Below are 132,225 nucleotides of genomic sequence, written 5' to 3' on the forward strand. Positions count from 1 at the left end.
TCAGTAGATTTTATCGAGTTTATTTGACACGCTCAGTATCTGATACGTTTGCTTGATCTATGGTATATATAACATCTGATCTGTGATTTTAATTAACCCTCTGTCAAAGTGTACAGTGAACTATGGGAGTTACCCTCCGCCAATAAGCAATCACGCCAGCATTCTTCACTGACCATCAATAGCTTCTAAGTTATATCATTTATTATTTATTTATTTATTTATTTAAAGGTTTACCAACAGTTATTACAATGAATCTTATGTAGTTTATACTAAAATTAAATACATGCTTAATGTATAACTTATTACAGGTAAACACAACATGCAAATATTGAAACTAATTAAGTCTATAAATAGCTGACACATTTGATCACCTTATTTCTATTGAAAAAGGAGCAAAGCGCAACCTTGAAGTTATCTGCTTAAATCTAGGCATCTAAATATGGAATTAAAACTAAAGAACTAAATAAACTATAAAATAAAATTAACTAGTGAACAAATTTCGAATTTTGGTCGGGGAATCAAAGTGATCATCAATTGTTTAGTTGTAAACTTTATTGTTTTTTTTTTCATGTTCTTATTTACTGTTTTTTTTTTTATTTAAGTTTCATGACGCATCAGATTTATCTGTAATGTCATTGAAATATGTTTTCAAATAAAATAAAAAAAAAATATTGCTATAAAATCCAACATATTGAGGATAGTATGTACAGTGAGCTGCAAAATGGCATGGAGAAATAATGAATAAATTCATTGATAAATTCGCCATGCGCTTTTGCAGCGGATAGTACATCACATCTGATGAGGCCGGTTAGCACATCACCATCAATCATATTAACAATGAGAGCAGTATGAACTTTCGAAATAGCCGTGTAAGACGTAGGAAAGGTAATGGAGACCAGTTTTGCAATCGTTCGTTTCGTTACTGGCCATGGTATTAGTTATGGGATGCAAGAGTCTAAAAGCTCGGCTATACATGCGCGTTTTGATAGCGTAGGCGGAGCGGTAGCGGAGCGTCAGCGGAGCGCAACGATAGCGGTGCGCCGGACGAACGCTGGCGTTGCGCAGCGGACGCCGGCGGGAACTAACGAGCGCGGATTGCGAGCGGAATGCGCGCGGATTGCGAGCGGAACGCCAGCGTTCCGCGGGTTCCGCCGGCGCACCGCTATCATTGCGCTCCGCTAACGCTACGTTATCAAAACGCTTTATGTGTGGCGGAGGCTTAAAGTAGCTTTTTGCATGCTTCAAACCTGTAGGCTGTAGAGGTTTCAAAAATGCGGTAAATAATGCTTTGCCACTAGGTAAGTCAACTTTTACTTTAAATCCTTTGAATTATAACTGGTCTGGTTTAGCAGATTTCATTGCATATTGACTTAAAGCGGTAAACGTGTACGACTTTCGATCCAGAGGTCGCGGGTTAGAACCCCGGCTCGTACCAATGTGTTTTTCGGAACTTATGTGCGAAATGTCATTTGATATTTGCCAGCCGCTTTTCGGTGAAGGAAAACCTTGTGAGGAAACCGGACTAATTCCAACAAGGCCTAGTTACAGTAGTTACCCTTCGGGTTGGGAGGTCAGATGGTCAGGTGCCTACGTCAAACTTTGGGATTCGTTGTCAAAGCGGACCCCAGGCTCCCATGAGCCGTGGCAAATGCCGCGATAACGCAAGGAGGATGATGATTGACTTAAAGTTAAAATTGGACTAACCTTGGGATGTATCAATTATGAATTTTTGGAGGGAAGGGTAAAACTACATACATAAGGTACAGCGGGCCAAATCTCGACTGGGGGACAAATGTAACTAGTCCATTTTTTCCATGTTTTACAGAGTGTCCACCGGTTACATATGGTAGGCGTGTTCAGTGAATACATGTAAAACTCAACAGCATAGTCTAATAAAAATAATGGAAAAAATTAATCAGTTACAATTGTCCCCCAGTCGAGTTTACCCCGCTGTACCTTAGTCCAAAACGCACATGGTCATCAAGTTGCAAGTACAGCTAATATGAAAGGGAAAGCGCTTACTCCAATTATTCGAAGGAAGCCAGTACTGCCAAACTGGTGTAAATTGACAGCGTTGAACAAAACTTTTTTAACAAAAAATAAAACCGCCTTCAAAAATAAGCGCGTTACAAAACACGGAGAAACTAAAAAGCAAAAAATAATAAACCTTTGAATTCAGATTTCTTATCGTATTGCAATAATATAAACAAATCAATTATTTTTGTAGTCGGTACCAGACTTGTTCGTCGCCTTGCTATTGCCTGTTTGCCCCACCCAACCATACACAGGCTGGCCCCGACTCCAAAAATAATTGATTTGTTTATAATTTGGATGTTTAGATTATTGCAATACGATAAGAAATCTGAATTCAAAGGTAATTATTTTTTGCTTTTTAGTTTCTCCGTGTTTTGTAACGCGCTTATTTTTGAAGGCGGTTTTATTTTTTGTTAAAAAAGTTTATTTATTTGTTGATTTTTAGTGGTTCCTATTGATATTATATGTAACAGTCCGAATATATGTACACTAGTGAAAGAATTATCCTTTAACTCCTAACCACTGAGGAGTTGACCTTCCATCATCAGCTCAGCCACATAAAATTATTACCATCAGGCGTAAATACTGGTGTACCTTTGAAAAATACACTAAAAACATTACATGTGCCTATAACATTTGAAGTGTTCCCTCGATTTCTCCAGGATCCCATCATCAGACCCTGACTTGGTGCCAATGGGACCATCTCGGGGTTATACCCGTTCGATCAAAAAAAAAATTTTGAAAATCGGTCCACAATTCTCGAAGATATCGAGTAACATACATACAAAAAAATAAAAACATTCAGTCGAATTGAGAACCTCCTCCTTCTTTGAAGTCGGTTAAAAATAGGTAGAATTTTATCTCGTTCACCGCTCCGCGCAAGAAGACAGGCAGTCTATATCTACTAGCCAAGCCATATCATGACGATTCTAATAGTTAGCATTGCATCGATTGCACATTATAAGCACGATGGCTATGCCTCCTAATTTGGGCTAAACAATTGGCTTCCTTCGACGTTTGGCTATGATATCCGGCGATAGACGCATAATATAATAGACATTTGTTTTGAATTTGCATACGAGTGTAACTGGTTATATGATGAATATTCATACATTTTTTGATTTATCTTTTCACGGCCTAAAATAATGCTTCAAAGTAATTCCTTATTATTTTATAATTCCTTATTTTCTTGCACAGATTTAGAACCATCATCATCATATCAGCCCTTTATCGCCCACTGCTGAGCATAAGCTCTTCCAAATTCCAATACGACACTTCTCCCGGTCGTAAGTCAATCTTAGTCAGTACCCAGAGGTGCATAGGGCTTCCAAAAGATCCTTCTATCTTTAGTCAAGTGCAACGTCGGTATCCGTTCCTACTGGTTAACTATGTCATAATGTAACAATGCAGGCTAGATTGCAATTTTCCAGGCATTTAGCGGAGGTGTCATCTATAAACTATGCTAGGAACTAGAGCAACGAGATAATATTCTGCCTACGTTGTGTAGTCCCGTACACAAGTGCTTCGGACGTTCTACTTTTTAGCGAGAGCTGTTTTAAATATTATTTATTTTCATATAAAAATGTTTAATGAAATTTTAAATAAGCAAATCTTTTGTGAAACGTTCCACTTCGTGAGCTACCATAAGGATGATATTTGCTTATATTTTTATGCAAGTAATCAGTCAAAACGTCCTTACGACAAGCGACAAAATGGGACATTTTGCTGGTATATGACTCAACTGGAGAAAAGTTGAGAGCAGGTTGAAGTTAGGCTGCCTTTGTGCTACGATAGAGATAAATGAATGAACATGCGAAATGTGTACGACGTGTTTAATGTACTATTTTGTTGCCTTAGATATTTATCTTTTACCGCATTTTCGTGCTCGCCTGTACCGCGGATGTCATTGTTACGGCAAACATTATATGTCAGTTGCGTAACGTTATAGTATTCATGCGTTTATCGTATTAGGTGCGATGCATCATCTAAACTTACTTGTCAGATGTCAGATATGAGTCAGAATGGATCTGTTTTCTACTTAGAAAGGGCTTAGGGCTTAGGGCTAAATATACCTGGGTACTTACCCAGGTATATTTAGCCCTATGGGGTAACTAGTAGGAAGAGGTAGGGCATAGCGAATAATATTCCGCTTTGTGTAGTAGGGCACAGCACAGCGGATATCGTCTCGCTCGAATCTAGAGCAGAGCCCAACTGGGGTAGTACCTCCGCCTTACAGAAGACCGCAGCCAAATAGCACTAGACTCATAGTGTTGTGTTCCTGTCGGTGAGTAAGGCTGCCAGAGCTCAACGAGGGTGCGGTCAGCTGATGACGGGAGGACTTACGGAACTAACTTGTTCCGTCTATTGTCCTTTGAGTCGTCGGCAACTCGAACCCTCCTTGGAATTTGTGCACTCCTTTTTGCTGTGTACTTAACACAGCAAAAGGGAGTGTACAAGTTTCTAGTGGGGTGGCAGCGCGCAAGTGGCACTGTTTGGGTTGCAGGCGTCCATAGGTTGCGGTGACCGCTTTACATCAGGCGGGCCGTATGCTTGTTTGCCACCGACGTAGTATTTAAAAAAAAAACTTTGGCCTTTAGGTATAATTCGGGCCAGAATACGTAGCCAAATGCACAAACGTTCAAGATAATATCGCATACGTAGCTATCTCTATCACTATGCGTATTGGCACGACAGAGTCGGATTGCATTTCTGCCAGCGTCTAGCGTCGACGATTCCCATCCGGCTACGGCGGCTGGTTTTAATATGTTTTCAAGTTTTGCACTATCCGTTTGCGCGGTTCATATTTTTTATTTTCTTAATATTTTTCTAAATTACTTTGACTTGAAAGGTAGGGCAATCATAATTACAAGTCGATGATATTTCGTACTAAGGGCAGTAACATATTTACATAATTATATAAGAAACTAAAACTAAACTTAAAAGCTAGCTAATGTCTAAAATAGGCCCTTGAGGCATTGTACCAAGGATACTAGGGACATTTCCTCGCTGTATCGCAATGCTGATAGTGCTGATACGTTGTGCGAGGAAGTCGCCAGCTCTTATTTAACTTTTGGAGTCCGTATTACTCGTATTATTTCGAAAATACATAAACAAGGCGGTCACAGTTTGGTGCAAACTAGATTAGGGCGGCCCAGAAGTAAGCAATAGTTTTTATCACGAAAAACTATTAAAATTAGTAGCCACTAACATACGGGCACAACCAGCATACGTAAAACAATGTTAATTGTCACAATTACACTTCCTAAATGAGAGGGGAAGCCGGTAATTACAATTACGAGTTCGTAAACATACTAAAATGTGGCATTCCTTTATATAAAGCTCCTTAGTGTAACTGCCCGCCGCGCCGCAAAAAATCTGCGTTGCGGTGCCGCACCGCGGGTTTTTGCGGTGCGTCGACGCACCGCGAGTTCTGGCGTCGCGGTGCCGCGCCGCAGATTTCCTGCCGCAAAAACTGGCGGCGCGGCACCGCAACGCAGAATTTTTGCGGTGCGTCGCCGCAACGCGCCCATGTGGCCAGGCCCTAAGGGCTGAATATTGGGTCGCTCGGAGCGGAGCGTTCGACAGACGAGCGTGTGCCCAACCTATGCATCAACTCAGGACACTTGTATGAGCTTCAATTGTTTGACATGTACGCCGCACGCCCCGCCCCGCTGCACACCCAATATGAGCGTTTACTCAGACTTAGGCTCAGTGAATACAAAGCATACGGACCCTTCAGACATGGAAAACCACATACCTATTAGGGACCGGCCACATCTAAGAGACGCATGTCCTGAGGTGCGGAACGGACGTCCGCGCCACGCCGCCTGAATGTAATTCAAAAAACGTCTCCTCAGTACATTTTGTACAGGAAGGACGTAAGACGCGCCCCAGGCGGCGTGGCGGTGGCGTAGCGCGCGCCGCGCCGCCTGGGGGCGCGTCTTACGTCCTTCCTGTACAAAATGTACTGAGGAGACGTTTTTTGAATTACATTCAGGCGGCGTGGCGCGGACGTCCGTTCCGCACCTCAGGACATGCGTCTCTTCGAGACGTCCGTTGCGTTGCGCGCCCCGAGACACGCGACGCTTAAGTGGGAACGCTGCCTTAATACTCTATCTATACTTTTAGGGTAGTTCTAATATTTGTTGGTTAGCTGACAAAATACAAAAGCGTATCACTGAGCGACTTGTCTTTATAGCTTACTTATTTGGTAATTTGGTCGTGTATTGTTTTCATTTACTCTTGTTTGGCTTAAGGAGCCTTTTGAAGGTAGATTTTGTTTACATTTATTTATTTACCTAAAGATACGCCCCTTTTCATAAAAAAGTTACTGAACTGATTAGTTAAAAAGTGTATTGTCTCTTTCTGTCAAGTTGACTTATGTATTTGTGAGAAAGAGACACAACACTTTTTAACTAATCAGGAAGTAACTTTTTTATGAATAAGGGGACAGACTATAAACAAAGGTAGAATTAGTTGCTGCCGAAAAATAGATAATAATTTATTCTGCATAAGGAAATCAGAAAATATGCTCATTTAGTAGGTACATATTAATAATTGAATCTTTATGACTTAAGTTCTAATTCATTGATTATACAGGACATTGAATTGCAACAATGCATTCCTTGCAAGTATGACTTTAATAAGTTCATTACCATAATATTCAAGAATTTTATTGTAATTGTAATTTTCTTAAGAAATATCTTTTGTGCTTTTAATTGTTCATTATTTTTCATCAGACGGCCCCTCAATGATGAGGAGTGTGACGTCATGGCCATCTATTGAAGACAGACAGACAGACAGAGTCGCACAGTAAGGGTTCCTTTAGTACCTATGTGGTGTGGATCCCTAAAAAGTTCCTCCATTTGCTCATATGTCAAGCACATGGCCTATTGCAGTTATTATTTATATTTATATTTCCTTAAAGGGATAAGTTCGCCTTTGTACTAGTGATAAGCTCTTTTTCTTGTGTGTTGTATTTTTTTTTCTGGTACAATAAAGTGTTTTACTACTACTACTTAAGTCAACTGGACACTACATAGATACATAAACTCACAATGGCATTCATAAAAAGTAAAAAATAAAAATACTAACTGAAGTGTCAAATAGGTTCACAATATTAATATATTTTTTATCAGTACATACAATAAATTTGATACTAATAATAAATATTATTTCTACTCACATACTCCTTTGGCATACTACGGTGGACCCAGACTGAGCTGGACGCCCTGGATCGGAGGGTCCGTTCACTGCTTACCACACATCGTATGTTACACCCGCGCTCGTCTGTTATGAGATTGTACATCCCACGGAAGTGCGGAGGTCGAGGCTTCCTAAACGCCAAAGATCTCCACAACCGTGAGGTGTACAATCTCAGGAATTACTTCCTTAACAACGAGTGTGGGATGCATCGTGATGTGGTGGCAGTTGACGGAAACCTCACGCCGCTCTCCTTGGCGAAAGAGAACTGGCGCAAACCTGTGGTACTAAGTACTGCGGACCGCAAGGCGATATGGGAGAGCAAGCAGCTACACGGGCGGTTCTACAAGGCCCTCACGGGACCCGATGTAGACCTGCTCGCATCGGTGAACTGGTTACGATTCGGGGACCTCTTCGGAGAAACCGAGGGTTTTGCCTGTGCAATTGCGGACGAAGTTATGATGACGAACAACTACCGGAAATATATCCTGAAGGACGGTACGGTCGACATTTGTCGGGCATGCCGCCGTCCCGGAGAGTCACTCAGGCATATCATTTCCGGTTGTTCTCATCTTGCTAACGGCGAGTACTTGCACAGACATAATCTCGTAGCCAGGATTATTCACCAGCAACTTGCTCTTCAATACGGCCTTGTGGACCGCGAAGTACCGTACTACAAGTACTTACCTGCGCCAGTTCTTGAAAATGGTCGTGCCACGCTCTATTGGGATCGATCTATTATCACTGACAGGACTATTGTAGCCAATAAGCCTGACATTGTGATAATAGATCGACTGCAACGCCGGGCAGTGCTCGTTGACATCACCATCCCCCATGATGAGAATCTCGTGAAAGCCGAGAAGGACAAGTCCAGTAAGTACCTAGACTTGGCTCACGAGATAACCGCCATGTGGGATGTTGATTCAACGATCATTGTTCCGATAGTCGTTTCAGCGAACGGTCTCATAGCGAAGAGTCTCGACCAACATCTTAAGAGACTCTCGCTAGGTGGCTGGATCAAGGGCCAGATGCAGAAGGCGGTGATCTTGGACACGGCGCGGATAGTCCGACGGTTCCTCTCTCTGCAGCCCTAACCACCGGCAGCTTGGGCCCTGCCCCGCTGCTGGCGGCACCCTAGGTTAGGTTTTTTATAATGTGTTTATATGTTTTTTTTATATTGTTTTGTATGTGTTTTTGTATTTTACTTTTATATCCATATTATAAACAGCCTAGCCTAAGATAGAAAATAAATACTGGGAATATTATTTTATACCTATCAAAATGGGAACTACCCTAAAATTCCAAAATAAGTTAAAAACTATGGAACAAGCTTAATGAGTCTTTAAAGTTCAGAGCAGATGTCAAGCTGCACTTTTTTCTCTAAACCAGTTGGGACAAGAGACAGGTGTTTTCAGCCAGGTGCAGTTTTAATTATTAAAAAGTGTGGCTTACCAATACCAACTACAGATGATAGGGTTATGGGTTTTCACACTATCAATTTTGATATGATTTTAATGGGGATATAAGTAGTGAAATCGTGCAAAGTGAACTATGATTTAGACGTACCAGCATCAGCTGCCTGTCTAAAACGAAATAATAATAATGATGGGAAAGACATACAAATAATAATATAAATAACTGTTTTTTTACGCTTACATTTATGTTTGCAACATTGATTGCATAGTATGGTTTGTAATCATGTGTTTTCTACACAGATTTTGTTCTGGATTTTATTAATTATCATGAATCATGAATCACACATTGCTATTTTTATCCCAAAGTGTGGTACCACTTTAGGGGAAACAAAAAAAAATATACCACCTTGTAGTTTTTACTTCTTAGCTTCAGATGACATATGGCATAGCTGGTATGAGTATTTTTAGCATGTAAGTGAATATTTTTATTTATATCTCTGTGTAACATGATAACATGCTTTTTTTAAGTAGTTACAAGAATTTAAGCACAATTTGTAAATATAAAAATAGTTTTCTGAGGACTGTGGACATTTAGAGTAAAATAATAATTACGTATTGAAATCATCTTTTTGATGTGCTACCACGCTGGTATAATTAATCACTTAACTGAACTAGATAGTGGCTTTTATCTATATTAATATATTTGAACCAACATATTAGTCCCAGTATCGTTCTAGATTATTCTAATCGCGAAACTAGGGTAGGGTGTGTTTATTAGTCACTTGCACTAACAATATTAAAAGTCCGCCCCTAGGGACACCCCTGCCACCCCAATGATAGAAAATATTACGCACCTACCCCACATGGAGTACCGAAAATGCCCCAATTTATGTAATAAATTACTTCCAAACCTACCACAAGGTCAGCTCTGAATTCTATTTTCAAATAAGGGTAACCGAAGAACCGCCACAAACATCGTGTGGGGCCGAAATGAATACTCAAAGAAAAATCGATAACATTCGCGGATAGTGATTTAAATATTACGTTCGTCTAGCGGAGGCATCGCACTGCAAGTTTACTACAGCCTTCCAAGCATTGTCATTCATAAAATGCTAAATTTACGTTCGTAATCAAATAATCGATCACCCGTGACGTCCACACGCCCGTGTTTACGTTTCTTTATATAGCTCGTATGGACACGGACACCGATCAAAAGCTCATCGATGCAGTAAATTATCGTCGTTTAAAAATAGTACCACGCCTGCTTGGCTAACTGTGTAATTATTTATTTGTTTTGCTAAGGAAAGCTCGAACGATGAACTCTACGTACCTCATTTTGACGCTCGATCCTTTGTAGGGACCAATCCGTATACACTAATGCACAGCACGCAACAATTGTTCACTTAAAAACTGCATATTTCCACAGGCACAACAGAACATTTCCCTATTATCGACTAATGCACACGTCCGGGATACTACATTGGGTAGCCATTTTTGTCAAAAAATAATTTTTTACTTTTACGTCCCGTCCCCGATCCCCATTTCGGAAAGAGGAGAGCGAGAGGACGCTAGAACCGTACCGACACGACGAAGGAATAAAAATAAATGGATCATTGAACCGGCGACTGCCGGTGCAAACTCGGTCCGAACTAGGCTACGTCACTGAGTTTTGCCTGCAAAAGGACTAAACTTTGAACTTTACCGATACATTCCCAAGCAAAAAAGGTTGTGGGATTATGCTTTTACGTACAGTTCGGACCTGTCATCCGAACTTTCGTCCTTATGTGGCGCGACTACCATTCTTGGGCGTATAATACACGACAGTGCAAGGACCAATCACCAAAGCGTATCCATTTTCTGAAATGATACTACTAGTGCTATCTGTTGGCAAAGTATAAAAAAGTCCTTGAATGAGTCACGAATATTTGCACTGGCAATTCTTTCGCTAAAAACTGTTCGAATAATGAATTGTTGTTATGTTTAGAAACCCACTAAGCAGTTAAAAATTCAAAGAAAACTAACAATAAAAGTAACTTTTTAAGGTTTTTCTACATGGATAGCTTTATTAACGAGTTTTGATAAAAAATATTACGCATTTTGAACTTTAGAGCGGCAACACTCATTGTTACCTGTGACAGCAGCAAACACTCCTTATGGCCGCTGTACACACATGGCCAACAGTTCCACCAACCCCCTTGGCCATGTGTGTAGAGGGCTACTTGGCCGTAAGTTGGCAGTTGGCGCTTGCGCTTGCCGGCCAACCGATTCGTGTCGGTTTTTTGTCCACACATCAAAGGATCTTGGCGCCAATGGCCAACTGCGTTTACACGTTGGCGCTTCATTCAGTTGGTCGTCAGCCGTCAGAGAGGACAGTAGTGATATATTTACGAAAATAATAAGTTTATCTATGCCAATAATAGTGTAGATTTTAGGAAATAAAATAACCTTGCAAATGTTTAATGTATTTCCTAAAAAAGATAAATGTTCTTATCAGAATATTCAAAAAATTGTTAATATTGCAAATAATTTAATTTTACTACGGGGTTATTATTTTTTAATATTTTTTTTCTGACAACGTCTATGACCAAGAATTTCCTAGATTTTTTCATTCCACGTCCATCTTTCATGAAGAGCCAATGCCAAGTGATTGGTTCGCCAATGTGTAAACAGCGGCTCTTATCTTGGCCAAGGGGTTTCACAAAGGGCTGGTGGAACCGTTGGCCATGTGTGTACAGGGGCCATGACAGTTTGTTTTCGGAGAAAATTCAGCCTGTTTCTCTTTTCATAAACAGTTCCTTTTTCGAAAATTTCAAGAGAATGGTGGGCGCAATGCCTGTTAATTTGATACCAAAATTTTGCAACGGTACCATGGATAGCCGGAATGGTACCGAGGAAGGCGAGTCTCAAGTCAGAATCGGTAGTCGTGTAAAGTGTAATGACGACTTCGCTACAGTAAAATATATTGGAGAAGTGCAAGGATACAAAGGAATTTGGTACGGAGTGGAATGGGATGATCCTGCGAGAGGAAAACATGACGGTTCTGTGGATGATATTCAGTATTTTAAGACCTCGAAGCCTGGTGCTGGGTCTTTTATACGCCCTAACAAAATTGCACCAACAATTACCTGTGCTGATGCCATCAAGAAGTATTATGGAGATCGAGAGGTACGCAGCAAATGGAATATAAGTTTTTTTCTTATTTAGCCTTATATGTAAAAATTGTTTTTATTGAGACAATCTTGTGGACAAATTAGGTCATACACCCACACAAGTGACTTAGCTTAGTCATAAACTCAAGGTAAACAAAGCACTACAATAATATTGTCGAAATAGGTCAAAACTGGTAGAGAGGACATATATAGTTGATCAGGATGCCAAAAAGTTTGACCGAAGTCTTAAATCAATGTTAACCGACTTAGCTTGCTACAGCATTGATGAATTTGTTGAACTGTGCACTAATCGTTAGGTACCTACTCACTTTATCTCATGTAACAAATTCAATAATTGTATTATTTTTAATATATCTTAATAATTGACATTAATGTTAACTTAGACTATGCTGTACCACTATTTATTTGTCTAAATATGTAGGTAACCTTGAATTTATAATAATGAATTGAAAACTTTTTTGACGTGTAAAACATTGACTTTTATCAATAAATGTCTTGTATCTTGTAGGTTCTTACTTATATGTATGTAACTTAAGATAGTAAAGTGACAGTGTAGTTCACAGTTGCTGCAGATGACCTTAAAAACAAGTTTGTTTACACCTGATTAAAACTCTGTCTGTGATCAAGTATAAATCTCCAATATTTTGCCTATTTGACTTAAGATTTGTCTAAGTTGATGTTTGTTCCAATGTGCTACCTATGAAAACAGATATTTTTAACAACTAGCTTTTGCCCGCGGCTTCGCTCGCGTTAGAAAGAGACAAAAATAGCCTATGTCACTCTCCATCCCTTCAACTGCCTCTACTTATAAAATCTAGTCAATTTGTTGCTCCATTTTGCCGTGAAAGACGGACAAACAAACAGTCACACACACTTTCCCGTTTATAATATTAGTATGGATACAAGTGTGAAAAAAAGAAAATTGAAAGTTAGTTGTGTTAAACAAAAACAGGACCAACAGTAGTATTGTAAATCAAGTCCTGTTGTGTCTGCAGTGCCAATGACCACAAAGTGTTATGGAGGATGTTATCCAAACCAAAAGTTTTGTATTCAGTATTCATTCAGTATCAATTTAATCAGGAAAACCAAAAGGTTGTTGGGTCAATGAAATCAAAAACATAGCGGGGACAGACTGGATGGAAAAGGCACAAAAAAGAAGTGATTAGAAGCAGCTGGAGGAGGCCTACACCCGAACAGGGGATGTCTTAACTTTGTATATGTAAAGTCGCCGTCAATAGAACTTGTGAACAATGTAAACAAACCTTGTAGTCAAAATGTCTTTAATTTAATTCTAACTCATCAGATACTGGCTGAATCCATGTGTTATTTAATCAATTCATATCACATTATGTTCCTCAACCTTTAAAGCAATAAAATTGTGCTAGAATATTGATATTTTATAGAATGGTTTGTTTACATTGTTGACAGTTTCTATTGACGGCGATTTTATTAACTATTTATAGATTGTATTTGTAGATTGTTTAAGTGTTGTTGTGTTAGTGTAGCTATAAATCTGGTGGTGGCAGAATAACAGCGTCCGTTGCTGGCAGTCCTCGTGGCCGCTGCGCCTCGAGGCCCTCTGGCACAGACATTAGCTGAGCCACCTACCTTTTCAATTAGTTTGTAAGCATGCCTGTGTACTTTTATAATGTACCTGTGTTCAAACTTTTGAATAAACGTCTTTATTATTATTATTATTATAAGTCATGGAAAAAGGCTATATTATGTTATCCATTTAATCATCTTATTCAATCTTTTATTTTTTAAATTATTATCGGGATTACTCATGGCTACAGTACAGACTAGCTGCAGATGTGGCCTATGATAAACCCTCCTGACTAGTCAACAATTTGGCAACAACATTTTTCTGTAAATGTTCAAAAGGTTCATGTCATTGAAATTACAAACAATAAACAATTTTTTTCAGGATGAGACTGTGGCGGCTCACCGTCGCACAGTGATCAATGAGTGGAAGAGGGAGATGGGTGCTCCGTTCATCGAAATGGTGGGCTTTGAGAAGATCCATCAGAAGCAGTAAGATTTACCACTTGAATTATTTATTTTAGTCAGTGATTTAAAAGTAGGTTGATAAAGAGTTCTGCAGTTGTAGCACACTAGTTTGATAAACTTTATCGCCTTGGTGCATCCCTATTGCACATACAAATGGTGTGAAAAGGACAGCCTGATGTGATAGCGTTTATCGCACTACCATGCTTGCCTGCCTGGTTTATTTGTGTCTCCATTTGATGTAGATTATCATTCTCATTATCATATTACTCGCTAAAAGCTTGCTATAAAATAAAATTAAAAATCCTATTTATTCTAACTGCATTATAACAATTTTTTTACATTAAATTTGATTTAATTAGCTGACTAATTGATTTAATTAAAAGCTTGCTATAGCCAATAACTATTCCTAAAATCTGAGACTGGATCCAGCTTTGTACTCAGTGGCGGCGACAGTCTAATGCCAGGTCACATATCCCGGGTAGAGTCACATGGTCAAGTTCTAGGCTCAGCCCACACAAGACCCCAACCCCATGGATCAACCCCGCTACTGTCACAAATACATTCTGCTTTCAAAGAACCGGCTTTCTGAAAGCTTTGAAAAGAAAGAAACTCAATACTGCATGAAAGATGGATCAAAAAGCCCTCTCTAAGGACCGTCCCTTGTTATTGCAGAAAATTCGATCGCCTAGTGGAAGTGTGCGTGCGTGACCGCAGCGTATCCCGTGCGGGCGATGTTGCCGCTCTGTGCCCGAATACGCGTTCGCTCGACGTGTCTCGCAATCTGTTCAGCAACTGGCGTGAAGTTATACAACTGAGCGCGCAGTTGCCAGATCTCAGGGAGTTGGATGTCAGGTAAGAGCGCACACGGAGGCGACAGTTGCATGGCGACATTTTTTGTTTCTGTCTTGGACGCATGTAGTAACGACAGAGACAAAAAATGTCGCCGTGCAACTGTCGCCTCCGTGTGCGCCCAGGGTAAGATACTTGAGTATTGTATGCTCGCGACGTTGCCATTCCATATAGTTCAGCGAGCGAAAATTCTCCAGGTCTTAATATGAATCAGTAGAGTATCATTGGGCAACGTTGCCGTTCTGTGCCCAAACACGCGTTCGCTCGACGTGTCTCGCAATCTGTTCAGCAACTGGCGTGAGGTTATACAGCTGAGCACGCAGATCTAAGAGAGTTGGATGTCAGGATAGGATAGGATTGGAGATATACTTGTGTATTGTATTGCGACGTTGCCGCTTCGTACAGCGAGAATCCTCCAGGTCTCAAGAATCATCTGAATATCAAACCTCTGGGTTTAAAATAAAAAACACTCTAGAAATCGACGGTGAAGTTAAAATCGATTACAAAGATATGTATCACTTTTTCACCTTATTGCATTGTAATAAGGTGAAAAAGTTATACATATCTTTGTAATCGACCTGTACTTAGGAGTTCTTGTTACTTCACCGTCGAAATGCCAATCCTTATAAGAGACTCTGGTATCTTTAAAATGCAGCAATTAATATGGTACTTTCATTCAAAGGAACTCATTCCTCTCATTGTTATATGACGTGACATGGTTTAATCCAACATTACAATGAATTAGTTAAACCATTTCTCTTACAGTAAAAACCGCATGGCCATCGACTTACCCGAAGAAACCCTCGATCAGCTCTCCATCCACCTGTCCAACCTGGAGAAACTCAACCTGTCCGTCTGTGACTACGACTGGTCTGACATCCTCGCTCTATCGCACCTCACTCCGAAGATCCATGAGATCATAGCCGCTTACAACCGGGTCAAAACCATATCACCACCAACGGTGACACTCCGGACACTAACAATTCTAAAACTGGATGGGAACCCGATAGATTCGTGGTATGAAGTGATGAATCTTGGTTGGTTGAAGAATTTAAAGGTGCTGAGTCTGAATGACTGTCAGATTGAGGAGATCAGGTTCAATGATAATCCGGGAAACGCGAAGGTGGATGTGTTTGAGAATTTGGAGGTGCTGTTTTTAAACAGGAATAAGATTAATGATGTAAGTGTCAAGTTTTCTTCTTGAACAGCTGGGTCTAAACAGGGCGAGGCAATGTGGTCGCACGGCAAATGTTCAATGTGACGTGCCTCGACCGAAGCAGGTGGGTCGCTCGGTCGCATTGCCTCACTCTGCGTGGACGCACCTATTATTATTTTTTTTATTTTTTTGAACTACCAGACATTCGCCAATTTCGCCATCACTTAAATCAGTTTTGCAGGAATTTTCTCTGATAAAGTTTTTAATAAACGAAAAAACTACATAGATGGCTTTCTTTTTTTTTCTGTTTGAAATGAGACAGTCTCAGGAATCTCAGGATAAACTATAATTTTCTCGTGTATTCTCGAGACATTGTATATCTGAAACTTTAACCAACTCTGCCAACCATGCTTGCACCTACTATTATACGAATCCTTTAGAAGATTAAGGTATAGAGAGAGAGAGAGAGAGAGAGAGAGAGAGAGATGGTGCTGCCATCTGTCCAACTGTGAAGAATTCAAAAGATTTTGATTACTAAAACTAAAATTACTTAGACTATCTATATTCCTTTCCGTAACAAATGTTTCTTTTATTACTTCCAGTGGCGGTCAGTAAGCGAGCTAGACAAACTGAATCACCTCCGTAAACTATACTTCTTGAAGAACCCAATACAGGCTATCGAAGACTATGACACCGGATCTCAACTGATTATGGCGAAAATTGGCATACTACAGGTATTGGCATTATTATTTTCTTGGTTTGCAAGGGCAAATTTGTTATTCAACCTCACGTGCCAATATTGATACCTGAGCAAGCAAACGGTTCCAATATTGGAATTCCAGAATGTGCTTAAACAAATTTTGGCACTGAGTGATTGTAGATATAATGCAACTTTGTCATTCGTTTTTGAAGTATCAAGAGAGTCTTGATTTTCTGTGACTTACCAGTTGGTGTGGTGAAAATTCGAAAACGGATAGCTTAATTGCATTTATCCACAAGAGTACAAAGTAATTTCATACAAATTTTAACTTGATGTCCAAAGCTGGCTGCAGGAATTCACGTATATAAATGATGATTTTGAATCATAAATGTTAGATAAATTGATGGATTTGATGAATTTTGACGTTTTACAGTTAATATTTTCATAGTGTTGGTGTGGTGAAAAATTTTGTGTTTCTCTCGGTGCCAAATTTTGTTTAACCTACGTGCCTTGAAACCCTCGCAGCGCTCAAGATTCCACATTATGAAATATTGGAATCTTTCGCTTACTCGAGTATCAATTTTGGCACGTGTGGTTAAACAACAACTTTGGCCCGGACCCTTGTAAAACAAATAACTATTGAAATAATGTATGGATTTATTTGTCAATAGTGAGTTTACAAAATGATCTTAAAATTATGTACAATATGTAACTTCTGCAGATGTAACATTGTGCCTGCAGACTAGCGTACAAATTTCATTTGTTTTTGCTAACCTAATCCTACGCATATTTTCGTTTTTTTTTTCAATTACATTCTATTTTCGTATTTTCAGGAATTGAACGGGTCTCAAATAACCCGCGAGCTCCGCCGCGGCGCAGAATACGACTACATGAAACGGTATGGAGCAGAATGGAAACGCGCGCAAACGGATCTGACACTTCGGACAGCCTTCGATATCGACCACTGCCGGTTCCAGGAGCTTGTTATGAGTAAGTATAAATATAAATAAATGGTAATTTTCATCAAATACAAGGATTTAGTACAATAAACCACCATTTGTAATATATACCGAGGCGCACATCTGGTTATCAGTAAAAATCGAAATTAATGAATCGATGAAATCGGGCGGAAATCCACGATAGTCAAAATCAAGAATATATATATATATATATATATATATATATATATATATATATATATATATATATATTTAATTGCATGTAAAAATACGCAAGCAAGTATAGCTGGTTACACATTAGAAAAGTACAGTCTGGTACGACCGTCTGTTACAGCTTTAAAAGTAGCCTTAGCTTTTAGCTTATTTACAGAAACTTCCTTTTGTTTCCAGAATACGGCATTCCAGACGACAGCCTTCTCGTACAGCAACCAAAAACCTCCACGCTCACCTCACAACTCCTAGAAATCACACTCGAAGACGAAAACGGAAAACGCCTCAAAAAGAAATTCCCTAACACTATGGCCGTTCAGAAACTGGTCACACTCGCGCAAAGACTTTTCGCGAAGGGCAACACTGGCAGACCAAAACTCTATCTACTCGATGACCAGATGAAAGGGGCCGAAATATGCCTTGACAACTGCATGAAAGATTTGGCTTATTATTCTGTGAAAAATGGAGACAATATTATGGTTAAATTCAGATAAATTCTGTATTTTTAATCCTGGCAACCCTTGATTGGCGCATTTATTTATTTAGCGGCTTTGTAAATAACATTATGTCCAAATTGTACCTGTATTTATTGCTAATGTTTTCACAAATAAATATCCTTATTGTATTTTTATTGTTGTGTTTAAATTTTGAAGGATTTAGGGTATAGTAAGGTTTCGATTTGATCTTTTTTACTGTTTGGTGTATTCAATTGGGAGCAGGAAGGCGGCGATGGCGATTGCGTTAGCACTTGAATACCTCACTATCCCTTTACGCTCGGAGTTCAACAAGGACTGGTTTTATTGATTTGCTTCGTTAAGGATTCAATGAACGAACGCCCTCACCGTAAATATGTCATTTTGCTCCCATGTGATGACACAAACTACTATTAGTTCGAATGCGGCGGGTGGTTACTCGTCCTACTATAATGCATAATTATTATTCTAATAATGTAATAATATGTTAGTCATGAAATTCAGCCAACTAGATTTTTTAAACAAAAGTTACATTGACCTAGGCGTGTGCGCCGATTAAAAAATGATCGGCGGCGGCGTTTGTCAAAAAATCGGCGGCGGCGGCGTATTTTCGGCGTGAATTCGGCGTGACCTTGATTTCATGTTTCTTATATAAAATTCATTTATTTGTTTTTATTCTTGAAAATTTGATCAATACAGGTGTACTACGTACACTTATATATAAAATATTAGTTAAATAACACATTTAAGTAAACACGGGATAGGAAAAAACATTTTCGAGTATACCCAAATAGTTACCCTTTGCTGGCACAAAACCTTTTTTGATCAATGTTGGGTTCCATCAAAGAATGCCTTCTCTAAGTGATCATGAATCTACAAACGTCTCTTTCTTTATGATGAGCTTAGTGATGAAATTAAAGAAGAACTTTGTGCCAAACGCGATTGTCGGCATAGCTGTATCAAACTCATTTGGAAATGCCTTTTGCTTATTTGGCCACCCTTTGACTTGCCCGCCGGTGCTCAAAGATGTGCCATGTAAACTAATAAACTAGAAATCGTTTTGTTGGTTACTTATTTTCAATTCGTAATCTTTTTGGTACAGTACAGAAGGAGTAGTATAAAACGGACTTGAATTGATGAATGCCAACCTTCCGAGCAGGCCAAGGTGCAAGACGTGGGTTTCGTCATAAAACCAAACTAAAATGGAGTTGGGAGTGGGGCCCATGTTGCTAGACAAAGCGATGGCAGGTGGACTAATATTTTAACAGAATGGTGTCGGCTTACAAATGTAAGAAGCGCTTGACATCCGTTGGCTCGCTGGGTGGACGACATCCGGAAAATTGCGGGTCATAACTGGATAAGAGTAGGAAAGCTGAATTTACATCGGTGACCTCTCAAAAAGCATACAACTTCAGCAAAATTCCAATGATACCGTCGTTATCTGTGTCGAGGAAAAAAAGAGCTTTACACGCTTAACTATGCTGGAAACGAACGTCCGGCATATAGGTCTCGGCATTTTGAGTTGGACACAGACAGTTTATTAGAAAACGCGGTTCTGTTTTTTGCGTCTTGGAACCACTGAATAATTTTCCATGTGCTATACGATACGTGCAGGACATGTTTGCACCTGATCGGTGGGCTAAAGTAGCAACTGAATGGTTACCACAGCTTCGCCGGGGAAAGGCAGACCAAAAATAGAGATATCACTCGGACGGCGGTAGCAGGCATCAAACCGTGAAGAGTGGACGAAGGAAGAGGAGGCATTTACCCAGCAGTGGGACACATTAGGCTACTTAAAAAAACACGATTCTATCAAATGAAGTTTGACACTTGCCAGTGATTGGAACCACAGAGAATGGAATGAAAAGCTTCATTTCCTGCAGAACCAGATCAGCAACGAAATTACCTCTAGGATCATGCAAATTGAAGCAAACCTGGGTTACCTGGGGGCGTAAGGCGCAAAAAACTATCGCCTCCTATTCAATCTGCTGATTTACAGTCTTACACACAGCGGCTATAAGCAATTTGCCGACGCGGTGGGCACGTGGGTATTTTGGAACGGACAATATTTCGAGGAGCCATGAAATCTTGAATGGATTCAAAGGTGATCTAGATGAAAAGATAGCAGAAGATCCAACAGGGAAAGTTCTTGGCTCTCTAGATGTGGTATTCTCGTAGTGCTGTAAACAATTGGTATCAAGTCGTATGCCAGATCAAAGTCGTCACGATCATAGATCTTCCCCCATATCCGGTTTTTCGCATCTTTCTTAGTGCTTAATACAGAATATTTTAATAAAAGTAAATTATGTGTATTGGAAATTGCATAAAAAGTCCAAAAATGTAATCAAATACTAAGTTTGTGCAATTTATTAACCACGAAGGTCACGCCGATTTCACGCCGATTAATAATCGGCGGCGGCGGCGTGGCCAAAATTACCGGCGGCGGCGGCGCGCCGGCGCGGCGCACACGTCTACATTGACCACGTTTTGAGTGAAAGGCAAGAAAGGACAATATTTCGCACGACTCTTTGACGTTCTGGCCAAATTGACAATTACGAGTAGATCGTCCAGGAGATTGATATTTTGATTTCAAACTCAAATTGCTCAAAATATGTTTAATATATTTTTATTGCCTTGAAAGTCTTGAAACGTACCTACATTATTCTTCATTGATGATAAACTGATTGTAGTGACGTTGTTTCTTTATATTATTAATTATTATACAAATAATGGAAACAGCTGTAACCTCGGACTTGCCCTTCGATTACGACCATTACTACAATTTTATTTACACGTTAATAAACTCATTCAGTTTATCCCGGACTTTACCAGTGAGCGAACCAGACCCGCAACGAAAACAAACCCATTTTGATACTGGCCACATTCACCTCGATCGCCATTGGTAACGGTTCTGTCAACAAAACTTTTGTTTACAAATTACAAATGGCCACTGGCGAGAAATTCAAAGTAACGCTGCCATAAGATGTGAGAGTATTAATTTAGTTTAATATTAGTTTTCAGTGATGGGTAATTGTTGGGCGTGTGTTTGCCGCCGCCGGAGCGTGCGTAGACGTATAGTGTTAATATTAATAGGTTTAGACAACGCGGGAAAGACTAAAACTGTGAACAATTTGGCAGGCGAGAACGATGAAAAGGTTCTGCCGACCGTAGGTTTTAAAGCTGTTAATTTGATTCATAAGGATACGCCTGTGACTATTTATGATTTGGGAGGAGGGCCGCATTTCAGGCAAATATGGTCGCAGTATTACAGCGAGGTGCATGGGGTTATATTTGTTATCGACTCGAGTGATTTTTCTCGGTTGGATGAGTGTCGCGCTGTGTTGGAAGAAGTGTTATCGCATGATAAAATATCGGGTGAGTTGGTGGAACTAATTATTAATTAAATTCGCATATTGGCGATAAGGTACGCTGTTGCGGTGTAAAGTTATGGCGTGGATAATTTGATGGATTGTGAGCCGTTAATAATTTAAATGCATCGATGAGGTAGGACACGACAATGACATCATGATGGACTATTTTAATAAAAAAATAATATTACTATCTCTAAATTCTCTATACCAACTTTGATAATATAATTGATATACTACTTTTGATATCACCATGAAATACAAGTATACATAACTTATTTATCCGTAAGTACGCGTAGTCTTAGATCGCGTGGTGTTTTTTTCCGCACTTAGTGCGTAGAACTAGTTTAGTTTTTGTCAGCTTGAAACTTCAAAGGGCCATAATGTACTGAAAAACATTGTATGATACATTTGCGCAAAGCGAATTCATTTTTATTTAAGACACTCCCTTTGGTTGTGTTTTAGTTCATCACCACTCATTTCGAATTTCCTCCTTTCTGCATGAGTACTGTAATGTACCTACTATTAAAGTTTTAACAAGTGTTTAAGCAGGTATATACATGCATACTATGAATATATGTATAATAACTAAATTTGCTTCAAATTTAGCATTATTAATGAGAAATGCCTTATAGCATTAAGTCCGCCTTGTGTACAATTGTATTTTCTTTGTGCAATAAAGATTAAATAAATAAATAAATAAATTAATTGCCATGTGCGGGTTGCTAAATTTTCCAAACACATCTGATATTAGTATAATAAAATTAGAGCATTCAATTTAGGTAACATAATAATATGCTAAATATATTGTTGAGAAGATTGATTCTATGGCAGTTGACTCTACTAACTTTGGATTGGACAACTCTTAACATAAGTTTGATAACCAAATTTACTTGAACCTTACTTTGCCACCAGGTTCTTTTTATATTAAGTACCTACTTCTGTAAATACATTTTTAATGGAATAATATTGTTTGAGTAGTAGAAAAGCCTAAAAGTGCCATACCTATCTACAACTTGACAAATTCATTGCTTTTCTTTGATTGGTGTTAGGTTAAATTACCAGCATCTGATAACTGGCTAGCTGGCTACCATAGACTAAACCACAGCCACATTATGCTAAAAATAAAAATACCATCAAAGTTTATTTTTAATTCTAGGTGGCCAGTTACTGAGATTCTCTTCAAAATAATTAAGTACCTCTATAGGGCTTATATCATAAGTATATTATGTATAATCATTAAGTTCTTATTTCTTTGCTTTCTCTCTCTCAGATTCATTATTTTTCTCACATTAATTGCTTAAGGTTAAGCCACACAACTGCTCCAAAAACGGCAAGTGTACAGAATTGCAGTTATGTACCGTAAGCTACAACATGTAGGGCATATAATAAAATTCCCACGCGTTACTGGGATTTCGCGCGTACAGCGTGTATTTTTTTTCATTTAACTCACGCTAGGTAATTAGCTCACGCGGCTAGCGTGCTATGTAGTCATGCCTCGTCCGAGTCATGCGCGCGTTTTGCTCGGCCGAGCAACTTGCCTCAGTCGAGGCACGTCTACATTAGACGTTTGCCGAGTGAGCACATTGCCTGGCGGCGTGCCTCGCTCTGAGCTATTAAATAAAATAAAAACACGCTGTACGCGCGAAATCCCAGTAACACGTGGTAATTTTATTATATGCCCTATAAGTCGTCGCTTACGGTATATCACTGCAATTCTGTACTGTTCCGTTTTTTAACCCCCGACTGTTATAAGCGTGTCTGTCTTCCGTCTATCTGTTATTTCTGTCCGTCTGTCTGTGGATTCTACGTAGCTATTTTAAACAGTGGTGTGGTTAAATCTTAAAACTGTGCGTTTCATAGTTACACTTCCACAGGAAAACCAATACTAGTGCTGGCCAACAAGCAGGACAAATCTGGCGCGCTGGACGATATAGATGTCGTCGAGAAATTGAACATAGAACCGCTTGTTAACAAGTAAGTTCGTTTTACCTATCTATGGAGTATGGACAACGGCACACCTCGGACAATGGTGATCAAATATATGAAAGAGGCCCGTTCCTACGCACACAGTCTAAGCTCGTGTAGGTGAACGGGTACCATGCTTGTGTTAGTGAGATTCAGATCGACTGGTCGCGTCCTTGACAAACCGTAATTGTGAGGTAACCGAGAACGGGGCGGTACTTTCAGCGGGGAGCTTGAGTGGCCTTACTGTACGTTAGGTAACATATCATAGCCTTTATTTCCACGACTTAAAACTTAATCTATAAATAGTTAATATATATACAAGGTTAAGACATGACCCTGTTCGGGTATAGGCCATACGATAGATACTACTCTTTATTATACTGTGAAGAAGTTTAGCCAAAATTGCAATTTATGGCAGAAAATGCCAATAGGAGAGTTCGCAATCGGAGCGAGGCACGTTACGAGGCAATTTCCTCGCGCGGCAAGCGCTATTACGTTATGAAGCGCGCGGCGGGTCCACTCAAAACGAGACACGCTGCGGGGCAATGTCTTCCGGCGGCTAACGTCCAATTTAGACATGCCTCGGCCGAGGCAGGTTGCTAGTTGGCAAAATACACGCACTATTTGGACCCGTCACGGGTTTCATAACTTAGATAGGTAGCGCTAATATTCATATTTAACAATTTTAACACAAACATAAAGAATAAAGTTTCTAAATACACCGTGTTTTTTTTGTTTTCCGTTAAATTCGACACACAGTTAGTTTCATCATCAAGAACCACTTTTTGTTACTGTATGTCACTTTTTGTTAAATTCGAAAAAAAAATTTTTTTTTTTCGTTTCTATACATAATAGTTATTTGTTATACAAGGGGGCAAAGTTGTATTTTAACGCCGAGTGTGGAATTGAAAAACGAGCAAGTGAAAGGATTCTATAGTTGAACCACGAGCGAAGCGAGTGGTTCGAGAATAGAATCCCGAACTTGCGAGTTTTTTTAACACACGAGAAGTAATAGTTATTTGTTATACAAGGGGGCAAAGTTGTATTTTAACGCCGAGTGTGGAATTGAAAAACGAGCAAGTGAAAGGATTCTATAGTTGAACCACGAGCGAAGCGAGTGGTTCGAGAATAGAATCCTGAACTTGCGAGTTTTTTAACACACGAGAAGTAAAATACATTTGCACCCGAGTGTAACACAAAACTTTTCCCCTCACTATAGCGAGGAAACTACAACGCAAAAATGCGTTTATCACTGCTTCCAGTAGTTCCACAGGTGGTAAATCATCTTTTTTACTAGATTCACCTACTTTTATCAATTTCAAAACAGTTAATTTGACTTTATTCAAGGTCAAATTACTTTACCCACTAGTGGATAAAATGCGTTTTTACCCGCTGGTATTAAAGGACAAAACACGTGTTTCCGAGCTAGTGAGGGGAAAAATACATTTGCACCCGAGTGTAACACAAAACTTTTCCCCTCACTATAGCGAGGAAACTACAACGCAAAAAATGCGTTTATCACTGCTTCCAGTAGTTCCACAGGTGGTAAATCATCTTTATTACTAGATTCACCTACTTTTATCAATTTTAAAGCAGTTAATTTGACTTTATTCAAGGTCAAATTACTTTACCCACTAGTGGATAAAATGCGTTTTTACCCGCTGGTATTAAAGGACAAAACACGTGTTTCCGAGCTAGTGAGGGGAAAATGGATTAATTAGTGTGAGAGGACCTTAATCATAACATTAAAAGTCATTGTCAAGTGTTTTCGGTACATGTCAAAACAAATACCATAATAGTAAAAAAAAAGCCAAAACAGCAAAACAAACAACATTAGGAAGTGGTAAGGGATGCCACACACGTGTTCAGTAATTTAAATTATTTTTATTAATAATTCGATAACCGTAAGAGTTAAGAGGCTAATTTCTTAGCCACTTGACAGTCCAGCCCGCGCGACCATATTCCGGTCAACCGTCCGGGTTTTTAAGCGACGCGCGCAGCGCGCTGCGCATTCACAACTTTTTACAAAAACGTCTGTATCTTCTAAACTACACAAGGTATAGTTAAAAAAAAATACTTCGGTATAAATGAACGTACAGTACTTGAAATAAAATTATAGAGAAATTGATTGTATTTGAACAGAGTGTAGAGGTTCTAAAGCCACCCTATGTCAAGAGATGGCAGTCAATGCAACTTGACTACATACTTTGACAAAAATCCTCTATTAATTCTCTTTGGTAATATAATGTGTAGGTCAGACGTTGTAAGCCTATCTAATACCCGCATGCTTGGGCTTGTAAGTCTTCGGTCTATCGGAATAGGGGCAATGTCAATGTCACAACGGAATATAAAGATGATGGAGGTGACATTGAGTTTTTTATGAAACACGACGCTAAATATTTGAAAATGCCTACTTATCATATAGTAGGTCCTGTACCTGTATCCATACTAATATTATAAATGGGAAAGTGTGTGTGTCCGTTTATTTGTCCATCTTTCACGGCAAAACGGAGCGACGAATTGACGTGATTTTTTAAGTGGAGATAGTTGAAGGGATAGAGAGTGACATAGGCTAGGTACTATTTGTCTCTTTTTAACGCGAGCGAAGCCGCGGGCAAAAGCTAGTTCCTTATAAATCTTATAATGTACTATCAGCTGCAAAGGTGCATGGAAAAATTATGAATTAATTTATTGATAAATTCGCCAAGCACTTTTGCAGCAGATAGTACTTACTATTGCAAATCTTATACTATTAAACGAGCAATTCTTGTATATTTATTTATTTATTTATTTATTTATTTATCTATTTATTTATTTATACCGACGATCTCGGAAACCGCTCTAACGATTTCGCTGAAATTTGTTATGTGGGGGTTTTAGTGGGTGAAAAATCGATCTAACATATCCTTAGGTCCCGGAAAACGCGAATTTTCGAGTTTTCACGCGTTTTTCTTCGCGCGCCATCTCGTGTGGAGTAGTTGTACTGTTGAGACAGAAGTCTTTCGGTCGATGTAAGTATTATTTACTTCAAAGACTAGATGGCGACACAGGTCAAGGCTAACACGAATAGAAAAATACACTGAGCTTTTGTGACGTAACGCGCGCCATCTCGTGTGGAGTAGCTGTGTTGTTAAGACTGAGAGTTCTTTCGATTGATCGATGTAGGTACTATTTATTTTCGAACTAGATGGCGACACAGGTCAAGGATACGAAACAGAACCGAGCGAAGCTCGGTCGCCCAGATATTATAAGTAATAAGTATCGTATGATTCGTCTGTGAATTGTTACGTCAAAAAGAAAGCTTTAAAAAATGTAACCAAAGAAAACTTATGTATAGGATACACAAGTAAACCCTTAAATTTTAAATAGCGTTTATGAGATACGACGTGAAAACCGATTCGAAATATCGAAACCAATGCACCCTGCATTGGGGTAATTTCGAAAGTCGAAGTCGAGTCGTTTCTAAAGTAAAAATCACCATTATTTCCTTGATATCAAAATTCCGCTTTCGAAATTACCCGAGCATTTCTGTGCTTCAAAATTACCCCAATGCACCCTAGAAGATCAGGGAACAATAGCGTAGTCACCTATATACTCTGGCACAGCCACATTGTCAGTAGAAAAAGCTGCCAGATTTAAAAAAGTTGACTCGAAGAGTGGACTATTTCCATAGATTTCATAGGCATTTCTACTAACGAGTCGGGTGTGTTTCAGTATAAACAGAATATTGTTTTTTTTTGTCGTCTGTTTTTAATCTGTTTTTTTTACTTACTTTGTTGGCGCGACGACCCAAAGTGAGTCTTGGCCTCCAACACAAGAGCACGCCACTTTACGCGGTCCAGAGCGACCTCTCGCCAGCCCTCGTTGACGCCGAGTTCACGGAGATCTGCCTCCACGGAGATCTCTATCTGCCCAACGATATTTAGGATGGCCAGCAAGACGGCGTCCAGTTGGACAACCCAGATGGCCCTCTTGACTGCCCGATCCTCACCCATTTTTTACTACTTATGTGCTATACCTATTATTTTCATTTTTTAGTTTCACAGTGCCTTGGTTTTATTGTTATGATAGTAACTTATTTGAATAATAAATAAATAAGTATAAATAATAACAAAACACTTTTTTTCAGATACCGATGCCCAACTTTAGTAGAATCTTACACTGCCGAAACGGAAACGAAAAAGAAAAAGCCCAAAATCGACCCAGGGCTAAAGAAGGGCTATCATTGGCTACTGAACTATATCGTCCGGCGTTACGGAGACATCAACCTTCGCGTACAGACAGACATACATGCAGAGTTGGAGAGACGACGGCTGCAGAGTAAAGCTAGTCAAACTTTTACTGCTGACAGCGAAAACACACCAACTGGTACGTTTTGGAGTAAAAAATGGTCATATAGGTGGCAAACGAGTAGACGGATTTCTTAATGATAAGCGATTACTGATAGCCTATGGATATCTGTAATACCAAAGTCACATCTTGGACACTGGCGATCAAATATATGAAAGAGGCGCGTTCCTAGCACACAGTCTAAGTTCGTGTAGGTGAACGCGTACTATGCTTGTATGAGTGAAATATGACAGGTCGACTGTTCGCGTTTTTGACAGGCGGTAACTGTAAGGTAACCGAGAGGGTGGGCGGCGTCAGAGGGGAGCGGGAGTGGCCATACTGTACGATAGTACTCATTATTATACTATACTAAAGGTTTATTCTCTTTCACAGGTTTCGAAAATCCAAACTTCAATATAGAGACGAAAGACTCCGAACCAGGTCTCATAGTGGTCAAACCGATCTCTAAAACGGACAGTGTGGACACAACAGTTACCATAGAAAGTGTCGACAAACCAAAATTGTCGCCACTGTTTGGACGAGCTAGTTCAGAAGCGATGCCTGTCGCAAGGTATGTAATAATATAGACACGTTTTACAGGATGGTAACATGAGTTACCAATGGTAATAATAGTTACTAATGGAAACTAAGCGTATGTAAGCTCATAAAATAGGATTAAGACGACACAACTGTTACCATAGAGAGTGTCGACAAACCGAAATCGTCGCCACTGTTTGGTAGAGCTAGTTTGGCAAAGTATTTATATATAAGTATGCGATTGTTTTCAAATACACCATGAAGACGAATTTATCAATTTGTATTTTTTTGAGAAAAATCTTGTACGTTTCGGTCCAGATTCTGAGCGCATAAGGATAAATTCCCAAAACAATCTCATTATAGTGAGAATTGTAGTATTACTTGAATGAGTTGAATGTCATCCATACTAATATTATAAATGGGAAAGTGTGTGTGTGTGTGTGTGTGTGTGTGTGTGTCTGTTAGTTTGTCTGTCTTTCACGGCAAAACGGAGCGATAAATCGACGTGATTTTTTTAGGTGGAGATAGTTGAAAGGATGGAGAGTGACATAGGCTACTGTGATAGGCTAGTAGACATTCCTACACGTTGATCACGTAGACAACGTAGTAGTGATTGAATACAGATAAAACGCCTGTCCATACGATAAGGGATTGCCTCTCAGCACGTAGGTTAACCATATATAAACCACAACCATAATGTATCTGGAGAGTATTAGGAGATAAGTGGAAGATAGTACACCTTCTGAGCAACTACTATCTACAGCGTTTACTTCAACCACCTCCCAGACACTCTGCCTATTTCATGGCGACCGTGACCGTTTTTGTTTCTTTCTAACGCGAGCGAAGCCGCGGGCAAAAGCTAGTTATAAAGATAAACGAGTTATCAAGTGGTATTTTTATTTACAGAGTGGAATTGGAGCCACGAGCGGAGTTCAGAAAACTGTCTCCTATCGCTCGCAACAGGAGCGGCGTCAACCACATCGACTTTATGAATAGACCACATTCTAGTCCAACGAAGAAAATGAAGGTACATACATACATACAATCACGCCTGTATCCCATGAAGGTGTAGACAGAGCACATGAAACTACTCAAGTTTCAGTGCCACTTTTGGCTAAATAAGGGGTTGACAGAAAACGAAACTGTGACATTGCAGTGACAGGTTGCCAGCCTCTCGCCTACGCCACAATTTAACCCATATCCCACAGTCGCCTTCTACGACACCCACGGGAAAAAAAGGGGGTGGTGAAATTCTTAACCCGTCACCACACGGGTAACAAAGCACATGAAGGTACAGCTTGTCAAAAATAAAGTGGAGATTAAAAAGTGTCAAAATCGTCGTCTCATCCCTTTCTAACCAATATGTGTGACAAAACGAGACGACACGACGATGTTTCCACTTATTAATTTCTACTCTTACCAGGCTGATGGTTAACGGTTAACCCGAAGTTAGAAGGAATTTGACAGTGGACAGCCCACTAACTTAAGAATTAAGCGGGTGGTGCAAGTAGCCCTTTGTTATTGTTTTTTTAAGGGGTTGACAACACCCAATTGCGTAAAATTGATGTTACTTGCGCAGTTTTTTAAGACAAACTATTAGTCTTAGTAAGGCAAGTAAATTATATGTTATTATTCATTATATTTTAAAGAACATAGCCGTACTCGATACACGATTGAATGAAATCGGCTCGATAGAAAAAAATTGCAAAGGTAGGTCTCGAGTTCGTTATTAAACGGTTGTGTGTTCAATTATTCACTTAGTTGTCTTTAGTTAATATTATAATAACAAATATATACATATCTAAAACACTAACGAAACATTTTGCACAAATAATGCACCTTTCTATTTTATTTTAATATTTTTCCGCACTTTTCGTACCCATCCGCCCTCTTTTAGTGACATCGCGCTCTCACTTACTCCCATACGATTAGACAGTGTACGCTAGCGTCAAGGCCATTGGGTGCTGTCAGCGTCTTAACTTATGTTTGTTTTCAGTCAGAGCCGTTGAGTAACAACTCATCTCTACAATCGGAAGACAAAACCTTTCGAGAACCAGAAAGACCTCGCCGAGTCATCAGAGAAGGAGAGATTATGAGAAGAGAGATATTACTTGCTGACAGAGGTATGTCTTACACACGCACACACACGCACGCACGCACGCACGCACGCACGCACGCACGCAGTCACGCACGCACGCACGCACGCACGCACGCACGCACGCACGCAACGCACGCACGCACGCACCCACGCACCCACGCACCACGCACGCACGCACGCACGCACGCACGCACGCACGCACGCACGCACGCACGCACGCACGCACGCACGCACGCACGCACGCACGCACGACAGCACGCACGGCACGCACGCACGCACGCACGCACGCACGCACGCACGCACGCACACACACACACACACACACACACACACACACACACACACGCACACGCACACGCACACACACACACACACACACACACACACACACACACACACACCCAGGGTACGTAGCCGAATGGCACAAACGCTCACGAAACGCTCACGCTCTATCGCTCTTGTGCCAATGCACGACAGATCCAGACTACCTTTCGCGGCGTTTCGTTTTCGTTTCGCGTCGCAGAAATGCCATTCGTCTACGGCACCAGGCACGCACGCACGCACTCACGCACGGCACGCACGCACGCTTAGTGCACTCACAATTAGTGATGTGCCGTTCCTGGGAACATTCCCTGAGTGGGGTAAAATTCGTCTACACACAATATACACTACAGTAGATTCACTACCATACACATATATACACAACAACATATTAGACCACACAATATTTCAGAACGAAACGTTGAGTTGAGAAATTCGTATATGCCTATAGAAGGGCCCTTGATGATGCTTCAAGAAATTCCAACAAAAGTTCCGATAAAATACCCTTCTAAAGCCATTGCAATGACTATTATATTATGAGTTTAAAATAAGCTAGAACCGAAAGCCGAGCGAAGTCAGAAAAGATATCACAATTTTATTTTTCCAACACCCTAACTATTATTGTTTTAGATTGCAACAAAACGGCATCCTCTGATGTGACGCCACTGCGGGATGTGGCCACACTGCCGGCGGGCGGGCGGCCCGCGTCCGCCTCGCAGCTCGTGCGGCGACAACTAGAGGTGTCCGCGCACAGGCGTCGCCTTAGTTTACGCTGTAAGTACAATAGGCTACTAGACTCATATCGTATTGGGTTGTCTTCAATAAATATTTGTCATAAAACAACAATATTTATAGATTTTGGGTATTAAAAGTGTATAATGAACAGAGATCGGATTTTTGTGCGTCATCTCATACTAAAAGTCATTAAAATGACGTAAGTCACTAAGAATGTCGCAAATCCGTCCGATCTCTGATAATGAATGACGTATTTTCGAATAAAAATGTGTGTAATCTTTTATTTATTTTGGCCACCGAAAACGCTGTCAGCGATGTAGTGACGTCGTCGAATTCAAACCTTACTGCTTGTCAGAACAATCACTGACATATTGAACTTTATGCCTTCACACTTAAAAAGTCAGAAAATGTTGTTTTAGAATAGAATGACCCGATGCACAGATAATCTATAGATTAACATTGACTGTGTTGTTTTCGCCTGATTACGTAAAAGTATATTTTAAAAACATTTTTTTGCTGTTTTTTAGTTATAATAAAATATGGTAATATTTTATTTCGGTTATCTGTTTGTTTGTCCGTCTTCGGAGTGACGAATTGACGTGATTTTGTAAGTGGAGATAGTTGAAAGGATGGAGGGTGACATAGACTACTTTTTATCTCTTTCTAACGCGAGCGAAGCCGCGGGCAAAAGATAGTTGTTCATAAACTCCATGATCGCGTGCGTTGAACGCCGCGTTAATCACAAACAGCCACTCGCACACTAGTTACACAACAAAACGGCATCCTCTGATGTGATGCCACTGCGGGATGTGGCCACACTGCCGGCGGGCGGGCGGCCGCCCGCCTCTTACTCTCACGCGATTAATGCAGCTTTCAATTCTGCATTAATCGCGTGCGTTCAATTTGAACAAAATATCCATGAGCCTCTGTTGCGTTGAGTCACTTGGGTCTGTGAGGCATTAACAGTGGCAAATGGCATCAAAATCACTTTAAAATGGAAACAATTAAATACAAAAAAATCAGTAATTCTGCTCTATACACGGTGCTCGTGAGCGTTGCGAGAGATTTTAACCACGCATTTCTGAGGCCAAGGGAAAGAACTAATTTTTAAAAATAGATGAGAATTTTTTTTTAAATGTATTTTCACATAAAAAGTAAATTTCATTCACAAAACTGACACTTAAAGTTAGTTTTAACTTTTTTTTTCTAAAAACCTCAGTTTTGAATCACTTTTTGACATCTAACAATTAGGATAGTAACTATTCTTTATACTGGTATCAACGCCTTTTGTACTGAGTAACAATAAGAATATATATGTTTTTCAATTTATAATAACTCTGAAACCATGCAAAATCCAGAAAAGTATGTATGACATTTTAGTTTTAAAATGTGATCAGAAATATGCTGTTGAAATCAATCGCAATGCTCACGAGCACCGTGTATCTACTTTTATCAAAGGAAATTGTACTTAGTTTACGGGTGAAATGGTATATTTTTTCCAGATGTACGTAATAAAACGAGTCCAGAACGCGTGTCCATGTTGGTGTACGAACCGAAACAGAGACACCTTGACAAGGGAGACTTTCAACACGCCACCAACTGACGCAGGTATCCATATTTACTAACATTATAAATGGGAAAATGTGTTCGTCCCTCTTTCACGGTAAAACGGAGCGACGAATTTACGTGATGTTTAAGTGGAGATAGTTGAAGGGATGGCACTTCCCTAAAATGGGCTCGCCCTTGTGCACGCTATGCAGCGTCGACTCAGGACACTTGCATGAGCTTCAATTGTTTGATATGCACGCCGCACGCCCCGTCCCGCTGCACGCCCAATATGAGCGTGCACTCAGGCCGCACCCTTATGTTTTTGAGCCAAAATGAGAGGAGTGATGTGCAAGTTGCGGAAACTTTCCAAAAAAATCTTAAATTTCTTGAAAAATTCACGAAACTTTCACGAAAAATAAAGGGAATATAAATTTATGAAATCAAAAGTTTCCATACATATAATTGTCCATACTTTGTATGGAAAGTTTCGGAAGTTTTCCTATGTGAAAATTTTAGAATTTTGGAAACTTTCCGCTGGCACAGCAGTAGAGAGGAGTAAGGTTTTTAATACAAAAAATCTAAAAGAAATTGTATTGTAATTGTTAACCCCCGACGCAAAAACGATGGGGTGTTATAAGTTTGACGTGTCTGTCTGCCTGTCTGTGTGTGTGTCTGTCCTTGGCATCGTAGCTTTCGAACGGACGAACCAAATTAGATTTTTTTGTTTGAAAGCTGAATTAGTCGGGAGTATTCTTAGCCATGTTTAATGATAATTGACTCATTATATCAGGGTGTTTTCAAAATTAAAATTTTGTTTTACAGGTAGTACAAAGTTCAGCAGCAACGGGACCAGTGATTGACGATTATTTTAATGTTTAAAGGTTGTATGTATATCTTTTGTCTTTAAGCAGACGTTCCTTGTTTAGTTTAAATAAATTTAAACGATTATTATAAAGGAAAAACACATATTTTGATTTATTTCAGTTAGGATTTAACTTTTAGAATTTCATTTTTGTGCCATGATTTTGGCAGAAAGTAAATCGCATTTGAGTTATAATGGTTGATTTATTGATTTACGTCAAAATTGTTCATTTAAGTATCTAAAAGATAATTCTTCTACATCTACTAAGCGACTTATGTGCCCCGACTTGTAAGGAGCATAGCTTGAAAAGATTGGGTACTTTTTCCGGAACATTTTGAAGTTTCGCTATTTGATGAACAGTGAAATTTATAAATGGAAGCCAAAGGTTTGTAAAAACAGGGTTATAGCTTTTGGGATTAGATTATATATTATTAGATTGTAAATGAGTAGGTATCTTGAGAGTTGTGAGGAATTGAAAGGGCGAAGTTCTTTAAGTCATAAACTTAGCTATATGTTTCATTTCTTAGTACTTCAATATAAAAAAATATCGGGGATCCGTTTATACGACATGGAATTTAGAAAAAATTAAATAAAATGGACCTACTGCTTTTTACCTTTGTATACAAAATTATTGCTACAATTTTTGGGAATAGGTAGAGAAATTTTAACCTATGTCATGTAAGTAAAACATCAATATATACTTTTTTTAATGTTTACTAATAACACATATAATATTTTCTAAACTGGCGCGCCATTATTTTTTGTCAACTATTATATGATTCACTTGATTAAAATGTATACAGAGGTAGCGGGAAAAACTTTTCCTTCGTATTTTTCCGGAAAAATTTCGTATTTGTCATGCTAATTCAAACAGTTTCAGTACGTCTTGTACATACTGAGACTCACTGAAATAGTATGACACGTTCGTACGTGTCCGTAAAAATACGATGCAAAATCTTTTCGCACATCTGTAAATGTTTTAATATGTAGTAGATAGGTATCACAAAATATGAGTAGCTATCATATTTTTATACTAGTCTTTTCTAGTTAAATACTAGTGCCATATTGTGATTTAAAACTTACTATAGCTTGTAAAGTAGTTTTATATTGTAGATTTCTCGTTGATTGTAATAATTATATCAGTAGTTAATTTGATTTTCACTACAAATATAGTGTAATCTGCATTAAGTACTTGGGTATTTTTTCACTTACGAAATAGTTTTTTCAGTACAGATGGTGTTTTTTTTACGCACTAGTGCGAGAAGTGGTTCATTATATGGCAGGTCGAAACTTCGGAGGTCCATCTGTACTGAAAAACGTCGTTCGATACACGTGCGAAAAGGGAATTCGTAACTCGTGTCGATTTAAAACACTCCCTTCGGTCGTGTTTTAATTTATCGCCACTCGTTTCGAACTTCCTCTTTTTCGCACTTGTATCGAAATGTACTATTTCTGTACAGATGGTGTTTTTTATACGCACTAGTGTGAGAAGTGGTTCATTATATGCCAGGTCAAAACTTCGGAGGCTCATCTGTACTGAAAAACGTCGTACGATACACGTGCGAAAAGGAAATTCGTAACTCGTGTCGATTTAAAACACTCCCTTCGGTCGTGTTTTAATTTAGCGCCACTCGTTTCAAACTTCCTTTTTTACGCACTTGTATCGTAATGTACTATTTTATCAGTACCTACACATGGTGCTATTTTATCGCACTAGTACAAAAAGTAGTTCATTATGTGCTTATTTCGATAGAGCCATACAGTGGAAACTGGATAAGTGGAACCTGGGTAAGTGGAAAACCTCTTTAAGTGGGCCCAAGTTCTCGGTCCCAGTCCCTTAGGAGCGAATTACCTCTATAAGTGGAATTTTGGGACCTCTATAAGCGGAATCCATTTTTTCGTAAATTTCTTATTTTTACCTCTGCAACTGGAAGCAGTCGTCTCCGAAACCTCTATGAGTGGAAAAGCTTGGCGGTTTAAATTTTGTATTTTTAATAAACCGCTACAAGGAGGGTAGTTTATTTCGTTAACATTATGGTTTGTGTTTTAACTATATATTTTGTATGAGATTATTACACATCGTTCAGTTTGGTTTTAGCTGCGGTGCGGTGCCGCTGCCTTGCTGTTAGATAAGCGATGCCTAAGCACACAATCAAGTGTTTATCTCTTTGGGATAAATTAAAAAAAATCGGATTTTTTTCATTAAAGTACAATCGGTATAGTTTGAAGTCAGGATCACATTCCTATTTTTTGTTAATTTATATCTACATGCATATTAAATAAAATATACATATTTATTTGACCATATACGTGACCTCTATAAGCGACATTACTAGCATCGACAACCTCTATTAGCGAGAGCCTCTGTAAGTGAGAAAACATTTTATTTGAACCTGGTTAAGTGGAAAACTGGATAAATGGAAAACCTGGATAAGCGGAACTAAACAGCCGGTCCCTTGCGATTCCACTTATACAGTTTCCACTATACCTAATGAAAAACGTCGTAAGATACAACTGCGAAAAGGAAATTCGTACCTCGTGTCGATTTAAAACACCGACACTCGTTCGGAACTTCTTTTCCGCACTCGTATAGTAATGTAACTATTTTAAACTACTTACGATACACATGTAAACATTATAAGTGCCAGGGTATATCTCGTAGCATGGTAAGACGGAGAACCATGGAGTCGATATTAACATTAAATTTAATCTATACTCATACTCATTCTCCTGTGTATAATTTGTCACAAAATGCTTTTATGGGTTTTCAACCAACATAGAACCCGCTTCACACCAGAAAATATGGAAAAAGTCGCCATTGTATACAGCGCGTAAACCTAATAAGGGCGATAAATGAAACCAGGCATATAATTCAATAAAAATAAATTGTTATCATTAATTAAGAAGTGTTTTTGAGTTACTCTTAATTTTCACCCCATAATGAATTTTTGAAAAAAATCCCAGCAGCAATGTACTGTAAACGTGGTTGCGATGACAATCAATGACAACTGTCAACGAGCGTTTAACGCGAGTGTTTTTGCATTACGTTGCGGGCCGAATTAATTTGTATGGATAAAAAAAATATTTCAATTTTAAGTAAAAATTATCTAATTCCATTTTTTATGTCCTATACTCACCACCGTTAAGTGGTTCGCCCGTATTAGGTTTACACCCTGTATTCATTTTACAATTTTGAAATGGATAATACACCCGTCATACCTTGTCAGGATTTTGAAGAACTTGTGTCTACGTGTTCTATTCTATGGATATTACAAACTAGAAGCTTAGATAATATTATGTTTTGTTTGCGTGTTTTTTTATATAATTATAGTGTTCAATTCCAAATTATATTTATTTCGTTTTTTAATCAACTTTTGGTATGAGTATGTGAGTATGAGCAGGTATGAGTATGAGTTGACTTTTATGTTAAAATCGACTCCATAGATCTCTAACGTCTTACCATGCTACGAGATATCGGAACCCTGATAAGTACATAATTGAAAAATTGGTATTTCGAGCGATGTGATAAATTCAAAGACCTAAAGGGAATACTTTCGATGTTGCACAAAACATACAAAATGTTGTATAAAATTATTGACACCAATTATCGAATTTAAAATATTGAAAATGTTAAATAGTCGTACGTATTTACGTGAGTATGTTTTATGGTAATGACGACCGGTCTAGCGCAGCCGGTAGTGACCCTGCCTGCTACGCCGCGGTCCCGGGTTCGAATCCCGGTAAGGGCATTCATTTGTGTGATGAGCACAGATATTTGTTCCTGAGTCATGAATGTCTTCTATGTATATAAGTATTTATATATTATATATATCGTTGTCTGAGTACCCACAACACAAGCCTTCTTGAGCTTACCGTGGGACTCAGTCAATCTGTGTAAGAATGTCCTTATAATATTTATTTATTTATTTATTATTTATTTATAGAAGAATGGCATACTGCAGACTCTTAACTAGCATATTTTTTATATTCGCGCGATATGTTTAAAGTTAGTATAATAGTTATTGTAATTATCACAATTTATAAACTTGAATATTATACCTACTCTTGTTTCATTTACCTACACATTAAGATATACATACTTAATATCATATTAATGATTTAATGGGAAAGTTAATTATATATAACCACAAAATTAAAACTTTGAAAAAACCCCCGACCGCGACATAGCGGACCGAGTTTCATGAAACATGGCTAAGAACATTCCCGACTAAGGGCCAGTTGCATCAACCACATTTGACAGACACATCATCGTCACGCAGCAGAGGTCTATGGAACTTCCCATACAATAAAATTTAACGAGCGCTTTAACGGTGTCAGACGGTTTGGTGCAACCGACTCTAACTCTTCTAAAGTGGAAAAAATGTTTTATTAATGTATTCATTTTTATTATTGTTTTTAGTTTATCTTTGTTATCTAAATCTAAATAAGTTTAAACCCCAAGTATTAATAGGCGCTGATCGATCCGGACACCATACTCACTTTAGTTTAGGTATATATTTAGGTATTTTTGAATTCATGTCCTTTCTCTTATATCGTAAAATGGAACGCAAATCTATTAGCGACAGTACGTAGGGTAGTTTCTTCGAATTAATTTGACATTTATAAAAGCCAGTTGAAGGTAGATCGATTTGATGGCTGCTCATTGCCCTGTGCGCAAGCTCGTTCGTCGCGAAAATCAAAAACTCGCTAAAATTGTCGATTGAGGTGATCAAGGCCCTCCCCGCGACGTCTCCAGCACCAGCCCGCCATCGAGGAGAGTCGGTACCGACCAGCTGTTCGCCGAGCGGAGACAGGGTGAGTTGGCCTTTCGATTTGATTCGCTTTCACTGGCATAGATCGTTAGATTTTCTCAACTACAATTTCCCTACTCGAGGGCGATTGTACATTTGTTCCTTCGACCGTGGATCCTCCTAAAACTGAGAACAGCTAACCTGTCTCGGGGCCAGGAGTGACGTAGAACCAGTTTCGTTTCGTCAAAACTGTCGCTAATTTCGTTTCGTTACCAAAATATCCCTAGTTTCGTTTCGCTCATATTCATACATAGATACATCGCAAAATTACATAAGTACTTAATCTTGGCAATCGATCACTTCGCTTTCGTACCTACCTAGCTTCCAAAGTCCGACAATAAGTAATCATTCATTTCAACTGCTTTAGACATAACTACCTCAAAACAGGAACTTTCTGGATACTAAGTTATTTCAAATTTCGATTTTCGAACGATCAAAATTGATGATGCAATCATATTATACGACCAAATAAAGTAGGTGTTAAATTTGTTGTCATAACCCGTTAAAATAGGATACTTCGTAATTTGGTCGGATAACACTGAACCGCGTGCTATTTTTGTGATTACGTAATAATTACCAACCTACATAGTGTTGAATTGGGACTTTAAGAATAGCGATAATTACATTTAGTTATTGTTATTTTGTAAAGTGGATAATACATAATAGTTAGACAAATATAATTTACATAATAGTACGAAAACATAAGATAAATTAGTAATATTGTTTACCACGTATTTAGTCTATACATATATCGTGCATTATTATTGAATAATGACCACAGATAGATGTCCATTATTATTCACATAGGCAAATCACATAGTTTTTAATCCTAATCAATTAACTACTTTCTGCTAAATATTAATTACGTTACGTACGTACAAGCCCACAAAGTATTCGCGGACTTCACTCCTATCCATTAGGGTCTATTTTCCAACGGCAGCACATATCACTGCGAACCGAACTGCTTGTTTTTCTAATTGAAATAATTTACCTAACTAGTGTTTTTGTCTTCCCTTTATTAAACTCATTTAAAAATAATACGTTAGTTTAGGCACTCATCGTTATAAATAATTACTTATCAATTGAAAGAAATATTTTTCTGTAATAGTGTCGTGGTTGGTGGACCTTACACCATAGTAAATAAGGTTGAAAATTGTTTGTACTACAAGTTGTTTTATATGTCGAATAGGTTACATTTACATTAGATTAACGTGGTTATTACATATTTGAAGTGACAATGTCTAAGGCACTCGCACGTCGTAATTTGCAATTAAAACGTGAAATATCGATCAAACGGATCGATGAATGTTTAGCGGCCGGATTACAGGCTAAGGTGGATTCCTCGCGATTACCGTTGTTTATGTCTAGATTTAGCAAAATAGACGGCTATTGTTCTAGTTTTGAAACCCACCACATAAAACTCATTTCGGAAATAACAGATGCGAACGAGTTAGAACAGGAGGATGTCGTGCGTCAAGAATTTGACGACAAATATTTTCAAATAATTGAAATTCACACTTCGTTGTCCTCCACGACCACTACCGAGGGCGAGACAAATAGAACCGATTTGTCCGTCAAGTTGCCTCGCCTGAATCTTGTCCACTTCGATGGCAATATTAAATCATGGGGAACATTTTACGATATGTTTAACACAATGGTACATCAAAACAAACGACTGTCAAATATTGAGCGGTTCTCAATTTTGATGACACTTCTTTCGGGTGAACCATTGCAATTGTTAAAAGGTTTTCTTTTATCGGATAGCAATTATTTAGATGCCTACGCGGCCTTGATCGATCGATACAACAACAAACGAAAATTAGCTTTTCGTCATTGGGAGGAAATTCAGAACGCTTCGTTGAAATCTAATTCTCCCAGTGAATTACGTCGACTGGTAGACACCTTCAAAGAAAACATCGCGGTTTTGAAAAACTTAAGATTTCCCGTCAACGATTGGGACTTCCCATTGTTCTATTTGTTGATCAATAAATTGGACCAGGACACCCGCCGTTGTTTTGAGTTGCAGAACGACAGCAAGGATGTACCTTCTTTCGAGTCGTTGTTGGAATATGTGAATAAGGCCGGTCAAGCTTTGGAACTCGCCTCGCTCACAGAGAGTGTCGCCGCTTGGCCGCCGCGCGCGCCCGCCGCCGCGCCCGGGCGCCCCGCGCGCGCGCCCGCCGCGCCGCGCGCCGCCGCCTGGCGCGCGACACAGGAACGTACTCCTGCGGCCGCCGTCTATAAAACGTTAGTGGCCACTAGCGCCGCTCCGATTGAACCGTGTTGTGCGTTGTGCAAGTCGAATCATGATCTTGCTAAATGCATTGAATATCGGAACAAGACTCCTCACGAGCGTTTTTCTGTTGTCAAGGACAATCGGCTCTGCGTCAACTGCTTACGCTCGGGACACGTAGTCAAAACTTGCCCATCGAAATCTCGTTGTTTGAAATGTAACGTCGCCCACCACACTACTATTCATTTCGATGTCGATGGTGGTAAGCCCAAGGTCAGTGTCGGCTCCTCGGCCGCCACTAGCCCTGGCGCCGCGACTTGCTCGTCGTCTTCGCTTCTCGATACCCCGACGCAGGTGCCTGATAAACAGGTGACCATGATTGCGTCTGGTTCAGCACCTGTGGGTCAAATTTCGCTTTTTGCCACAGCATACGTGGAGGTACTCGATAATTTCGGTAGTTATCAAAAAATTCGTCTTGTCATAGACAATTGCAGTCAGCCCAATCTCATCACGCGACGTTGCGCCCAGCGACTTGGACTTCCGATTCGACATAAATACTCCTCGATCGAGGGTGTATGTGAGGTGTCAACATTGTCGACCTCCTATACCACTCTTAATATTCGCAGCATGAAGTCTGACTTCGAAATGTGCATCGAAGCCATTGTCGCACCCAAAATCTGCAGCGATCAGCCTGCAGTAAAAATTGACATCGACCGTTTGCCATGCGTCAACGCATTCGATCTCGCCGACTCTAACTTTGACAAACCTGGGGGTATCGACATCTTAGTGGGAGTAGATGTTTTTTGTAAAATCTTCATGGGTAACCGCCACGAATGTGATAACGGACCCACAATCTTTGAGACCAAACTTGGTTGGGTAGTCATGGGAAGCGCTCCTTCCGCCACTCCCCATTCGCAAACTTCGTTGTTTTGCTCAATCGAATCGCTCGATTCCCAAATTCGAAAATTTTGGGAGATAGAAAGTCTTCCGAAGGCTTCGCCTTTAACTGACGATGAAGTCATGTGCGAGAAAATATTCGCCTCTACTCATACACGTGACCCGAACGGACGATATATCGTGAACTTACCGTTCCGAAACGTCGATCCGCATTTTGGTGACTCGCGCGCTCTTGCCGAGCGCCGCCTAAACTCTCTCGAAAAGAGACTCTCTCGTGAACCGGAACTTCGGACAGAATACAATAACTTTATGCGTGATTATCTCGATGCTGGACATATGGACCCGGTCGCACCTCGATCGGATGGCCGAGCTTACCACTTGGCACATTTCTGCGTGCTTAAGCCCAGCAGCTCCACTACCAAATTGCGGGTAGTTTTCGACGCTACTGCTCAGCCTGCTGGAGGTCCCTCGTTGAATGATCAGTTGCTGGTTGGATCGAAACTGCAATCTGATCTCGTTTCGATATTACTTCGTTTTCGTTTGCATGCGGTTGTCTTCACAGCCGACATACGTCAAATGTATCGACAAATCTTAGTCTCTCTTAGTGATCGAGACTTTCAACGCATTTTGTTCAGGTTCTCACTCGACGAACCTATACAAGAATTTCGCTTAAATACCGTGACATACGGTATGTCTTCATCTAGCTTTCTCGCAATTCGTGCATTGATCCAATTAGCCATCGACGAAGGCAAAGAATATCCTCGTGCAGCTGAAGTCCTTAAACGGGACATTTACGTCGACGACGTAGTGACAGGCGCTGAATCTGTCGAATCAGCGCTCGACCTTCAGTCTCAGGTCATAAAGATCTTAGAGAGGGGATGTTTTGAACTCCGTAAGTGGTCGAGTAACTGTCCCCGTCTGCTCGAGAGTCTCGACCCAGCCCATTGTCATAATAAGACGCTCTCTTTCGATTCGGAACCGACATCTCCTGTTAAGGTGCTCGGTATGGAGTGGAACCCGTCCACAGACGCGTTCACCTTCACTGTCAATCCGCTTCATGAAAAGTGCACCAAAAGAAACATTCTTTCAGAATTGGCGCGCATATTTGACCCTCTTGGGTTTCTTACACCCTTGACACTCTCGTTTAAACGCATAATACAAGATCTTTGGACTCTTGGTCTGGATTGGGACGTGGTAGCACCCCCCGACATCAACCAAAGCTGGCTTCGTTATCGTACAGATCTCGAGTTATTGTCGTCTCTCGAGATACCTCGATTCATCCTATCGACGAAGTCCTGCAGTGTTCAACTGCATGGCTTCTGTGACGCTTCTGAAGCAGGATATTTAGCGGTCATTTACTTTCGCATCGAGCACGGTGATGGTAGCATCACCACCCATTTGATAATGTCACGCTGCAAAGTCTCGCCTTTGAAACGCACCTCTATTCCTCGACTGGAACTTTGCGCTGCAGTTTTGCTGACAGACCTCGTTGTACACGTAAAGGAGATCTACGACAGAGACATCAAATTTGAAGACGTATTCTGTTGGTCAGATTCTACCGTAACACTCTCTTGGTTACGCTCGCCATCGCATCGTTGGAAGACTTACGTCAGTAATCGCGTAAGCCACATACAGGACAAAATACCGGCTGGTCATTGGCGCCATGTCACGTCAGAAACCAATCCTGCCGATTGTGCCTCTCGCGGAGTAACCGTCCGAGAACTTGTAAACCACCCTTTATGGTGGACAGGCCCCGCTTGGTTAGCACTTGACAGTAGCTGTTGGCCAAAGCCACCATCAACCATCGAATCGCAATCGGATCTATCGGAAGAACGAAGTGTTCTCAAGCAGACCACACTGTTCATTGCTGTCAATCAGCTTGACGATTTCTTATCCAGACATTCAAGTCTGAATAAAACTAAGCGCGTCGTCGCTTACATTCTTCGTTTCGTAAATAACTGTCGCTCCCCTGACAGTAGACGTTTCGGCCCGCTTGTTCAATCGGAACTCGACGGTGCTCTTACACATCTAGTAAAACTAACTCAAGAAAAGTCATTTTCTGACGAGTTTAATGCCTTAAAAACAGGTAAAAAATTGCCCAAGCAATTCAAAAACTAAGCGTCTTTATCGATAGGTCAGGCTTGTTGAGGGTGGGCGGTAGACTGGTTCACTCCGAACTTGATTATGATTGCAAGCACCCCTTACTTCTCCCCAGCCAGGACCGTATGACGCACCTCGTTGTCGACCAAGTACACAATGATAATCAACATCCGGGGTTACGCACACTCCATTTCCTGATCGCACAAAATTTTTGGATCCTCGCATCTAAACGTGTAATTAGTTCTCGCCTATCGAAATGTATAAAATGCTTTCGCGCTAATCCAAAACCTTTGGTGCCTCGCATGGCAGATCTCCCTAAGACTCGAATTTCGCAAGTAAAGCCTTTCTCGTGTATAGGTGTCGACTTCGCGGGTCCCTTTCCCACGTACATTAAACGTTATCGTGGAGCCAGGCCCTTTAAAACACACGTATGTTTATTCATATGTTTCGCGACTAAGGCCTCTCATATCGAACTTGTTATAGGACTAACCACAGAAGCCTTTCTCGCTGCCTTGCGTCGATTTATCGCTCGTCGTGGCCGTTGCCAGCGCATACATTGTGACCGGGGTACGAATTTCGTAGGAGCTTATAACGCATTGCTGCCACTCATGCAAGAGGCGGTTTCTCGTGAGAATATCGAATTCTCTTTCAATCCACCAGCCGCATCCCATTTCGGCGGCCTGTGGGAATCTAATATTAAATCATTTAAAACACATCTCGCTCGCGTTGTAGGAAACCAAATCTTAACTTACGAAGAATTTCTGACGGTGGCAGCTCAAATCGAGTCAACGCTCAACTCACGGCCACTCTGTGAGATGAGCTCTGATCCTAATGACATGTCCGTGCTAACGCCGGGACATTTTCTCACCTTAGAGCCCTTGACTTCGCTCGTAGACACTTCAACCATCGAAACGAATATGTCCATCTCAAATCGCTGGCAGCTAGTACAGAAACTTCACCGCGATTTTTGGAAGCGATGGCATTTAGAGTACTTGCATACGTTGAATCAACGCGCGAAATGGCATTCAGATATTGATGAGCCCAAGCTCGGTGCATTAGTATTAATTAAAGATGAACAACTGAAACCGCTTCATTGGTCACTTGGTCGTATAGTATCGTTGCATCCGGGCAAGGACGGAACCTCCCGCGTAGCCACACTTCGGTCACAGTCAGGTTTAATACAACGACCTCTGGTAAAGGTCTGCCCTTTACCCATAGACTAGCTTATTCTTAAAATACTTCGTATTTGGTGGGCGGAATGATCGATCCGGACACCATACTCACTTTAGTTTAGGTATATATTTAGGTATTTTTGAATTCATGTCCTTTCTCTTATATCGTAAAATGGAACGCAAATCTATTAGCGACAGTACGTAGGGTAGTTTCTTCGAATTAATTTGACATTTATAAAAGCCAGTTGAAGGTAGATCGATTTGATGGCTGCTCATTGCCCTGTGCGCAAGCTCGTTCATCGCGAAAATCAAAAACTCGCTAAAATTGTCGATTGAGGTGATCAAGGCCCTCCCCGCGACGTCTCCAGCACCAGCCCGCCATCGAGGAGAGTCGGTACCGACCAGCTGTTCGCCGAGCGGAGACAGGGTGAGTTGGCCTTTCGATTTGATTCGCTTTCACTGGCATAGATCGTTAGATTTTCTCAACTACAATTTCCCTACTCGAGGGCGATTGTACAGGCGCCATTACTCTCTCCACCAATTTTTAATAATATGTTCATTAAGAAACGATTATTTGTCAAGTGATATTATAATTTAATGATTGTTTAAGAGTTTTTTCTCCTCACTAGCTCGGAAACACGTGTTTTGTCCTTTAATACCAGCGGGTAAAAACGCATTTTATCCACTAGTGGGTAAAGTAATTTGACCTTGAATAAAGTCAAATTAACTGCTTTAAAATTGATAAAAGTAGGTGAATCTAGTAATAAAGATGATTTACCACCTGTGGAACTACTGGAAGCAGTGATAAACGCATTTTTTGCGTTGTAGTTTCCTCGCCATAGTGAGGGGAAAAGTTTTGTGTTACACTCGGGTGCAAATGTATTTTACTTCTCGTGTGTTAAAAAACTCGCAAGTTCAGGATTCTAATCTCGAACCACTCGCTTCGCTCGTGGTTCAACTATAGAATCCTTTCACTAGCTCGTTTATCAATTGCACACTCGGCGTTAAAATACAACTTTGCCCCCTTGTATAACAAATAACTATTACTGATGAGGTTGTTTTGCGGTATATATACGGAGAGTGAGCCGAAATCAACACTGGGAAGACATCTGCTAACCAGGTATGTGTATTCAATATCTAGTGAGAATTATATGAAGTGTGTTTTGTGCCAAAAAAGTAAATATCAAGAAAAGTTGAGGAGTGTATTTTCACTAGGGTTTATTTCTTTATGTCAACTGTAGTTTTTTTCTATGTTTTCATAGAAAAAGAGAACCCTGTTGACAATCCATACTAATATTATAAATGGGGAAGTGTGTGTGACTATTTGTTTGTCCGTCCTTCACGGCAAAACGGAGGGACGAATTGTCGTGATTTTTTAAGTGGAGATAGTTGAAGGGACGGACAGTGACATAGGCTACTTTTTGTCTCTTTCTAACGCGAGCGAAGCCGCGGGCAAAAGCTAGTAGGTACACTGGTACATAAATAAGCCCTTTTGAAAAGACACTGCATTTATATCCAAGTTAATTTTACAACAATGTTATTTAAACTTTTTTGAAATTATAACCTTTGAAATGTTATTTGATTTAACTAGTTCAAAATTCGAAATATACTGACTACTGATCCGAATCTAGTTCTGTAGGTAGGTACTCAACACATTGGTCGTTTAATAACATTTAATTCAATTATTCCTCTTCTTCAACCTAGCGTTTTCCCGGCCTAGCGCCAGGGTCCGCTTTCCTGCTCAATCTTCTCCACCCGATCTTCGGCATCCTGAGGCGTTAGATTGTTCTCTCGCATGTCATCCTTAATCCAATTATTAAATGTAATAATTTCCAGCCATGAAGCTCCTCCTTATCCTGCTGCCCGCGTTGGCACATGCCCGCTTCAACATCCGCATCGACGTCGCAACTCGCGAGAGTGACGTCAATGTCAACCTGCTTGGAGAAGACGACCACATCATCGATGATGCTGAGACCAAGGAGTTCAGGCTGACCGACTATTCGCTCAAGTCCGCTTGCTCGCAGTAAGTTACATGTTTTACATGTGTAAGGTTTTTTTTCTGACTCACTTTAGCCTATATCAACATCGAAAACCTCAAGAGATATCAAAGATTGCTCGGAGAAGATGACCACATCATCGATGATGACGAGACCAGGGAGTTCAGGCTGACCGACTATTCGCTCAAGTCCGCTTGCTCGCAGTAAGTTACATGTTTTACAAATGTAGGGTTTTTTCTGCCCTACTTTGACCTACCAGCGTGACGTCTGTCTATCAGCGTTGACGTAGCAACTCTCGAGAGTGATGTCAACGTTAACCTGCTCTGAGAAGATGACCACATCATCGATGATGCTGAGACCAGGGAGTTCAGGCTGACCGACTATTCGCTCAAGTCCGCTTTCTCGCAGTAAGTTACATGTTTTACATCTGTTGCTCGCAGTAAGTTACATGTTTTACATCTGTAAGGTTTTTTCTGCCCTACTCTGACCTACCAGCGTGACGTCTGTCTACCAGCGTTGTCGTAGCAACTCTCGAGAGTGATGTCAACGTCAACCTGCTCGGAGAAGATGACCACATCATCGATGATGCAGAGACCAGGGAGTTCAGGCTGACCGACTATTCGCTCAAGTCCGCTTGCTCGCAGTAAGTTACATGTTTTACATGTGTAAGGTTTTTTCTGACCGAATTTGACCTACCAGCGTGAAAACCTCAAGAGACATCAAGCGTTGCTCGGAGAAGATGACACATCATCGATGGTGATGTCAACGTTAACCTGCTCGGAGATGACCGACTATCATCGATGATGATGAGACTATTCGCTGAAGTCCGCTTGCTCGCAGTAAGTTACATGTTTTACATGTGTAGGGTTTTTTTTCTCAGCACAAGGGTTTTTTTCGGAGCGGAGCATTCGACGGGGCGGGCGAGCGTGTCGACTCAGGTGCCGTAGCCGAATGGCATTTCTGCGACGCGAAACGAAAACGAAACGCCGCGAAAAATAGTCTGGCCATGTCGCGGCAATACGCAAGAGCGATAGAGATATCTACGAGCGTTTCGTTTCGTGAGCGTTTGTGCCATTCGGCTACGTACTCTGGACACTTGTATGAGCTTCAATTATTTGATATGCACGCCGCACGCCCCGCCCCGCTGCACGCCCAATATAAGCGTGCACTCAGACTACACTTTGTCAAGTCAGCTTGCTCGAAATAAGTTACATGTTTTACCTATGTAGGGTTTTTGTCTGATCCACTCTAACGTAACCACGTCTGATGAACGTCAACATAGTCGGGAGAGTGATGTCAGCGTCAACTTATTGTGTAAACATGATCATTGGCCCATTTCTCAAAACTGAAAGTTACAAGTTACAATTTACAACTCATATTACAAGCGGTAGTCCCTATCTTCCTTTTATAAGAAAGAGACTACCAACTTGTCATAACTTATCATATTAGACATTGACTACCACTTGTAAATTGTAACTTGTAGCTTCGAGACCCCATAACATATGTCTGTGGCCTGTTTCTCAAAGCTAAAAGTTACAAGTGGAAGTCTGTTTTCAAATTGTCTTTAACAGCAACTACCTATAATTTATAATTTGTAGCTTTGAGAAATGAGCCACTGATCGTTGCTACAACTTGACATCTTTGCGTCCGCTACCATCCACAGATAAGATAATTGATTTTTGACTTTCAACAGTCGAATATAAACATTACAAACTAGAAAGGGACATCAACGATTCTACTTACGACCTCGTATGACCGCCGATCTTCGGTCTGTAAGTTCCTTTCTGTATGGCAGTATACCTTACTGAACGCTTGCAGCATCGACCCTGAGCGTTCGGAGGAGCTTGCTACTAATCTTGGAGATCAACAATTTCTAAGAATATCAAAGTATTCGAGGAAAGCCGTCTCAATACTTTAGATGCCAAACGCCAGCAATGCAAAGACAGACCGAAGCCCTTCTACGTATATACATACAATACCTCTGGCCAACTCTATTGTAGCACTTGCCAAAGAGTCATTAAGACCAAGTTTGGCCTGGTCAGCCATGCTTAATCCATAGTTGCTTAGGTCGCGGTCGATAAATGGGAAAGTGTGTGTGTCTGTTTGTTTTTCCGTCTTTCACGGCAAAAAGGAGCGACGAATTGACGTGATTTTTTTAATGGAGATAGTTGAAGGGATGGAGAGTGACATAGGCTACTTTTGTCTCTTTCTAACGCGAGCGAAGCCGCGGGTAAAAGCTAGTTATTAATATTATTCTGTTGTACAGGTACTACGGGCCATGGCCCACGGATGTGTACATACACTCCCCACCCCGTGGAGCGATCTGTACCAGCGGTACGGCTGGGCGCAGGTCCACAGAAAACTAAAGCCGGTTAAGGCTACTATCCTCGGTACGTATAGTCTCTGTTGTACAGTACTACGGGCCATGGCCCACGGACGTGTACATACACTCCCCAACCCCGTGGAGCGATCTGTACCAGCGGTACGGCTGGGCGCAGGTCCACAGGAGGCTGAAGCCGGTCAAGGCTACTATCCTCGGTACGTATAGTCTCTGTTGTACAGTAATACGGGCCATGGCCCACGGATGTGTACATACGCTCCCCGACCCCGTGGAGCGATCTGTACCAGCGGTACGGCTGGGCGCAGGTCCACAGGAAACTAAAGCCGGTTAAGGCTACTATCCTCGGTCCGTATATAATCTACATAATTATCCGTAAGGTAGAGCGACGAATTGACGTATTTTTTTAAGTGGAGATAATTGAAAGGATGAAGAGTGACAAAGGCTACTTTTTATCTCTTTCTGACCCCCAACTTCCCTAAAATGAGGAGGTGAAAGTTTATATGGAGCTTTCCGCAATCTTCGAATTTAACGCGAGCGAAGTCGCGGGCAAAAGCTAGTTTACTACTTCCTTTGTCATGTAAACTCTGTACTTTTTTTTTTAAACGTGACCTTGACGTTTAAAACAATGGATCGAATTTCTCCCACACGTATTCCTTAGTTACACTCATGATCAAGTGAAACATTTGACATAGGTATGTTAACACTTTCGCTACCAAGAACCCGACTGTCGGGCACACCGCTCGTAGAAGCGTAGCCGATTACATGGGTTTCCCCGTATGTAGCGAAAATGTCGTAGCGCCGCGTAGAGCCCGGTTTCGAAAGTGTTAAGTCATCCAGAAGTTCAGAGGCATTATAATAATCTGCTTGAAAAGTTGTCATACAAAAAGTTGCTTATCGTTACGCCGTGGCTTGCGTGGGCGACGGTCGCGCGATGGTCGCGCGACGGCGATGCGACGCATACGAAATCAAACCTTATCGATATGGAAGTATGAGACGCGACGGCGACGGTCGCGCGACCGTCGCCCACGCAAGACACGGCGTTAGCATACGGGGGGTTAAACTATTTTGCTCCCCCTCGAAAAAATCTAGATCAAGCGCTGCTAAAAAGTTTAAAGTTTAAAGCCGTGGAACGAAATGTGCCATTATTTATAAACAAAGTTGACAAGCAAACCACAGGTAATGATATTATTGAATATATTCAGGAGGAAACAGGGGTGGTCGTGGACCTTAAGAAATTAAAAACTTCAAAAACTGGGAGGCTGTTTAATTTTGCATATATTTCCTTTTTTCGCACTTGTAACGTAATTTATTATATTACCCAGGTATCCACAGCCAGCCAGAGATAATTGCAACCCAGCGCTTCAGGAACAATGTCACCAGACGCGTCGACTACAAAGCCGAACTTAGCCAAAAAGTCAGCAACACTGTCTCAAACAGCTGGAATATCCAACACAATATCAATGTGGGGCAACTATCGAAGTGGAATTCAAAATCCCTATTGGATCGGTAAATATACATTTTATTCTTTGTTGGCTGGGTTAAGAATTTTACCACCTTTCTTCCCGTGGTGTCATAGAAGTCGACTGTGGGATATGGGTTAAATTGTGGCGTAGGCGAGAGGCTGGCAACCTGTCAATGCAATGTCACAATTTCGTTTTCTTTCAATCTTTTTTTGCTAAGAGTGGCACTGAAACTCGAGTACGACCTACCCCTTTATGGGATACAGGCGTGATTGTAATTCTTTGTTTACTTATATTTCCGACCAATTTGGATAAAATATTTCCTAGTCGTCACACCATCTCCTTTTCGGTCTGACCTACCCCTGTTATAAGTCCGTAGGTAACAGGTGTTGTCTCATTTGCATCCAAATTGGTAGGAAAGTGCAAGCGACACGGTTGAGTGGAGGAAAGGAGGGGAGGCCTTTGCCCAGCGGTGGGACACGAAAGTAGGCTAAAGAAAAAAAACTTATTTCGGTATCTTCGGTATACTTTAACTTAATAGGCGAGATGACTAAAAAAACTAATTAGTCTGTCAGATTATCAAAGAATTTTACACGTATTTTTTCTTTTTTCTCGTAAACGAAAAATGCCGACGGTACAGTGCGTTGAAGTTTCACGTGACGTCACGCCTAGGTACCATCTTTACTTAGAAGTGACGTCACAAGACCCCACTCCACAACTTTGATGCTTTATATCTTTGTATTTTTTCATTAATTAGAAAAAACGAAAAATATGTGTCCAGTATTTTTGGACGATCTAACTGACGGACTAAGCAGAATGCCATTTTTTATGTAGTCGTCAGCCCTAATTGTACCTAATCCAATCATATTGTTTTTCCAGGTCGGCGGAACAACTTCATTCTCCTACGCCCACCAATGGGGCAAGAGCGGCAGTAACTCCGAGGAAATTACTCTTTCAGCCAGCGCTGGCATTACGATTCCCGTCGAGCCAGGTGAATCAGTCGAAGCCGTCATGACCGCGTCCCGAGGCACCATGGAGATAGAAGTAGTCTACGAAGCCACAGTGTACGGCGACGTGGCGGTTAACTACGAGGACACCTGGAACGGGCATTACTTCTGGAGATACGACGTGAACGCCGTCATGGCGAGCGGTGGTCTTCCCCGCACGCTGCAGGTCACGGAGACACTCAAGGTCGGTTTTTACACCGACGTCGAGATTGAGGTGCACGAGAAGAATGGGAAGCGTAAGCTGATGGCGAATATCACGGTTTAATTGTTTTTGATGTTGTGAGACAAATAAAATGAATTTATTTATTCGATTTTGTTCGTGTATATTTTAACTAAGGTGCCATTTTAAGTTTCTTATCTGAAACAAAAAAAAAAATGAACATGAAGGAAATGAATGGAATGAAAGATATAAAAAATAAATTAATAGTTTAAAAAACACTATAAAACACGCTTTTATAAATGCACGTAAAAGCAAAAAATAAATTATGGATCGTTCAAGTTGTCTCTATTTGTGAGCTGAAGTTTAAAAACTATGTGCTTTTAATTATAATATTTGATTGTAAAAGCGTGGGGCGCTGGAACAGGAAAGACTTTTTGTATAACTTGCTGATAAATCAAATTATGCTATGTTACGGGAAGGAGGTTACACAGATTGACGCGCTAACTGGAGTTGCAGCATGACTAGTAGATTCTACATTAAACAGTCAAATCAATTAAAAGTCAGTGTTCAAAGTAGGTACCATCAGTTTGTCGAACTCAGACAAAATATGCGCTAGTAGCGAGGAGAGTCGACAGTCACCGACACTTAGAACGCCGCTTTTTTCCGGTAATCAAAGTACAAAAGGGGAAAGTGTCTACAGTGACAGGATGCAGAGTTCTTGTTCGTGGACGAGATATCTTTGGTTCTCTTTGGTAACCCTTAGGCGGCATATGTAAACGTTATGTTCTTATGCAACTTCATTCGCCAGGAAGTTCGGATTAGTATCTGTTTACAAGAAAGTCTTTCCTGTTCCAGCGCCCCACGCTTTTACAATCAAATATTATAATTAAAAGCACATAGTTTTTAAACTTCAGCTCACAAATAGAGACAACTTGAACGATCCATAATTTATTTTTTGCTTTTACGTGCATTTATAAAAGCGTGTTTTATAGTGTTTTTTAAACTATTAATTTATTTTAGACTTTTTAGTATTTAATAATGAAATACTTTTAACATTTATACATAAATTTATTTCAAGTAGGCGGATTTTACATGCCATTTGTGGCTTAACGTGTACTTATTGCTAATTGCTACTTAATAATAACTAGCGGCTACCTTCTTATTACGGTATTATCATAAAAATGTTTATACCTAGTAAGTTATCCGTAAAAGATAGACAATATAGACATGTGCCATCGCGGACTTTTTTAAAGACATTAGAGAGACATACTTTCGCCATACATTGTTTTGAAGCTCTCAGATAGTGGGATTTTGTTTGACTCGATTAGAAAATATTGTCACATTTCAACTAATTCAAACAAAATTTAAGTATTTCTTTTTTGCCGAGCCCCCCTTTATCACAGGAAAACCATTACCCAATTTATTTTAAATACAACGTTGATCTTTCTTTTATGCGGGGGGCTTCGCCCCCCGAGCCCCCCTTTGTTTGCTCTTAAAGGTCACAAGAAAACGCTAACCCAACTTATTTTAAATACTACGTTAATCTTTCTTTTATGCGGGGGGCTTCGCCCCCCGAGCCCCCCTTTTCGTTACTCTTAAGGGTAAAAAGAAAACCCTAACCTAACTTATTTTAAATACTACGTTGATCTTTCTTTTATGCGGGGGGGCTTCGCCCCCCGAGCCCCCCTTTTCGTTACTCTTAAGGGTCACAAGAAAACCCTAACCCAACTTATTTTAAATACTACGTTGATCTTTCTTTTATGCGGGGGGCTTCGCCCCCCGAGCCCCCCTTTTCTTTACTCTTAAGGGTCACAAAAAAACCCTAAACCAACTTATTTTAAATACAACGTTTATCTTTCTTTTATGCGGGGGCTTCGCCCCCCGAGCCCCCCTTTGTTTGCTATTAAAGGTCACAAGAAAACGCTAACCCAACTTATCTTAAATACTACGTTGATCTTTCTTTCATGCGGGGGCTTCGCCCCCCGAGCCCCCCTTTGTTTACTCTTAAAGGTCACAAGAAAACGCTAACCCAACTTATTCTAAATACTACGTTGATCTTTCTTTCATGCGGGGGGCTTCGCCCCCCAAACCGCCTTTTCTTTACTCTTAAGGATCACAAGAAAACCTTAACCCAACTTATTTTAAATACAACGTTGATCTTTCTTCCATGCGGGGGCTTCGCCCCCCGAGCCCCCCTTTGTTTGCTCTTAAAGGTCACAAGAAAACGCTAACCCAACTTATTTTAAATACAACGTAGATCTTTCTTTTATGCGGGGGGCTTCGCCCCCCGAGCCCCCCTTTGTTTGCTCTTAAAGGTCACAAGAAAACGCTTACCCAACTTATTTTAAATACTACGTTAATCTTTCTTTTATGCGGAGGGCTTCGCCCCCCGAGCCCCCCTTTGTTTGCTCTTAAAGGTCACAAGAAAACGCTAACCCAACTTATCTTAAATACTACGTTGATCTTTCTTTCATGCGGGGGGCTTCGCCCCCCGAGCCCCCCTTTGTTTGCTCTTAAAGGTCACAAGAAAACGCTAACCCAACTTATTTTAAATACTACGTTGATCTTCCTTTTATGCGGGGGGCTTCGCCCCCCGAGCCCCCCTTTTCGTTACTCTTAAGGGTCACAAGAAAACCCTAACCCAACTTATTTTAAATACTACGTTGATCTTTCTTTTATGCGGGGGGCTTCGCCCCCCGAACCCCCCTTTTCGTTACCCTTAAGGGTCACAAGAAAACCCTAAACCAACTTATTTTAAATACAACGTTGATCTTTCTTTCATGCGGGGGGCTTCGCCCCCCGAGCCCCCCTTTGTTTGCTCTTAAAGGTCACAAGAAAACGCTAACCCAACTTATCTTAAATACTACGTTGATCTTTCTTTCATGCGGGGGCTTCGCCCCCGAGCCCCCTTTGTTTGCTCTTAAAGGTCACAAGAAAACGCTAACCCAACTTATTCTAAATACTACGTTGATCTTTCTTTCATGCGGGGGCTTCGCCCCCGAGCCCCCTTTCTTTGCTCTTAAGGATCACAAGAAAACCTTAACCCAACTTATTTTAAATACAACGTTGATCTTTCTTTCATGCGGGGGCTTCGCCCCCGAGCCCCCTTTGTTTGCTCTTAAAGGTCACAAGAAAACGCTAACCCAACTTATTCTAAATACTACGTTGATCTTTCTTTCATGCGGGGGGCTTCGCCCCCCGAGCCCCCCTTTCTTTACTCTTAAGGATCACAAGAAAACGCTAACCCAACTTATTTTAAATACTACGTTGATCTTTCTTTCATGCTTCCCCCTTTTCTGTTCTTATCTTCCGGCACCATCATCAGGCCTTGAAACCTAATCGTAGTCATAGTTCATTACAAGACTTTTCTAAGAAGCCCAAAACAGCTATGATACGATGTTCCATCATGTAGTTCCAGTTCATATCTTCCGGCTCCATCATCAGACCTTGAAACCTAATCGTAGTCAAAGTTCATTACAAGACTTTCCTAAGAAGCCCAAAAATAGCTATGATACGATGTTCCATCATGTAGTTCCAGTTCATATCTTCCGGCTCCATCATCAGACCTTGAAACCTAATCGTAGTCAAAGTTCATTACAAGACTTTTCTAAGAAACCAAAAAACAGCTATGATACGATGTTCCATCATGTAGTTCCAGTTCATATCTTTCGGCTTCATCATCAGACCTTGAAACCTAATTGTAGTCAAAGTTCATTACAAGAATTTTCTAAGAGACTCAAAAACGGCTATGATACGATGTTCCATCATGTAGTTCCAGTTCATATCTTCCGACTCCATCATCAGATCAGCTCAACAGTACCATATTATTGTATTGTCATCGGAACTACATATAGCTGCCAATTTTCATTACGCTACGACTCCTGGAAGATGGTTAAATTAGCTTCCTTAGATTCCATTACATACATAGTTACATACACGACGACCTAATAAAAGCGTGTTAATGAAACGAATTAAATTAAGGAATGAATGAACTAATGGAATGAAGAAAAAATGAATTAATGAAGTTAATGAATTAATAAAATTAATGATTTAATTAAATTAATGACACTAACGAAATTAATGAAATAAATGATACACGTGCAAAAGCAAATCTAGAGGGAATTTGTAACTCGTGACGATTAAAAGAGAAATTAGAGATCTTGTACGAAGCCACACTGTACGGCGACGTGGTAGTTAATTACGAGGACACCTGGAAACGGGCATTACTTCTGGAGATACGATGTGAACGCCGTCATGGCGAGCGGCGGTCTTCCCCGCAAATCCTTTCTTAGTGCTCCTCTACACCTTATAAGGAACCAATGTGCCAAATTTGGGATCTCTAATGACCAGCGATTTTGGCTGTGCGTTGATATGTCAGTGTCAGTTTCTTCTTTTATACATTTAGATGGGCTACTTGACCCTTTTTTAAAGTCTGTCTTATATGATTAATTACTGACCAATAGCCGAAAAAAATACCATCCATATATATAAAAGCTAGTATATATATATATATATATACTAGCTTTTATATATATGGATGGTATTTTTTTCGGCTATTGGTCCCGGCCCGACAAATATAGCAGAAGAGTTTAAAAAAAGTATGGATATCATTGTGTTCGTCATTTATTCCACTTTTTTAGTGTATAGTTTCTTTAGATGTCTGTTGGCTGTAGGCTTTTTTACGGTGTTTAGTACTAGGTTAGTGCCCAAACTTTTATCGTGCTTACAGCGAGATGAGTGAAAAACCGTGAGTTCATGAAACTTGAGACCAGCATAGACACCGCGTAGCGAGTTTTATGAATGCAATTGCTACTGTAGATGAAACCATGATTATGTAAGACGATACTCTATACAAAAGAAAATTAATGGAGTGACAACGTCATGGTGAAAAGGCGCCTAGAACAACCTCGGTCACAAAATGCACGAAAAAAGATAAAGGCTACGGTATTCTAGGGTTGTGACGAAATTCTAACGATTTACATAAAAGAAGGGTAGACCACGGTAAATAGCAGATACTACGCAATATTTTTTGTCCAGTTACATCTTAGCAGCTTAAAAACTTAGCAGAGGCACAAGGGCATCTCCGCGACAATTTCCCCGTTCACGCTGCTTCATTTTACAAGGTTGCCATGACGAAATGTGTCTTCAAAAAAATTCGGCACCTACCTTATATTCGAGACGTGACCCCAAGTGATTATTATTTGTTCTAAAAACTTAAGGTAGACTGAAGTAGAAAAATAAATCTTCGGTTGACGAAGTGACCCGTGCGGTTTAGGCCGATTTTGAGGACAAAAATCTTTATTATTTTTATTAGGTGATGGAAAAGCTTTTAAAGAGATTTGAAAAGTGCTTTGTGACAGAGGAAGACTATATTAAAAAATAAAAATAAAATTGTAAAGATATGTAAGCCCTTTCTTTGTTAGGCCGGAAACTTTTAGACCGCACCTCGTATATAGAATCCTCGTGTAGAATTGAACTGTAGGCTATTCTCCTTATACTGATCAACATTTGTTCAGTGACTTTTAAAAATTATGAAGTCTTTAAATTTTTAATTTTTCATACAAAATAAATATTAGCTTCAATGTACGCCATTATTGTTGTCATTGACGTTGTCTGTCACACTTTAGACTTAACAGAATTCGCAATACATTACCTCTTAGAAAAAACTTTCAAGGGTGATAAAAATCAAAATACAAGTTATTTTTTAAAGTCGCCGAACAAATGTTGATCAGTATAAGGAGAATAGCCTAGAGTTCAATTTTTCGCCTTTGTTACAGGCCCCACTCTGTATATATATATGGAATATAATAAAAGTATTCTTATTGAAACGTTTACAAAAAATAAGATTTTCATTGTCAAATTAGATTTTCATTTGGATCCGTAGGTTTCTTTGTAGGTACATCTGTCCGCGATTATTTCGATTAAGGTAAAGCGGGGCAATTCTCGACTGGGGGGCCATTGTAACTGATCTTTTTGCTGTACGGTCAGCCAAGAACCTTACACTGCTTTTTGGCTGACTGTACCTTACACATATTACTATTTTTTTAAAAGAAATTCTTGCAATGATTGTAGAATTGTTACATAGCGACCACAGCGTAGGTAGTAGGTATGTATGTATTTTACCTATATAAATATTTATACTGGGGAAACTTCATACAACCCACATAACCAGTATCTCGAAGCTATGGTCGGTAGGGTAAAAAGTACTTCCTTGCATTATCGCTTACAATTTAAATTCATGAACAAAATTGCATTCATAAACTCATTTTATTTTTGCAACAAATTAAACATCAAAAACAATTAAAACGTGATATCCGCCATCAGCTTACGCCTGCCATTCTTCTGGCGCACCTCAATCTCGACGTCGGCGTAAAAACCGACTTTGAGTGTCTCGGTGACCTGCAGCGTGCGGGGAAGACCGCCGCTCGCCATGACGGCATTCACGTCGTATCTCCAGAAGTAATGCCCGTTCCAGGTGTCCTCGTAGTTAACTGCCACGTCGCCGTCCACTGTGGCTTCGTAGACTACTTCTATTTCCATGGTGCCTCGGGACGCGGTCATGATGGCTTCTACTGTCTCCTCAGGCTCGACGGGAATTGTTACACCCGCGCTCGCCGTGAGAGTAATCGACTGAGAGTCACTGCCACTCTTGCCCCATTGGTGGGTGTAAGAGAATGAGGTTTTCCCGCCAACCTAAAAAAATAGAAAAGGATTAGGTACAGTTAACCTAAAACAGTGATGTCATGGCTAAATAAAAGATATTTATTTAGCCATTTTAGACAACTTCAGTAATTTAAAAATCAGTGTCCCAGGCTCTAAATCCAATACGTACGTCCCACCCACCCTATGCAGCGTCAACTCAGGACACTCGTGTGAGCTTCAATTCTTTGACTTGACATACATGCCCCGCTGCATGCGCAATATGAATGTGCACTCAGGCACAGTATAATAAAGAGTACTATCGTACAGTATGGCCACTCCCACTCCCCGCTGAATGTGCCACCCACCTCTCCTCTACCTCACAGTTACCGCCTGTCAAAAACGCGAACAGTCGACCTGTCATATTTCACTCATACAAGCATGGTACGCGTTCACCTAAACGAGCTTAGAACGTGTGCTAGGAACGCGCCTCTTTCATACATTTGATGGCCAGTGTCCGAGGTGTGACTCAGCAGGGCTTACACCTTTGAGTAATTATGTTAACTAGAGAGGGCACCTCAACTTGATTTTGTGTAACAACACTTAGAGCCGATCGGCACAAACGCGCTTAGTCTGTGCCGAACGGCTGGCGGGTAGATTGACGTATCGCAATGAAAAATGTTTCGCCTAAATAGTTAATGCCGTCATGTGTAGTGAGGTACTGTACAAACTGCTCAGGAAAATCTAACGAAAGCCAGGGAGTGACTTTTCATACGTAGGTTTACTGCATTTTTGTTTAAACACGCTTACTTTTTAAAAAATGTATTAATATAAACTCATGCCGAAGCGCCATGTTGCGGCGGCCATGTTTCGTTGAAACCAAAGAGTAAAAAATGCAACAAAAGCAGACGTGACAATATCGCAAGTTAGTTCAAGTTTCCTATCATACATTAAATTATATATATTTATCGACGCAAAAAAGGTTATTTAATTATTATTGTCAGAATTGCAGTTTTCCGACATGTCGGTCTATAACAGATTCTCAATACGCGTGTCGAATTTCATGTGAGTATGTAAATGTAAGTGCAGTACAGTACCTAACCTGCCTGAATGAATTTGGGTAGGTAGACGGTCAAGCAAATTATGAGTATAAAACCGCGCGAAATTCAAATTTTCTATGGGACGATAAACCCGCGCCCATACATACATGGATTTGGATGTAGATAAAGTTATGTATGCGACTACACATAATTAGGCATTAAAACACTCATGATATCTTATTAACACAACAAAAACAACACTCATGTTTTAATGCCTACCATTATGCAAATGTCACATAAATAACTAATATCCAGTTGCGGCCACGTGTACACATGTACGCTCAGTCCGTATGCAGGAAATTGGGCTGAATGAACGCACCAGCGATCGACAGCCCGCCTGTATCCGGCCAGGCGTCCCTACACTACATCTACATCTACATCTACATGCAGCTTTATATGTGGGCATTTAAAAAAATTGGGACTCACAGAGTTTGATAAAAAAAAGTTAAATCGCTGTCAGTTTTGCAACGATAATTAAGCATGGCATTTCAATAAAAACATCGTTTTTGTTTTAATTATGTAAATTATACTAAGCTATAATCTAAAGTCAGAACGTGAAAAAAGTTTAGTTTTAAATACAGATTTCAAGCTTGATTGTCGTTACAAAACTAACAGCGATTTATGTTTTTTGTTAACAACTCACGCTAATTGAGAGTCATAAATTAAAGAAAGGCACGTATTTAACCGGGCGACTAAATAACCATAGAAATGGGTATCAAAAATAATAGTTTGGCGACTAAAATGTGGCCTCAAATTATTTCAGTATGAGGTAGCATTTTAATGTCATTACGGCTGCGGTTTATTCAGACGCGAGTACCAACTATTTATTTGGCAACTGAATTATTATATTGGAAACAATTTAAGAGATACAGTTTAATAGGAAAACGGCTATCTATTAATATAAAATATACAATTCTTTTAAAATATTTATATAGCAAATTAACATAAAAAGTACATTTAAAATTTATACATCGGCACTCATCACCTGAGCTGTCAGTTTAATAAAAAAAAAGGATTCTTATAAAATATAATGGTCAACAAAATATTGTACTTATGGGTAAGAAATTAGGTGTTTGGGAGTGCTGGCAACTTCGTCTCTATACAATGAATTTAACTTTTCATGACGTTTACTCTATCGATTCTAAGGCCGGTCTTACGCAGTCTTAACGTCACTCTGAAAAATTCATTTTTTTGCCAGGAAAACCTTACTCAGAATATGCCTTGGCATAAATCGTTCCGCAGATTTTATAATATCGAATCTTATGCTGGCATAATGTTAATGTGCAAAATAATCTTCTAAATTAAGAGTTCTTCCGTAGATTTTTGTTTGCATAATATTTAGGCAGTAAAAAGTTGTCCATCTTCTTCCTATTTCTGTTTTAATAGCGAGTCTTGTGTGTTGGGGATGCAAGATACCTAACACTCCTCCTCGCTGCGCTCGTCGTCGTACCTAACGGTGCCTCTGGGACTGTATTTCATTTCCTTTTTGCTATCGTTGTTTTGTTCATAAAAAGAACCTAAGAATTATGCCATAGCATATTTGGTAGGACTTTATATTCTACTAAAAAACCTAACCCTAACCCACTTTCCTGCTAGCAGAAAATAATTCTGCTCCTGTACCTCTAAATTATACTATACGATTATCACGGTTTTTTTTTAATACCATGTCGGTGGTAAACAAGCATACGACCGGCCTGATGGAAAGTGGTCACCGTAACCTATGGACGCCTGCAACTCAAGGGGTATCATATGCGCGTTACCGACCCATTAGAAGCTTATACACTCCTTTTCGCTGTGTACTTGTTATAAAATGATTTGGTACGCGTTACCTTATAGAGATATTTAAATACTACTCGTGGTTTACGGGTCGCAAATACGATGTTTGAATAAAAGAGAATAAACATTTATTCGTGAACACAGACAAGACAAAATACACATAATAACAACAAGACAGAAAGGAATGAAGTGCCACGAAATGGCTTCATCTCCGCGTGTTGCTGGTAACTTCCAGCGCTGATCTTCCGATGAGACTATCGGTACGTAGCAACCTTCAACCCGTTTTCATAAAGAAACGATTTTATATGTGTTTTAAAAAAACATACTTCCCATTAATTTTTTTTAGTTGCCTCCGCAATTTAAATACTACTTTAAACGATGAGCTAAGTATAATTATTTAGGTGCTAACATCTATATGACTACAAATATTAAAAATCTTACGCTTTACAATACTAGGTGCCAATTATTATTTTAGTCGCCAAAGTATTTTTTAATGTTCCTCGGCAATATTTTTGTCGCTTGAAATTTGCTGCCGTTTTTTCAATAATAATGATGCTTAATATTTGAGGCTCATATATTTTTTTTGTCGCCACAATATTAAAACACAGCCAAATTATATTATTGTATGCCCGACTTAACTTCCCGTTTAATATTTTAGTTGCCCGGTTAATTATATGCCTTAAAGAAATGCCCATGTAAACCCATGTCACTTCTATACTACGACTTCTAATCTATGCACTCTATGCAGGGCTCATCATCGCGACCGAAAGGTCGTAAGCGCCGAGTAAAATCGTAGCGCTTGCGACGTTACGGAAGCGGGCCATTGGTTCACACCCCGCCCCCTCGCCCCGCCTTCAGCTTACAAGCTGTGACACGTTCGTTGTTTGCTATAGCTCCTCTATACGAAGTAATAATTACTCAATGGCTTACACGAACAATAAATCGTATATTTACTAGGGAATGCTCCCGGGAATTCCCGGTACCAAAAGTACCAAAATCCCGGGATTTTTGAACTCTTTGGGTACCGGTACTGATGTTATAAAATCCCGGTTCTTCGGTACTTTTCGGTATTGAAAAATGGACAAAGATTACAAACTAAAACGCATTTAATCACTTCAAAAATGTGAACGTAAACTACGGAATATCCATTGAATGCTGTACAAATGTAATGAAAATAGTTTCAAACGCGTTAGACTCGTCCCGCTCGGTATTCATCGGCTATGATCGGGACCTCGGCGTCGGTTATACTTAGAGGGTAAATCAAACTAACTTTGCTAATGTTAGAATTAGTTGAGGTCTGTAATGATTTCTTACACTTGTCGTCCAGGTTTCGAAAGTATGCTTAGAACGCAGTCTGGTATATTATAATTTTGGTCCTAATAGGCGACCGGAATAAAATTACCGGAAAAAAACAATAGCCACCAAATTCTACAAAACTCTTTACTCCGAATCTCCCACACACCCACACCCACAGCCTGTGCCTGATTTAGAAGAAAGCTTCCAACATCAACATCGCATTTGTCGATTACTCTACTTAAAGCTTTCGACAGTCTTCATCACAATTCCATTTTCACAGCTTTACGCTATAGATCCCAGTTACATTCAGCTCATAACCACCATTTATAAAAATAGTACAGCCGCCATAAAACTACAGTCCTCAGGTTCCTCATTTTCTATTCAAAAAGGAGTCAAGCAAGGAGATCCGTTATCGCCAAAACTGTTTACCAGCACACTTGAACAAGTCTTCCAGAAGCTTATGCCAAGTTGGGAAGTTCGGGGCCTTATCGTCGGGAATAGAAGGCTAATCTTCGATTTGCCGACGACATTGTTCTGTTCTCCTCAACTGCCTCCGAACTACGATCAATGCTTCAAGACCTCAGTGACGCAAGCCTCGAGGTTGAAAATAGTCGACGTAGTTCGAAAAGCGGCAAAGCTGAAGTGGGACTGGGCCGGTCATGTCTGCCGAATGCCGAATGAGCTATGGGCCAAGATTACCACAGATTACCAGAGTGGCAGCCCAGGCCAAAACGGGGACCCGGCAGACCACGTATGCCATGGCGGAACAAGTTGGACTCCTTTATGAAAGAATGGCCGAGGACTGCACAAAACCGGGTGGAATGGGAAAAAGCGGGGCAAGCCTTTGCCCAGCAGTGGGACATCGCAGGCTCTTAATAATAATAAAACATAATAAGATGTTTGTTACACCATACTCTTGAACGTAGCCTCCCGAACATGGTCGCCGCTTGGCCAATACGTATCCAACAATCTCTGCATCAAGCGAGATATTGTTGGATACGGTCGACCTAAGGTAGCAAACCTTATCGACGACTTCCATTTTATGTTTTATTCATAAATACAACTAATTTTACAACAAATGTACTAGTAAACCCCCAGTACCGAAAAGTACCGAAGAACCGGGATTTCCCGGTTCTTTCCCAGTACCGGAAATCTCAGTCCCGGTTCTGGGACTGGTACCGGTTCTGCATTCCCTAATATTTACCGAGCCAATAGGGATTTTGAATTCCACTTCGATGTCCTGTCCGATTTTGATCTCGTGTTGCATATTCCAGCTGTTTGAAACAGTGTTGGAAACTGACTGGCTGAGCTCGGCCTTGTAGTCAACTCGTTTGGTGACATTGTTCCTGAAGCGCTGATTTGCAATTATCTCCGGCTGGCTGTGGATCCCTGTAAATGCATAATAGATTGTAACGTGCGAGAAAAAATTGCGACAGCAAAGCTTCAACTAAATAAAATATACAACTAAACAGGGTTTTTGATGGTTTAGCAACGCCGGATCTATATTTTTTTGAAGGGGAGCAAAATAGTTTAAACCTTTGTATGTTTAGACACGGATCCGTGGGAGGAATTTGAATCCATTGTTTTAAATGTCTAGGTCTGTTTCTCAGTTTTAGACGGTCATTTAAACGTTATTTAAGAATTTTACACATCGCGAGGAAGTCAGACTAATCCCAATAAGGCTTAGTTACCTTTGCGGGTTGGGAGGTTTCCATGAGCCGGGGCGAATGCCGGAATTATAACGCAAAGGAGGATGATGAAGAATTTATATAGATATAATAGACGTACCGAGGATAGTAGCCTTAACCGGCTTTAGTTTCCTGTGGACCTGCGCCCAGCCGTACCGCTGGTACAGATCGCTCCACGGGGTCGGGGAGTGTATGTACACATCCGTGGGCCATGGCCCGTAGTACTTGTAGAACAGAATAATATTAATAATGAAATAATGCCATACATATAGGACCTTATAAAAAGAAGATTGGCGGTCATTGTAGAATCGTGATGTTCCTTTCTAGTTTGTAATGTTCGACTATTTAATGTTGTCTGTGGTGTCGCACGACAAGACGTGGAGTTGTAGCAACGATCAGTGGCTCATTTCTCAAAGCTGCAAGTTAAATACAAATTACAAGTGGTAGTAGAATAGAATAGAAAAGTTTATTGCAGAAACCATCATACAGCACCACATACATTTGAACAAAGAAGATTCGCTGTCTAATATGAAAAGTTGTAAAGAGACTTCCCTTTGTAACTTGATACTTTTAGCTTTGAAAAAACGGGCTACAACTGGTCATTTCTCAAAATTTTGCCACCCCCACCTGTCAGTACGTTTATGTTAGAACTTTTTTTTTAGTATACAATATCTTCATAAATAAATTATCAATACATATTAAAAGACAGTTTTTACATAGAGGCCTGATGCTTTGAAATCGATTTATTTTATATTAATGAAATTAATAATTGTAACTAAGTTTTGTCGTTCACCTTCCGTGTCCCAACGCGGAGTACTCATGTTTCGAGTTGTTAAAAGTACACAAATTATTAACTTTACTTACCTTTATTGCTGTATTTTATTTGCATATATCCTTAACTTTTAAAACTAGACTATCTGATAATAATATTACACTTATGTTCCAAGTTATTTAGCTTTAAAGTTTGTCCACGGCCGTTTTTGTCGTTGACCTGTCGAGACAAACTCGCAAGCACTGTGCGATCCCTAATCCACCTCTGCCGCCCCACCCCGCATGAATCGAAGCCGCCAGTATCGGCCATCACCTGCAAGCAACGGCACGTGCTCACTACGCCTTGATTAGAAAATAGAAAATTTTAATTACCTCGAACGGGAGTTTGTAACGGGTAAGTAGTCGTTATTCTGTCAATCATAATTTGGTTATTGTTTGAGATACTGCATTAACTGTAACATATGTTTCGTATTTTGTTGCTTAATTTTTAGGCACCTAAACATTTAGTTCGTTCGGCAAATACTTTTTGAGTTTTGGCGAAATAACTGGCATTTTGTCGGTCACCTGTGCATCGTTCACCTGGCTAAAATAGGCAAGTGAACGACATTTTGGGACAGGGTGACGACAATAATGATAAATTTACCAATCGTAATAATACTTTTTTACACCTTCAATATTTGTTTTGTGCGTTAAATGAGAAAAGTATTACTGTTATATCGGTTTAGGCTGCATTTCTCAAAGGATTGTTGCTTTTTTGCGGTGTGTGTCCTTCACCTGTGCGATAAAGCCAGGTGAACGACTCAGTGACAGGAAACCGACACGTCGATCACTTGTCATAAGCCAGATGAACCATTACGAGGGGCGATCGACGGAGATATCGAGTAACAAACATAAAAAAAAAAATAATAATAAAATACTGACGAATTGAGAACCCCCTTCCTTGAGATTTGGGCGGCGGTTAAAAACTATTATAATGCTGATGGGCAGGTGAATGACGTCCATATCAGGTGAATGACCACCAAACTACAGGTGATCGACTACGGACGCAGGTTAGCGACGCTTGTCGTTAACTTGTCAAATGTGTCATACAAATTTGTACTAATTTGTCGTTAACCTGCTGCTGTTGTCGATAACCTGTGTATATTTATCCTTCACCTGATCATGATGTCGTTCACCTGAATTTCAATCGATCATAACTTCTAAAATAACTAATTGATATCGGTGCCTTTGACATTTTTGAAATGTTTGAGACGCATTCAAACGATCCCTACAATTTTTTTTTTTAAAATGCGACATTTAAAAAAAAACAAATCTTTCACCTGTCGGTGCCAAAATTTTGAGAAATGGCCAACTCTATGATATGGTCAACGCAAGTTGACGCTGGCGTCACTCTCTAAGGTACGTAGCCGAATGGCACAAACGCTCACGAAACGAAACGCTCGTAGATATCTATCTCCATCGCTCTCGGCAGCGTTTCGATTTCGTTTCGCGTTGTAGAAATGCCATTCGGCTAAAATATGAAATTTTCATTTTTTTTTATTCTCACGAAATTTACAAATAGTTTTTCTACGATAAATGGTCACATTTTTATTTATTGAAATAAAATCTGATAATATCATCAGCAAAATATGTCATTTGATATTTGCCAGTTGCTTTTCGGTGAAGGAAAACATCGTGAGGAAACCGGACTAATCCCAATAAGCCCTGGTTACCCTCCGGGTTGGAAGGTCAGATGGCAGTCGCTTTCGTAAAACTAGTGCCTATGCCAAATCTTGGGATTAGTTGTCAAAGCGGACCCGAGGCTCCCATGAGCCGCGGCAAATGCCGGGATAACGCAAGGAGGAAAAAAAATATCATCAGCTAAAAAAAAAAAAAACGTTAAAATCCGTTCAGTACTTTTTGAACTAAATATACGCATTGCAAATGAACCGCGCGGGTTTGAAAGAAGTCTCGTACCGCTATACACGCAAGACTGATTTTTTATTTTGGTCACAACTTACTATATTACTATTCAGAATCAATGTGTTTAGTATTTATATACATTATTAGTATTTTATTCCGAGTTTATGGGTTATATTGTGGCGTAGGCGAGAGGCTGGCAACCTGTCACTGCAATGTCACAGTTTCGTTTTCTTTCAACCCCTTATTTGCCAAGAGTGGCACTGAAGCTTTAGTGGTTTCATGTGTTCTGCTTACCCCTTTATGGGATATAGGCGTGATTGTATGTATGTATTCCGAGTTTAGGTATATTTAGATAACCCCCGTAAACTTTGATGGTCATAATTTTTATTTTAATACGTAAAAGAACTTAAATGCACATAACATAACATTTGTATTAATAACAATTGTCCTTTCCGAGGACTCCAGAGATAATTTTCGACTTCTGTAGGGGGTTACAGAAATATCTATGTATAAAATAACTTATTTTCTGCTTCTCGTCTACTTAGTCTACGTTTCGAGATGGTTTGCTTGTTATACGACAAGGAGCGTATGTTTTGTATTGCTGACGAAGTTGGTGGGATGCTGGTTATTAATTTTGGTTGGAAACAGTTCCTTGCGCACCAAGTTCACCGATAAATGTGGAGTCTGCGGATCATATATAGGCCGCAGGTGAACTTTTCAAGCTTGGCCATTATTCCTCCAGGAAGACACTGTTATGTTAGTATGACAACCAACAAGGCTTGTTCCAGAAAATGTAGCCTGTTGATTTTATTAGTGTGGTGATTTTTTTTTCTAAACAATTTACTTTCTCATAGAAAATTTGCTCTGCTATTTCAGGGTAAACCATAGGAACGTAACCGGAAGAAGCTGATAGCCACATTGTACCTCGCGCAAAAGTTATGGCGGAACAGGGACTCACGCGTATCATCAGATCTTCCGATACAAATGTCTTGGTATTTAAATAAAAACTACTGGAGTCTGAAGTACGGGTGAAGGATAGACGCAAAGTCAGTGGCCAGATTCGGGTTTGGACCTAGCTTAGAGCCCGAAAGATCTTTGCCTCATGAAGAGGCCTCGAGTGAGTTCAGGGTGGTAACGGGTACTAGTGTGCCATGCCCTTTGTTGTTTGAGTTTATCTCGCAGTTTGTAGCCGTGGAGGCTTTCAAGATGTTACTTGCGAGATCGGACGTGATGTAAATGGAGGCAGGAATGTCAGCAAAATGACACTTTACGAGTGCCTAAGCCGCCAAACCATACCGAAAAACAGGCCTGAGTCCATGCTTGCTCACTAAAATATGTGTTAAGAACGGTCCCAATTTGGCATTTAAGCATGGGATCTATGGAGCTAATTATATTGGGAAATTTCCAAGTCTTATCTAGTATATTTTCTTAATATTTTAAATGAGAATAACCTGCCAGAGTATAAGTTATAAAATAGTCAACACTTTGGATCCTGGAAGACCGACTGCTCTTCGTGGTTTTCACGTCTTTACGTCTGACACCACCTCTTTTTTCAATACAAAAGAAAAATATCATCTTTTAAAACATTGTTTGCACATCCTGAAGTTATACCAGCTTTGATAGAAACATGGCAGTAACTACAAAGTCTTCCTGGAGGAATAATCGCCATGCTTGAAAAGTTCACCTGAACTTGGTGAGCAAGAAACTGTTTACCACCAAAAATAAATTAGTAACCAACATCGGCAGCACTTGCGCTCCGTGTCGTATAACAACGCCCCATATTCTGGATATTACTTCTGTGCCTATGCCATCATCCTGGGGTTGGAAGACGTACAATCATAGTTGGGTACTGCAGTGGTCTGAAAACAGGGAGATATGGTATGAATGGGAATACTTGGACAATTGCGGTTGTGAAACAGGCTGCGAAACAATACGCTGTACGTGTTGTGGGTCTACTCTGCGCAATGCAAATAATGCAATGTAACATTTGCACAGGCAGCTGCCAAAATAAAAAGTATTTTTCAAAAATGATATTATAATAGTACATTACGATACAAGTGCGTAAAAAAGGAAGTTCGAAACGAGTGGCGATAAATTAAAACACGACCGAAGGGAGTGTTTTAAATCGACACGAGTTACGAATTTCCTATTCGCACGTGTATCGTACGACGTTTTTCAGTACAGATGAGCCTCCGAAGTTTCGACCTGGCACATAATGAACCACTTCTCGCACTAGTGCGTAAAAAAGACACCATCTGTACTGAAAATTAATATTTATTCATTATTTCCTTGTATTTTGATATTATTTTGAATGACTCTTTTATCTTTCAGTGTAACCTAGACGAGAAGTAAAAAATAAGCTTTTTATTAATATATGTTTCCGTAGCCCCCTACAGAAGTTGTCGGAGATTATCTCTAGCCTTGAAAAGGAGAAGTGATGCAAATGTTATGTGTAGGTACCTATTTAAGGTCTTTTACGTATTAAAATAAAAATTATGACCATCAACGTTTACGGGGGTTATCTAAATATACCTAAACTCGGAATAAAAAACTAATAATGTATATAAATACTAAAAACCTATATTCCGAATAGTAATATAGTAAGTGGTGACCAAAATAAATAATCAGTCTTGCGTGTATAACGGTACAAGACTTCTTTCAAACCCGCGCGCTTCATTTGCAATGTGTATAGATCAATAAGTACTGAACGGATTTTAACGTTTTTTGTTTTATTTTGCAGATGATATTATCAGATTTTATTTCAATAAATAAAAATGTGACCATATCGTAGAAAAACTATTTGTAAATTTCGTGAGAATAAACAAAAATGAAAATTTCATATTTTTCTTATTATTTGGCCGCCATCTTTAATTTTTTAAATGATTTTAATTTTTATATGAATAAATGTTTTAATACAAACTGATAGCCACCCCAACCATTAAAATCGGTGCAGCCGTTAGGATTCCAAATTTGTTTACATCACGTGCAAAAACGTCTTTCAAATCCGCGCGCTCCATTTGAAATGGGTATAGTTCAAAAACTACTCAACGAATTTTCATGATTTTTATTTTATTATGTAGATAATATTATCAGGTTTAATTTATATATATACAAATGTGACCATATCATAGAAAATTTATTGGTAAATTTCACGAGAATGAAAAAAAAAGTTTGAAAATTTCATATTTTTCTTATTATTCGGCCGCCATATTATTTTTTTTATGACTTAATTTTTTAAATTAATAAACGCTTCAATACAAACTGATAGACACCCCAACCATCAAAATCGGTGCAGCCGTTGTGATTCTATAAATTTTTAAAAATATGAGGCCGCCATTTTGGAAAATGTCCGCCATCTTGAATTCTAGTGGATGAAAATCGTGTTTCCTCGGATGAAATCATTTGTATTGGTCCCTAGTATCACTGTGCAAAGTGGCTTGCTTTCTGCATAAAATGCAGCTTTTGACCATAATTTCGCCGTAAGCCCTATGACGATTTTTACGGAAAAGTACGAACATGTCATGCTATTTCAGTCAGTCTCAGTACGAGACGTAAAGAAAGAAAAAATTTCTGCACTGAATCTGTACGTCGATGTTGATCAGATGCTCAGATCAGATGAGTACGCTTAAGTTTCAGAAAAAACCTTACACATGTAATACATGTAACTTACTGCGAGCAAGCCGACTTGAGCGAATAGTCGGTCAGCCTGAACTCCCTGGTCTCAGCATCATCGATGATGTGGTCGTCTTCTCCGAGCAAGTTGACGTTGACGTCACTCTCGCGAGTTGCGACGTCGATGCGGATGTTGAAGCGGGCATGTGCCAACGCGGGCAGCAGGATAAGGAGGAGCTTCATGGCTGGAAATTATTACATTTAATAATTGGATTAAGGATGACGTGCGAGAAAACAATCTCACACCTCAGGATGCCGAGGACCGGGTGGAGAAGACTGAGCAGGAAAGCGGACCCTGGCGCTAGGCCGGGAAAAGGCTAGGTTGAAGAAGAAGAATAATTGAATTACTTAAACGTTATTAAACGGTCAATATCTCCCTGTGTTGTGTACTGAGCTAGGTTCAGATCAGCAGTTAGTATATTTCGAATTTTGAACTAGTTAAATTAAAATTGCCTGTGTGGTGACGGGTTAAGAATTTCACCACCCCCTTTCTTCCCGTGGGTGTCGTAGAAGGCGACTATGGGATATGGGTTAAATTGTGGCGTAGGCGAGAGGCTGGCAACCTGTCACTGCAATGTCACAGTTTTGTTTTCTTTCAACCCCTTATTTGCCAAGAGTGGCACTGAAGCTTTAGTAGTTTCATGTGTTCTGCCTACCCCTTTATGGGATACAGGCGTGGTTGTATGTATGTATGTGTAAATTAAAATAATATTTGAAAGATTTTAGAGTCAAGTTGATAACAAAGTGCTTTCAAATAACTTCGACCTTAAGAATAACAAATAAAATTGTTCTAAAATTAATTTTAATATATATGCAGAGTGCCTTTTCAAAAGGGCTTATTTACACAGATAAATTATATAGATAATGTCAACAGGAGTATTACAACTAGGGAACAAATCAAATTATTTTATTGAGTATTTTTTGATTTGTTATTTTTCCAAGTAGTCACACTACTATATATAAATTATAAATAGAAATAGATATCATACACGAAAGAAAAAACGGCAAGGCCCACTGGTGGCCGAGCCGGGAATCGAACCCGGGTCTTCAGCTTACGCGGCTAACGTCTTTCGCGGCGTCGGCCACCAGTGGGCCTTGCCGTTTTTTCTTTCGTGTATGATATCTATTTCAATTTATAACAGGAGTATTATTAAAAAAATATAGAAAAAATAATTTCTGTTGACATAGAGAAATAAATCTTTTTATAAAATACACTCCTTGACTTATCTTGATATTTTTGGCACAAAACACACTTCATATAATTTTCACTAAATGATGAATATACCACATACCTGGTTGGCAGATGTCTTCCCAGTAATAATTTCGACTCACTCTCCGTATATATACCGTAAAACAACCTCATTAGGAAAAACTCTTAAACAATCATTAAAATATAATATCACTTGACAAATAATCGTTTCTTAATGAACATGTTATTCTGAATTGGTGGAGAGAGTAATGGGGGCCTATTAATACTTTAAACTTGCTTAGATTTAGATAACAAAGAAAGTTAAATAAACCTCTTCCTCATTTAATCATGAGCAATGGATGTTTTCTATGTATGTAAGTATTTAAAGTGTGGACACGAAAAAATCTGGTCGGACATGAAATGGTTTCGCTTGCTTGGGTTTCAATTTTAGCACATGCGTTTAAACAACAACTTTGCCCCCTTGTAAAACAAATAACTATTATTTCTTGGCTTATATGTTTTGCTATATGTTTTTGCTTGGCTTATATGTTTTCTTGGCTTATATCATCCTGCAAAAAACTTATTCATAAAATATAACATCTTAACCGTACCCAGTCTTTACGTGTTAGAACTGGCTAAGTATGTTAGGAGTCATATAAACCACTTTCACACCAACGCTTATGCGCACGGCTCCATCACGCGACGGCAGCATGACCTGAGTCTGCCACACACACGACTTGCTAAAAGTAAAAAATGCCTTAACTCTATTGTTCCAAGGATCTATAATAAAATCCCTCCGGAAATTAAGCAGGCCCCCAGTTTTGCGTCATTTGTGCGACAAATGAAAACAAGACTGAGTGGAGATGCACTGTACTCTATTGAGGAATTCTTTATGTAAATAGTATTTATACCTAAATTATAATAATCAAGCAATCAAGCATTAATTGAATAACATATTTGTACCTATTTGAAGTGTAAAATACGATTAATACCTGTTGACGTATAAAATGTACATTTTATGAATAAATCATTGTATTGAATTGAATTGAATTGAATTGCTTATAGACTGCTAATGAAAAAAAAAACACTATATTGTCAACATGTGTGTATTTTGATTTATTATTACCGAGATTACCGAGATTGCCGGATACTGAAAAGGAAAGAATACAAATGAGACACACACACACACACATGACCAAACTAACAATTAACTGTTTGTTTAAAATCTAGTTAGATTAAGTAGGTTGCTTAGTATTGCACTGTGATAGTGTAAACCACCTAATAACTCCCAGTATATGTTACTATTGGTGGGAACTTGTAATTGGCTTTTTGTAACCTAATTAAGTTAACCTTTCTGTATTAATAGCTGTTGGTTCTCCGAACAATAATAAATAAAATAAATAAATAATAAATAAATGTCACGTAAATAAGTTAAAAATCATTCTTAAAAACAGTTTATTTCGTGAATAATGTTGACTTTGTCTCGTTGCAACATTGTTTAGGAGCAGGGTACAGTCAACAACACAGCTGTGAGCACAAAATATGTATATAAAACTTTATTGCCTGTACATTAAGGTGTGTACTGTGTATATATATTTTTGGCACTTTGTCTATATTCACAGTCTTGTTCACTGTAGCTACCTGCTCAATACTCATACCTAGCCTAAGTCACAATCGGAGGTTTTTTTTTATACCACGCCGGTGGCAAACAGGTATACGGGCCGCCTGATGGAAAGCGGTCACCGTAACCTATGGACGCCTCCAACTCAAGGGGTGTCACATGCGCGTTGCCGACCCATTAGAAACTTGTACACTCCTTTTTTGAAGAACCCCATACTGTAGTTCATCGGGAATACCTCGACAGGTTCGCTTTCTATACAAAAAACAACATCCAACTCATTACATGATGTAACTGAATAAAAATCATTCGTAGCGGCAACGATTCTCACTTCAACTTCGAAAGAGACTAAGGCCCAGTTGCATCAACATTTGACAGACACATCATCGTCACGCAGCAGGCGTCTATGGAACTTCCCATACAATTAACGAATGCTTTAACGCTGACAGACGGTTTGGAGCAACCGACCCTAGTGTCTTCGACTTCTTGTGGGAGAACGCCGTCTTCGGAACGTCGGAGGTAAATTGCAAATTAATTATACAAGATTAAGTAGCGTTTTACTATTTATTTACTCTGTGGCCAACTTACTATATTTAGAGTCCCTTCATTTGTGACATACAATAGTATTGCTTGCTGGGAGTGAACAGGCACATCTTTTTCATGCTCTGGTATCCAAGACCACCACCCTGTAAAATAATGTATAAATAGTTAGGCTCCTTAGGTCCAATACTAATCGTTATTAAAATATTCACCAGTATGAAATACACACGCTGTATAACAGGAGAAATAGACAAATAAAAACAAACAAATATTATAGGATATAGTCTAAGATCCGTACTAAGCTCGATCTTCACCGACGTGTTAACCAGATGAAAATAATATTTTATAAAATAAAATAAGTTTCTGAACATGTCTTAATATGGCAACCTCAATAAAAATGGTCAAGATTATTTTTTAATTTTTTTGAAAAATATTTTTTTTTATTAATTTCACCGACGTGTTTACCAAATGAAACAAACTCCAGTAGAAAGTGTACTCTATACACAATATGCAGCACCTCAGTTGCTTACCTTTTTTTGATCCCTAATACCTGGCAGCCGCTGTCAAACAGGTAAGTTGGTGGTAGTAGTTGCACCCTTTTGTTAACCAATCCGGGCTAGTCTTAAAATGAAGCTTACTTAATTACAAATAAAGTAGTATAAGGTTGCCTGAGAAAAATTGGTCATAAATCCTAGTTGCCAGGCTTTTAAGTTGAAAAATTCGGAGCGAGCAAAAATCCAAGACAGAGAGAGGTCGGTACTCATCGTGATAGATCGGATGTCGGAAGGATTTCAATAGAAAAAATCCAAGATGGCGCCTGTAATGTATGGGATATCGGTCCGACATCCGATATCGGATCGGATAATGTGAAAACGCACTTTCGGTTATAGAGTTATTAAAAAAATAAAGATAATTACTGAACACGTGTGTATATATTTATTTCATTTCATATTTATTTATTCCAATCAATCGGCACTGACAGATTAACCTTACGTGCTAATTGGCATTATAATTATATTACTGTGTCTAACATGCATTAATGACTATTAATAAGTTACAAATGATACATCAATAATTAATTAACAATATCAAATTTAAATACAATTAAAATATACCAATTAAATATTAAAACAATGTGTGGTCGTCTTTACCAATTCCTAATGTTATTTTTTTGCGGATTTAACTAAAAGTGAATAAGAATCATTCCTTTTAACCCCGGCTCGTACTAATGAATGATTTGAGTTTATCGGAACTTATGTGCGAAATGTCTTCGATGAATGTTTTCGGTGAAAAAAAAACATCGCGAGGACACCAGACTAATTCCAATAAGGCTTAGTTACCCTTCGGGTTGGAAGGTCAGATGGCAGTCGCTTTCGTAAAAACTACTTCACTCTCTCACAATTAGTGGGTGTGTGGTATCCTTTTCTATCACGATGAGTAAGTACGCGCAACTTCTCTTTGTCTTGGATTTTTGCTCGCTCCGAATTTTTCAACAAAAGCCTGGCAACTAGGATTTATGACCAATTTTTCTCGGGCAACCTTATACTACTTTATTTGTAATTAAGTAAGCCTCATTTTAAGACTAGCCCGGATTGGTTAACAAAAGGGTGCAACTACTACCACCAACTTACCTGTTTGACAGCGGCTGCCGGGTATTAGGGACCAAAAAAAGGTAAGCAACTGAGGTGCTGCATAATGTGTATAGAGTACACTTTCTACTGGAGTTTGTTTCATTTGGTAAACACGTCGGTGAAATTAGTTAAAAATATTAATTTTTCAAAGATTAAAAAAAAAAAATCTTGACCATTTTTATTGAGGTTGCCATAGTAAGACATGTTCAGAAACTTATTTTATTTCATAAAATATTATTTTCATCTGGTTAACACGTCGGTGAAGATCGAGCTTAGTACGGATCCTCTACTAATATTCTTACACAGATTGACTAAGCCACGGTAACGAGTGATTGACAAAATGAAACATCGATAAATCAGTTATCGATATCATACTTACTAATTAAAATATAAAATAACATTTCTAGTTCCCGTAATTGCCTACCCAAGAAAGTAAATAATCAAAATCAGTGACAAATCGCCACATGATCTTTATTTTTTACGTATTTTATATTTTCGTTCTCATTTCCATAGGTATATTTATTTGTTTAAGTCAAAAATGTAATACGATATGTACCTAAAAAAAAGAATTTACCAACAAGATAGTAATTATATAAGGTGTTACCAAATTAGTCACGGATATTTTTACGGCTTCATAGTACTTCGCTCCTGGAGCATATTTAGGTAAGTATGAAACATCATAGGTTTAAAATATGTTAATAAAATAATTAAAATTTTAATGAGTAATACATTGTTAACGTGACATGAGAATCAGAATATCTTTTAACTGAATTGTTCTGAATGGTCAATTCTTTTTGATAACTAGTATATTTGACGAAAATTCCCGAAAAGAAAGGGGGGCTTCTTTCCATTTTAGCAGTTTTGCTCCTGTAGCTTCTTAAGGAAACTTGACATCGATAACAGACTTGTCGATAATTAATTTTGTGAATTACTCGTTTTTGCCACGAAAATTCATTCATTCACTCATTTCTGGTTCTTACGTTCAAAGTCTCCGATGTTGCACCGTCGACATCCTACAAAAGGAATAAAAATAAATTAGACGCGGTTCTTCTGAGTCCGAGCGATTTTTTTGTAAATAATGATAAATAATTGTAGCAACTATCTACAAACTGACACGAAAACTTCATAGGGCCAGTTGCATCAAAAATCAAAATCAAAATAATTTATTCAGCAAATAGGCCACAGGGGTACTTTTACACGTCACATGTACATATTTAGAAAATATTTAAAATTGAATTGAAATTACAATTGATACTATTATATACTAATTCTAAGTTCTAACTAAAGTTAACTCTATACAATTAATTAGAAATGTAGAAGGTCTCTAAATGTCGAATTACAACCCATCAACCACATTTGACAGACACATCATCGTCACGCAGCAGACGTCTATGGAACTTCCCATACAATAAAATTTAACGAATGCTTTAACGGCGACAGTCGGTTTGGTGCAACTGAGCCTTAGGCTGAGACCGGTACGATATTGCTGACAATATTATTTCTGTACCAGCGGTTTATTTTCGCAATTTAAAAAACCTATATTTTCGAATCAACCAATATAAAAAAAATATTAAAAAAAAAGGACCAAAAAGGAGATGGTGCGACGACCTGGAAAATTTTTATCCCAACTGGTGGGGAAATGCAAGTGATAGGGTCGAGTGGAGGAAGAGAGGGGAGGCCTTTGCCCAGCAGTGGGACACTAACGCAGGCTAGAAAAAAAAAAATTAAAAAAAAACAACGCCCGGAAAGAAAGCGTTCTCTTTCAGCAAAAAAGTTAACAGTAATTTAACAGTGGAAATATGTCAAAAAAAATCCGCTTTGAGGCTTACAACCCGAAGCCACCTTAATATATGACCGGAAATAAGAACATATATTTTTACTATTTTAAATGGTCGCAAACTAGCCTACGATGGAGTTAGCTCGCTCAGAACCTCAGAAGATGCCTGTTTAAGTGTTCACCCTAGATTTAAAGGCCGATTTGATTAAATATTTCCATCATATCAAGATTTCCCTTTCATAATTACCCAAGCATTTCTGTGCTTTGAAATTACCTCAATGCACCCTACATACATAGATTATTCCTGGTTCTTACGCTCAAAGTCTCCGGTGGTGCACCTCCATCTTCATCCTACAGAAGAAAAAAAAAAAGTCGCGGTTCTTCTGCGTGTGACTGTTTTTTTTGTACATACACGGTGTAACATGAGGAAACCGAATAATTTTATTATTTTGTATTTTTCATCATATTACTTCTAGTAAAATGTCATATAAACTTTTCTGAATGCGCCTACTTTTAGATTTATTTCAATAATTTAAAACAAATAACAATTACTTATTATTTCTCAGAACAAAACGCTATTTTGTGATGGCTATAATGACGTTATCGGATATAATCTAAATATCGTCGTTGATAGATATCAAAAACTAACTTTGACTCATTTCAAAAAGTATTTTTTTTAGAAAAAAATTGTAATTTTTTATTTCATAACTCAGTTTTGTGACAGTTTTAGGAATAACATTAAATTTTTATCTTAAAATACATAAAATAAAATAAAAAATACTCAAAACATTTTTTTGTGGCGAAATGTGCTTCACGTCATATAATATTTTATCTTTATTTTGCCCTTAGAAATGCGTAGTTAAAATATGTCGGTTTCCTCATGTCACACCGTGTATAGATCAATAATTATGGGAACTATAACATATCACTTACTATTTTCAAAAGGATCGAGTGTATAGAGTGTTACTGTCAAAGTAACATCTGTAGTCATAGTCACATTGCATAGACTGCCATCTCTCGACACAGGCTTAAAATTTTTGAACCTCAGTTTTAACAATTTGGCCCATATTCTTTACTTGATATGTGTTAAAATGTGAAATATTAATATTAGCGCCATCTAGACGAGAGTGTCCCAAAGGTGTAACGTCATCTAGGCCACCATACATTTTACTTTACGGTTCCGAGCGGAGGTATTTTTTTTAGACTTTATCTGTCTATACGGAGTTACATGTCTTTGCTATTTTAAGTTTTAACCCTTAAATGCATGACCTTGACATTGATTTGTTCAAATTTGAATTTTGAGAAGTTGTCAATAGAACCAAAAATATATGATGCATATATACATCACTATGTATTTAAGGGTTAAATGACTCCACCGATGGAGGGCCAGATTAAAAAAAACTTTTGTGGTTCTTATTTGGCCCGCGGTTTGTACAGTCAACCAATTTGAATCCTAGGCCACTGTAGAACCTTTGCACAGTAAACGTCAATCTGACTTCTTATGGCAAATAGAACATGGTTTAAATGAGACAGGGTTCTAGAGTGGCCTAAGATTCAAATTGGTTGACCGTACATGAAAGAATATACCTACATTTACCGGAGATGCACCATCATTTTGAGCAGCCTTTAAAGTTTCCTGTGAAGGAATTAACATTAATATATAAAAAAATATCTGAGCATATAAATGAACCAGCAATTCTTAGCGTTTGTGAATGGTAACTGACAAAGTGGGAAGTTTTACTAAACACACCCACAAATAAATTAACAACTAAAATATACCTCATTTACAACTTTTATATACAATTCCAATATAAAAGTCGTTATCGTGATGTAGAAACTGAAATGCTTGTTACAGTGCCATCTAGTGTGATATTACTGATCTTTGCGAAACTCGGTGACGAGTGAAGGTGACGATGTGATTTAATAATACGAGATAGTCCACGTGCGATAAGCTTATAATCAGAACTTGGCATTTTTTTAAATATAGGCATTGAAATCAAATCATAGCAAAATATTGAAAATAAAAGTTTTTTTTTAGAATCCACACTAATATAAATATTATAAATGGGAAAGTGTGTGTCTGTTTGTTTGTCCGTCTTCACGGCTAAACGGAGCAAGGAATTGACGTGATTTTTTAAGTGGAGATAGTTGAAGGGATGGAGAATGACATAGGCTACTTCTTGTCTCTTTCTAACGCGAGCGAAGCTGCGGGCAAAAGTTAGTATAATATATATCTTACCTGAGACGCTACGTAGGCTAGCTGAAAATAATTATGAAGGCTATTAAAATTAATTCAAATTTGAAGGCTCAAGTTAAATATGGTAATTCAATCTGATTTTAACTATTATTTATTGACAAATTGATACACAACAGCTTCACGTTAGTATATCTATCCCCAGAGAGGGAGGGGGGGACGGAGCAGGCGTTTAGTTACCACAAAATTACTGACAAAAGGTGGAATTTAAATTACCTACACATAATTATCGTCGTTAAGTATTAATACTTCGTTTCTTTTAAGATTAGAATTATCTGTCAAACGGGTAAACAAAGAAGCAGTGGTCGTAGACCTTCTTTCTTCGATTTCGGCCGATACCACTGATTTCTTGGAACTTATAACTTATAATACTATGTACATAAGTTCCAAGAAATCAGTGGTATCGGCCGAAATCGAAGAAGGAACGTTTGACAGATAATTCTAATCTTAAAAGAAACGAAGTATAATTTAGTTATAAAAAATAATAGGCTGTTTGCAATTAAGTAATTATATACAAACCATCTGTAATAAAAATATATTTTTAGAAATATGGCAGGCAATTATGGTCGCGCGATAAATGATAAAACATCTGGCCGTCCCTATCGCACTTACTAATAGTGCGATAGGGACGGCCTGATATTTTATCGTCTATCGCGCGACCATGCTACCCGTGCAGGTGTGAATATGATATATAAGTACATATTTTCTAAAATATCTGAAGTATATAAAAAAAAATCTTAATTTTATTTTATAGTGTTAACGTACTTGGAAAGCTTCGTCCTTTAGCTTATTTGGAACCTGTAATAATACGAAATTAGCTTAATATTTTAAATTATGGTTTGAATATTTTTTCATCATTTACATTTTAATTCATTTTTTAAAGATGAAAATGTCACCTTGCTCATCCGGTTGTGGAATGAGCTCCCTGTCCAGGTATTCCCGATGAACTACAGTAGGGGGTTCTTCAAAAAAGGAGTGTACAAGTTTCTAATGGGTCGGCAACGCGCATGTGATACCCCTTGAGTTGCAGGCGTCCATAGGTTACGGTGACCGCTTTCCATCAGGCGGGCCGTATACTTGTTTGCCACCGACGTGGTATTAAAAAAATAACACCCTGTATAAGTTAACTTTACCTACCTGCGCACTTAGCTTTTTCACCGGCCCAGATAACTGAAGACACAAATAAGAATGTAAGCAACAAATCAATAAAAAATAGTTATTTGAAATTATAATACAAAATTACATAGATACAAAAATGTTCACCACACCAACACGAACAAAATACTGAATATAAAACATCTAACTAAATCAAATCTTTGAATCTAATCAATATTTATGATTCAAAATCATTATTTACACGTAAATTATACCAGCCAGCTCAAGACACCAAGTTAAAATTTGTATGAAATTACTTTGCATTCTTGTGGATAAAATACAATTTTGCTATCTGTTTTCGAATAACAAAGTAAGCCTTTACCAGTTGGTGTGGTGAAAAATATTATTCTGCACTCCTGCTTGCTGTTGGAAAGTAAACTTTTGCACTACTGTTCTGAACTTGAGAATAATAAAAAGTTATATTATAATACTGTTTCGAATTGTGTTTTATATACAATGGTCTTTTCGTTAGAATTTTAGATTTTATGAAATATAAATATGTACATACATACCTTCAGCGTACTTGCGAGCTAAAAAAAAAGGTTTATATTACCAACAGTAAGTATCCAACTGTTGTTGAATGTTTTAATGTAATATAAAATAAATTTAATTTGTCGATTCACAAAAAAATAAAAACAGATAAATTGATACATAACTGTTAAAACTTTATAAACTATGTAAAATGTATAAATTGCGCGTAAAAAATGTGAATTGTTATTTTAATTTATAGAGATAAGTTGAATTGATTGTATAAATATTAAAAATACCCTTACCGATCTTATTTGATTGTTGTAGTAATTGTAAATGTTCTCTTGTTTATCAATGCTAGCCTGAAAACAAAGTTAATATTTAAAATTGTTTTAATTTTATTTATTTACTGTGAAAATTATCAAAACCAGGCTAACGCTAAAAACAATGTCTACTTTTTACAAAATCTATCTAAATAAAATTAAATATCATTTAGTCATTTATAAAATAAAATTGGAGTAAAAAACTAAAAACTAAATTTATTCCACTGAAAGGGTATATTCAATGCATACTTACGTGATCATACTGTAATTTTATAATGTATATAATATAATTTACATGATAACATGTCATACGTGTAGGTAACATGGCCACACGTGTAGTTAAATATTACCTAACATGACAAAATATGTCGCGACAAACGAAATGTCTTATTTTTCAGCTAGAACTAAAACTGGATTATTAGCAGTATATTTTGAAGTTCTTCTGGTATTATTAGTTTTTAAATTTTAGTAAGTTATTAAGCACTTTATCCTTACTTATTTCATAATGCTGTTATAACTTAGCTCTATAAACATGCCAGTATTGTGAAACTAGGTACTTTTATTGGCAAATTTTTGCTTAATTTTTCCCATTTTTTATAAATTTTATACATTACCGACTGTCCATTGACCTAAAATTGTGAAAAATAGAAATGTTATATTATGTAGTACGTAGGTACATATACTTATACATATATTACCTCGAAATCTATACTATTGGACAAGTTTAGTATGATATATGGATGACATTTCTGCCCCCTTACAAATGTAGGTAAATATTCCCAAATATGAAATTGAAAAATGCATTACATCCATCGTCATGTTATTTTGATTTATTAAAGATTATGAAATAAAAAATAGTGCTTTAAGTGTCAGAAAAAAATTATGATTTACCCGTCCTCCAGGTGGTCCATAATAATTGTTCTGTAAATAAAATATAAATTTGACTTAGAAATCATTAAAAGTCATTGTTCATACAAACCTGAATTGTGTCGCTTAACTTCAAACCTGGGTAAATCCATTCTGCTTTAAGGTTGAATATATAAAAAATATAATATGATCTTAAAGATAATATACCTTTTAGCAGAATGGATTTACCCAGTTTTCAAGTTAAGCGACACAGTTAGTTCATACAAACATTCAATATACATAGACGGCTAGTGATAAATTCATTTTTCGTCTCGACCTCTTTATTAATTACTAGCGTTTGCCCGCAGCTTCACTCACGTTAAATTCGAAAATTTCGGAATGATCCATACAAACTTCCACCCCCCCCTTCTAGGCAGGCATCGTTTTGCATCTAAAATTTTTTGAAAAGAATACTTTTTATACATATAGGTATTATTAAAATAATTTAATGAAAATGCCAACTGCATATTTGCTCTACTTTTGCCAAATTTCCGATCCATGATAATATGAAAACGCTTTTACCACGTTGATCTGATCATGTCGTTGACGGTCGTAGTCGTCACCCTGAAAAAAAAATGAAATGATGAGGCTTTTTTTAACAGCCATTAAATAGTTATTTGTTATACAGTGGAATTGAAAAACGAGCAAGTGAAAGAATTCTATAGTTGAACCACGAGCGAAGCGAGTGGTTCGAGAATAGAATCCTGAACTTGCGAGTTTTTTTAACACACGAGAAGTAAAATACATTTGCACCAGAGTGTAACACAAAACTTTTCCCCTCACTATAGCGAGGAAACTACAACGCAAAAAATGCGTTTATCACTGCTTCCAGTAGTTCCACAGGTGGTAAATCATCTTTATTACTAGATTCACCTACTTTTATTAACTTTGTTAGCAGTTAATTTGACTTTATTCAAGGTCAAATTACTTTACCCACTAGTGGATAAAATGCGTTTTTACCCGCTGGTATTAAAGGACAAAACACATGTTTCCGAGCTAGTGAGGGGAAAAAAAAATTGTCAACCGGCTGGCTAATTCAAAGCTACACTATAACAACATCAAGATATTGGTCGTACTTTTCGATGTCTAATACCTATTCTAAACGTTTAAAATTGAGAATAAATGATATAATTTTTACGACAGAGTTTGGAGTGAAAAAGGCATTTTGGTTAAAAAGTCTAAGAAAGTAAAAAAAATAATTAAAAGTCTTAGAATGACCATAGCAATGGAGTAATGAAATAAATAAATTATACTACCGTATCAATCTGCAATATGAAAATTCGTATCAAAATCACAAAATCAATATTCTAGCCCAATATTTTTTTTTACTGTCATAGGTTATTGAATTTAGTAATAAAAAATACTAAAACTTACTCCAATGAAAAGACCCTGTAATTAAAAAAGTTTTATGAAAATGATAAATTAAAATAATAAAAATATCATTTAATAATATCATAGACATGTCGTCCGCTTATACTTTTTACATTAGACATGAATCAATTATTAGAAGGATATGTACATTCCTTTCCTATGTATTGGTACAATGGAAAGAGACACGATTTTTCATAGTTATTTTTAATTTATTAATACTAATTAACTATTCCAGATTTCTTTAAACATACGAGTGTAATATTCTTTTAAAGAGATAATGCTGCACGAAATTTGTTTGAAAAGTTACGACATCTGTTTATAATAATACATAGTGTGTGTAAAAAAAGAGGCTTAGAATAATACTTTACGTACCAACTAAAAAAATAAATACATAATATAATTAGTTTTAATGACTACAGCTAGTTAGTATACACAATACAGTTTAAAAAAATACGTAATTTGGTACCTTCTTTTTGTCTTTGTTTTTCTGTGAGTAATTAAAACAATGCGTTTAGTTATTTTTTAATCTTGTTTATGCTCTAAATTTATTAAATACGTGCAAAATTTAAGCTCATGCTGTGTAACTACTATTATGGACAAAGAAGAGACATATATTAAAAAAAAAATCTATTGCATATCATCATATAAATTATTATTAAAACCTGACCCGAAAATGACTACACGCCATGTTGCGGAATTTCATAAGAACTATTTTCTTCATACTAAAGTGAACTGTCGCCGTATACATCAGAATAACAGCGCCCTCCTGACAATAGTCATATATTTCTGGTCAGGTTTTAAGTTAAAATATGTATACAGAGTGGGCCTGTAACAAAGGCGAAGAATTGAACTGTAGGCTATTCTCCTTATACTGATCAACATTTGTTCAGTGACTTTTAAAAATTATGAAGTCTTTAAATTTTTAATTTTTCATACAAAATAAATATTAGCTTCAATGTACGCCATTATTGTTGTCATTGGCGTTGTCTGTCACACTTTAGACTTAACAGAATTCGCAATACATTACCTCTTAGAATAAACTTTCAAGGGTGATAAAAATCAAAATACAAGTTAAATTTTAAAGTCGCCGAACAAAATGTTGATCAGTATAAGGAGAATAGCCTAGAGTTCAATTCTTCGCCTTTGTTACAGGCCCCACTCTGTATAAGTAGGTAACTAATAAATAATTATAAATGTGATAAAAAGATCACTGACCTTGCCACTTAGTTTGTTATAATAATTGTTAACTTGATTGTACGTGTTATCCTAAAAAAATGTATTTAGATGATATAAAATATGTAATAGAATTTTAATATTACAGTTTTCAATAATTAGATAATTACGTACTTAGGCGATAAAAAGCCCCAAGATAAAACTACCACCACGTAACCCAAGTAAAATATTTTTATCAAATTTTTTCTTACCGTCTGAAAAATAAAAGTAAAGGATTATTTCGCTGTCGATATTTGATTGAGTGTGACTCTCTGAGTTTTTAACACGAGTAGAGGATTTTTGCTGTGGATGTCTCATAATATAAATATTGTCAAATAACAAATTTAGAAAATGACAATTAATCAAGTAAAAAGGAAATATGAATATTAAAAACATGTCCCATGTTTAAAAAATCACGTAATGGGCAGAAAGTTCTTTGTATGTTTATATTTAATATATTTGGTACGTACATTGTAATACTGTAAACAGAAAAAAAAACTTGAGTTAAGGCATAATTAATTAATATATTTAAAAATTTATTGCACAACAGACAAACTTAATGTACAAAAGGCAAAATTAATGCCATGAGGCATTCTCTACTAGTCAACATTAGGGCAAAGCAGAGAAGATTGTAGGCGGTGCATTGGAAACAAAAGATCAGAACTTAAAAATCTAGGTCTAAAAATTGATTACATATAACAATCCTTAATAGTAACTACACACATATTTACATCGAATATTGCAAAAATACATATAAATAATAAACAATTATAATTTAATAATATATACATATACTCATATAATTAATCGTAGGTTTCGTGTAATCAAAATATTCAATTATTATGCATTTTAATAGGATTTCTGTATCCATTATCTTTAGATATATTCTGATAAGGTAAATAAAGTATCGTGTATAAAGATTGAGAAAAAATTATGTTCATCAAAATACGTACCCGCTAAAAATAAAATGTGACGTGTTAATTCGAAAACAACTATGTATGATTGTAGTAGAAAGAAGAATTATCTAGAAAAAAATATTTATTTTATTTTATTTACAAACATGTTCTAATAGCATAACATGAATAACAACTAATAATAATAAGAGGTATAGGGGTTTTTATTATTTTGTTGTTAAATATACTTCGACTGAATTCAATAATAATAGGTTATTACTAAAATAAATGTATTGATTTATTATTCATATTTGCTACTTTGTTAAACAAAGTCAATGAAATGTATTATTATTCTACACCATCAGCATTACGGTTTTAGAAAATATCTTACAAGGTGTTCATATTTTTCCGAAAATATGTACATAAATAATGTACCTTAATTGGCTGAAATTAACACAGATTATTTATTAATTATTATTTATTCTATTTTATGTTTATTCTAATGTATAAATCTATGGGTCATTGACCTAAAATAAAATGTTTATTCTTTCTTGTTTATTCTAATGTATAAATCTATGGGTCATTGGCCTAAAATAAAATGTTTTATTGATTGATTGATCGATAAAAGTATTAAATACATTATTTTCTGTTGCTTGTTACAAAGTACATCAACCTAAATGGTAAGGTGTAGGCCCCTAGACTAAAGTAACTATAATTCGAAACGAAAAAAAAATACTAACGGCTCTGAGTTTGTGATAATTATAAGTATTCGATTGATGACCAATGCGATCCTGTAAATAAAAGTGTAACTTTGATTATTTTAATAATATATTAAGTTTAATCAAAAACTATTTCACCACAGCAACACGAACAGAATACTGACTATAAAACATTAAACTAAATCAAATCCATCAATTTATTCTATATTTATAATTCTACCAGTCAGCTTAAGACATCAAGTTTAAATTTGTATGAAATTGATTGCACTCTTGTGGATAAAATTTAATTTTGCTATCTGTTTTCAAATAGCAAAGAGAGCCTTCACCAGTTGGGTGAGGTGAAATTTTTTGTTTCGTGGAATAAGAATGAAATTTGCATTTTAGCTCTAGAGCGTGATTATTAAAGAAATTAAGAAAATGAAAAGTGTACAGTACTCACGTTAACGAACTGCAATAAAAATGCATTAAAATCTTATAACGAGAATTTTCTTTACTACACGTAATAGGCCCATGATTATCACAATTATCAGGGGCCCATTTCTCAAAACTGAAAGTCACAAGTTATAAGCGGAAGTCTCTTTCCAATTTGTCATATTAGACATTGACTACCGCTTGTAAATTGTAGCTTCGAGAAATGGGCCCCAGTTCGTCTAATGGCAATGGTCTATGAAACTGTCATTTTTTACTTCTAAAACTTTTTTAAAATCAAACTGATAGTCAGAATACTGAAACTTCTTTTTACTGATAGTAAGTGGGCCCCTTAAGCTTATCTCGCTGGTGAAATACTACATACATACATACAGTCACGCCTGTATTCCATAAAGGGGTAGACGGAGCACATGAAACTTCTTAAGTTTCAGTGTCACTTTTGCCAATTAAGGGGTTGAAAGAAAATGAAATTGTGTCATTGAGACACATTGTAAGATGATGATGACGATGATGAGGGATGTTTGATGACTTCAGCCGCTATAGTTAAGTCGCCGGCTCAAACAAAAATAAATTCCATATTGTTCTTCACTTTATCTTTAGTTTATGATATTGGTTTTTATTCATGACTAATAGCTAATTATCGAGAGTTGACAACACATTTAAAAAAAGGAATACCTGCGGTCCATTCACTACTGTTTGCTAAAATGTAGATAATAATAATATATATTTTAAATAGAATCTTCTGCTAAGGCAATTGTATGTTTACAGTTAAATTATTAATGGGATCGATCATTTGGTTAATTGCAACCAGTAATTCGGAGAAGAAGTGTGTGTGTGAAGTGTGTGTGTGAAGTGTGTGTGTGTGTAGTGTAGTGTATAATTTTATTGTAATAATGTTAATAAGGTTTTTATCGTATTTTATTCTATGTATACCTGTGCTTTTTTAGATCTCCATATTTTTTGTTTCAATACTTTTGTATGTTGCCTTCCGTGATTTTTCTCACTTAATGGTCTCACCGGAAGACCAGCGCTGGAAGTCGCCAGCAATATGCTGGGGTGAGGTCATTTCGTGGCTCTTCATATTTTATCTGTATGTCTAGAAAATTGTTTATTGTCTGTGTGCCTACGAATAAACCATTATTCTATTCTATTCTAAGTAGTGCATCGTTAGGTTAACTGCCGGCCGAGCTAAATTAGCAATCGTTGCCCCAACGTGGCGACTGAAACGCAGTCTGTCTCTATCATGCCATTAAAGAAGAGCGATAGAGAGAGCTAGTTACGAAATGCTTACGAAGCGTAAGCGGCTGTGACGTTGGCTAGCTATCATATAGCACAGATATATTTTTACTGAGCTATGTACAGACATGACTCAGGAAAAAATATCTGTGCTATAGAAAATCTAGATACTCGTATATTTAAATTTAATAAAGTATTTGTATATTATTTTATCGTTTTCTGAGTCACAAGTTGTGACTCACAACAACTCAAGGCATTTTGAGCTTACCGTGAGACTCAATCAATTTGTGTAAGATAAGGATGTTCCATAATATTTACTTATTTTATATATAATGTAAGGAGATACATACCGGTGTTTCATACTGCTGAAAATAAAGTGAATTGGATGCACATAAACAAGAATGATAAATTGATAATCGTTGAATTTTTATTCTTAGTACTCACCAATCAGCAGAAATATACAAGACACATCGTCTTTTATTGCTTTTGTATAAGTTTTTGGCAAAAATATAATTCTGATTCAGTTTTTAACTTTGTACTTTGCCGTTAAATATTTATTATTTTAATATTTAAATTATAAAACAGAAAACTAATTAACTCACTATAACATTATTAACAGTATTCTGTAATAAAATGAATTATTAAAATTACTTATGTATTTTTTCGTAATTTTTGTATGTTTATTAAAAATAATAATTATAAAATGATTATGGTATTTAAAAATCAAGTATAAAATTATCCTTACCGTCTAGAAATCAAAGAAAAAAGTTAATTAGGTTGATCTACACCGTGTTTCACTTAACACTAAAAACCTGAAAACAGTTTGTTCAGAATCGAGAGTAGAATCGATTGAGCTATATCTTGATGGGGGTAATATTTTTATTTAAATTAGTATTATTAGTTATTTTTTACGTGCCCATTCTATTGTACTCGTAATGCAACATTGTGTATATCGCATTGCTAGAGGTTGTTTACCTTTTTTCTGTATTTAGGGGTATTAATACTGGCCGGTTACTTGGACGATTATTTTTTCCGCTACTAGTTTGACGTTGTTTGTCAGTTTAATCTTAATGTTTATCATAAGTCATAACAAATTGAACTCGTACCTAATTACAACCTTGTCATTTTGAATATTGAGTTTATTGGCTTGCGATTACCTGTCCAATTTGAAGTTTACTGTGACAAAGCTTTAAAGTGTTTTACAGTGACATCTTAGCTGTCTATTGGTAAACCTTATGTCGTTCCAGTAACGTACACAAATAAATAGTCTTATGGTTTATGATGGTAGTTAGCAATTATTTTATTGAGTGTAGAGCTAAAAGTCAAGTAGAGCTGTACAGAAAATTAAAAATTCAATTAAAAAAAAAGTAACGATCAGATTAAAAGATGAATACTCTAGATGAGTTTAAAAAAATAAAAATCAGTTGGGGTGTCTGAGGTTTTGAGTGATACCGAAACACCGTGTATATACGCGAGCATCTGAATAATTTAATAATATTTCCTACAATACATATTAATTTAAATATAAAAATAGGCGCAAAATGTTTTAAGTGAAACATATTTTGAACTTACATTAAAAAACTGTAATGTGAATAAATCCTAACGAGGTTACAGTCCGTCTGTGTATTTTAACAATACATTTTATAATAATCACTTTTGTATATTTTTGTAGTTGTCAGAATTTCGAGTCATCTGTGTGTTCCCTTCAGTTAATGTTATGTAATTGTTTAATTTTAACTACCAGGTAAAAACATTTTTTATCCGCAAATCAAAAAACTACCACCAGTACTGTGCTGCTACTTGATAGAGCTACTTGATAGACAATCAAATTAGTGTTAATAAGAAATATAATTTTACGTACCAACTGAAAAAGAAAGTAATTTATTATACAGATTTTCAGTACAACAGTGGGCCTATATGTTCGGTTTTGTTATGTTGGAGATAAATTAATACAAAATACAAATAATTAATAAATAAACGATTATAAGTAAATTGTCTAACTTCTTTATAATATTAGTACTTACCTTCTTTTTGTCGGCCTAAATATAAAAAAATAAAGCGTCAAATAGGTATTAGTTAGAAGTAAAATAATTATGTTTATACGAGATAATAAAGATTTGAATGAAACATAAAATAAACATTAAGTAGATATCTATTCAACACTTGTAACCGGATAAAAACAAGCAAATTTAAAACTATTGCTGTTCCATTATATTTCAGTGATTTTATAATATAAATAATATAAGTAATAAGTAATTTACTTACGTTTAATGGTACTCCCAATCTTTTCAATATCCCTTTTGCGCCTCCCTAAAAAATAAATTTATTAAAATGTTATGCAAAGTGGAAGATTCTTCTGATAGCACTATGAGGGATAACAGGATCACATGATCATCAAAATGTCAAAAGTATCAAAAGTGTATTATTTATTATTTCATTGCATAAAAAAGTACTCACTTTTTTAGCGACGTCCTTGTCTAACGCCTAAAACAAAAAGGTTACTTTTATATTTATTTATTTATTTAATTCAGACATGAAATGGTCCAGCAAATGTGTTAGTTTAGTCGCTATCTATGTTAGTAACGAAACCGAATAAGTAATATTTAATAATTAAAAGTAACTTCGTCCTCTGACTCATTGCCCATAACAGCGGACAATCTAGCTTATTTGCTTAGAATGTTTTTATTTATTTTAGTATAATTTACATAATTATTTTTATGAACTTTATTAAACGAAGAATAAATATTAATCAAATAATTTATTTTACTCTTTTGATCAGATAATTTATTTTATAAGTAATTAATATCCTTCTAATATATTTTTATATAGTTTTACTTTGGCATTAAAGTTTATTTTTTTTAATAATTATTATAAACAATCCACTTACAACCTGAAACAGAAAATGATTTATCAATTAAAACGCGGATATCATAATTATGTAGTATATTTAGGTTTTCTGAAGCTTTCAAAATTGAATAATTCACTTTTCAAACCTCTACGTTCGTGGTCCAATTTCGCCACATTTCGCTTGCTTGTTTATCAATAAAGAGCGGATTTCAGGTAGCGATTAAAATATTAATATGGATATGACTCGCATAATTTATTATTTTTTCTACACACAAAAAAAATGTATCGGACATAAAAATAAAACCCTTTTTGGATGCTTTTGTGAATATTGGGCAAAGATTATGACGATACTCAATAAAAATATGTTTGTTAATTTTTTTATATTTCATTTATTTAAGTTCTTCTTTTTTATATTTTGTCTGCGCATTGCAATAATGAAAATAATTCGCTTCCTTTATTCAAACTCCTTTATTTAGAATAGGTAAAATATTTTCCTTTAAATGTAGTTTGTTCCAAAAATAACATTAATTTAATCTAATTATTCAGCGAACTTTGCGGTGTGCGATGTAATAATAATAGATAAAAAAAAATAGATTGTAAGACCTTATTATAAACCACATGACATGTATTAAAATTAAATTGCGCTAGTCATATCCATATTAAAAATCGCTACCTGAGATCCACTCTCTATTTATCAATGTTAAATAAATAAAATAAAAAAAACTTTGCCTCCTTGTAAAACAAAAAACTATTTTTTTACTTACGTCCAGCTTTAATAAAGTATATTTACGTTGTAATTAAAAGGGTTAAAACTTATGTTGTGTTCTTAAAAGGTTACATTTACTATAGTAATATTATTATATTATAAATTAAATTAAATTAAACTATAAATGAAATATAAAAATATACATATTATGCTTAAGCTTACTTTTAAGCCATGGAAGAGTTTTTTTGCGAGCTAAAACAGAAAAATATTTTATATTCGTTTCTAAAAGTAATTTTGTGGTATTTTAATTAGTTAAAATATACAGCATATGATATACGACAGTAAAAAAAGATTTAATTGCGCTTAAAAAAATAGAAAATATCAAAACAAAATTGAATTTCTTTTGTTTGACGTTTATTACATATTCATTATTATTCATATTGTGCTTTCTTAAAAATAAACTATAATAGTTTATTTATTATTTATTCCTGTGTTATTTTACCTTGTCTAACCTAACAATGTAAAAACAAAATGTATATTTACCGCTGCAACTTTTTTTGTGTGTTCTGGCTGTAATGATACAATTGAATTAAAATACATGCAACTTTTCTTTCAATCTTTATTTCATAAGTCTGACATAATTATATACAATTAAACGAGTTAACCGTGACGTCACTCAAGCCGATTTCATATTAATTCCATATTAGCCAATCGTTTGAATTTCGTTTTGACAATTCTTTAAAAGAAGCTGATTTGACTAGAAGGAAAGTAAACTATTGTAATAATGTGTCGACATACTGAACTTTGGCCAAAATCCTCTATAACTCTTCTCCTTCATTCCATTAAAGCATAAAATGAAACTAATTATTTAACTTACACTCTTTCCCCCTAAGACAAAGGACGACTCTAAAAAAACATAAGCGTATTAGATTCTAATTAACGTTTAAAATCATGATATTTAAATAAGTAGGTATGTACACAGCGTAAGTATAAGCCCGTAGAAGTTTTAAGTACGTCTGGTTCAAATTTTAATATATGCACGTGAAAAATCTCTAGATTCGATAAAAATCGGATTAATTAGTTACACGAATGATGTTTCATAAAACAAAAAAAAAACTTCTGACATTAAACTAACCTACCCATGTCGTATCTAGAGCTAGATGAGCTAGATAATTTTAGTCCGAACCGGGCAATGAATATTTGTATATGGCGTTATTTATAAACGCTTTATAAACCTAATTTTAGCTAATAATCGTTTGTCATTAGTGATTAAAATACGTCAGTTAAACTACAGTTAAATTCTTATTTCGTTCTTATATTTTTCCAAAGGATATAAAATGATTCAGTAAGATTTGACGACAGTAACTTGGAAAACTTGATTTGAAGAAAATCAGAAGTTAGTTATGAATACTTACGACTATCTAAAAGAAAATAATTCGGGTAAATATAACAAATATTTAAGATATTGAAGGCTACTAAGAGATCGTTGTGTCATGATCACACGTCCAAAACATATTTTTATATCGTATGGCACTCATCGTCACTGAATTATAATAGTAAAATAAAATGTTCAATAACATTAAAGTGCTTCTTCTGAAAAGATATTAAGACGATACGGTAGGGGTCAATTCTCCATACAAACGCTCTCGACTATTTCCTCACTGGTTTTTGAAGATAGATCAATGATTTTTTCAACACAGATTGTTATTATTTTTATCTGTGTCGGACCGTTTTGATTTTTTTGATATTCTGCTTTTTAAAGATTCTAGAGCCAATCAAAAATTTCCAAAAACGACCTTTTTCATTGTGGCGCAAAAAAAGGTGTGATACTCAAGATTGGTAACAATTAACCAAAAAAGCTAAACGGTCCGACATAGATTATTTCATTGTTATTCAGATTCTTAAATTTCGTTCAGATTGATTAAGTTTTGAAGGAAGATTTTTTGAAATATCTTTTGACTGAAATGTTCTTAATGGACAATTTTTTTCGATAAATCTAGTTAATAACACTTGTATATTTAACTAAAATTCCCAAGTTGAAAGGGGTGCCATTTTAGCATTTTCGCTACCGTATCCTCTTAATGCAATTATCACAGTAGACTGTAATGTTCTGGAAAAATATGCCAGAAATTGGTTTTCGCCCATCTTCTCGGATGGATATCAGTAAAACTGGCATGTACCTCTGACTTTATGACGTCATAGCTCCTACCTTCACCATTTCTGAGTTTGTCATGTACGGCTTACTATTATAACAATTGCTATTAAAATAAGCAGTAATAAAACAAAACAGATAAATTAGTAAAAATGCAAGAAAGTGAGTCGATGTGGCTAGGAGGTACCTATGGGTTTGGTTACCAAGTGGACTCCAGGTTCCTAACATAATAAATCAAAAAATTAGATCATCGAAGATTAAAACTATATTTTATAAATACCTCGTCTAGAGCCCTGCACATTCCTCCAGACTGAAAATTAATAAATTAATAGTTAATTAGTTAGTTTGACGACCGGTCTGGCCTAGCGCGTAGTGACCCTGCCTGCTACGCCGCGGTCCCGGGTTCGAATCCCGGTAAGGGCATTCATTTGTGTGATGAGCCCAGATATTTGTTCTTGAGTCATGGATGTTTTTTATGTAAGTATATAAGTATTTGTATATTATACATATCGTTGTCTGAGTATTTACCTACAACACAAGCCTTCTTGAGCTTACCGTAGGACTCAGTCAGTGTGTAAGAATGTGCTATAATATTTATTTGTTTATTTTATTTTACCTGTAACTGTATTTTTTATGTATAAGGCAGTAAACTATTGTAATTCATATTCCTAAATAATAGACGAATTTTACATTTCAATTAAATAAACAAAACTCTTACTTACTACGTAGATAGCGTTTTTTTATTTAATTGAAAGTAGAGTAAAGTAGCGTATTTATGCCGGTCACTGTAGAAGTATTTACGTGAGGGACTTACAAGTGTGAGTGGCATTGGCATTTGAGCATTGACGCACACTAACACAGCTAACACACACAACAACTTTCTATACATGGTGGTTGTCAAATGCCGGGATATCGCACGAATAATCACCTCTATTTATATTTTAATTGCTTTTTGCCATAATAAATCAATTTTATGCATACGTTTACCTATTTGATTAAGCTAAGGCACTAATGAGATAATTAAGAAATTTCATGCGTTGTGTGTTTTTTTAATAGAAGCATGTAATTTTAAAAAGCTTTTGATATGGTGTTCTTACGTATTATAATGAATTTGTAGAAAAGCCGTGTTTCCAAAAGGGGGTGCCCCTTAACTATGCCAATCATTGATTCGCAAAATATGAATTCGTAACTGACTTGGCAGAACGTGATTGTTGATAACATTGAATAGGCATAATATTAAAAATAATACTTCTCGCGCATGGCAAAGACTGCATACTCGAAATATCTATGATATTAACTAGAATATAATTGTCCTAAAATTAATTACTACCGATGAAACGGATTATATCGCGTATTAATTAATTTACAATACATCCCGACGTTCGAACACTTTACAGCGTTCGTGGTCAACGGGTGACTAACCGAACGGGTGCGTAACCGAAAACAATATATATTATAAGTTAGGTTAGGTTATAGCTCCCGGGCCAGTGGGATCCATAATGGATTCTCCCTGGGTCATAAAAAAAAAGGGCGTGTCGGGCCACGCTCAGTGTAGGGTTCCGTAGTTTTCCGTATTTTTCTCAAAAACTACTGAACCTATCAAGTTCAAAACAATTTTCCAAGAAAGTCTTTATAAAGTTCTACTTTTATGATTTTTTTCATATTTTTTAAACATATGGTTCAAAAGTTAGAGGGGGGGGCACTTTTTTTCCTTTAGGAGCGATTACTTCCGAAAATATTAATATTATCAAAAAACGATCTTAGTAAACCCTTATTCATTTTTAAATACCTATCCAACAATATATCACACGTTGGGGTTGGAATGAAAAAAAAATATCAGCCCCCACTTTACATGTAGGGGGGGTACCCTAATAAAACATTTTTTTCCATTTTTTATTTGTGCACTTTGTTGGCGTGATTGATATACATATTGGTACCAAACTTCAGCTTTCTAGTGCTAACGGTTACTGAGATTATCCGCGGACGGACGGACGGACGGACGGACGGACGGACGGACGGACGGACGGACGGACAGACAGACATTGCGAAACTATAAGGGTTCCTAGTTGACTACGGAACCCTAAAAAGGTTACAGCTGCGACCTAATCAGAAACGAACTGCAACATGAAATGTGGATTAGGTTAGGTTAGAATTGCGGCACATGTAGATACAAAATGCTATTGGAAACTGGCATAGGTTAGGTTAGAACTGCAATCGTTACACGTAAACATGCTGCCACAGGACATATAAAGCTCAGAATTCATTACTAGCGATTATTTTGTTATTAAATCACGTTTAAAATTTTGGAGTCTTTAAACAGATAGCAAACGTGTACATTTTGGTTATAATGTTATGTTAAATTAGTGGTTTGTTTTTGGTGACCATGTGGTGGTAATTTTTTTTTATATTGGCTCAATCAGCGATCAATCAAACTGGTCAATTATACGCCTTAACCTAACTTTGTCGCATTCGCATTATACCATTTCATAATTATACTAGTACTTATTAGCATATTTAAGTGGAAAATAAGTACCTTGGGTGAGGCTCCTGAGGCACTAAGTTCAAGTTCAAGTTATGGGTGAGCCCAAGTTACTCACTTTATAAGCCTAGTTGCACTATTAAAATTCTGAGCCTAGTGGCATCGATTGCAGGTACTTCTGCTTGACAAAAGTTAAAATTTAGCATGGTTAGCGCATCGGTACTGGGGAATCCATATCCATACTTATATTTATAAATGGGAAAGTGTGTGTGTCTGTTTGCTTGTCCGTCTTTAATACCTGCTAAGCCTTATTGAACTTGTTGAGGGTCTACGTTGACTTGTGTAATTACTGTCTCATAATAAAATTCTATTACTTTTTTCTTGAGTTATGTCAACCAAAAAGAAATATTTTACACTTTTTAATATCGTCTGCCTACTTGTCGCCGAAAACTTTCTCCTAAGATGACTTTAGTAGTAAGGGTTCCCAGATTCTGGCCCCATATTTAGGTCTCTGAATATTTCCATTTTTCCCTTTGTAACAATTTTTAAGTACCATCAAATAAATCAGAGCAGCCAAGGTGCCCAAAAGTAGGATCTAATAACGATGATATTGTCAAGCCATTACAGTGCGTGTTCAGATATTTCTAATCACCTGGTCTTATATATCTAACGAGAACTGTACATCGCTTTTAAGGTATTACAGATTAATTAAAGAAAATACTCAATAATATCGCCCAAAAATGTTTATTCATATTTTATATTAAATAAAATAGCACAAATCCATAATCAATCGGAACCTGAAACAAAAAACAAAAAAAATTAATTACTTTAGTAGGTAGCCTAGCCACATCACTACAATTGCATATCGCAATATAAAAATACTGGCACTAAAAATATCTATGCTAGACTTTATACTTACAGAATCAAGTTTGTACTTAATAAATATGATAATTTGCTGGTTTCTATGCATACTGGAAAGTTATTGAACTGATTAGTTAACACCTTCGCTGCGGCAATTAACGTAACTCGTAATTAACCATACTTCGTAAGAGGTCTAAAGATCCCCTACCGCAGTGAACGTGTTAAAAAAGTCCCTTTCTGTCATGATATCTGATGTATTTGTGAGAGAGGGACAAACACTTATTTAGTTAATCAGTTCATAAGAGGCTAAACAATATGTTATTAGTGTTAAATACGTTCTTTTAATTTTTGTTTTTATAAATATGTTGGTCCTGTATTATGGTCCTTTGAGCCGGATATGATGCAGTGGTCTTTCTTAGATGAACATATTTTGATGCTCAACAACATGTACTGAAGAAGATCTCTTAAGGGCTACCCCTCAAGGGCTTAAAGTGGCTAAGCATTGGCAAACCAAAATTTAGTTTTACTTGATCCCTTTACACGAAGAAGAAGAAAGAACAAGAACATATTTTTATAACTTTTTCTTATTTTATAGACAAAATGTAACTCACTTTCTACAGTCCCTTCTGCTGTTCCACACAATACTCCTTATTGGGAGAGAACATACACAACTTCTTCTTCGATTTGTATGTTACTCCACTTTGTACGACCTGCTTTTTGTAAGAAAAAAATGTTGGGTAAAATAGAGACATGCATCAAGAATATTTTAATTATGTTTGTTATGATAAAAAAAAAAAAAGGGATAGAATTACCTAATTTATAATAACTTAGCTAATTATATTTCTTAATTGAGCAAATAATGAATCTTTAGGCTAATGTATATTTTTTAAGATTTATAAACACTGATTAGAAAATACATGATTTATATTTTTATACAGTCACCTGTAGTTTATCAGTATTGGCTTTTAATGGGATGTTAAATCCTATTTATGTATTATAAAAAAAGAAAGAATAATAATAGTAAGTAAGTATAGCTTTTTGATTCTATTATTAGTGACAAAAGTATTTACTAAATCAGTAACAACCTAAGTATACACACAACAAATATAAATATATCGATACAGGTAAACAAATAGTTAATAGTGTGTAATACAAATTGAATTCTTACATTACTTAATGGAGCTGTCAATTTTTTAGCTTGGTTGACGACTTCCTGAAAGTAAAAATAAAATTATAAATAAATTAACTGTAGAGTACATAAAAAAAGCCTTTAATGGATGTGAATTTTTATAGTTACTTAATAAAAGAACGATAGTTTCAGTTGAAAAACTATTTGTTTAATAAATTAATTAATTATTACTTAAAAATCAGCTTTTGCGTAAAACGAAATTCGTTACTTTGCTTGGACATTACTGAGCAATAATATTAAGTAAAAGTTGCTTATAATGAAAAATATTTCAATACAATAAGTATGTGTAATGATTATTATAATCTTACCGACGACGTTACTAATGCCAGCTAAAATAAAATAAAATGTGTTACTCGATAGTAGATATATTTTTGTTAACTAAGATGATAAGGTATAAAAAAGCTAAGGTATAAGATAAGATAAGCGAAATATTTATAAGGCCAGTAAAACTAAATTATTGAAAAACTTAATACATGAAATCGTTTATATAGTTTAAAAAAATATATGAATCGTCTACTAACCATCTGTAATAACAACACATTTTATCAGTAAATATATTATGTCTAGGGCTACTTCTGTGAGAAGTAGGTAGACCTCATGACATGACTGATATCCTAAAAAAGATCTAAAACCAAAATAATAATATATAAATACTATAAATCTATTTTAATAATTATATTGCATCTGCGCTGTATATTGTCCAAACAACTATACTAAGTATATTCATATTAATTTGTTAATTATTAACATTTGATTTACCTTTAAAGCTTCATCTTTTTGCGTAGGCGTAATCTGAAAATACATTTAAAAAATCCACTTTCAATAACTATATTTTTGTATATTAAAAAGTATTAAAATAATGTACAATTTATTTTATTTTATTTGGTATTAATAAAAATTAATATTTTTATTTAATATTTCTTTAAGATATTACAGTCATTACATTATACATTACGTTATTATTATTATTTGTTTATTTTATTTGTTAGCCTGTTGTGTCCCACTGCTAGGCAAAGGCCTCCCTCTCTTTCTTCCACGCGTCTCGGTTTAAGGCAATGTTTGGCCAATCTTTTCGAAAGACGTCAAGATCGTGCTGCCATCTCCTTCGCGGTCTGCCGTCACGTTATTATTACTTATATTAAATTAAATTAAAACAAAATAAAAACTAAACCTTAACTAAATATTCTTAATACAAAATGTTCCTAATATAAATTATATTTTGGCGTATGGAGCAAAGATTTCTCATTATAGGTACGAGTATTTAAGATACCGTTAGAATTCAGATTGAACCCGCATTACAGTAACGGTATTGCAGTGTACAATTACTGCAGAAAATGTCAAAAACTATACACATATTCTATAGGAGGCAGGGTATAGCGAATGATATTCCGCTTTGTGTGGTAGGGCACAGCACAGCGGATATCATGTCGCTCGAATCTAGAGCAGAGCCCAACGGGGGAAGTACCTCCGCCTTACAGAAGACCGCAGCCAAATAGCACTAAACCCTACTCATAGTGTTGTGTTCCTGCCGGTGAGTAAGGCTGCCGAGCTCAACGAGGGTGTGGTGTGCCGGTGGCGTAAGGACATACGAAACTAAATTCGTCCCGTCTATTGATCCCACGATCCCACGATTCAATAAGTTGCTTACTCAATAGCGAAAACATCACTACATACGTTGTAGCTTTTCGTTCTAGGTCGTAACCGTTTGGACGCGCTACTCACATTCTCTACACGTTGAATATATTTTTGCTATCGAGTACCTATCTATTTAAAACTATTGGTAGCTATATCATGGGGTAACTCTGAAAATGTGAACATGTATTACTTAAATTATATGCTGTTTCTTTATTTCTCTTCCACGATAAGTTTTTTTAAGAGTTAAATTTAATTATTATAACGATAATTTTATTAGTAACTTACCGAACCGCTTAACTTTGAGATGCTTGAAAGCTGAAAAATAAACAAAAAATATATTTTGACTAGATTAGAGGAAAGCCACCGAAGAGGCCTGTTTCTAAGTTTTTTTTTAATTTGTATTTAACATTCAAGCTAATTTTTTATGTTTAGTTTCATTTTCACATAAAATTAAAAAAATAGTAAAAAATAAATAGTTTCGTTTTCTTTCAACCCCTTATTTGCCAAGAGTGGCACTGAAGCTTTAGTAGTTTCATGTGTTCTGCCTACCCCTTTATGGGATACAGGCGTGATTGTATATATATATATATATATATATATATATATATATATATATATATATATATATATATTATATATATATATATATAAATATATAAATATGTAAAAAATAAATCGTTTATACCTACCTTCTTTTTAGCCAATACCTACAACAATAATAACATTGGTATGATAAATGTATTGGTAAGTTAAAGTTGGTTCAGTCGACTACAAAGAGATGTATCCACCTTTTCACCTTATTGCATTGTACTAAGACTGTACCGAAACTAAACCTATTGACCATAAAATAACAAGTATATTAAATAATTTAATTTTAGCTTCCGAAAAAGATGATTAGTTAATAATGGTATGGTACATATTACTGACCGCACGGAGTTTCTTGTCGAAGTAATTGAACACATTGCTTTGTGACCCGATTTCATCCTGAAAGTAAATATCATTGTATATAATATCACAGTAACTATCTTTGGTAATGTTAGCCATTTAAACACATTTACTGTACATGGACAAGATGCCAAAGATTTTTTTTAACAAGCGCAGATTCTGGAGCCTAGGTTGGCCATACAAACAGACCACGTGACCCCCCCCCCCCCCGGGGCCTGGGCCTATGGACCTTAGGACCTTTCCATTATACACAGTAAATATTAATGTCACTTTTTATTACATAGCAGTATAACATTTTCATATTTTTTTTATTGTATTATAAAAAATATTGTATCAAAACATAAAAAAACATGGTAAGGAATTATATACAAATAAACAATCTGGGTAGGTAATGGCGGATTTTGTGGTGTGTGTTTGTTTAATCTTCTTTTTAACCCCCGATGCAAAAACGAAGGGGTGTTATAAGTTTGACGTGTCTGTCTGTGTGTATGTCTGTCTGTCTGTCTGTCTGTCTGTCTGTTTGTCTGTCTGTCTGTGTGTGTGTCTGTCTGTGGCATCGTAGCTCTCGAACGGATGAACCGATTTTGATTTAGTTTTTTTTGTCTGAAAGCTGAGTTAGTCGGGAGTGTTCTTAGCCATGTTTCGTGAAAATCGGTCCACTAGGTAGCGGTCGGGGGTTTTTTCAAAATTTTAATTTTGTGGTTAGGTTATTAATCTTTCTGCTTCCTTGGTAGGTATATTATGTTGGTGCCTGTATCATCGTTAAATTGTCCCATCTTTTTATTTATTTTATTTTAAATTACCATCATATATTTTAAAACATACGTGATTAAACTGTAAAAAAAATTGATACGTACGTTAGTGAACTGTAATTTATATTTAAAAATATTGTTGACATACATAAATGGTGACATTATATTTTTTTTATTTAAACGTTGTCTTTTTATTATACTTAATTTTTATTTAGTTTCGTAGTAGGCAGTCTTAAACTCGGAGTACTCAGACGGTCTATTAAGTACATACAAGATTTTCTCAGATACAATTTTTCAATATTGGTAAAAAATTGATATTAATACCTGTGGTCCATTAATAACGGTCTGTGCCTGCGCCTGTGCCTGCGCCTGGCCCTAAAATTAAAACAAGTGCATTTTCATTAGTAAAATAAGAAAGCAAGTTAAAAGCCAAGATAAGATAATATTCCATGAGAATTTTACAAATTTTAAAATTGTTATAGAATAAATATTATGTAATAACATTTACTAATCAATAAGTCCCTTATCTGGCATTTGGAAAATTTAAAATTGCTCACATCGTTAAATAAATAAATAAATAGATATTATAGGACATTCTTACAGATTGACTGAGTCCCACGGTAAGCTCAAGTAAGCTTGTGTTGTGGGTACTCAGACAACGATATATATAATAAATAAATTGTACTTATATACATAGAGAAAACATCCATGACTCAGGAACAAATATCTGTGCTCATCACATAAATGCCCTTACCGGGATTCGAACCCAGGACAGGACGGGAGGATTCGTTTATAGGTAGAATTTAAACGAATGTATATTATTTTAAGTAAAATAAAATGAGTAAATATATTTAATTTTAATCGTATTTTGTATATTAAATTAATGTTTTATTCGTACCCATTGATTGCCCCAACTAGTGCCCTAAAATAAATAAATGTATTTTTAATACAAGTATACAGTCAAACCTGGATAAGCGAGAGTTCAAGGGAGCACAATCTCATTCTCGCTTATAGAGGTTTCTCACTAACCCGAGTTTCTCGCTAATGCAGGTACATGGGTAGCGTTTCTCTCTTATAGGGGTACGCAGCAATAACAAGTCACAGCAAGTACGAATGTAGTAAATATTTATTATGATAAAATTATGTGCATGATATGCACAACATATATTATGTACATAAGTATATATTTTTAAATGCTTACGAAAACAAAACAAAAATTCATGTACTATGTAATTTTATTTTATTTAGAACTTATTTGCACTCAAAAAAATCCGTCAATTTCGTTTGGGTTTCTGTTTTTGTATTTTGAATGTTTTTCTCTAACTCATAAATTTTGTCAAATATTGCTTGATCAACAACCGCCGCATATTCAAAGTACTGATGCACCGTCTCCAACGCATTCAAAGCTAGCTTCATTGGAATGATCTTTATTTCTGTTTCCGGAATCTGTGCCTCGTCTTCACTGTCATTTCCAGCAATACAGGTGTTCACACAATTCTTAACGATATCGTCGTCGGTTAGTTCTTCAGCGGTAGTTACGTCGTCGTCAAGACTTTATAGAGTCTTTTGATTTAATAATTTTATAATAGGTGGATTCTGGTAAATTAAACTCCCTCTGAATTTCATTTCGCGATTTTCCGGATTCAAACGCATTCACTATTTTAAGTTTATCACAGTACTTTAATTTTCCGTTTTGACATGATGCAGAACAGAACTTTCCTTCGCAATTGAAAACTATAAACTGAGTAAGTCTGACAAACAGGACGGTACACAGGCACACGTGTCCATTTGAAAAGAATGCGATAAAATAACAACAATAAAGTTATTTAGTTCCACGAAATAGAATAGGAACAATATTGACGAGAATACATAAACAATGGTAGGAAGTTCCACGAAAGTTAAGAATGAGTCATAAAATAGCACATGTTAAATTTGTAAATAAAGCTCGACTGTCGCTTATAGAGGTATAGATAAGTAGCAGTCTCACTTACGGAGGTCTATGAGGGAAAAACGACTCTCTCTTACAGAGGTTTCTGTTTCTCGCTAATAGAGGTTTTGGGAGCTTAAAATGACGGGTCCTGGCTATTACTCTCACTTATAGAGTTTTCTCACTTGTCCAGTTCTCACTTATCCAGGTTTGACATATCGATGACTGTTTTTTTTTTCAACAGTCAATCTGATGTCGGTTTTTGATGTAAAATACTTGTGAAACCCGTTTGAATGTACCTACGGGGAAAGAAAAAAATAAGTGTAGGTAGGTGTATTAAAAAAAAAAACACTTTAGCGTACCCATGAGTTACCGTTGCCCTAAAAAAAAATTATAATTTAATATAAGTAAAAAATAAAAATCCACGACGGTTAAAGAAATTTAGCAAATGTAATAATAACCTATAGACGTTTAACTTTCGTAAGACTCAAGGCATGACGTTTGAGTGCACGGAGTCGGGTAAAAAAAACAAATTAAACTTTTCTTACCCACGAGTTTTGATATTCCTGAAAACGAGTAAAATAAACATTAAAATTCTGTTTTTATCTGAGCTAGCAACCTATCACTGTATTATAATGATTTATTTCTTTTACTTTGCTTCCTGATTGTTAAGAGTGGCACTGAAACTTGGACAGTTTTGTGTGCTATGTCTACCTATTTTGGGAATACAAATGTGAATTTATATACCTATGTGACCGCATTGGCTACGAAGACTGCTTACCAGGGTCGTATACTTGTTTGTCACCGACGTAGTATTAACAGAATAATTGCATCAATACTTTTGGGAACGTTTCAAGTTCATATTCCGCTTAGTATAAATAGTTTCGCATGAAACTCCTTGAAAAGTCGACTTTAATAGCATCTCAAGAAAACTAAACCATAAAATAAAAAAAAGAAAATAAAATTATCTTACCCATGTACCGCCGCCACCGCCCTTCAAATAAAAAAATATTTTTATTTTAAGAAATTAAATTTAAGATGTTTTTTTTTCTAAAAATAATTTGATTTATGCAATTACTGGTCACGACAGCTCGACCAGATTTGGTAATGGCAGCAATAATCAAATTATCTAAGAAAATAGTAAAATTCAGAAGACTAGTGACGCCCCCTGGAGGAATTGGTATTTTTTTACTCTGTATTTTTCGCAAACTCCAGATTACGTTGGTATGGAGTTATGTGCAAAATAAATAATACTTACGTAGGTATTTTAATTAGGTAAAAACTAAATAAATTATAAAATTAAACACCACTATTTCGTACCCCATGGCTACCACCACCTCCGCCGTTGCCACCACCACCCTTGAAATATAAAATTAATAGAATTATAAAAAATACATTGTTTAAATAACAAATACACGGTGATATGAATCGGATTACACTTTTTTGCGTGATCGACACTGATCAGATAAATATAAAAAATAATAAGATGAGAAACAAATATAATCGAACCCGGTTCTTCACAGCCATGGGTTTTCTTCAGACAATGAATATCATATTCCGCCATCTCAACTTTAATGTTATTTTATAATTGTGATTTGCAGAATTGCAAAAAAAAATTTAAATTCATTTTTAGGAAGAGTCAACCTCCATAACATATTATCAAATTTTTTTTGCTAAAATATTGTAAGTATAGTGAAATGTTACTGTAATATATTTTTTTATAATTATAATGCCCACGGATGGGCAAGAAATCTTTCGAATACCGCATTATAGATGTTTGTACTAATCTGAAAATAAAATAAAATACATATTTGAATTAAAACACAAATAAGTGTATTCAGTAAAAATACTTGAAAATAAATTAACGACTAGATTAAATAATTATTTCAAGTTTAAATTTTTGTATTAATCTGTTTTGTTAATGATATATTACATTTAACGTAAATTGACAAAAATAAAAGTCAAAGTTGAAAGAAATAATTATAAAAGTACCTGTCCGTCGGCGTTTATGTTAATCTGAAAAAAAAAATATAATAAATATAAATATAAAACAGTTACATTTTGAGAAAAGGATACTATGTAGGTGTACCAAAAAAAGATTGAGTTATATGATATATTGAAATTATTTATATCAGACTCAAGTTCCATGGCGTTATTTTATGTTGCTGTATGTAAAGGAAAAAGTAGATAATATGAAAAAAAAATCAAGGATTTCTTATGCAAAGCTGTTGCCTATTAGAAGAAAAGGTTTTCTTTGTATATGACATTTATTTAACGTTTATAAAAAGGTTTCCCTTAGAAAAATCTCCTACATGTCTATAATCAAAATCGGACACCGAACATGTTATTTATAATTTTATTATAACTATTAATAAATTTAATAATATTTTTTTTTTCCGTACCTGTTCTCCATTTATGTTTATACTGAACTGAAAATAAAAACAAAATCTTTGGACATTCAATTGTCCTGTCCAAGTTTTACAGAGCATACTAGAAAACATGAAAGGCATTTTATAAAAACCGGCCAAGAGCGTGTCGGGCCACGCTCAGTGTAGGGTTCCGTAGTTTTCCGTATTTTTCTAAGTTCAAAACAATTTTCCTAGAAAGTCTTTATAAAGTTCTACTTTTGTGATTTTTTTCATATTTTTTAAACATATGGTACAAAAGTTAGAGGGGGGGGATGGACTTTTTTTCCTTTAGGAGCGATTATTTCCGAAAATATTAATATTATCTAAAAACGATCTTAGTAACCCTTATTCATTTTTAAATACCTATCCAACAATATATCACACGTTGGGGTTGGAATGAAAAAAAATATCAGCACCCACTTTACATGTAGGGGGGGTACCCTAATAAAACATTTTTTTCCATTTTTATTTTTGCACTTGGCGTGATTGATATACATATTGGTACCAAATTTCAGCTTTCTAGTACTAACGGTTACTGAGATTTTCCGCGGACGGACGGACGGACGGACGGACGGACAGACAGACATGGCGAAACTATAAGGGTTCCTAGTTGACTACGGAACCCTAAAAATGATAATTATATATTTTACAAAGTAATTTAAAAGTCGCGCATTCTTCCTTTGCCCTGCTTGTTGTACATAAGAGACATTTGTATTTTTGTTAATAATAATCATCATTTATACAAAAAACGAGGTGAAGTAATGAACAGACAGGACTAGACCGAATATTATGAACCTACTGTATAAACCACGTGCTTATATAATCTTCTTCAACCTAGCGTTTTCCCGACCTAGCGCCAAGGTCCGCTTTCCTGCTCAGCCTTCTCCACTTTGCCCGGTCGTGCTATATTTAACATGTATAGTGATATGATATATAATGGATTACCTAATGACATGAAATTACTGCAAGGGTTAGCTTTAAGAATAAATTGCCTGACTAGCTTCTAGAAAACTTGTTTCTAGTGTTAAAAAATATTTGAATCGTGAATGTTAGATTTGGTTTTCTTTATATTTTAATTATTTTATAAATTGTTAAATTGCAAATTTTATCTTATACACCCATGAAATTTGCTTAATTTATTTTTAGTTCAGGTTTTAGTCTATAAGTATTGACTCTCGATTTTTTAAATTATTATTTTGACATGATTTTGTAAATATTAATTGCCTGTTTTTAAATATTTGCACGCCTGCATGCAGACTGAATCACAGATTTATTTATTTTGTAACACCTTATAACTGCGTTCTATGCAAATAAATTCTTTGAATCTTTGAAAAACGATTCCATACCTGTCCGCCATTCGTGTTCTAAAAGTATTAAAAAATATTATTATTAAAAAAAAAGTATAAAATATACCTATAACTTATCTATTTCGATTTCGGAAAACAACACTCGTACGTATTACTCGTAAAATCATAATAAATTTCCTAAAAAATAATAAAAATATATCTGTAAATAAAACTTTCGTGAAATTGTCATCAGTGTTTGCAAACTATTAAATGAAATATCTATAATAAACTTTTTAATTTATTTTGATATAAATTTAGGTTTTTTATTTATTGAACTTAATTTGTTTAAACAAAATAAAATAAAATAATTTAAATTGTTATTCTGAAATTATGGCGCGGTATATTCTCCTAAAATATGTCTGCAATCTAATAACTAAATTCAACCATTATTATCATTACTATGTAGGTTCTTATTCAGATTTTCATTTAGTAAACCTTACCGAATTCATATTGTTACTCTGCCACTGAAAAGTAAATACAGGGAAATGTCAATTAAATTAAAATAATAAGTGTTTGACTAGAACACACGTAATTTACAAAGCATGTATAAGGTAATGTACTATTAAGGTAATTTAGAGAAATGAAAATTACTTGATGATAAAAAAACATTATTTTACTGGCAACATATTGGTATCATGTTTATTTTATTTTCATAGTTTTCTTGTATAATTATGGTTATTATTTATATATAGTAGTGTGACTACTTGAAAAAAGAACAAATCAAAAAATATTCAATAAAATAATTTGATTTGTTCCCTAGTTCTTAAAATGTTTTGTTAAAAACATACCCACTGTCGGCCACCGTAATTCTCCCACTGAAAATAACAAATTTATTAATTATTTAAAATTTATTAAATTAAATATACACATATAGAGGTATAGTATAATACACATAATTTCCTGAGCTTACCGTGGGACTCAGTCAATCTGTGTAAGAATGTCCTATAATATACATACATACAATCACGCCTGTATCCCATAAAGGGGTAGGCAGAGCACATGAAACTACTAAAGCTTCAGGGCCACTCTTGGCAAATAAGGGGTTAAAAGAAAATGAAACTGGTATTGCAGTGAAAGGTTGCCAGCCTCTGGCCTACGACACCCACGGGAAGAAAGGGGGTGGTGAAATTCTTAACCCGTCACCACACAGGCACTTTCCCTTTAATATTTATTTGTTTATTTATTTATAATTATATATATAATCATCTCTTTTTTGCTTTGTCACGGTATCAAGCGTAAAAAACTAGAAAAATATCTAAGTATATTTTAATCTGCCAAGAGCTTACATATTAAATAAATAAAATAAATAAATAAATATTGGGGACACCTTACACAGATCAACTTAGCCCCAAACTAAGCAAAGCTTGTACTATGAGTGCTAAGCGACAATATACATACTTAAATAGATAAATACATACTTATATATCTCTGCTCATCACACAAATAAATGTCCTTACCGGGATTCGAACCCAGGACCGCGGCTCAGCAGGCAGGGTCACTACCAACTGAGCCAAACCGGTCGTCAACATGACGGTATTATTACATATTATTAAGCATGTATTTTATTATTTTACATTAAAAAATACTTCAATAACGTAACACAATAAAATATGCAATACAATAAAATATAAAAAAATAATATAAATAACCCGGATTTACTAAATACAAAACATTGACATACCCATGAATGAAAGTCGTTATTTTTCTAGAATGTGAATAAAAAAAGACGTAGTATTAAAATACTAATAAAAGTATTACAATTAGTTTAAACATTTTAAACGGTAAAGTGTAGTGAGAACGGATAGGATAGCGTGGCAATGCATAGCACGCAACCCTTTCTTTTGCCAAAATTTGTAAGCATAAAAACATACATTTTCAAACTTGCAATAAAAAACTACAGTAATGGTAGCTTTCCAAGGTGCAACCTGCCTTCAATTATTTTTTTATTTCACTTATCCCATGGTATATGCTTTCCCGATCTAATTCGAAGTAAGTCATGACAATATTTAATAGCAAATTTGAGAAAATTCTTATTTTATTTAAAATATGTTTTAGATACTGCTAGTTTGACCAAAGTATTCTTAAAGTCAATATTTTTTATGTACCTCATATTGGTGACTGTTTCTCTGAAAAAAGGTTTTTTCTTTTAATACGGTTTGTTCATAATATCGACATTAAGTAGTTCATTTTTTTAATACATTTTGTTGTTCTTACCCATGACTCGTATTCGGCACGTGTCTGAAAATACAAGTACATTTTCAATTCGAGGCAATGAGGACAATTTTGTTATGTAAAATATAAAAATGAGTTGGTGTACATAGTACATAGTACACCAACTCATTTTTATATTTACTATTACTATCTATTACTATACTATTACTATCGTACTAGAATAAAAACAGACAGCGACATAAATACGGATTGTTAACAAAGCAAATCAAACAATGCGCCATACTTATTTAATTAAGTCAGACTGTATTAATTTCCATTGAGTGTGATCGGATAAAATTGCAAGTTTTTAAGTAGTTAACAATCTCAAATTCCAAATCAATGTGTTATATTGTACTTTTATTATGTCCCTGACTTTACGTCCTCGGTTTCTCATGAATATTATTATTTATGTATATTAATTAATAAAAAGAAAAAAATGCATTTTTACCTCTTTAGTTACGTGTGATTCTTGCTGAAAAAAAAGTTTTTTTTTGCTTACTAAAAATACTTATCATTCATTGATATTTAGTAATTTAAACAGGGTATATGTCTGCATTAGAATAAATGTGAAGATGTAGGTTAAAAGTGTAAGTTACCCATCGCCAGCTTTCGCTACCGCCGCCGCCCCAGTTTCCACCTCCGCCCCCGCCCCCGCCTCCGCCATGTCCTCCGCCATTGCCTCCTCCATTATTGCCCCCATTGTCCCAACCACCATTATTGCCTCCATTGCCTCCGCCGTTTCCTCCGCCTCCGCCGCCGCCGCCACCTCCGCCATGTCCTCCGCCGTTGCCACCACCATTGCCGCCGCCATGTCCTCCGCCATGTCCTCCGCCATGTCCTCCGCCATGTCCTCCGCCATGTCCTCCGCCATGTCCTCCACCATGTCCTCCGCCGTTGCCTCCTCCGTTGCCACCACCATTGCCGCCGCCATGTCCTCCGCCATGTCCTCCGCCATGTCCTCCGCCGTGTCCACCACCGTTGCCTCCGCCGTTGCCTCCTCCGTTGCCTCCCCCGTTGCCTCCCCCGTTTCCTCCGCCGTTGCCTCCGCCGTTGCCTCCGCCGTTGCCTCCGCCGTTGCCACCACCATTGCCGCCGCCATTGCCTCCACCGTTGCCGCCCCCATTGCCTCCGCCATTCCCTCCACCATTAATATCAGTATTATCCTGAAAAGATGGAAAAAAATATATATTAAGAAATACATGTTTCATTTAATTTGGTATAAACATAAGATATCTTTCACTAAACAAACTATGTATGTAGGTCTCTTGATTTTTCAAGAACGGGCAAGCAACTCAGTTCAAAACTTTACCTTTTGCAGCTTGCAAAAGGTAAAGTTTTGAACTGAAAAAAAAAATGCCGGAGCAAGTAACTATTTTTTCAATAAATATTGGTATGTAAAAAAAATCATACCCCTCCTGAATTATTGTTGTCATCCTAAAATAAAAGTTTTTATTTTATTTTACAAAATTCTGACAAAAACGAAAGACAAAATGTATGCTGTCGAATCTTAAAAAATGTTTCGAATATAGGAAAATGCAAAAAATCGTACCCCTCCTGAGTTGTTGTTGTCATCCTAAAATAAAAGTTTTTTTTTTAACTTTACTTCCCGATAAGAATTACATATTTATGGAGTTTAATTAAATTTAAATCGTGTTCTGAATGAAGGAAAATGATAAAAACGCACCCCTCCTGATTCGTTGCTTTTCTAAAACAAAATATTTTAAACTTTAGAGTTGCCGATGAAAATAACAGATGTTTAGATTCAAATCTTAAATCGTTACTATGATAATATGAAAGAAACTAACGTGTTTTTCACTTTGCTCTCTACTCCACTGAAAAAATAAAACATAATTGTAACAACAAAAGGAGAATATAATTATTCGCCTTTGTTACAGGCCCCACTCTGTATAAGTTGGTCGTATGCTTGTTTGCCACTACGTGGTATATACAAATGTGCGCGCAATTGGCACTGAAATTGGAGCAGTTTGATGTGTTCTTTAAAGGTAGGTACCCTTTTTGGGAATACAGGCGTCAGTTCTTGTATGTGTGTAATTGTGTATTAAGTCCACGGGTTAAAGCGGGCGCTCCTACATGATATACAATTTATAGACACCGTGACCGGGTTATTTATATGAAATGAAGCAAAATCTCAAATGCAAATTTGTTAAATAAAATATATAGAAATAATACAAAATTTCGCATACATGTTTCTCCGATTCTTTACTATACTGTAAAAAAAAATATGTATAAATATTTTGACTTCTTACAGATCTTCAATAATTTTTATTTTTAGTAGTTGTAAAAAAATCATACTCGGTCGTGAGATTCATGATGCCACTGAAGAAAAAAAAATACATTAATGAGTTTTTTATCACCGCAAGCTAAAAAAATATTAATGTTATTAGAAATTTGTTTTCATACGTGTTCATGATGCTTGGAATGCCACTGAAAGTTAAAAAAAAAAAATGATAAGAGTCTGATCGCATCTCTATCAAACCTTCAGATAAGGAAAAACACGGTATACAAGAATTTGTATTCAAAGCAAAAATTAATGATATTGCGTTAAAATCCAACGATATATTTAATAAAACACTTATTGATAGTATATTTATTTTATACTGGTGAACGGAAAAAAAAAATCTTACATCTTTGTGATCATTTTCGGTCCACTGAAAAAAAAAGTATTTTCATCAGACGCTTTACGAGTATCAGGAAAATAATGAAAAAATATTAAAATTATATAAAATTCAAATATCGTACATCGTGATGATGATGCTTGTGTTTTCCGCCTTTGTGCTGAAAATATAAAAATGTTGTCAAAAATTTGAACAAAAAAAATATGATTTTGTAAAGACATTACTAAGGAATCAATATAAAATTGGACACCCATTTCAACCTCTTAGGGGACGAATTTTGAAAAATCCTTCCTTAGTGCGCCTTTCCAAATTTGGAATCACTAGCACCAGCGTTTTGGGCTGTGGTTTGTTTTAAGTCGGTCAGTCGGTCATTCAGCCGGCGTATCATGCTTTCAATTTTATCACTTATCTGCGTGGATAAAGCACCCGCACGTTCTGGCAAGTATGTCAGTGTGAGAGTGACAGGTGTCTTATTCACGTTGATAAGTGATAAAATTGAAAGCATGATACGCCGGCAGGACTTTGCCATATATATATGAAATTAGTTCAATTGTTCATTGACTGTCATCGCAACTATAATTATATATATTGTACATTGTGAGAAACGTTTCATAAAATAATTATTGGGTGAAAATTAAGTCTTAAATCTAAAAAAAATCCTGTAAATAAGTTAATGATAACTAAAAAAATCAGTGTTTGGTTGAATTTATCGCCAGTATGAGGCTTATACACTGTATATAGTGTATATTTATTAATAATAAGAAATTAAATAAACAAAATTAGATATAAAATATATGTAACAATTTTCTTACATTATTGTGGTCCCACTGAAAAATTAAATATATTTATTTTTTATTAAATATAAAACCTAAGCTTCGTAAGTCCATCATTATATGAATTGTTTTCTTCATTGTTAGTATGAAGAATACAAATCAGGTGTCAATATCCTTGTACTAATTGTATTTGTATAAATTAATAGTTTAAAAAACACTAGAAAAACATGCCTACAAGACTTCTAACAAATCCAAAAACAGCTATGATACGATGTTCCATTATGAAGTTCCAGTTCATATCTTCCGGCTTCATCAACAGATCAGTTAGACAGTACCATATTATTGCACTGTCATCAGAACTTCATAGAGCTGCCAATTTTCATTACGCTTCGATGCTTAGAAGATGGTTAAATAAAAGCGCTGACGGTTTAGCGTTAAGAGCGGGCGGGCGACTTTCAAACCGGAGGCCGCGAGTTCGAAGCCCGGCTCGTACCAGAGCGGGTTGAGTTTTTCGGAACTTATGTGCGAAATGTCATTTGATATTTACTAGTAATTTTTCGGTGAAGGGAAACATCGTGAGGAAACAGGACAAATGCCAATAAGGCCTAGTTACCCTTCGGGTTGGAAGGTCAGAAGATGACAGTCGCTTTCGTAAAACTTGTGCCCTACGCAAAAAAAAACAACAAAAACTTAACTTGTAATATAAATTTAAGTACAATGAAAATCAAGAAATTAGTAGTTTTACCTTCTTACGATCCTCGTGCCACTGAAAAAAGAAAATATTTTTACTATATAATATAATACTAATATTTTTTTTTCAATTGTAAAATTATTAAAAAAAATAGTGGTATACCTACCTAAAGGAACCCGTTCCGTGCCATGCCGGGTCCAAAGGTCCCCATCACGATAGCAGCGTTACCCCGCTGATGGAGACCTGTTGTGCAAGCCATGACTTGGAACGGGGATCTTTTATTTTGTCTCTAAGGTTCTTTCCGATCTCTCGGAAGAGTTCACGCGCCTCCCTTCCCCAGGGCCCGGCTGTCTCGACCGCGACGGGCACAAAGTCGTATGTGGCTTCCAAGGCAGAGTACTTCAGGCGCTTGTTTTTGGCGGCAGTCTCTGCCGCTGAGCCTGCCGCACAGGCCTGCCGTCTTAACTGTGTGTCTGATATGAGATGCAGCAAATGTAATATAAATCAGTTTAACAGAGAATTATGGGAAACAAACCTTTTTATGTTTCGCCTCGTTCCACTGAAAATTAAAGCAATATTTATTTCAGTAATAAATAAATAAATAAATATTATAGGACATTCTTACACAGATTGACTGAGGCCCACGGTAAGCTCAAGAAGGCTTGTGTTGTGGGTACTCAGACAACGATATATATAATATATAAATATTTATATACATAGAAAACATCCATGACTCAGGAACAGTTATCTGTGCTCATCACACTAATAAATGCCCTTACCGGGATTCGAACCCGGGACCGCGGCGTAGCAGGCAGGGTCACTACCGACTGCGCCAGACCGGTAATAGACTGGAGAGTTACTCAAACTATTAATGAAACGGTATCTATATGTAAGTTAAAAGAAAAAAATCAGCAAATACCAGCCACAAGGGCACTTTTACACGTCACATACATATTTACAAAAGATTACACATTGAATTGAAGTTATAATTGATAATACTAATTCTAAGTTCTAACTGAAGTATAACTCAGTTACTATAACTCTATTATTTAAAACCAATACTTAATTATGAACTAACATCTTTGTGATTTTCTTCTTCAAACTGAAAATTAAAACAAACAAATATAATAATTATTTTTATGAACAGCTGACTTATTAAAAATATATTAATATATTAGTAGTAGTATAGTGTTGTGTTTCTGCCGGTGAGTAAGGCTGCCAGAGCTCAACGAGGGTGCGGGGTGCTGACGACGGAAGGACTTACGGAACTTATTTGTTCCGTCTATTGTCCTTTGAGTCGTCGGCAACCCAAACCCTCCTTTGAACTTGTACACTCCTTTTTGCTAACACAGCAAAGGGGAGTGTACAAGTTTCTAATGGAGTGGCAACGCGCATGTGACACTATTTGAGTTGCATGCGTCCATAGGTTACGGTGACCGCTTTCCATCAGGCGGGCCGTATGCTTGTTTGCCATCGACATAGTATAAAAAAAATAGTAAAATATATTTGTCGTACAGAATGATGTGCTTCTTCGCTCATCTGAAAGTTAAAAAAGATTTACTTTACTTACAGTTAAAATAAATTTTTATTTTTTAGTTTTATTTTGTATTTATTGTGTTTAATTTTGTTTAGAAAATTGTGTATGAATAATGAAAATAAAAAATGTTACATTAAAATAAATATAAAAATGTAAAATATATGCTTTAAAAAAAATAGGCAACTATAGCAACAAATTTATTGAGTGTTTTTAAGTAGTCACACTACATATTTATCTATACCAAGAAAAACCCCGTAATAAGATGCCATATAAGTATCAAAGAACAAATTACGGACACCTCCAGTGGTCAAGGCCGGATTCGAACCAGCATCTCATCTCATCAGCAATCCGTAACGCCATGAATCTCTAAGGTAGATTTTTAAAAATACAATTTTTCTTACTTGGGTGTGTCTCTCATGTTCTTCCTGAAAAATAAACAAAATGTTAATGAGCAATGGCAATGATAATTTAATGAGATTTTTATGAAAGAGAAAAATTGTGTAACAAAAATAACACAATTAGGTATCTTTTTTAACCGACTTCAAAAAAAGGAGGAGGCTCTCAATTCGACTGAATGTTTTTTTTTTCTGTTATGATTTTTGAGTTGGTAATGAATTTTTTATGTGCCTATTTAAGTGCTGCTGTACTGTTTATGAAATATAATTATATTCATTTATTGATTTTTCATGATATTACAATTATGTATTTAATTTAATTTGAACAATCATGAACCCTATTAGGGCATGGTATATTAAAAGGTTTAAAAGTTCCATGACGCTTTGGATTATCTGTTATGTCATTGTAACATGTTTCCGAATGTTTCTTTATTTAAATTACTAGGATCCATTGGTTAGTAACATAGTGACTTTGACTTATAATATATTGTTGAATGAATAATTAAATAATAAGTAAGTAACTAAAATAAATAAATGCTTACTTCATTTTTACCATGTTTTTTCCACTGCAAATAAAAAATAAAAAAGATTAACAATAGTAAAAATGAACAACCTTTAATACCCAAAGTTGATTTTGATGAGGTTTTAATCTTGCATGTGAAAAATATTAAATTATATTCTTACGCCATTCTTTGCATCATACTGAAATAAAGAATCTTTTCTGGTTATATCAGTAATTAACTATTATAAAAAATAATAAAACAAAAAAAATAGCAGGAGGTGCAACTGTAGTTGAATTCTTGTAACATGAGATTTTGAGAGTGTATCTATTAATTAAAAAAAAAACCTTCGGTAAAGCAGACAGAGAGTATGAACGTTACTGTGGTATTATTGTACTAGTATCATACAGTAGCATAAGGTTAACATATATTACGATTAAAATTAAAAATAGCTCACACTAAAATTTGGCAAAAACAATTAATTATCCACTGCCATAAGTATGCTTGGATTTCTGCTCATTTGTGACCCCACGATGCTTCAATATAGTTATAAATTAACGTAAATTATTTAAAATATACTAATTTAATATTACGTGTGAATTCTGAAAAAAAAAAACTTCAGCTCAGTGTTTCAATATATTAAATTGTAAACTTAAAATGAATACATACTTACATAGCTCTTGTGAAGGTTCATGACCTTGGTTGACTACAAGTGTGTACATACTTAAAAATTCTTCAGGATAAATTAAAGAATCCCAAAGGCAAAAAGGTTAAAAATTTAAAGAAATGGTTACCGATACCGATCAACCGGATCGAAACAAAGTCTGTAGTGGTACTCCCAGACTGGGCTGTTATTAATGTTATATATAACACGGTGTGATTGGGACAACGCACCATCGAGCCACCGCGATGTCCCTATGACCCCGTGTTATACGTATAAGTATAAAATTTATAACAGCGAGTGAGGCAGCACCATAAGACTCAAACTAATGCCTATTCTTGATGTCAGTTGCGTAGCAGACCATAGGCTCCCATGAGCCGATTCGAAATGTTTTTATAACGCAAAGAAAATAATTCATTTTTATACGAACATAAAAAACATACGCTAATGGCTCCTATCAACGAGAGTGCGGTGTGCTGGTGACGGAAGGACCTACGGAACTAAATTTGATTCGTCTATTGTCCTTTGAGTCGTCGGCAACCCGAACCCTCCTTAGAACTTTTACACTCCTTTTTGCTGTGTACTTAACACAGCAAAAGGTAGTGTACAAGTTTCTAATGGGTTGGCAACGCGTGTGTGACACTCCTTGAGTTGCGGGCGTCCATAGATTACGGTGACCACTTTCCATCAGACGGAACGTATGCTTTTTTGCCACCGACAGACACCGAAAAAATTATAATGAAACATTTAAGAGTTATTGATATATTATGTTATCGATGGCCAAAACAACAGCTGCTGCCAAATATTTATTTTTAATTAATTGTTCCCAGCGGTCCTATTACTAGTACCAAAGAGGATCGAGTATACAGAGTGGGGCCTGTAACAAAGGCGAAGAATTGAACTGTAGGCTATTCTCCTTATACTGATCAACATTTGTTCGGTGACTTTTAAAAATAACTTGTATTTTGATTTTTATCACCATTGAAAGTTTTTTCTAAGAGATAATGTATTGCGAATTCTGTTAAGTCTAAAGTGTGACAGACAACGTCAATGACAACAATAATGGCGTACATTGAAGCTAATATTTATTTTGTATGAAAAATTAAAAATTTAAAGACTTCATAATTTTTAAAAGTCACTGAACAAATGTTGATCAGTATAAGGAGAATAGCCTACAGTTCAATTCTTCGCCTTTGTTACAGGCCCCACTCTGTATATGTCTTTGCTAATGCTAATACCCACTACTTAGATGCGGGAAAAGTGCCAAAAATATGTATACACGCATTGCTTATGATTGTAGACACATTTTTGTAGTCGGCAACAAACATATGAATACAGCAGGTTGTGTATATATGTATTTTTGGCACTTCAGCTGTATAATATCTTTCTTGCTGGCTTTACAAGTTGGTATGATTGCTAAAAATTACCGATCCGCCTGATCCATGCGAAGACTGAAAAAAAAACTTCAGTTACGTACACTGGAAGATGTGAATGAATATTTTTAGCGCGAAGGAAAATTATCGTCACTACTTTTAAAAAACTTGTATCTTCGTCTGTCAATGAAAAGAAAATTGTAGTAAGTATGTATGGAATGCATATAGACTTACTGCGTTTTAACTTTGAGGAACAGCGTGAGATACGAGATTTATTAAAAGTAGTGACGATATGCCATTCAGTTATTGAATTAGCACCACTCAAATATTTCTATTACAGACTTTAAGCTAGCCAGGTGCCGTAGCCGAGTGCCATTTCTGCGACGCAAAACGAAAACGAAACGCCGCGAAAGGTAGTCTGTCTCAGTCGCGCCAATACGCAAGAGCGATAGAGATAGATATCTACAACCGTTTGGTTTCGTAAGTGTTTGTGTCATTCGGCTACGTACCCAGTAACTATAAAGTGATATTAGATTTTCTAACATTAATGTCGCCGACAAACTGAAATAAAAGTTTTGCGAAAAAAAAAACTTTTTAGGAATATTGTAAAATAAATATAAGTAACAAACATAACTCTAGTAAATCTGAATATATAAAGATAGCAAAAACTATATTTTATAAGATAAATAGATTGATTTATTGGCAAAAAAAGATTTAAAACTTTGAATCAAAATAAAAATAGATTACCCATGAACTGTTCCAACTCTGAAAATGGACACAATACAACAAAAATTAAAACTATAACTAAAGTCAATTCTTGTGATGTGTTTCACGATTTATTTATTATCACTTTATGCCATGAAATAAATCAATAAATAAGTATTATAGGATATTCTTACACAAACTGACTGAGTCCCACGGTAAGGTCAAGAAGGCTTGTGTTTGGGTACTCAGACAATGATATTATACGTATATAGTATACACATAGAGAACATCCGTGACTCAGGAATTATTTATTTAGACATTATTGCACGACCTAAAATTGTACAATTGGCGGACTTAATACCTTAAAGTATTCTCTACCAGTTTACCATTGGATTAAACAGAAACTTTATTTAGTGCAGGATTGAGGATATGTCTATATGTGCTAATCCCAGAAATAAATGGCCTTATTCAAATCTAAGACCGTGGCTTAGCCGGCAGGGCACCAGTGGTGCCGCACCACCCGTTAGGCCAGACCAGTCGTCAGATATAATATTATGTAGATATACAACTAAGTTTTAGATTTCCGTTACATTTGACACGTCTAAAATTTTTATTTATACATTTTTATACTGAATTTTATAAAAAAATACGATTATATTTCATATCTGTAATAAAGGTGATCAATCATTAATTACCGATGATTCTGAATGCGATGATGAAGAGTTCTGAAAAAAGAAGAGATTTCATTTAATGTAACCTTTTATTCAACATAATTTTATTATATATTCTACAAGCCAAGGCTTACACGATGGCTTCATTTTAAAAAGTTTATTTTTAGTCATGTTAAGTTTTGGTTGTGTTATTGTGTCATAAATTCATAACTTTTGATTAAAAAACAATCCATTACTTAGAACTGACCTAACCTTATTAGTTGGGAGAAAAACTGCCGTTTTATCCCGCCAGGTATCGCACAATCGACACTGCTTAACCTCAACTTGTCATCTGTCAAATCCTATACATATTTTGTTAATAACATTGTGAGATTACTTATATTGAGTAATATCTTATTTAAAATGGCCCTGTGTAGTGCTTTAGACTGCAAAAATAAAGGCGTTCACGCTTTCCCTAAAGACCCAAAGCGTAGAAAGGCTTGGGAGAAAGCGTTAAGAATCAAAAACTTTAAAGCAAAAGACTCATCGCGATTATGTTCCATGCATTTTACATCAGATGACTATTACGGACAAAGTATATACACAAGTAAGTTACTTAATTTATTTTCGATTTTCGTGATCTATATCCAAGCATCGAAACTTTAAAGCAATGATAACTTTCTTTCAGATTACGAGCCGAAAGCGAGATTCTTGAAGAAAACTGCCGTACCTTCAATATTTCCATTCAACGTTTCGAGATTAGATACGGCAAGTGCAACAGCCCGTCAGCAGCGACTTGAGATGAGGTCTCAGAAAAAGTTACGGTTTGAAGAGACTGTAACCCCATCAACAAGCCACCAACCATCTATGAATAAAGAAAGAACTGTGCCCCACTCCATGGATGTAGAAAAAACTGTAACTCCAACATCAATAAATCAAGAAAGTACAGTGCCAGTCTTCATGGACGTTGCTAGTGAAATAGAAATTAGTGCGGATATAAATGATTTTACAGTGCCTATTTTAAATAATCCTAAATTCTCGTCTAAAGAGACGCAAATTGACATGGAACATGTATTTGGAACAATACATAGATTCAAAAATGATGATAAAGCAATTAAATTTTATACAGGCTTCGAGTCTTACAGGAAATTCTATTTTGTTTACTCAACTTTGAGTCCTATGGCCCATAAAATACAGTATTATGGTAGTTCTGTTATTTTGCTCAGTACTGAAGATCAGTTCTTTTTAACAATAATGAAATTAAGACAAAATAAATGTATTTTTGAACTAAGCAAATTTTTTAATGTAAGTACTACTACGGTGTCAAATATATTTATTACCTGGATAAATTTTATTCATCAACTCTGGAGCAGAATAAACATATGGCCTAGTAAAGAATTAGTTCAATACTACATGCCTCAACATTTCAAAGAATATAATAAAAATATTCGAGTGATATTAGACGCTACTGAAATAGCTGTTCAAAAACCAAAAAACACCACTTCACAGCAAGCTTCATGGAGTAGTTATAAACATGCTAATACTCTTAAAGTGTTAGTTGGTGCAACTCCTGGTGGACTGCTTACTTATTGTTCACAGGCTTTTGCGGGCTCTATAAGTGATAGGCAAACTGTTGAACGAAGTGATCTCTTATCCAAGTGTCAAAGTGATGATACTATACTAGCCGACAGAGGATTTACTATTCAAGATATGTTTGCAGATAAAAATATAACCGTGAAGATTCCTTCTTTCCTAAAGGGAAAGTCCCAATTACCAGGTTTGACAGTCATAAAAGATAGAGAACTTGCAAGTAAACGTGTTCATATAGAAAGGATTATAGGTTTGACAAAAACCTACAAAATATTAAAGTCGGAATTGGATCACAGTTATGTTCCAATAGCAAGTAAAATATTTTTTGTTTGTTTTATGTGTTGCAACTTTAGAGAATGTATAATGAAAAAAAAATAACATGTTTCAATGTTTCTTTATTAAAGACAAATAATCTTTATACAAATATTTATTCAATATTGCACCCTCAAGGTCATGGACATAAAAATTGATTAAGCCCATGAGCATTTCATTGATGTAGGAATCATCCCTATCAATAAATAATACTTTTATGTCCTTAAAAGTATACACAATGAAATTACAGTACTTCCTTGTACTACAATATAGTTGTCCTTGTATTTGTGCATAATATGGATGTCTTTTTTTCAAACTTAACTTTCCATTAATATTTTCCAGGTATGGTACTGTAATTTCATTTATGATGCTATACCGTGCAGCATATGGGCACTTTACTTCAACCACAGTCTCCTCGCCTATCAACCCATCAGGAGAGGCAGCAAGAAATGGGTATTCTTCAGAAATGAATAATCCACATTTCTGCACATCTATATCAAACATCTCTTCATATTTTTGCAAAGCAATTATTTCATGAATTTTGCCATGGGTTGTTGCTCTAGTAAATATTGGCTTTGGTGACAGAATCTTCTCAATCGTGGATTTTTTTCCAACATGGGTACAGTGAGCCACTGTATAAAACATACTAGCTGTAATTCTGCATGCCCGCATTTCATGCCACTTAGCTGAATTATCTTGTCCTCTAGTATTTAGTTCCACTTCCTTTATCTTATCCGCAGTCACATTTTTAAAATATAAATCTTTCAACAACTTTTCTTCTCCCGATTCTTCACAATATGAGTGATCCCATTCTATACCATGAGGATTTCCTGGTTCACACATTTGGAGTAGAGGCATAGACGTCTCCCCATAGCCAACTGCCAAATTTCTGACATAATCTTCATAATTTTCCATTATATCTTCATTATTAAGTGGTTCATAATTACATGTTTTCTTCCTCTTACTGGGTAAATGTTGTGCACGAATGGGAGATTTCTGAAATATCTTTGTAGGTTTTTTGAATGTCATCAACTCCTGAGTACATGCTTGATGTAATAAAATGTACATCTTATTAACAATGTCATGAGCAGCTAACAACAATACAGAAACATGTTTGCAGCTTGCTTCTGTTCCACTACCGGCAGCACACTCACAATGGCACTCTTCTATAGAGCCTTCTTTAGTAACTTTGACATCAACCACATATGTTAAACTCTTCATGCTGGCTTTGCACTGCCCACGCAAATAAGTGAATATACCATCAGACGAATAACGTGCCGTAACAAGATGCCGAGACTCGTATAAAAGTTTCCCTTTCGGATGAGTGTTGAACCTGTAAAAGAAAATAAAGATTTTAGGCATTTCGTCTTTAATGATTTACAATATTAATTGAACACAGGGGTGTGTAAGATGTTAATTGAGGAACATACCGTTGAAAATATTCTTGAATTTCATGCAAGCTGATGTTGGGAATAGGCGAATCAGCGTTAATATCTCTGAAGGTATCAGAGGGTGGGCACGCATATGACCGGTCTTCATGGATATCCAGGGAAGCACCAAAGTTTTGGTTTCGATCATACGCCTCCAATCTAAAAGAAAATACTGCATTAGGGCATCGAAAATTAAAATTAACACTGAAAATAATCAACATAACCTCAAAAAATTTAAATGATTACCTTTGTATCAAAACAGCCTTTTTTCCAGCGACTGATGCATTTCTCCTTCGAAGCTCAGCTTGAAGTTCACGCACAGTCATAAATGAGTACATTTTAAGCAGTTAATCGCAAGGATTAGGAAATAAATCGCAACCACACACTTGACACGAAACGTAAACAAGGTACAGTCGCTTGGAGCGCCATCTGCTTTGAGCTTTTAGTTTGCCTCCTAGTTATTTTTGTATAATTACCTACATAAATATTTTTTTATAAAATAAATGGATGGGTAACGTTAGGATGAAAAAGGGATTAAAAAAAAAGATTACCCATGACGACTCATGCCGTTCCTGAAAACAATATGTTTAATAAGAAGCTGACACCAATTTTTGAGATTATTTTCTCAAACGGACTTCAGTGTGAGGTATGAGAGGACGCTTGGAGCGGAACATTCGGCGGTGTGGGCGTGCGTTCACCCTATGCAGCGTCGACTCAGAATAGTCAGAACACTTGTCTGAGCTGCAATAGGGATGACGACTACATAAAAAAATGGCATTCTGTTTAGTCCGTCAGTTAGATCGTCCAAAAATACTGAACACATATATTTCGCATCTTCTAATTAATGAAAAAATACAAAGATATATATCCTCAAAGTTCCGGAGTGGGGGCTTGTGACGTGACTTCTAAGTAAAAATTGTACCTAGGCGTGACGTCACGCGAAACTTCAACACACTGTACCGTCGTCATTTTTCGTTTACGAGAAAAAATAAAAAATATATATCTAAAATTCTTTGATAATCTAACTGACGGAGCGTACTCCGACTAATTTTTTAGTCGTCTCGCCTATAAACGAGAGTACATGCGCCGTGCGCGAGTGCTACTACGCAACTATGCACTCACTCCTCACCTACGGCGTAGAATTCTGGGCGCGCGCATCGGAATGGAACCGGGTGTTCGTCATGCAGAAGCGTGCAGTCCGGATTATAGCCGGTAAACCAACAGACGCCCCAGCACGGGAACTTTTCCGGGACCTCAAAATACTCCCACTGCCTTGCCTTTACCTGTACCAAGTGGCGGTTTTCACACGAGAAAATATGAATAAGTTCAAACTAAAGGGCACTAACAATAACTACCCCCTCCGTAGCAACGCTCATTCTAACAGACTGATCGGCGAACCATGCAAACTCGCTAAGTCCCAGCGATCGGTCTACTACACGGGAGCGGCCGTTTACAACCGCGTACCCGATAATATCAAAAACGCAACTACCATCGCGGGTTTCAAATTCAAATTAAAAATGTGGCTCATGGCCGAGCTTTTCTACGACTACGCGGAATACTTTAAGGTAGCTTAAAAGTCCTCTGCGCAATCACGACACACATTCATTTATATAAGAATATTATTCTTGTCAATTCAAGTCGAACCATACTCGACCTTACTCATTGTGTAATTGAAATTATGATGAAATTAATTAATACTAATTAAAAATATTTTCCTACTGTTTAACTTTAGGTACGACCTGTAACTTTTTTGTTATTAATAAAGAATTGTATTGTATTGTATTGTATTGTACAACGTTTTTTATACAAATAATAAAAGCGAAAATGCACCGATCATAAAAAATATACTATAATGTATAATTATATTGTATTATTATTGATAATTTACCGAAAGTATAGATTGTAAGTAAAAACTAAAATATTTATGACATTTCGTTTTATTATTGTTCTAATACTGATGCCATTTTCAGTATAGGGGTGCATGAATGATCTGTGAGATATGAAATACTTAGTAGATTCTGTAAGACTTATTTACTTATAAATTGAAATAGATATCATACATGAAAGAAAAAACGGCAAGGCCCACTGGTGGCCGAGCCGGGAATCGAACCCGGGTCTTCAGCTTACGCGGCTAACGTCTTTACCACTAGACCACACGCCCGCAAAAAAATAATTTGATTTGTTCCCTAGTTGTTATTTACTTATGTTAAAATTAAAACTTAGCTTTCCTAAAATATTTGTAAAATATCAGGGAGTAGTTAAATAAATACATTATAAAAATTAAAAAGTGGTTTATACATACGATTGTACTCACGTTATTATATCGCGACTGTTGCGACATGTTTAGGGTCACTTAGTACCGTATATTGATTAAATAGTTTAGAGAACATTGTTTTGACCGTTATAGGCTGAATATTTTTTGAGTTATTTATACCCATAATTAATCGTGCTTGGCTTATTTAAAAAAAAATATTATTACACTATGACTGCCTCCACCGCCGCCGCCACCGCCACCGCCATTGCCACCGCCATCCGCATAATAGTCGTCATTATTATTGGCATAGTCTTGGCCTCCGTTGCCGCTTCCACCGCCAGATCCACCGCCTCCGCTGCCTCCGCTGCCACCTCCACCGCCGCCACCTCCGCTTCCGCCCCCGCTTCCGCCTCCGCTTCCGCCTCCGCTACCGCCTCCGCTTCCGCCTCCGCCGCCACCTCCGCCACCTCCACCGCCCTAAATATAAAGACATACACTGAAATAAAAAGAACTATGCAAATTTTGCATAGTGACTTTTGAGGTCATAATGAACAATTTTTTTAAATGGGACCAATGATGAAATCACAAAAAAATTTGGCCGTTTCATACATTTTAACTGTCATAATGCCACTTATTTCTATGGAACAGCCAATTTTTTTTTTACGATTACAGCAACTTTTATTATGGAACCAATTCCATAATAAAAGTTGTTCATTATGCCCTCAAAAGTTATTATGCACAATTTGAACGGTCCTTTTTATTTCAGCCTGTATCAGGGGCGGCTCACTCCGCGATTTTATCGTCGCGCTACAAGTACCTCCTGGTGGCCGCGAGTTCCCGGCCTAATCAGGGGTGGCGCGCGTTCTCACGGAACGCACGTTCGCACTTTCTATTGGTACTTTACTTCGCGAGTTTTTTTTAAGGTTCATATGCGATGTCCGCGTGTGAATGGCTAATAATGCTTAGTTAAATAGACATCATGAATAAAATAGGACAATCTTACACAGATATCTACTATTGATTAAGTCCCAATAAAGTTCAATAAGGCTTGTGATGTTGGGACTTAAACCAATATATATAAATACTGTATATATATACCTAGAAAGTACATAAGAAGACTTGAATATAATAGTATAACATTTTATCTGAGTTTGTTTTTTTATCATGCAGAAACGTCTGCGAGCGATATAACATATTTTTAAATTAAAGAAAAATTGAAAAATTCACACCTCCGGCAGGACTCTAACCTGCGACCTCTGGCCTTGCCGGGGCCATTTTATCTGAGTATTAATTCGTTTTAATCCATAGGCAACTCTATCGTCTGACGCTGCGCACGTGCGGCTCGTTTCTTTGTTAGAATTATGTAGGCATTTAAAAGGCGGCATTTCGTGAACATCAAAGCAGTGGGCTTTCTGTACTTGTACTATAATATATTCTGTGCCTGTATAATAAAGAATCATACGTTTGTCGGAATTGTATGTACAATTGTACAATAGGGTAGATTTTTCGAGAAGCAAAGAACTTAATATGTATTTGTTTAATCGTTTTTAGAATGTTTATTATATGTTTATGTTGCATTTTTAAAGAAGTCCTTTAATAGGAGTGATTTTATTAATTATTTCGCTTTATATAAATAAATATGTGTGTATGAATTTTCAACACATATAAAAAAATTAGGGTGCTTAAGATATTGACATTTTTGACATAAATAAGTTAATTTCTTGTGACATGTGAGGACATGACTGTTATAGCTACTTGATAAAAAGTATTTTTTATAAATATGTACCTCGGGGCATATTTTCGGCTGAAAATTTTAAAAAGTCATATTATAAATGTATTATTAATAATTTGTTCAAAATTTGCTAAACAGGATAATATCTAAAAAATATTAGTTTTGGCGACTTACAGGGATAAGCTCGCCTTTGTACATAACCATTATAATTATTCACTGTACTTAAATAAAATACCTTAAATAAAAAAAAAACTTTTATGTAAATTAATTAAAATACATACCGCTTCAGTTGTAGCTTTCTTATCCTAAACATAAAAGATAAAAAAAATAACTTCTACTGAGACGAAGTGAAAGTTACCGAGAGAACCAAACATAATCAGGAAATTAAAAAAAAAATAAGGCATGACTTTTTTACACCGCATTTTCTTGTCTAGATTTTAGAAAGATTTTTTAGAAAATATCTAACAAATTACGTGGAACTTGTTACAGAAATGAGGACAACCTTCCCCTTTAGTATATTATCTTTACTTTAAATCTTTTTTCCTTTAATATAAACATATCTTCTGGGCGATCTCACTCCATCGTAGGTCAAATCTTTGCATTTGGCTAGTCTGTGGCCAAGATTAAGCCCATTTATAATAAGAAAAAAATTAAGATTCGTTAGCAGGCGCTTCGGCTTATTAGAAATTAAAAAAAAACCCTACTGTTAGAAAAATATTCAACAAAACATGAAACAGTTATTACCGGAATCCACTGCAATACATTAAACATACTTATAAATTTACAAAGAATATAATAGTTTTATATTATAATATTTTACACATAGTACGTGACGCATCGTTGCATTAAAATGAGTAAGTAAAAAAAAATACTTTTCGGTACAGATGGTCGTTTTTTTACGCACTAGTTCGAGAAGTGGTTCATTATATGCCAGGTCGAAACTTCGGAGGCTCATCTGTACTGAAAAACGTCGTACGATACACGTGCGAAAAGGAAATTCGTAACTCGTGTCGATTTAAAACACTCCCTTCGGTCGTGTTTTAATTTATCGCCACTCGTTTCGAACTTCCTTTTTTACGCACTTGTATCGTAATGTACTATTATTTATAAAAAAATGTTTAATCTCAATGAGAATTCTTCTTAAGTGTCAGGAGTAATACAACTTTACCGCTAAGCAAACCAAGCAATACACATGTATAATAAGTTCAATATGTATTAATTTTCCATACTTCAATGCTTCTACAATTAATAAGACGCATACCTTTTTTTGTGCATATTAAGAACACTAAGAATCTATGTACTTATTCTAGAAGCTCCAAATAAATAAAATAAAATAATATAATACTAGTTTGTAGAAGCCAAATAAAACTTTGTACTAAACCTACCTCGATGAATATGCACTGAAATAATAAATATTACTGATTAGTATGTACAGTCAGCTGTAAAAGTGCATTGAACCTTTTTAGCTAAGTTGACGTATAAAATAATTTATGTATAGTGTTCAAAACGAACGTAAATATATTATATTTCTAATGAAGTATTTTTTCATTAATATTTTACGTACCAACTGGAAAGGAATAAATAATAAATAGGTAATTAAAATTAATTATAATTACTTACACACTTTACGGTTAAAAATATTTGTAAGTCAGGACAACTATTTATAAACTTTACGTATAACATAAAAATAATGCATATTAACCATGATATCGAAACCTGTATTATTCATAAGAACTTGAAAAACAGAAAAAATAAGAAAAAGAGAATTATTGAAAATTATAAAATTACCTTTCCATCATCCGCTTTGTTGGCCTACAAAAAAATTTTTATGTAAATTGTATGGAAAGAAAAAAAACGAAATATTTCATGTTTTTCTGTTTATAAAAGCTGTTTTAAAGTTATGTTTTAAATTTAATTTGTTTAAAATATTATGTTGGAAAAATGCATCGATTATGATTAAAATTTTGTTAAATTGAAATATTATACAATTGTCTAATATTCAATTTACAATAAGAAAAATATTTTCGACATACCAGCTATGGAAACAAAAAATGTAAAATTTTATTATTTTATGCATTATTGATACAAGGCTTTGGAAGTAAATAAGTACCTAATGAGTGTGACTGTACATTATACTTAAATGCCATTCGATAAATAAACTGGGAGGAATTAAGCTGACAATTAACTAAAAAATAGAAACTACTATCCTGGATGAGACTTGAACTCACTGCCTTTGAGTCACTATTCCAGCGCGTATGTTTAGAGCTTAACACCGCAGGAAGGTGCTTGATGATTGTAATTATATTAGAATATGTCGATGAAATTTGATCAATTAAAAATAATTTATTCTAGGTGGACTATTGGGGTATCCCAATTTAAAAAAAACTTTTTTTCCTTTGGTTTGAAGTTGTCATCTTAAGGTCCATAATATAAGGTCCCAAGTAACACTGTCGGATCTACAAAATCGTCATTTTCATTTTATTGCATTAATGATCTTAAAACATCCAAATTTATAATATGACATTTTCAGAATTTACATTTCTCTCTATTTTCCGAAATAATATGTCACAAGAACGTCGTATCTTACACAGCGTCTAGTTTACAATGTCGGATGTCGCGTTGTAACAATGTTAGCGGGAGCGCGGGTAGGGCGATGCGGTCGTTTGTGCCACTACCCACAATATTGTATAGATAACCGCCGACTTCGCGAGCTCACACACTCGAAACACAAACCACAACATCTAGCTGTTGTATTTCACCACTATAGAAGAAAATGCACAACACAGGTAATTTAGTCGTAAATGACACATGCGACCCATATTATTGTCCAATAAAAAAAGGCGTTAGTGACACATACGACCATTTTATATGAACCATGTCCAAACAAAAAAGTAGTATGTGACACATCCGACAAAATCGTTTAATAATCTCCTGGCAAGAATGTCGGTTGTACTATTTCTGAGGTTTCCTCAAGTATTTTCTTATTTTTATTTATGCACATCTTAAGAGTATCTAAAAATAGTAACTATTCCTAAATTTTATAACTTAATATCGTAATTTGACAATTTTATAGAGCAAAAACCTGTTTGCAAAACTTTGATTGGCTCTGCTGGAAAGTAGTCATTTCGCAAATCCGACAGTGTTACTTGGGACCGGCGATTATGTTTTTAAGCATAAGGGGAATATACATTTGTTAAAATTTCGATAACGCACAGGTTACGCCTCTGGAGCGTCAGGCTTCCATAATGCTTGTTTGTCCACCGATGTAGTATATAAAAAAAATACATAAACGATGTGACCAATACCTTTCTTTTCCTGTTGGGCTGCGAAATAATCAATTGATATAATTTTTGACAACCATATTTTAAGTACGTAGGTAACAGAAGAAATATTTATTACTTTTTGACATCTATCTTTGAGCCATAAATGAGGCATTTTGGAATATTATTATGTAATAGTTTTATACATTTAGATATATATTAATAACCTCACATAATTTTTTATAATTAATAAGTACCTTATAATGCCTATTTATTTATGGAATAACAAATAACAAATATGTGTTAAAAAATGCTCACCTTTGCTGCTTTAAGTTTGTTATAATAATTGTTGACTTGATTATAAGTATTATCCTGAAATATATATTTTTTTATTAAAATATGGAACCATAATTATTCATATTACGGTGTTTTTTAGATTTCTTATTTTTATGCTAATATTATTTATATAGAAAAACTAAAAAAAATTATTTGATCACATTTTTATCCACAAAAAAGGAAAATATACGATGAAAACAAGCAGTTTTAAGCAATATTTGAGGAATAAATCAAGTTATTAAATCATGTATAACGATAAGTTCAAGTAATTATAATAAAAATGTTTCACAATACAATAATTTTGGTGATATTTTTTTTGCGTACCGACTGAAAAAAAAACAGATTAATTACAAAAGGCTTATATATAATAAATAATTACTACAACATATTATAAAATTTCAATTCAGTTTTACATAAATATTTCATGAAGTTATTTACAGATTTGGTCAATAAAAGATTTAAATGTTATAAATGGAAAACATTATAATATTATATTATTCTATTACAATATGTTAGATAATAGTTATTTTGTATGTAGCTTGATACGTACATTATGGAACTGTAAGCAGAAAAAAATATCACTCTCGAGTTAACCAGTATAATCTTGTGCTATTAACTACTCATATTTTGAATAAAAAATTGGTATTTAAAGTTTATATAAAAACTGTAACAGATTCAATCAATTAGAATTTTCTTAAGTTGTAACATTTTTCAAAATCTGTACTAGAAGAATCATTTAAATTATTTAAAAAGATCGAATATTAATATGAGACTATAATAACTTACTCTGCGACCCGGAGGTTTGTTGTCCAGTTTAAAATACCAGGAGGACATAGAAAGGCACAGGCGAGCCACCGCAGTAAGGGCAAACATGTTGGCTAGAAGATTCGCCAAATTGTGACAGCGTAAAAAGACAGCTGTTCCTCAACAAGCGTGTATACTGTCGAGTTATGGTCCGACTACACCTGCGCGGCGGTGAGAGACCTGCGCGTGCAATACAACACATACTATGTACTGATATTTCGTTAAACGGAGAATACTATGATTCAGGCACATCCACGACAACGCTCGTGAGATTACATCGATGTTATTGGCCCTCAGTGATATGCTTTAAAAACCAGTCCGTACAAGAACAATTTCGGAACAATCTGATTCAATTAATGAGGGTTTTCTACTCGTAAATATTTTTTTCGCCAAGCGGCGATCCTGAGGTCTTTCTGACCGTAAACTTAACTTACTAAATGA

General features: G+C 36.4%; 8 protein-coding genes and 1 long non-coding RNA gene across 9 annotated transcripts; 5 read left to right on the plus strand and 4 right to left on the minus strand.

The window, feature by feature from the left end:
- Positions 1 to 11,398: 11,398 nt before the first annotated feature.
- On the plus strand, positions 11,399 to 18,336 carry LOC125237056 (tubulin-specific chaperone E). The gene is made up of 7 exons (XM_048143997.1): positions 11,399 to 11,816; positions 13,749 to 13,855; positions 14,504 to 14,683; positions 15,446 to 15,860; positions 16,439 to 16,570; positions 17,370 to 17,526; positions 17,886 to 18,336. The coding sequence occupies exons 1-7, from the start codon at positions 11,469 to 11,471 to the stop codon at positions 18,197 to 18,199; spliced, it is 1,653 nt and encodes a 550-aa protein (XP_047999954.1). The 5' UTR covers positions 11,399 to 11,468; the 3' UTR covers positions 18,200 to 18,336.
- Positions 18,337 to 21,128: 2,792 nt separating this feature from the next.
- Positions 21,129 to 35,228, plus strand: LOC125237147. The gene is made up of 9 exons (XM_048144122.1): positions 21,129 to 21,553; positions 23,424 to 23,523; positions 27,644 to 27,882; positions 28,237 to 28,414; positions 29,287 to 29,407; positions 30,377 to 30,503; positions 31,430 to 31,573; positions 33,037 to 33,142; positions 33,905 to 35,228. Exons 1-8 carry the CDS (start codon positions 21,202 to 21,204, stop codon positions 33,135 to 33,137), a joined length of 1,362 nt encoding a protein of 453 aa, XP_048000079.1. The 5' UTR covers positions 21,129 to 21,201; the 3' UTR covers positions 33,138 to 33,142; positions 33,905 to 35,228.
- Positions 35,229 to 46,209: 10,981 nt separating this feature from the next.
- On the plus strand, positions 46,210 to 47,801 carry LOC125236942. The gene is made up of 3 exons (XM_048143860.1): positions 46,210 to 46,277; positions 46,994 to 47,180; positions 47,669 to 47,801. Exons 2-3 carry the CDS (start codon positions 46,996 to 46,998, stop codon positions 47,799 to 47,801), a joined length of 318 nt encoding a protein of 105 aa, XP_047999817.1. The 5' UTR covers positions 46,210 to 46,277; positions 46,994 to 46,995.
- Positions 47,802 to 47,960: 159 nt separating this feature from the next.
- Positions 47,961 to 52,271, plus strand: LOC125236943. Its single transcript, XM_048143861.1, is given in 5 exon segments — positions 47,961 to 47,993; positions 49,569 to 49,692; positions 50,818 to 51,001; positions 51,835 to 51,964; positions 51,967 to 52,271. Coding segments are annotated over 5 exon segments (732 nt in total). The 3' UTR covers positions 52,228 to 52,271.
- Positions 52,272 to 58,376: 6,105 nt separating this feature from the next.
- LOC125237171 (spherulin-2A-like) lies at positions 58,377 to 71,244 on the minus strand. Its single transcript, XM_048144156.1, has 4 exons — positions 70,965 to 71,244; positions 64,722 to 64,846; positions 64,138 to 64,322; positions 58,377 to 58,815 (listed from the first exon to the last, which is right to left on the minus strand). The coding sequence occupies exons 1-4, from the start codon at positions 71,147 to 71,149 to the stop codon at positions 58,423 to 58,425; spliced, it is 888 nt and encodes a 295-aa protein (XP_048000113.1). The 5' UTR covers positions 71,150 to 71,244; the 3' UTR covers positions 58,377 to 58,422.
- Positions 71,245 to 90,962: 19,718 nt separating this feature from the next.
- LOC125237018 lies at positions 90,963 to 93,146 on the minus strand. The gene is made up of 7 exons (XR_007178272.1): positions 93,118 to 93,146; positions 92,784 to 92,810; positions 92,463 to 92,492; positions 92,299 to 92,304; positions 91,575 to 91,577; positions 91,145 to 91,171; positions 90,963 to 90,997 (listed from the first exon to the last, which is right to left on the minus strand). It is a non-coding gene; the product is annotated as an uncharacterized LOC125237018 (long non-coding RNA).
- A 4,453-nt stretch (positions 93,147 to 97,599) lies between these two features.
- LOC125237072 (N66 matrix protein-like) lies at positions 97,600 to 110,611 on the minus strand. Its single transcript, XM_048144023.1, has 26 exons — positions 110,594 to 110,611; positions 110,149 to 110,172; positions 110,040 to 110,060; positions 109,616 to 109,639; positions 108,723 to 108,749; positions 108,375 to 108,398; positions 107,935 to 107,952; positions 106,583 to 106,609; positions 106,173 to 106,196; positions 105,944 to 105,967; positions 105,501 to 105,539; positions 105,154 to 105,174; positions 104,729 to 104,746; positions 104,543 to 104,560; positions 103,152 to 103,175; positions 102,578 to 102,628; positions 102,327 to 102,335; positions 101,484 to 101,540; positions 101,246 to 101,263; positions 100,842 to 100,871; positions 99,681 to 99,713; positions 99,443 to 99,445; positions 99,230 to 99,250; positions 98,901 to 98,945; positions 98,344 to 98,442; positions 97,600 to 97,668 (listed from the first exon to the last, which is right to left on the minus strand). The coding sequence occupies exons 6-25, from the start codon at positions 108,381 to 108,383 to the stop codon at positions 98,347 to 98,349; spliced, it is 585 nt and encodes a 194-aa protein (XP_047999980.1). The 5' UTR covers positions 108,384 to 108,398; positions 108,723 to 108,749; positions 109,616 to 109,639; positions 110,040 to 110,060; positions 110,149 to 110,172; positions 110,594 to 110,611; the 3' UTR covers positions 97,600 to 97,668; positions 98,344 to 98,346.
- A 938-nt stretch (positions 110,612 to 111,549) lies between these two features.
- On the minus strand, positions 111,550 to 127,582 carry LOC125236944 (keratin, type I cytoskeletal 9-like). The gene is made up of 24 exons (XM_048143862.1): positions 127,559 to 127,582; positions 125,878 to 126,129; positions 123,950 to 123,970; positions 120,112 to 120,141; positions 119,459 to 119,476; positions 118,766 to 118,789; positions 117,271 to 117,279; positions 116,862 to 116,879; positions 116,720 to 116,743; positions 116,184 to 116,207; positions 115,761 to 115,784; positions 115,324 to 115,347; positions 114,781 to 114,804; positions 114,300 to 114,320; positions 113,594 to 113,608; positions 112,906 to 112,941; positions 112,791 to 112,814; positions 112,567 to 112,590; positions 112,459 to 112,482; positions 112,350 to 112,373; positions 111,951 to 111,977; positions 111,830 to 111,850; positions 111,695 to 111,718; positions 111,550 to 111,579 (listed from the first exon to the last, which is right to left on the minus strand). The coding sequence occupies exons 1-24, from the start codon at positions 127,580 to 127,582 to the stop codon at positions 111,550 to 111,552; spliced, it is 786 nt and encodes a 261-aa protein (XP_047999819.1).
- Positions 120,445 to 122,034, plus strand: LOC125237058. Its single transcript, XM_048143999.1, has 2 exons — positions 120,445 to 120,673; positions 120,755 to 122,034. The coding sequence occupies exons 1-2, from the start codon at positions 120,490 to 120,492 to the stop codon at positions 122,032 to 122,034; spliced, it is 1,464 nt and encodes a 487-aa protein (XP_047999956.1). The 5' UTR covers positions 120,445 to 120,489.
- Positions 127,583 to 132,225: the final 4,643 nt, after the last annotated feature.

This window comes from Leguminivora glycinivorella, chromosome 20, assembly GCF_023078275.1.
Source record: "Leguminivora glycinivorella isolate SPB_JAAS2020 chromosome 20, LegGlyc_1.1, whole genome shotgun sequence".
NCBI classification, from domain to species: Eukaryota; Metazoa; Arthropoda; class Insecta; order Lepidoptera; family Tortricidae; genus Leguminivora; species Leguminivora glycinivorella.

What these genes read in the sequence shown, in the direction of transcription:
- LOC125236942 (XM_048143860.1), top strand. Translation starts at nt 46,996, where the DNA reads ATGAAGCTCCTCCTTATCCTGCTGCCCGCGTTGGCACATGCCCGCTTC. An exon ending in CTCAAGTCCGCTTGCTCGCA is followed by an intron (nt 47,181 to 47,668) that starts GTAAGTTACATG and finishes TCTGTCTACCAG; the next exon opens with CGTTGTCGTAGCAACTCTCG.
- LOC125236944 (XM_048143862.1), bottom strand. Translation starts at nt 127,582, where the DNA reads ATGTACAAAGGCGAGCTTATCCCT. An exon ending in AACGGCATGAGTCGTCATGG is followed by an intron (nt 120,142 to 123,949) that starts GTAATCTTTTTT and finishes TTCTTTTTTCAG; the next exon opens with AACTCTTCATCATCGCATTC. An exon ending in ATTCCAAGCATCATGAACAC is followed by an intron (nt 112,483 to 112,566) that starts GTATGAAAACAA and finishes TTTTTTCTTCAG; the next exon opens with TGGCATCATGAATCTCACGA.
- LOC125237072 (XM_048144023.1), bottom strand. An exon ending in CTAGTTGGGGCAATCAATGG is followed by an intron (nt 102,629 to 103,151) that starts GTACGAATAAAA and finishes TTTTAATTTTAG; the next exon opens with GGCCAGGCGCAGGCACAGGC. An exon ending in TGGCATTAGTAACGTCGTCG is followed by an intron (nt 98,946 to 99,229) that starts GTAAGATTATAA and finishes TTTTACTTTCAG; the next exon opens with GAAGTCGTCAACCAAGCTAA.
- LOC125237171 (XM_048144156.1), bottom strand. Translation starts at nt 71,149, where the DNA reads ATGAAGCTCCTCCTTATCCTGCTGCCCGCGTTGGCACATGCCCGCTTC. An exon ending in CTCAAGTCGGCTTGCTCGCA is followed by an intron (nt 64,847 to 70,964) that starts GTAAGTTACATG and finishes TCTGTTCTACAA; the next exon opens with GTACTACGGGCCATGGCCCA. An exon ending in TCAAAATCCCTATTGGCTCG is followed by an intron (nt 58,816 to 64,137) that starts GTAAATATTAGG and finishes CTATTTTTTTAG; the next exon opens with GTTGGCGGGAAAACCTCATT.
- LOC125237056 (XM_048143997.1), top strand. Translation starts at nt 11,469, where the DNA reads ATGGTGGGCGCAATGCCTGTTAATTTGATACCAAAATTTTGCAACGGT. An exon ending in GAGAAGATCCATCAGAAGCA is followed by an intron (nt 13,856 to 14,503) that starts GTAAGATTTACC and finishes TTGTTATTGCAG; the next exon opens with AAAATTCGATCGCCTAGTGG. An exon ending in CTCAGGGAGTTGGATGTCAG is followed by an intron (nt 14,684 to 15,445) that starts GTAAGAGCGCAC and finishes TTTCTCTTACAG; the next exon opens with TAAAAACCGCATGGCCATCG.
- LOC125237147 (XM_048144122.1), top strand. Translation starts at nt 21,202, where the DNA reads ATGGGTAATTGTTGGGCGTGTGTTTGCCGCCGCCGGAGCGTGCGTAGA. An exon ending in GATATTACTTGCTGACAGAG is followed by an intron (nt 30,504 to 31,429) that starts GTATGTCTTACA and finishes TTATTGTTTTAG; the next exon opens with ATTGCAACAAAACGGCATCC. An exon ending in GCGTCGCCTTAGTTTACGCT is followed by an intron (nt 31,574 to 33,036) that starts GTAAGTACAATA and finishes TATTTTTTCCAG; the next exon opens with ATGTACGTAATAAAACGAGT.
- LOC125237058 (XM_048143999.1), top strand. Translation starts at nt 120,490, where the DNA reads ATGGCCCTGTGTAGTGCTTTAGACTGCAAAAATAAAGGCGTTCACGCT. An exon ending in CGGACAAAGTATATACACAA is followed by an intron (nt 120,674 to 120,754) that starts GTAAGTTACTTA and finishes ACTTTCTTTCAG; the next exon opens with ATTACGAGCCGAAAGCGAGA.